Source organism: Takifugu rubripes, chromosome 22 (assembly GCF_901000725.2).
Source record: "Takifugu rubripes chromosome 22, fTakRub1.2, whole genome shotgun sequence".
Classification (NCBI taxonomy): Eukaryota; Metazoa; Chordata; class Actinopteri; order Tetraodontiformes; family Tetraodontidae; genus Takifugu; species Takifugu rubripes.
In genome coordinates, this window is record NC_042306.1 from 9221293 (window position 1) to 9343188 (window position 121896).

Below are 121896 nucleotides of genomic sequence, written 5' to 3' on the forward strand. Positions count from 1 at the left end.
TTTGACTTTCTGGGGTCCTGATGTTCTGTAAGAACGGCTCCATTATAATGCAGAGGAATCTCCCAAAAATATATTCCTTGCGTTGATGTGATATTTTAAGCTGTAAGTGCTTAATTACAACGTTAAACTGTTATGGTGTCCTCTGGGGATATAAAGTAGCGTGCGATGGTGTCACGAATCACAGATCAATGGACAGAAGATGGGGCAAGGATCAAAGACAAAAGGACAACCCAAAGATCAAACCAAAAAATTAATCTATTTCATTTATCGCAACCATTTCGCTTAAACAACACATACAAAACTGTGTCTGTGCGAGTATTTTGGCTACAACAGTGAGAATTTAACTCAGAAATAAACCAAAATGTGGCCACAGAAGAGAAACGTCAGAAAGGTAAGATGATCCGGTTGATTTTCTTAAGTGATATGAGATAAATTCTGTTTTTACTTCCTCATAGTGATTTATTTAAATATTTTAAATAAAATGTATTTGGGAACTGAACATTTGGAGAGGAGTCTTGGTTTGGGTTGCTTTAATATTCTTATTCTTTATTTGGAAATGTTTTTATAAAGTGCATTTACAAAAAAGGAATATTAACTGATGCATTCTTTAAAGTTTAATCCTATTGTTTCTTGTTTATTCAGACTGTTAATGCAGAGACAGAGTTAATGGGGAGACGGAGAGAGCATCCCAGAGACTTTGAGAGTCCAGAAAATGGCCTGGTCCTTAAAGAGAGGGCGTACTGGAAGAAACAACTCCATGAGCTGCAACAGAAATATGATAAGCAGGGAAGACAACTGTTCTATGCTGAACAGCACAACAGAGATTTAAACGACAAACTCCAGCAGGCCAAAGAGCTGAACAAGAAAAAGGATGAAGAGAAAGCGTCTCTACAACAGCAACTGGATTTGAGAAAAGGCTTCAACCAGAAAGGTGAAATCCAGGACGAACGGAATGGGGTAGATGAACAGCCCAAGAAAGTCGACGTCGGCCTTCAGACAGGTGAAATCCAGGAGGAACTGAATGGGGTAGATGAACAGCCCAAGAAAGTCGACGTCGGCCTTCAGACTGTTGAAATGCAGGACGAACTGAATGGGGTAGATGAACAGCCCAAGAAAGTCGACGTCGGCCTTCAGACTGTTGAAATGCAGGACGAACTGAATGGGGTAGATGAACAGCCCAAGAAAGTCGACGTCGGCCTTCAGACTGTTGAAATGCAGGACGAACTGAATGGGGTAGATGAACAGCCCAAGAAAGTCGACGTCGGCCTTCAGACTGTTGAAATGCAGGACGAACTGAATGGGGTAGATGAACAGCCCAAGAAAGTCGACGTCAGCCTTCAGACAGGTGAAATCCAGGAGGAACTGAATGGTGTAGATGAACAGCCCAAGAAAGTCGACGTCAGCCTTCAGACTGTTGAAATGCAGGACGAACTGAATGGGGTTGATGATAAGCCCAAGAAAGTCGACGTCAGCCTTCAGACTGTTGAAATGCAGGACGAACTGAATGGGGTAGATGAACAGCCCAAGAAAGTCGACGTCGGCCTTCAGACTGTTGAAATGCAGGACGAACTGAATGGGGTAGATGAACAGCCCAAGAAAGTCGACGTCGGCCTTCAGACTGTTGAAATCCAGGAGGAACTGAATGGTGTAGATGAACAGCCCAAGAAAGTCGACGTCGGCCTTCAGACTGTTGAAATCCAGGAGGAACTGAATGGGGTTGATGATAAGCCCAAGAAAGTCGACATCGGCCTTCAGATCAACATTCCTCTGAATGACATTAATGACGCCCAAGAGCTGCAAAACTCTGAAGGGAGCCTTGAAGAGGAGGTGGGACAACCCAGAGAGGTCCTGCCAGAAAGAGAGGAGCAGTTCAGGGAAAAGAGCTTGAGGAATGAAGCTCATGTGGACACCTTGGCCTTGCTGACCCAGACTGAGGCTGCTCTGAGAGAGAGTGAGGAAAAGAGCTCCAGGCTGGAGAAAGAGCTCCAGGAAATAGTGTCTGAACAGGGCGAGAAGCAACTCTCCAGAAAAGAAGAGAGTGTCAGCATGGAGCCCTGTGGACCAGATAACCAGGCCATAAACCAGCTGTATGACCTCTGTGACCACTGGGAGAACATTATAAACCAGATGATGGAAACAGAGAGAAAAGTACAGGAGGAAAAAAAGTTACAGAAGCTGGAGGAGACCAGACTCCAGCAGGAGATTCAACATCTCCATGTGAAGAAGGTCCAGCTTCAGGTCAGTTCCCTCAAATCGACTTCAAGTGATGAAGATCTTTTTCAAAATATCAGCTGTTTGAGGTGAAATCTAAAATAGTTGTTTGCTCTTCTGTTCACAAAGCAGAAAAAGAAGAAAAGCAAATTCTGGAGCTGGATACCAAAGTGTTTATCACGCTAAGGGTCTCCTGGTCCCCCCCACCATCACGCTGCCCCATTCTTCGACCCAGATGACAACAGAAACTGGGATGGAAAGTGAACATAGTGTTTCCTCAGATGCAGAACAGACGAGTTTCTCAACTAAATTTATAGCTTCTTTTTTAATATCTGTATTTTTCCCCATTATTGGCTTTTATTTGTGCTTTGTTCCTGAATGTGTGTCAACCTTTTGACGTTGCAATGATCATTGTTTAAATAAAACATTTAAAAATGAATTTAATGAGATCAGTTCTTGATTGATAAAATGATCAATGATGATCATCTGAGCTTCATCTGAACCTCCCTTATTTCTTGAAACACCAAGGAAACCTCTTCTCAGCGATGCTGCTGTCAGCCTCCTCTGAAGTCCTTTTTCAGTGTTGCTCCCTCAGGTGGTGAAATATGCACATTGCCTGGACCATTTTGCCCTCTAGGTGGGAGACTCACCCCGGGACCCGACACTGTTCATCTGAGACTCGATTACTGGTCCCTCAAGCAGGATTTTGGGGACAACTTCCAATATATTGAGCTTAAAAATTCCTAACTTCCTGTACTTCATGACTTCTGTCCTAAACCCTCCACAATGACAGCAGAGCAGATTAGAATACAGCATTATCCGCTTCTTTGTGAGCCTTCTCCTGGTTTTACGGCTCCTTGATAATGATAAGAGCATCGATGATAACTCTAAATAACAGCGATTAAGTGCGTGGCATGCTTGCTAAACATGTACAGTGTAGAAGGCCCACGCTTGCATACAGAAGGTGATCTGTGTTGTAACAGTCTTGGTTGTGTGTAGGTCGAAGAAAGATCCAAGAAAAATCACACCCGCAATTGCACTGGGGTCTTCTTAACCCTTTGATGCACAACATATGAACACCCCCTCTAATGCACAACATGGGTCAAAAATGACCCGCATTCATTTTCTATGTGTTTTCAGGCTGGGTGAGTGTTTATTTGCTGTATTTTTTAAAAATCAATTCATTTTATTATTAAATGTCCCAATTATAATTTTAATATCTTGTTTTTGATTAGTACAAGGTCAATGCTTCCATTTTCTGTTTATTATTTTAGGAATAAAATAGATTTTGGATTACTACACCACATGGGTAAAAAATGACCCATTTATCCAAGTGTGATTTTGAATTAAATTACCTCAAACTATAACAATAGTTTGCTTCAAATAATCACGTTAGCAATGCTTTAGGCCAAATAATCATACATTTTATCTTTGAAATGTGTTTATTTGTCACACAAACATGATCGTCAAATGTCAACAGCTAGCTAGCTACGGTAGATCGCTAGCTAGCTACGGTAGCCGATTGAAAATTTTTCCCTTTCTGACAAGAAATGGAGCTACTAATTCTTCAAATTCAAATTAATTACATAATCAATAATTATGCAGAGTTATCACATCAAATTTCTTATTAGGTAATATGATAATTATTGTAAAATAAGACTTAGATGGTTCAGGTCTTCAAGTACAATCTTCTCCACAGTGGTAAATACTGTAAATACTGTATGTTACAAAATGTGGGTCTGACCCATGTGGACGTGGGAAAACTTCATGAAGACTGACAAAAAAATAAAATTATACAAGAAGGATGAATTATGATCAAAAACAAGTTAATTGAGGAACACCTGGAATGCTGAGTAATAAAATTAATTAATTGCAAAGATAAAGCAAATAAAAACTCAGTCGGGTCACTTTAGACCCATGTTGTGCATTAAAGGGTTAAGTCCCGTTTAATGAGAATAAACCAAACACGTAATGGGGAACACGATCCCTCATTCACAAAGAAGCACACAACACGAAATCTGTCACCAATCAACTCGAATAGAAAGGGGGAAACACGCGTAATGGACATTTGCATATCTCTGTTGCAGGACATGTGCACCGCTCAAAAAACTAGAGAGAGCGCGCAACTCGTTGCCAAGTCATTTTGTCAGACTTTGACTTTCTGGGGTCCTGATGTTCTGTAAGAACGGCTCCATTATAATGCAGAGGAATCTCCCAAAAATATATTCCTTGCGTTGATGTGATATTTTAAGCTGTAAGTGCTTAATTACAACGTTAAACGTTATGGTGTCCTCTGGGGATATAAAGTAGCGTGCGATGGTGTCACGAATCACAGATCAATGGACAGAAGATGGGGCAAGGATCAAAGACAAAAGGACAACCCAAAGATCAAACCAAAAAATTAATCTATTTCATTTATCGCAACCATTTCGCTTAAACAACACATACAAAACTGTGTCTGTGCGAGTATTTTGGCTACAACAGTGAGAATTTAACTCAGAAATAAACCAAAATGTGGCCACAGAAGAGAAACGTCAGAAAGGTAAGATGATCCGGTTGATTTTCTTAAGTGATATGAGATAAATTCTGTTTTTACTTCATAGTGATTTATTTAAATATTTTAAATAAAATGTATTTGGGAACTGAACATTTGGAGAGGAGTCTTGGTTTGGGTTGCTTTAATATTCTTATTCTTTATTTGGAAATGTTTTTATAAAGTGCATTTACAAAAAAGGAATATTAACTGATGCATTCTTTAAAGTTTAATCCTATTGTTTCTTGTTTATTCAGACTGTTAATGCAGAGACAGAGTTAATGGGGAGACGGAGAGAGCATCCCAGAGACTTTGAGAGTCCAGAAAATGGCCTGGTCCTTAAAGAGAGGGCGTACTGGAAGAAACAACTCCATGAGCTGCAACAGAAATATGATAAGCAGGGAAGACAACTGTTCTATGCTGAACAGCACAACAGAGATTTAAACGACAAACTCCAGCAGGCCAAAGAGCTGAACAAGAAAAAGGATGAAGAGAAAGCGTCTCTACAACAGCAACTGGATTTGAGAAAAGGCTTCAGCCAGAAAGGTGAAATCCAGGACGAACGGAATGGGGTAGATGAACAGCCCAAGAAAGTTGACGTCAGCCTTCAGACTGTTGAAATCCAGGAGGAACTGAATGAGGTAGATGAACAGCCCAAGAAAGTTGACGTCAGCCTTCAGACTGTTGAAATGCAGGACGAACTGAATGGGGTAGATGAACAGCCCAAGAAAGTCGACGTCAGCCTTCAGACAGGTGAAATCCAGGAGGAACTGAATGGTGTAGATGAACAGCCCAAGAAAGTCGACGTCGGCCTTCAGACTGTTGAAATGCAGGACGAACTGAATGGGGTAGATGAACAGCCCAAGAAAGTCGACGTCAGCCTTCAGACAGGTGAAATCCAGGAGGAACTGAATGGTGTAGATGAACAGCCCAAGAAAGTCGACGTCGGCCTTCAGACTGTTGAAATGCAGGACGAACTGAATGGGGTAGATGAACAGCCCAAGAAAGTCGACGTCTGCCTTCAGACTGTTGAAATGCAGGACGAACTGAATGGGGTAGATGAACAGCCCAAGAAAGTCGACGTCGGCCTTCAGACAGTTGAAATCCAGGAGGAACTGAATGGTGTAGATGAACAGCCCAAGAAAGTCGACGTCGGCCTTCAGACAGGTGAAATCCAGGAGGAACTGAATGGTGTAGATGAACAGCCCAAGAAAGTCGACGTCGGCCTTCAGACAGGTGAAATCCAGGAGGAACTGAATGGTGTAGATGAACAGCCCAAGAAAGTCGACGTCGGCCTTCAGACTGTTGAAATCCAGGAGGAACTTAATGGGGTTGATGATAAGCCCAAGAAAGTCGACATCGGCCTTCAGATCAACATTCCTCTGAATGACATTAATGACTCCCAAGAGCTGCAAAACTCTGAAGGGAGCCTTGAAGAGGAGGTGGGACAACCCAGAGAGGTCCTGCCAGAAAGAGAGGAGCAGTTCAGGGAAAAGAGCTTGAGGAATGAAGCTCATGTGGACACCTTGGCCTTGCTGACCCAGACTGAGGCTGCTCTGAGAGAGAGTGAGGAAAAGAGCTCCAGGCTGGAGAAAGAGCTCCAGGAAATAGTGTCTGAACAGGGCGAGAAGCAACTCTCCAGAAAAGAAGAGAGTGTCAGCATGGAGCCCTGTGGACCAGATAACCAGGCCATAAACCAGCTGTATGACCTCTGTGACCACTGGGAGAACATTATAAACCAGATGATGGAAACAGAGAGAAAAGTACAGGAGGAAAAAAAGTTACAGAAGCTGGAGGAGACCAGACTCCAGCAGGAGATTCAACATCTCCATGTGAAGAAGGTCCAGCTTCAGGTCAGTTCCCTCAAATCGACTTCAAGTGATGAAGATCTTTTTCAAAATATCAGCTGTTTGAGGTGAAATCTAAAATAGTTGTTTGCTCTTCTGTTCACAAAGCAGAAAAAGAAGAAAAGCAAATTCTGGAGCTGGATACCAAAGTGTTTATCACGCTAAGGGTCTCCTGGTCCCCCCCACCATCACGCTGTCCCATTCTTCGACCCAGATGACAACAGAAACTGGGATGGAAAGTGAACATAGTGTTTCCTCAGATGCAGAACAGACGAGTTTCTCAACTAAATTTATAGCTTCTTTTTTAATATCTGTATTTTTCCCCATTATTGGCTTTTATTTGTGCTTTGTTCCTGAATGTGTGTCAACCTTTTGACGTTGCAATGATCATTGTTTAAATAAAACATTTAAAAATGAATTTAATGAGATCAGTTCTTGATTGATAAAATGATCAATGATGATCATCTGAGCTTCATCTGAACCTCCCTTATTTCTTGAAACACCAAGGAAACCTCTTCTCAGCGATGCTGCTGTCAGCCTCCTGTGAAGTCCTTTTTCAGTGTTGCTCCCTCAGGTGGTGAAATATGCACATTGCCTGGACCATTTTGCCCTCTAGGTGGGAGACTCACCCCAGGACCCGACACTGTTCATCTGAGACTCGATTACTGGTCCCTCAAGCAGGATTTTGGGGACAACTTCCAATATATTGAGCTTAAAAATTCCTAACTTCCTGTACTTCATGACTTCTGTCCTAAGCCCTCCACAATGACAGCAGAGCAGATTAGAATACAGCATTATCCGCTTCTTTGTGAGCCTTCTCCTGGTTTTACGGCTCCTTGATAATGATAAGAGCATCGATGATAACTCTAAATAACAGCGATTAAGTGCGTGGCATGCTTGCTAAACATGTACAGTGTAGAAGGCCCACGCTTGCATACAGAAGGTGATCTGTGTTGTAATAGGTCGAAGAAAGATCCCAAAAAAAATCACACCCGCAATTGCACTGGGGTCTTCTTAAGTCCCGTTTAATGAGAATAAACCAAACACGTAATGGGGAACACGATCCCTCATTCACAAAGAAGCACACAACACGAAATCTGTCACCAATCAACTCGAATAGAAAGGGGGAAACACGCGTAATGGACATTTGCATATCTCTGTTGCAGGACATGTGCACCGCTCAAAAAACTAGAGAGAGCGCGCAACTCGTTGCCAAGTCATTTTGTCAGACTTTGACTTTCTGGGGTCCTGATGTTCTGTAAGAACGGCTCCATTATAATGCAGAGGAATCTCCCAAAAATATATTCCTTGCGTTGATGTGATATTTTAAGCTGTAAGTGCTTAATTACAACGTTAAACGTTATGGTGTCCTCTGGGGATATAAAGTAGCGTGCGATGGTGTCACGAATCACAGATCAATGGACAGAAGATGGGGCAAGGATCAAAGACAAAAGGACAACCCAAAGATCAAACCAAAAAATTAATCTATTTCATTTATCGCAACCATTTCGCTTAAACAACACATACAAAACTGTGTCTGTGCGAGTATTTTGGCTACAACAGTGAGAATTTAACTCAGAAATAAACCAAAATGTGGCAACAGAAGAGAAACGTCAGAAAGGTAAGATGATCCGGTTGATTTTCTTAAGTGATATGAGATAAATTCTGTTTTTACTTCCTCATAGTGATTTATTTAAATAGTTTAAATAAAATGTATTTGGGAACTGAACATTTGGAGAGGAGTCTTGGTTTGGGTTGCTTTAATATTCTTATTCTTTATTTGGAAATGTTTTTATAAAGTGCATTTACAAAAAAGGAATATTAACTGATGCATTCTTTAAAGTTTAATCCTATTGTTTCTTGTTTATTCAGACTGTTAATGCAGAGACAGAGTTAATGGGGAAGACGGAGAGAGCATCCCAGAGACTTTGAGAGTCCAGAAAATGGCCTGGTCCTTAAAGAGAGGGCGTACTGGAAGAAACAACTCCATGAGCTGCAACAGAAATATGATAAGCAGGGAAGACAACTGTTCTATGCTGAACAGCACAACAGAGATTTAAACGACAAACTCCAGCAGGCCAAAGAGCTGAACAAGAAAAAGGATGAAGAGAAAGCGTCTCTACAACAGCAACTGGATTTGAGAAAAGGCTTCAACCAGAAAGGTGAAATCCAGGACGAACGGAATGGGGTAGATGAACAGCCCAAGAAAGTCGACGTCGGCCTTCAGACAGGTGAAATCCAGGAGGAACTGAATGGGGTAGATGAACAGCCCAAGAAAGTCGACGTCGGCCTTCAGACTGTTGAAATGCAGGACGAACTGAATGGGGTAGATGAACAGCCCAAGAAAGTCGACGTCGGCCTTCAGACTGTTGAAATGCAGGACGAACTGAATGGGGTAGATGAACAGCCCAAGAAAGTCGACGTCAGCCTTCAGACAGGTGAAATCCAGGAGGAACTGAATGGTGTAGATGAACAGCCCAAGAAAGTCGACGTCAGCCTTCAGACTGTTGAAATGCAGGACGAACTGAATGGGGTAGATGAACAGCCCAAGAAAGTCGACGTCGGCCTTCAGACTGTTGAAATGCAGGACGAACTGAATGGGGTAGATGAACAGCCCAAGAAAGTCGACGTCGGCCTTCAGACTGTTGAAATCCAGGAGGAACTGAATGGGGTTGATGATAAGCCCAAGAAAGTCGACATCGGCCTTCAGATCAACATTCCTCTGAATGACATTAATGACGCCCAAGAGCTGCAAAACTCTGAAGGGAGCCTTGAAGAGGAGGTGGGACAACCCAGAGAGGTCCTGCCAGAAAGAGAGGAGCAGTTCAGGGAAAAGAGCTTGAGGAATGAAGCTCATGTGGACACCTTGGCCTTGCTGACCCAGACTGAGGCTGCTCTGAGAGAGAGTGAGGAAAAGAGCTCCAGGCTGGAGAAAGAGCTCCAGGAAATAGTGTCTGAACAGGGCGAGAAGCAACTCTCCAGAAAAGAAGAGAGTGTCAGCATGGAGCCCTGTGGACCAGATAACCAGGCCATAAACCAGCTGTATGACCTCTGTGACCACTGGGAGAACATTATAAACCAGATGATGGAAACAGAGAGAAAAGTACAGGAGGAAAAAAAGTTACAGAAGCTGGAGGAGACCAGACTCCAGCAGGAGATTCAACATCTCCATGTGAAGAAGGTCCAGCTTCAGGTCAGTTCCCTCAAATCGACTTCAAGTGATGAAGATCTTTTTCAAAATATCAGCTGTTTGAGGTGAAATCTAAAATAGTTGTTTGCTCTTCTGTTCAAAAAGCAGAAAAAGAAGAAAAGCAAATTCTGGAGCTGGATACCAAAGTGTTTATCACGCTAAGGGTCTCCTGGTCCCCCCCACCATCACGCTGCCCCATTCTTCGACCCAGATGACAACAGAAACTGGGATGGAAAGTGAACATAGTGTTTCCTCAGATGCAGAACAGACGAGTTTCTCAACTAAATTTATAGCTTCTTTTTTAATATCTGTATTTTTCCCCATTATTGGCTTTTATTTGTGCTTTGTTCCTGAATGTGTGTCAACCTTTTGACGTTGCAATGATCATTGTTTAAATAAAACATTTAAAAATGAATTTAATGAGATCAGTTCTTGATTGATAAAATGATCAATGATGATCATCTGAGCTTCATCTGAACCTCCCTTATTTCTTGAAACACCAAGGAAACCTCTTCTCAGCGATGCTGCTGTCAGCCTCCTGTGAAGTCCTTTTTCAGTGTTGCTCCCTCAGGTGGTGAAATATGCACATTGCCTGGACCATTTTGCCCTCTAGGTGGGAGACTCACCCCAGGACCCGACACTGTTCATCTGAGACTCGATTACTGGTCCCTCAAGCAGGATTTTGGGGACAACTTCCAATATATTGAGCTTAAAAATTCCTAACTTCCTGTACTTCATGACTTCTGTCCTAAACCCTCCACAATGACAGCAGAGCAGATTAGAATACAGCATTATCCGCTTCTTTGTGAGCCTTCTCCTGGTTTTACGGCTCCTTGATAATGATAAGAGCATCGATGATAACTCTAAATAACAGCGATTAAGTGCGTGGCATGCTTGCTAAACATGTACAGTGTAGAAGGCCCACGCTTGCATACAGAAGGTGATCTGTGTTGTAATAGGTCGAAGAAAGATCCCAAAAAAAATCACACCCGCAATTGCACTGGGGTCTTCTTAAGTCCCGTTTAATGAGAATAAACCAAACACGTAATGGGGAACACGATCCCTCATTCACAAAGAAGCACACAACACGAAATCTGTCACCAATCAACTCGAATAGAAAGGGGGAAACACGCGTAATGGACATTTGCATATCTCTGTTGCAGGACATGTGCACCGCTCAAAAAACTAGAGAGAGCGCGCAACTCGTTGCCAAGTCATTTTGTCAGACTTTGACTTTCTGGGGTCCTGATGTTCTGTAAGAACGGCTCCATTATAATGCAGAGGAATCTCCCAAAAATATATTCCTTGCGTTGATGTGATATTTTAAGCTGTAAGTGCTTAATTACAACGTTAAACTGTTATGGTGTCCTCTGGGGATATAAAGTAGCGTGCGATGGTGTCACGAATCACAGATCAATGGACAGAAGATGGGGCAAGGATCAAAGACAAAAGGACAACCCAAAGATCAAACCAAAAAATTAATCTATTTCATTTATCGCAACCATTTCGCTTAAACAACACATACAAAACTGTGTCTGTGCGAGTATTTTGGCTACAACAGTGAGAATTTAACTCAGAAATAAACCAAAATGTGGCAACAGAAGAGAAACGTCAGAAAGGTAAGATGATCCGGTTGATTTTCTTAAGTGATATGAGATAAATTCTGTTTTTACTTCCTCATAGTGATTTATTTAAATAGTTTAAATAAAATGTATTTGGGAACTGAACATTTGGAGAGGAGTCTTGGTTTGGGTTGCTTTAATATTCTTATTCTTTATTTGGAAATGTTTTTATAAGTGCATTTACAAAAAAGGAATATTAACTGATGCATTCTTTAAAGTTTAATCCTATTGTTTCTTGTTTATTCAGACTGTTAATGCAGAGACAGAGTTAATGGGGAGACGGAGAGAGCATCCCAGAGACTTTGAGAGTCCAGAAAATGGCCTGGTCCTTAAAGAGAGGGCGTACTGGAAGAAACAACTCCATGAGCTGCAACAGAAATATGATAAGCAGGGAAGACAACTGTTCTATGCTGAACAGCACAACAGAGATTTAAACGACAAACTCCAGCAGGCCAAAGAGCTGAACAAGAAAAAGGATGAAGAGAAAGCGTCTCTACAACAGCAACTGGATTTGAGAAAAGGCTTCAGCCAGAAAGGTGAAATCCAGGACGAACGGAATGGGGTAGATGAACAGCCCAAGAAAGTCGACGTCGGCCTTCAGACTGTTGAAATCCAGGAGGAACTGAATGGTGTAGATGAACAGCCCAAGAAAGTCAACGTCGGCCTTCAGACTGTTGAAATGCAGGACGAACTGAATGGTGTAGATGAACAGCCCAAGAAAGTCGACGTCGGCCTTCAGACTGTTGAAATGCAGGACGAACTGAATGGGGTAGATGAACAGCCCAAGAAAGTCGACGTCGGCCTTCAGACTGTTGAAATGCAGGACGAACTGAATGGGGTAGATGAACAGCCCAAGAAAGTCGACGTCGGCCCTTCAGACAGTTGAAATCCAGGAGGAACTGAATGGTGTAGATGAACAGCCCAGAAAGTCGACGTCGGCCCTTCAGACAGGTGAAATCCAGGAGGAACTGAATGGTGTAGATGAACAGCCCAAGAAAGTCGACGTCGGCCTTCAGACATGTGAAATCCAGGAGGAACTGAATGGTGTAGATGAACAGCCCAAGAAAGTCGACGTCGGCCTTCAGACTGTTGAAATCCAGGAGGAACTTAATGGGGTTGATGATAAGCCCAAGAAAGTCGACATCGGCCTTCAGATCAACATTCCTCTGAATGACATTAATGACTCCCAAGAGCTGCAAAACTCTGAAGGGAGCCTTGAAGAGGAGGTGGGACAACCCAGAGAGGTCCTGCCAGAAAGAGAGGAGCAGTTCAGGGAAAAGAGCTTGAGGAATGAAGCTCATGTGGACACCTTGGCCTTGCTGACCCAGACTGAGGCTGCTCTGAGAGAGAGTGAGGAAAAGAGCTCCAGGCTGGAGAAAGAGCTCCAGGAAATAGTGTCTGAACAGGGCGAGAAGCAACTCTCCAGAAAAGAAGAGAGTGTCAGCATGGAGCCCTGTGGACCAGATAACCAGGCCATAAACCAGCTGTATGACCTCTGTGACCACTGGGAGAACATTATAAACCAGATGATGGAAACAGAGAGAAAAGTACAGGAGGAAAAAAAGTTACAGAAGCTGGAGGAGACCAGACTCCAGCAGGAGATTCAACATCTCCATGTGAAGAAGGTCCAGCTTCAGGTCAGTTCCCTCAAATCGACTTCAAGTGATGAAGATCTTTTTCAAAATATCAGCTGTTTGAGGTGAAATCTAAAATAGTTGTTTGCTCTTCTGTTCACAAAGCAGAAAAAGAAGAAAAGCAAATTCTGGAGCTGGATACCAAAGTGTTTATCACGCTAAGGGTCTCCTGGTCCCCCCCACCATCACGCTGCCCCATTCTTCGACCCAGATGACAACAGAAACTGGGATGGAAAGTGAACATAGTGTTTCCTCAGATGCAGAACAGACGAGTTTCTCAACTAAATTTATAGCTTCTTTTTTAATATCTGTATTTTTCCCCATTATTGGCTTTTATTTGTGCTTTGTTCCTGAATGTGTGTCAACCTTTTGACGTTGCAATGATCATTGTTTAAATAAAACATTTAAAAATGAATTTAATGAGATCAGTTCTTGATTGATAAAATGATCAATGATGATCATCTGAGCTTCATCTGAACCTCCCTTATTTCTTGAAACACCAAGGAAACCTCTTCTCAGCGATGCTGCTGTCAGCCTCCTGTGAAGTCCTTTTTCAGTGTTGCTCCCTCAGGTGGTGAAATATGCACATTGCCTGGACCATTTTGCCCTCTAGGTGGGAGACTCACCCCAGGACCCGACACTGTTCATCTGAGACTCGATTACTGGTCCCTCAAGCAGGATTTTGGGGACAACTTCCAATATATTGAGCTTAAAAATTCCTAACTTCCTGTACTTCATGACTTCTGTCCTAAGCCCTCCACAATGACAGCAGAGCAGATTAGAATACAGCATTATCCGCTTCTTTGTGAGCCTTCTCCTGGTTTTACGGCTCCTTGATAATGATAAGAGCATCGATGATAACTCTAAATAACAGCGATTAAGTGCGTGGCATGCTTGCTAAACATGTACAGTGTAGAAGGCCCACGCTTGCATACAGAAGGTGATCTGTGTTCTAATAGGTCGAAGAAAGATCCCAAAAAAAATCACACCCGCAATTGCACTGGGGTCTTCTTAAGTCCCGTTTAATGAGAATAAACCAAACACGTAATGGGGAACACGATCCCTCATTCACAAAGAAGCACACAACACGAAATCTGTCACCAATCAACTCGAATAGAAAGGGGGAAACACGCGTAATGGACATTTGCATATCTCTGTTGCAGGACATGTGCACCGCTCAAAAAACTAGAGAGAGCGCGCAACTCGTTGCCAAGTCATTTTGTCAGACTTTGACTTTCTGGGGTCCTGATGTTCTGTAAGAACGGCTCCAATAATTTCAGATTTAATCTCCCAAAAATGTATTTCTTGCGTTGATGTGATATTTTAAGCTGTAAGTGCTTAATTACAACGTTAAACGTTATGGTGTCCTCTGGGGATATAAAGTAGCGTGCGATGACGTCACGAATCAAAGATCAATGGACATTTAACTGACATAAATATTATTTATGTTGTCATTTTATGCGTATAGAATATTTTGTTTCACATTGTTTATTTTTTATGAATATTTTTATTACTTTATTTAACACATCATAACTGAGGAACTAATTTTCTGTTCTTTGTTGAGTGACGGACCTTTAATTTGGTACTCCACTTAACAGACTTTATTTTTAGATAACACTGCAAGAAAAAGAAGTTGCAAAAGACATGTTTTTCTTTGCTCATGGGGAACTCATTCCCTCAGGGGTGCAGCCAGCGAGGTAATCTGTGGTCCGTGCTTTTCTGACGGGATGAGCCGCTGTTTAACAAGAAGACACATGTTCAACGGGTTTTCTTGAACGTCCACAAGTCAGACACACAAGTTAAAATGCTCTGAAAAGGGACACAAGTCTGGAAAATTACAAGGGACTGTGAAGCTTAGCAACAGTGGTCATAAATTTAATGAGCAATTAAAGTCGTTTACGTTTGATGTTTTATTTGCGCACGTCATTCGTTAAAGGGGTAATCTGTCCATTTTGAAAGGTTTGAAATAATTCATGAGCATTTAAGTAAGGTGAAAAAATAAGCTGATAATTTTGAGTGATATATTTTGTTTGAAGTTCAGTATTTCCTACGCAAGTCTACTTAAGTTTTACTGTGAAGACATTTAGTTTCTGTAATCAATGGTGATATTTCGAGCCTTTTAATGCTTGCTTTAAGGGTTAGTTAGAAGCAAAGTTATCTTTAAGTTTATTGACCTGAGTGCCTCAAGAACATGTTTAGGGCTAAATTGCTTATGTCAGACAAGCTACTGACATACAGTTCATTTCTAAGTAATTCATTTGTCAGAAGTAAAAACTGTCACTCTGAAGTAGCTTTCAAATGGTTGAGCCAGAGCAGATACTAGATGAGCCTGATGATGCACAAGTAGTCCAGTCTGAAGAGCCTCGTAGAAGTGGAAGAGACCGCACATTAACAGAAAAAGGAAAACAATTTCACAAGGAAAAGACTAAAGGGCTACTTCTACACTTTGACAGCATTTATGACCGCTGGAAAGCTCTCAGCAAGGTCGCTAAAAGGTCAGTAATAAGACAGGACCCCAGCAACATTCTAGAACACATCAGCACTGTTCAAAGGGAGTTGTCGGAGCTGAATATTGTTTATGATGAATATCGGAGGACTGACAGCCCAAAACATGAAATGCGCCACAAGATGGATGAGTGTATACCGGTATATAAAAAAGAGGCTGATATTAAAAAGAGATAGTGATATTGAACAAAAAAAACATTACACACATCCAGATAAATAACAACTTTCTGGTTTGGATTTAGACCAAAAGTGCAGATTCCAATTAATTTTTATTATTTCATTTCCTTAATTTATCAAACATCATGATTATACAGAGGAGATCCCGTTGTTAACAGACAAGAACCTTAAGCCTAACATTTATTCTTTGTGAACACAAAAAAATATGGATGAGGCAGTGTACAGGGGCATCGGCACCAAGTTTGGACTGGGTTTCCTGAAATCAAATTAGAACACACTTTCAAAGATGGCGGAGAGTGAATGAGCTAAACCCCTGTAAGACCTCTAGATACAGACGGACAAACCAGCAGAAAAATTTTGAAGGCAGACAAAGAGGGCTAAGCTCAGCTCAAATCAAGTCCACAAAATGAAAAGTGACATTTTATTGTCGTAGTTTAATGTTACAAGAGAGAAGATGCACATAGATCATCAGTACGAGGAGTAAATAGGGACCACTTCATTAAATGCAGAGGTTGGCCTTTACTCATGAGTCCACTTTCATGTCAAGAGCTCTGAAATCAATGTCTCCAAGCTTGATGTGCAGACAGGGAAACCCAACACTGAATAAACAGACATGTTCCTTTTATTGGTCATAGCTGGACGTATGCCTGGTCAGATATACCCGTTTGCTCTGCAGTTACGTGCCCTGACACCGAATACACTTACACATATGCACAACTTTAAAACCATGCAAAATTAGAGTAATCCTCATTAAAACATTGATATTCAATAGCTAAAACCAATATGAGTCTTTATTTCTGAATAAAACCTTTGCACATATGTGTGAAAAAAGAAAAAGGCACAACAGTAATTTATCTAATTGATTGATGAGTGATATTGGTCGTCGACTTCACCATCTTCTCTTTGGCCTTCTTGACTGGATCCATTTCAAAACTCTTCCAGAGGCAGATGATTTCATCTCCAGAAATCGTTGCAATAGTGGAGGCATCTGGACTCAGAGTTACATTGAAAACTCTGTCGTCATGACCTAAAACAGAGATGGTAATTAAGTCTTGCATGGCAGAAACTGCAAATTTACGCAATTCCCAATTAGATACAAGCAAATCAGCATCATTTACCGTGCAGCTCCACAACTTTTGTGAGAGAGGGGTACTTCCAGATGACAACATTGTTGTGAGCATATCCATGGGCAGAAACCAGCTCCTTGTAGTTGGGTGCAAACACCAGGGATGAGACCTAAAAATCAAGGCATTGCTTAAATGCAAGTGGAATAAAGTGATTTTACCAACAGTGTATAATTATGTGTAAATGATGTGTAGTCAGGAAACTCTTGTCTAATAAACAAACTGGGGATGAAAATCACTGCTACTGCAGGTCTCAGTCAGGGTAACATATGAACAAATATATAGATACCTGTGACTGAGTGTCGAGTGAGCTGATGCAGGAACCACTGTTGACGTTCCAGACGCGGATGTGACGGTCGCTGGTACCACCTCCAGATGCGAGGATGTTCGGCTGCCATGGACACCAGGCTAAGGCCTGAAATCACATTAAAGTTTGAAAATTTTCACATGATTTGACCAAATATCTGTAAATCATACTCAAACCGTTTGCAGTTTGGGTCTAGAACATCTCACCTTCACAGCTCCCTGATGGTCGCTCCATTTGTGAATAGCCTGACTCCTGTTGCCCAAACCGCCATCTTGCACACGTGGCCACACACACACCAGGTTGTCATTTCCTCCGCTGGCCAGGTATCGGCCATCGGGGGACCACTGCAGCCCACACACCTCCTGGGAGTGACCGGTGAGCGTGCAGATGTGATGTTCTGCCACCCTCACATCATGGTGGTGAATGTGTCCTGATCTGGAGCCACTGAAATGACAGAGTTACATGCTGGGAACATCAGAAACATGAGTAATGCAACTTCCATGTTGTATCAGGGGGAGGATCTGTACCTGGAAAGAATATGGTCGTTCCAGCTCAGGCTACCAACTCTGGCAGTGTGGCTCGCCATGCTGCGGACACGCTTCTGATGTTCAACATCCCACAACTATGGATGAAACAGACATAAATATTTAGAATGCGAGTGGTTAACATGTGCATAACATCTTACCAGCTGACAAAGGTAGGTGCACGGTCGTACTCAATACCACTGACTATGACACCAAAATACTCAGTCTCCTGACAGATACCGCTACATATGAGAAACTCAAGCAAGACCCCACCAGCTCATACAAGAAGGTGGTAGACTTACTACAGAAACTGGAAAAGGATAAAGCCATTGACAGGCCACAATACTACCGTCTATATCCAGGAGAAACCATCCCTTGCATTTATGGATTGCCCAAGATCCACAAACCAGGGACCCCTCTCAGACCCATAGTAAGTAGCATCAATTCTGTAACTTACAACATTTCCAAATACTTGGCCTCCATCTTGTCGCCCATGGTTGGCAACACCCCACACCACATCAAAAACTCCCAAGACTTTGCTCAAAAAGTCAGTGGACTCACACTACTTCCAGAAGAGACTATGGTATCTTATGATGTCACGTCACTCTTCACGTGCATCCCCACCGCCAGCGCCATAGACACCATCCACAAGCACCTTCTATTGGACAAGAATCTTACAGAAAGAACAACCTTAACACCAGCCCAAATCTGCACCATGCTGGACCTGTGTTTGAACACCACCTATTTCCAGTACAGAGAAGGCTTCTACAGGCAGAAACATGGCTGTGCCATGGGCTCACCAGTATCCCCCATAGTTGCCAACCTATACATGGAGAAGGTGGAATCCCAGGCCCTGACATCCTTCACAGGAACTGCGCCAAGCCACTGGTTCAGGTATGTGGATGACACCTGGGTCAAAATTCAAACACAAGAATTGGAAGCGTTCTCTGATCACCTCAACCAAACAGACGAGCATGTAAAATTCACCCGGGAAGATGTAAAAGGAAACAGTCTGGCCTTTCTGGACTGCGCGGTCAAGATCACTGAGGACAGAAGTCTCAACATCGAAGTCTACAGAAAACCTACACATACCGACCAGTACCTCCAGTTTGACTCTCACTACCCACTGGAGCACAAGCTGGGAGTGATCAGAACTCTTCAACACCGGGCCAGAGAAATACCCACCACATCCCAAGGCAGAAAGAAGGAACAGGACCACATTAAGACAGCTCTCAAAACATGTGGCTACCCAGACTGGGCCTTCACCAAAACCTCAAGAAAGCGAGACCTCAGCAAAGGAGAGGAGGAGAGAAACAAACGCCGCAGCGTTTCCATCCCCTACCTGTCTGGAGTCTCGGAGAAGTTTAGGAGGATCCTCCAGAAACACGACATACCGGTTCATTTCAAACCCAGCAACACTCTAAGACAGAGGTTAGTACACCCGAAGGACAAGACACCAAGACACAAACAAAGTAATGTTGTTAATGCTGTACAGTGCCAGGAGGAATGCAAGGAACTGTACATTGGGGAAACCAAACAACCTCTCCACAGAAGAATGGCACAACACAGACGTGCCACCTCTTCAGGTCAGGATTCAGCAGTCCACTTACACCTAAAGGAGAGTGGGCACTCCTTCGAGGACAGCCAAGTAAGAATACTGGCCAGAGAAGACCGCTGGTTTGAAAGGGGGGGGTCAAGGAAGCTATCCATGTTAAATTGGAAAAACCATCCTTAAACAGAGGTGGTGGCCTGAGGCACTTCCTGTCACCCACATACAATGCAGTCCTCCACTCCTTCCAACAACAAAACAAACATTCACACCATTCCAGGAGACCTGGTGACTCACCACCATGTGACCCAGCAGACAAAGGGGAGACACCTCAACAGAAACTAGGTGAACGACCCGACGAACGACCCTGCTAACGACTCTCAGGTGACCACTCAGATCATTAGCATGCTAATGGTCCACAGGGGCTATATATTTTCAAGCTCTCTCCCCAGCGATTTCAGAACTGAAGAAGCCTTCTGGATAGAAGGCGAAACGTCTTCAAGAGAAGAAACCCAGTCCAGTTGACAGAGAAAACTACCTTGGATGTGCATAAGATGCTGCTTTAATCAAACACCAACCTGAACTTTGCAATCACTGGTGCCAACAGCAAGGTAGCTTCCTTCTTTGGTCCAAGACAGAGAGCAGACATAGTCCTCTTCACGCTCCAATTTCATAAGGAAAATAATGTCACCCCGAGTGGCATCCCACAAATAAACATTGTTATGAAGCGCCACTGCAAGAAAATTGCGACTGCTCCAGTCAAGCAGATTCAAATCTAGCAGGGAGAAAAAAAAAACAAACAAAAAAAACAGTCATTCAGTTCTGGCTGTGTTATGCAATTAGAAAACACACAAGTGAACTGCAACAATGAGAATAAATGTACATCTACTCCATCACACAGTATCAAGATGTAATGGCAATTTTCAGACTTACAAAAATCATTTCGAAGTTCAGGAGCATCCAAGATTCTGTCAGGAGTTGAAGAAATGTATCTTGTTTTTTTGACAGAAGCAGGTGTCGTAGCTTGACTGTAGAGGACTTTCAGGTTGTTTTGATAACCTGCAAATAAATGTCATTGTGCATAAAATTATAGCTATGATACCATAGTCATACCAAGCGATGCTTTAGCATCTGCCTTACCTTCTGGAGCATTCAGTGGTCTCCCTCCTAGGTGCAAAATCTTTGCATCCTCTATGTTGTATCCATTAAGGGATATGGACCAAGCCTTCTGAGTTTCCTTTATTAAAAAAAATGAAATATGTTTTCAGTCTTTGGAATTCATCCAACCCACTATACACACGGTTTGGGATGTATAGCCACGACTTACTGATGACAAAGCTGTGTTGTTTTTTGCTTCCACGGGCTCATTTTCTTTTGTAAGCAAGAAGCTGGCCACATCCATCTGTTTATTGTTTCTGACAGGGATGAAGCGGTCACCTCCCATTTTACAGGGGGTCTGCTTCTTACTTTTGCCTATAACACAAAGTACCAGCGTTGTTTACAGTGACAACTATTCACCTGCAGGTCAATATTGAATGTTAATTCTGCACGAGCATTAGGAAGCTTACCTGGAGTTTTGCTTGGCGTTTTTGAGGAACCCAGGGACACGTTGGCAGATTTGCTTGGTGACAGGCCGCTCAATGCGGACGAGCTCGACGAACTGGCCTTTCTTTGCCATCTCGCCATGGGTCCGTTAGTGATCGGCATATCGAGCTTTAAGATGCTGTGGATGTCGTTCTCAAACCCGAACTGGGCCATAATTGCCAAAGCCTTTAAACTACAGAAACAACAAAAAGTGGTTCAATCATATCCTGTCAGTGTGGTGAACACATTTTCCTGTCTATGCTAGTTGATTAGCTGGTTGCTAGATAGCTAATCAAATACTAACCTAATACTAGCATACGTTCAATTACATAACGAATTCGTTCTTCGGGTTCTTGAATAACTTCAATGCTTTATTTGTGTTTCCGTTGTACTTAGTTTTAAGTAAGCTATAAAATATTGAAAATGAACACGCTCAAATTCACTCACCTTTTTCGGAAAAAAATGAGGCTGTACTCAGTGAGCTACACAAATGACCGTCTCTGCGTTTTGTCTTTTTGAATTTTGGGCTCGTGACGACACACGGTTTAAATGCCAGTAAGCGCTCATGTGATTGGTCCATTCAAGGTTCTCCCCATTTCAAGAGATGCATTGCCATAACAACATTCACGAATGCCCGTACGTGATTGGTCGGTGACGCTTCCGGTAGCAAAAAAAAAACGTTCGTCAAAAATCTATCCCCGTTTCCAAAGCTTTCGCCATCTAGTGGCCACATACTAGAGTTGTTCAGTGGAGAGTAATCTTGTCTCTTTTGGATTGTGTAGTCAAGTTAATGACGCATATTTATGGAAGAAATATTTGTTGCAAAAAAAAAAGATTGAGTCATCTCATGAGGAAAAACAGGTCACAGTGCACCTATGCAATACAAGTTTAAAATGTTGTTTCAGTACTTTCCAAAAGAATGGCATAACCTGGAATTATTGTATTGTTGATTTCCATCTTTGGTCCAGTAATTCAATATATAAATGGATATACAATATGAGAGACACTAAAAGGCTGAGTGACAGGATCAATATGTGGATTAAACACAACAAAAATACTCTTACTGGTTAAATGTGCCACATACAGTTGAAATATAGTTTTAACAGCATACATGTGTGAATGGGCAATCACAATGATTTAAATTGACAGAGTACACTCTTACCAATTCAACCGTTGGTAATAACATTTTAATCTGGCACATTTATCTTTGGAACAACAAAGAAACCTTTCTCCACAGTTTGATTAAAACATGTCAACAAATTGTATCGTATAAAATATGTCTAGTTCTTAATGTATTGGTATCTTGAAGGATAACATGTGCTGGAAACACAGGGAGATAAGTTTCAGCCGTGGATGCAGATGAATAAGTGCTTGATTAGAAGACGTTTTGTCTTGCTTTCAGAAACAGTTTAGCCCACAATAGATTAAAATAATCTTATCCACAATGTATTTTTGATTGGTCATGAAACTAACAAATGTATATGTGCTGGTATAAGGTATATTTTATTAAAATAAGATTTCAAATCCATGATGTAACAATACAAAGCTAAATACACTAAAATGTTTTGCAGGTACAGTATTTACCACATACAGTATTTATGTTCAGCAGTGCAGAAAAATGCTACACATTATGCAACAGCAATATTTAGATATTTTGTGTCCATATGATTTAAAACCTTGTGCATTGGCAATAAAGTGCATAAAATGGTGTGGATTCACAAGTGACTAAATATATAGCATTTAGACAGCAGGCAACACTCAGCACATACAGTATACGCACAAAGAGGGCTGCACTATCAAAGAAAAGCTGGATAAGATGGCTCTTTGGATCACAAGGTCCTGTAAATACGGCCTTCTACAGTTGTGACCATTTCATTGAGGCCCCGAGGATAATGTATAACCGATCCAATGACACCTAGAAGAACAACACAAACTGAACCTCAGTCAAAGGAACAACTGGACATGGTAACACATTCAAACAAATTCACATCCTGTGTCAACACCTGTCTTACACATCCCAATCATGTGACAGACCTATCAGTCATAAAAGTCACATGATGTGTATCAAAAACAGCCAGACATTACTCCACCACCTTTATTTGATGATCATAAAACAAAATAAATATCACTAAAGTGCACAGAATTGCAGCATGGGTGAAGGCTTGACCAGTGCGTTAGAATCTGATCTTTGCTGCCATCTAATATTTAACCATTTGACAATCATCTCCCATGGCTGCTAAGTAAGGAGGGCGTGCACTGGAGTGAAATATGAGAGTACATAAGGATTGTTGTTGGGATCTTACCTCCAGGCTGCTTCAAACCTAGATGAGAAAGACAAAACACATGACCATGTTTTACATCTCCTTGTGAGTTTGAGATGCCATACCCAAATCATGTGACAGGGTGCATTCGAAAACAAACCACGACTATTCTGCAGTTCATCGCGGCAAGTGGAAATAAGCCCACTTGTAAAAAAAAGATTAAACAGTTCCCGCTTTTTGTTTCAAATAGTCACAACAGCAGCAGAGATCTGCAACATAATCTCATAATTCCAACAATAGTCAATAAAAATAAATAATAAATCAACCCAAAACCGATTATTTACTCACCCAATCTTTTGGCAAGGAGAAGGCTGATTGCAATAAACCCAGCAAATGCCAGGATGCACAAAACTGGGATCATATACTGAGGTAACAGTGTCTCTGGGAATATTAAAAAAAAAAAAAAGTGTGAGAGAGGGAAATAAAAATCAAAGAATAGGTCATGCATTCTATGCAGAAGTAGACTGATGCAGTCAGAAGGAAATTTAATGTTTAATTTAAGTCCGGCAGCAAGTTAAAAATAAACATACAATATTTTTAAGCCAAAATACTACAGAATTGAGTCAGGATTATTTAATGTACCTGAGGTTTCAACAGAAAGTCCGAGTTCTCTCATTAACCTGAAGCATCCCTCCTGAAGTCGGATCCTCTCCTCCCTTGTACGCCCTATTTCCTGGTCCCACAACACCTTTAGGGCCATTGCTTGTGGGACATGGGGCATCCAAGTGTCATTAGGGCTTAGAGTCAGATAGACTTTGCCATCACAAAAGATTCGGTCGGTCCAGTGCAGCTCAGACCCCTCGAGTATGCATTCACGTGAACGCAGAACAGTACAGGTTACTAGTAGGAAAGATGAGGGTAATTATAAATTTGTACATTTAAAAAATTAACTCTACATTTACTACCAGAAAACAATGATTCATACTTAGCACTGAAGTCAGGTTGACGCCGACGACGTTCGGTAGGTGTTCGTCAACCGACATGCTCTTGATGATGCCATCTACTTCCTGGTTTGTTGGAGGAAGAGAGACACCATTGAGGAGGATGTGGCCCTTGAGTTCCTCTGCCCCGATCACTCCCCAGGTCTGCATCTGGACTATGGCAGTGTCTGGAAGATATCAGATAAGACTTTTTACGCATGCGAGTCAACAGTGATGTTTCATGTGTTACAATGAAGGAAGTTTTCATGATGCAACGGAAGAAACAACTCATGAAGTTGCAATTCTGCATTGGAACATTATGCACAGCAATGTATGTAAATTATTTATAAAGAAAAGTTACAGCATAGAATTGTGATGATTAGTTTTAGATTTTTTTTTTTTTTTAAAATAACGCATTAATTACTCAAAAATACATGCTGTGGTTCATTAATTTCTGCCAAATCAAATTTATTGTGAGTCCAAAAGCATCTGTGGTTCCTACACTGTTTACTTTTAAAAGAAATCTATAGCAGAGATTTCCACAGTCACTCAAAATACCAATACGTCTCTGACAATGAGCACTAAATCTATCAAGCAAAATTTAGTGAGTATGTATTTGTGTACTTGAAAACTAACGTAAAGGGTTTAAAGGGAAAAGTCAGAGCAACGTCAACCACAGGAAATTACCACTCCGTCGATAGCTTAGTTTGGTGAGCGTCAGTATTCTTTTCTAATCTGCTGGAGAACAATGCAAAGCTGGATCATGAGATTCTTACCTACTGGAACGCGAAAACACCATGAAAGATGGAAGAACATCAACGTGAGAACTCCGACAAAAGGCATTTTGAGCTTTGCTCGTTCGGTTTAAACGTCCTTGGTTGTCTCGTGTACAGGCGTTGCAGCTGTCGGCAAGGACCTCTTTAATCCACTAAAACGTTATCGCTTGCAATACTCAGCGTGAAAGCGAAATTAAAACTGAAATCCAATCTGAACGATTGTCAGATGATCAACACGGGTCCCTGCACCTGAGAAAATAATGACGCCGGCCTCGTCTTTGAGCCCTCGCTCTCTTGTTTCTGATTGGCTAACAATGTTAGCACCAGCGATTTTATTTACAATCAAACGTTCTCGGGGATGTACATGTAGCCACGCCCACACGTGTGGCGTTCAAGTTGCACTGGTCCCAGGAGCTTTTTGCCTTTGGGACAATGATACACTTCTCACTCAAATGTTTATAATTTTGCAAGTATAATCATGCCTTTATCAGCCAAAAGAAAGAAAAGAAAAGATGAGTCACCATAATCATACGAGATGTGCTTCTTTCTTTCAAGTGTTTCAAGTAAATCAATTGTTTTCCTTTTTTTTTTCAATTTAAGAAGGCTTACAATCGTGTAGAATACAAATATGTGTTTACAACAATGATATTGAAAACATCTTTCAAGACTTTTGAGAGAAATCAAGACGTTTACGAAGGTTTAAAGTCACCACAGTCCAATAGCGATCCTTCCATGTGAAAAAAGTTTTAAAATAGTTTAATATGAATGTCAATTCAATATTGAGTTTCGCTTGGTGTTTTTGAGGAACCCAGGGACAAGTTGGCAGATTTGTCTGGTGACAGGCCGCTCAATGCGGACGAGCTCGACGAACTGGCCTTTCTTTGCCATCTCGATTGCTCAGTGACGCTTGCGGTTGCAAAAAAAAAAAAAAGTCTGGCAAAATCAATCCCCGTTTTACGAAGCTGTTGCCACCTAGTGGCCACATTACGGTACTAGAGTTGTTCAGTGGAGAGTAATCTTGTCTCTTTTGGATTGTGTAAAGTCAAGTAAATGACACATATTTATGGAAGAAATATTTGTTGCAAAAACCATGAGGAAAAAAAAGATTGAGTCATCTTGTGAGGAAAAACAGGATTGCACCTATGCAATATAAGTTTAAAATGTTGTTTCAGTACTTTCCAAAAGAATGGCATAACCTGGAATTATTGTATTGTTGATTTCCATCTTTGGTCCACTAATTCAATATATAAATGGATATACAATAAGATACACTGTAAGGCTGAGTGACAGGATCAATATGTGGATTAAACACAAGAAAAATACTCATACTGGTTAAATGTGCCACATACAGTTGAAATATAGTTTTAACTGCATACATGTGTGAATGGGCAATCACTTAATGATTTAAATTGACAGAGTGCACTTTTACCAATTCAACCGTTGGTAATAATATTTTAATCTGGTACATTTATCTTAGTAGCAATATAAAGAAACCTTTCTCCACAGTTTGATTAAAACATGTCAACAAATTGTATATATATATATATGTGTGTGTGTGTGTGTGTATGTGTATATATGTGCCGGTATAAGGTATATTTTATTAAAATAGGATTTCAAATCAATGATGTAACAATACAAAGCTAAATACAGTAAAATGTTTTGCAAGTATTTACCACATACAGTATTTGTGTTCAGCAGTGCAGAAAAATGCTACACATTATGCAACAGCAATATTTACATATAAGATAAGATAAGATATTTTGTGTCCATATGATTTAAAACCTCGTTCATTGGCAATAAAGTGCATAAAATGGTGTGGATTTACAAGTGACCAAATATATAGCATTTAGATAGCGAGTAACACTCAGCACATACACACATACAGTATACGCACAAAGAAGGCTGCACTATCAAAGAAATGCTGGATCAGATGGCTCTTTGGATCACGAGGTCCTGTAAATACGGCCTTCTACAGTTGTGACCATTTCATTGAGGCCCCGAGGATAATGTATAATCGATCCAATAACACCTAGAAGAACAACACAAACTGAACCTCAGTCAAAGGAACAACTGGACATGGTAACACATTCAAACAAATTCACATCCTGTGTCAACACCTGTCTTACACATCCCAATCATGTGACAGACCTATCAGTCATCAAAGTCACATGATGTGTATTAAAAACAGCCAGACATTACTCCACCGCCTTTATTTGATGATCATAAAACAAAATAAATATCACTAAAGTGCACAGAATTGCAGCATAAGTGAAGGCTTGACCAGTGCGTTAGAATCTGATCTTTGCTGCCATCTAATATTTAACCATTTGACAATCATCTCCCATGGCTGCTAAGTGAGGAGGGCGTGCACTGGAGTGAAATATGAGAGTACATAAGGATTGTTGTTGGGATCTTACCTCCAGGCTGCTTCAAACCTAGATGAGAAAGACAAAACACATGACCATGTTTTACATCTCCTTGTGAGTTTGAGATGCCATACCCAAATCATGTGACAGGGTGCATTCGAAAACAAACCACGACTATTCTGCAGTTCATCGCGGCAAGTGGAAATAAGCCCACTTGTAAAAAAAAGATTAAACAGTTCCCGCTTTTTGTTTCAAATAGTCACAACAGCAGCAGAGATCTGCAACATAATCTCATAATTCCAACAATAGTCAATAAAAAAAAAAAAAAAACCAAAACCGATGATTTACTCACCGAGTCTGTTGGCAAGGAGAAGGCTGATTGTAGCAAACCCAGCAAATGCCAGGATGCACAAAACTGGGATCATATACTGAGGTAACCGTGTCTCTGGGACTATTAAAAAAAAGAGTGAGAGAGGAAATAAAAATCAAAGAATAGGTCATGTATTCTATGCAGAAGTAGACTGATGCAGTCAGAAGGAAATTTAAAAAAAGTCAGGCAGCAAGTTAAAAATAAACATACAATATTTTTAAGCCAAAATACTACAGAATTGAGTCAGGATTATTTAATGTACCTGAGGTTTCAACAGAAAGTCCGAGTTCTCTCATTAACCTGAAGCATCCCTCCTTAAGTCGGATCCTCTCCTCCCTTGTACGCCCTATTTCCTGGTCCCACAACACCTTTAGGGCCATTGCTTGTGGGACATGGGGCCTCCAAGTGTCATTAGGGCCTAGACTCAGATAGACTTTGCGATCACAAAAGATGCGGTCGGTCCAGTGCAGCTCAGACCCCTTGAGTATGCAGTCACGTGAACGCAGAACAGTACAGCTTCCTAATAAAAGAGATGAGGGTAATTATAAATTTGTACATTTAAAAAAATAAACTTTACATTTACAACCAGAAAACAATGATTCATACTCAGCACTAAAGCCAGGTTGATGCCAATGACATTCAGTAGGTGTTCATCAACCGACATGCTCTTGATGATGCCAGCTACTTCCTGGTTTGTTGGAGGAAGAGAGACACCATTGAGGAGGACGTGACCCTTGAGTTGCTGTGCCCCGATCACTCCCCAGGTCTGCATCTGGACTATGGCGGTGTCTGGAAGATATCAGATAAGACTTTTTACGCGTGCGAGTCAACAGTGATGTTTCATGTGTTGCAATGAAGGAAGTTTTCATAATGCAACGGAAGAAACAACTCATGAAGTTGCAATTCTGCATTGGAACATTATGCACAGCAATGGATGTAAATTATTTATAAAGAAAAGTTACATAATGGAAATGTGATAATTAGTTAAAAGCAGTCCATGCCAATCAAAATTTTAGATTAAAAAAAACTAATTAATTACTCAAAAATACATGCTGTGGTTCATTAATTTCTGCCAAATCAAATTTATTGAGAGCCCAAAAGCATCTGTGGTTCCTACACTGTTTACTTTTAAAAGAAATCTATAGCAGAGATTTCCACAGTCACTCAAAATACCAATACGTCTCTGACAATGAGCACTAAATCTATCAAGCAAAATTTAGTGAGTATGTATTTGTGTACTTGAAAACTAACGTAAAGGGTTTAAAGGGAAAAGTCAGAGCAACGTCAACCACAGGAAATTACCACTCCGTCGATAGCTTAGCTTGGTGAGCGTCAGTATTCTTTTCTAATCTGCTGGAGAACAATGCAAAGCTGGATCATGAGATTCTTACCTACTGGAACGCGAAAACACCATGAAAGATGGAAGAACATCAACGTGAGAACTCCGACAAAAGGCATTTTGAGCTTTGCTGGTTCAATTTAAAAGTCCTTGGTTGTCTCGTGCACACAGCGGTCGGGTTGGAATACTTTTCGTTTCGTTTTTTTTGTTGTTTTCCTTTTCCGGGCCCGTGTTGCGGGCGCAGCGGCAGCTTCAGGAGGGACGCCCAGACAGCCCTCTCCCCGGCCACTTTCATCAATTCCTCCATCAATTCCAGCCGCTCCCAAGTGTTGGATCGCAATACCGCTTCGTGTGTCACTGCCGATCCGCGTGTTCTCTGAATGAAGACTTGAAGAACAAAAATACATTTCAACATGTATTTAGCAAATAGAACCAATTCAAGATACAAATATTACAGAGCTCCGGGCCAGTTCATAACCTTACAATAACAAAGTCAATTGTCAGGGCATGAAGTCTGACAACCTAACTATCCATTGACCCAATCTTTTATAGAAACACATATATAAATTATTGATGCGAATCCAGTCAATCCAGTCCTTCTGCTTGGATGACCTTGTCTTCTTCTTCCAGTTCCAGTGGATGCGGGCACAGTCCTTGTTCTCTGTTGTTTCCCAAATGGCCAGGTCAAAGTTCATATTCTTCCCGCAGATGAACATATCAACACCACTATGCTGTCCAGTTTTACGATGTCTCTTTAACACTTTCAGCCTGACTTCCTCCTGCGATTATAACTGTCTAAACAAAAATCATGTCAATTAAGGGTCAACTGACTGCTTATCTTTATTATACTTGCTGATGATTCTACCATCCCTAACTTCTAAACTACTTCTAACAGAAAACAGAAACATATGGTACAACACATGGAAACCACAATTCTCTTCACAAGCCAGGTGAGAGATGTAATCCCTCCACCTCGTCCTGGGCCGGCCACGAGGCCGCCTCCCGGTGGGACATGTCCAGAACACCTCTAAAGGGAGGCGTCCTGAAGACATCCTGGCCAGATGCCCGAGCCACCTCAGCTGACTTCTCTCAATGTGGAGAAGCAGCGGTTCTACTCCGAGCTCCTCCCCGAGCTTCTCACCCTATCTCTAAGGTTGAGCCCGACCACCCTGCGGAGAAAACTCATTTCAGCCGCTTATACCCGCGATCTCATTCTTTCGGTCATCACCCAATGTTGATGGCCATAGGTGAGGACTGGAATGTAGATCGACCGGTAGATCGAGAGTTTCGCCTTTCGGCTCAGCTCCTTCTTCACCATGACGCATCACTGCTGACGCATCACTGCTGACGCCGCTCCATTCCACCTGTCAATCCCCCGTTCCATCCTACCCTCACTCGTGATACTTGAACTCCTCCACCTGGGGCAGGACTCCTCCCCGACCCGGAGAAGGCACTCTACCTTTTTCCGAGTGAGGACCATGGACTCTGACTTGGAGGTGCTGATCCACATCCCTGCCGCTTCACACTCGGTCATGAACTGCCCCAAAATGTGTTGGAGGTCCCTGCTAGATGGTGCCAGAAGAACTACGTCATCCGCAAAAAGCAGCGACTAGATCTTCCGCCCACAGAACTCGACACCCTTCACTCCCCGGCTGCGCCTAGAAATTCTGTCCATAAAAGTTATGAACAGAACCGGTGACAAAGGGCAGCCCTGGTGGAGTCCAACCCTCACTGGGAACGAGTCCGTCTTAAGTCCTGCAGGGACAAGTTGGCAGATTTGTCTGCTGACAGGCCGCTCAATGCGGACGAGCTCGACCAACTGGCCTTTCTTTGCCATCTCGATTGCTCAGTGACGCTTGCGGTTGCAAAAAAAAAAAAAAAGTCTGGCAAAATCAATCCCCGTTTTACGAAGCTGTTGCCACCTAGTGGCCACATTACGGTACTAGAGTTGTTCAGTGGAGAGTAATCTTGTCTCTTTTGGATTGTGTAAAGTCAAGTAAATGACACATATTTATGGAAGAAATATTTGTTGCAAAAACCATGAGGAAAAAAAAGATTGAGTCATCTTGTGAGGAAAAACAGGATTGCACCTATGCAATATAAGTTTAAAATGTTGTTTCAGTACTTTCCAAAAGAATGGCATAACCTGGAATTATTGTATTGTTGATTTCCATCTTTGGTCCACTAATTCAATATATAAATGGATATACAATAAAATACACTGTAAGGCTGAGTGACAGGATCAATATGTGGATTAAACACAAGAAAAATACTCTTACTGGTTAAATGTGCCACATACAGTTGAAATATAGTTTTAACAGCATACATGTGTGAATGGGCAATCACAATGATTTAAATTGACAGAGTACACTCTTACCAATTCAACCGTTGGTAATAACATTTTAATTTGGCACATTTATCTTAGTAGCAATATAAAGAAACCTTTCTCCACAGTTTGATTAAAACATGTCAACAAATTGTATCGTATAAACTATGTCTAGTTCTTAATGTATTGGTATCTTGAAGGATAACATGTGCTGGAAACACAGGGAGATAAGTTTCAGCCGTGGATGCAGATGAATAAGTGCTTGATTAGAAGACGTTTTGTCTTGCTTTCAGAAACAGTTTAGCCCACAATAGATTAAAATAATCTTATCCACAATGTATTTTTGATTGGTCATGAAACTAACAAATGTATATGTGCTGGTATAAGGTATATTTTATTAAAATAAGATTTCAAATCAATGATGTAACAATACAAAGCTAAATACAGTAAAATGTTTTGCAGGTACAGTATTTACCACATACAGTATTTGTGTAATACTCAGCACATATACACATACAGTATACGCACAAAGAGGGCTGCACTATCAAAGAAAAGCTGGATAAGATGGCTCTTTGGATCACGAGGTCCTGTAAATACGGCCTTCTACAGTTGTGACCATTTCATTGAGGCCCCGAGGATAATGTATAACCGATCCAATGACACCTAGAAGAACAACACAAACTGAACCTCAGTCAAAGGAACAACTGGACATGGTAACACATTCAAACAAATTCACATCCTGTGTCCACATCCATATATATATGTGTGTGTGTGTGTGTGTATGTGTATATATGTGCCGGTATAAGGTATATTTTATTAAAATAGGATTTCAAATCAATGATGTAACAATACAAAGCTAAATACAGTAAAATGTTTTGCAAGTATTTACCACATACAGTATTTCTGTTCAGCAGTGCAGAAAAATGCTACACATTATGCAACAGCAATATTTACATATAAGATAAGATAAGATATTTTGTGTCCATATGATTTAAAACCTCGTTCATTGGCAATAAAGTGCATAAAATGGTGTGGATTTACAAGTGACCAAATATATAGCATTTAGATAGCGAGTAACACTCAGCATACAGTATACGCACAAAGAAGGCTGCACTATCAAAGAAATGCTGGATCAGATGGCTCTTTGGATCACGAGGTCCTGTAAATACGGCCTTCTACAGTTGTGACCATTTCATTGAGGCCCCGAGGATAATGTATAATCGATCCAATAACACCTAGAAGAACAACACAAACTGAACCTCAGTCAAAGGAACAACAGGACATGGTAACACATTCAAACAAATTCACATCCTGTGTCAACACCTGTCTTACACATCCCAATCATGTGACAGACCTATCAGTCATCAAAGTCACATGATGTGTATTAAAAACAGCCAGACATTACTCCACCGCCTTTATTTGATGATCATAAAACAAAATAAATATCACTAAAGTGCACAGAATTGCAGCATAAGTGAAGGCTTGACCAGTGCGTTAGAATCTGATCTTTGCTGCCATCTAATATTTAACCATTTGACAATCATCTCCCATGGCTGCTAAGTGAGGAGGGCGTGCACTGGAGTGAAATATGAGAGTACATAAGGATTGTTGTTGGGATCTTACCTCCAGGCTGCTTCAAACCTAGATGAGAAAGACAAAACACATGACCATGTTTTAGATCTGTTTGTGAGTTTGAGATGCCATACCCAAATCATGTGACAGGGTGCATTCGAAAACAAACCACGACTATTCTGCAGTTCATCGCGGCAAGTGGAAATAAGCCCACTTGTAAAAAAAAGATTAAACAGTTCCCGCTTTTTGTTTCAAATAGTCACAACAGCAGCAGAGATCTGCAACATAATCTCATAATTCCAACAATAGTCAATAAAAAAAAAAAAAAAAACCAAAACCGATGATTTACTCACCGAGTCTGTTGGCAAGGAGAAGGCTGATTGTAGCAAACCCAGCAAATGCCAGGATGCACAAAACTGGGATCATATACTGAGGTAACCGTGTCTCTGGGACTATTAAAAAAAAGAGTGAGAGAGGAAATAAAAATCAAAGAATAGGTCATGTATTCTATGCAGAAGTAGACTGATGCAGTCAGAAGGAAATTTTAAAAAAGTCAGGCAGCAAGTTAAAAATAAACATACAATATTTTTAAGCCAAAATACTACAGAATTGAGTCAGGATTATTTAATGTACCTGAGGTTTCAACAGAAAGTCCGAGTTCTCTCATTAACCTGAAGCATCCCTCCTTAAGTCGGATCCTCTCCTCCCTTGTACGCCCTATTTCCTGGTCCCACAACACCTTTAGGGCCATTGCTTGTGGGACATGGGGCCTCCAAGTGTCATTAGGGCCTAGACTCAGATAGACTTTGCGATCACAAAAGATGCGGTCGGTCCAGTGCAGCTCAGACCCCTTGAGTATGCAGTCACGTGAACGCAGAACAGTACAGCTTCCTAATAAAAGAGATGAGGGTAATTATAAATTTGTACATTTAAAAAAATAAACTTTACATTTACAACCAGAAAACAATGATTCATACTCAGCACTAAAGCCAGGTTGATGCCAATGACATTCAGTAGGTGTTCATCAACCGACATGCTCTTGATGATGCCAGCTACTTCCTGGTTTGTTGGAGGAAGAGAGACACCATTGAGGAGGACGTGACCCTTGAGTTGCTGTGCCCCGATCACTCCCCAGGTCTGCATCTGGACTATGGCGGTGTCTGGAAGATATCAGATAAGACTTTTTACGCGTGCGAGTCAACAGTGATGTTTCATGTGTTGCAATGAAGGAAGTTTTCATGATGCAACGGAAGAAACAACTCATGAAGTTGCAATTCTGCATTGGAACATTATGCACAGCAATGGATGTAAATTATTTATAAAGAAAAGTTACATAATGGAAATGTGATAATTAGTTAAAAGCAGTCCATGCCAATCAAAATTTTAGATTAAAAAAAACTAATTAATTACTCAAAAATACATGCTGTGGTTCATTAATTTCTGCCAAATCAAATTTATTGAGAGCCCAAAAGCATCTGTGGTTCCTACACTGTTTACTTTTAAAAGAAATCTATAGCAGAGATTTCCACAGTCACTCAAAATACCAATACGTCTCTGACAATGAGCACTAAATCTATCAAGCAAAATTTAGTGAGTATGTATTTGTGTACTTGAAAACTAACGTAAAGGGTTTAAAGGGAAAAGTCAGAGCAACGTCAACCACAGGAAATTACCACTCCGTCGATAGCTTAGTTTGGTGAGCGTCAGTATTCTTTTCTAATCTGCTGGAGAACAATGCAAAGCTGGATCATGAGATTCTTACCTACTGGAACGCGAAAACACCATGAAAGATGGAAGAACATCAACGTGAGAACTCCGACAAAAGGCATTTTGAGCTTTGCTGGTTCAATTTAAAAGTCCTTGGTTGTCTCGTGCACACAGCGGTCGGGTTGGAATACTTTTCGTTTCGTTTTTTTTGTTGTTTTCCTTTTCCGGGCCCGTGTTGCGGGCGCAGCGGCAGCTTCAGGAGGGACGCCCAGACAGCCCTCTCCCCGGCCACTTTCATCAATTCCTCCATCAATTCCAGCCGCTCCCAAGTGTTGGATCGCAATACCGCTTCGTGTGTCACTGCCGATCCGCGTGTTCTCTGAATGAAGACTTGAAGAACAAAAATACATTTCAACATGTATTTAGCAAATAGAACCAATTCAAGATACAAATATTACAGAGCTCCGGGCCAGTTCATAACCTTACAATAACAAAGTCAATTGTCAGGGCATGAAGTCTGACAACCTAACTATCCATTGACCCAATCTTTTATAGAAACACATATATAAATTATTGATGCGAATCCAGTCAATCCAGTCCTTCTGCTTGGATGACCTTGTCTTCTTCTTCCAGTTCCAGTGGATGCGGGCACAGTCCTTGTTCTCTGTTGTTTCCCAAATGGCCAGGTCAAAGTTCATATTCTTCCCGCAGATGAACATATCAACACCACTATGCTGTCCAGTTTTACGATGTCTCTTTAACACTTTCAGCCTGACTTCCTCCTGCGATTATAACTGTCTAAACAAAAATCATGTCAATTAAGGGTCAACTGACTGCTTATCTTTATTATACTTGCTGATGATTCTACCATCCCTAACTTCTAAACTACTTCTAACAGAAAACAGAAACATATGGTACAACACATGGAAACCACAATTCTCTTCACAAGCCAGGTGAGAGATGTAATCCCTCCACCTCGTCCTGGGCCGGCCACGAGGCCGCCTCCCGGTGGGACATGTCCAGAACACCTCTAAAGGGAGGCGTCCTGAAGACATCCTGGCCAGATGCCCGAGCCACCTCAGCTGACTTCTCTCAATGTGGAGAAGCAGCGGTTCTACTCCGAGCTCCTCCCCGAGCTTCTCACCCTATCTCTAAGGTTGAGCCCGACCACCCTGCGGAGAAAACTCATTTCAGCCGCTTATACCCGCGATCTCATTCTTTCGGTCATCACCCAATGTTGATGGCCATAGGTGAGGACTGGAATGTAGATCGACCGGTAGATCGAGAGTTTCGCCTTTCGGCTCAGCTCCTTCTTCACCATGACGCATCACTGCTGACGCATCACTGCTGACGCCGCTCCATTCCACCTGTCAATCCCCCGTTCCATCCTACCCTCACTCGTGATACTTGAACTCCTCCACCTGGGGCAGGACTCCTCCCCGACCCGGAGAAGGCACTCTACCTTTTTCCGAGTGAGGACCATGGACTCTGACTTGGAGGTGCTGATCCACATCCCTGCCGCTTCACACTCGGTCATGAACTGCCCCAAAATGTGTTGGAGGTCCCTGCTAGATGGTGCCAGAAGAACTACGTCATCCGCAAAAAGCAGCGACGAGATCTTCCGCCCACAGAACTCGACACCCTTCACTCCCCGGCTGCGCCTAGAAATTCTGTCCATAAAAGTTATGAACAGAACCGGTGACAAAGGGCAGCCCTGGTGGAGTCCAACCCTCACTGGGAACGAGTCCGTCTTAAGTCCTGCAGGGACAAGTTGGCAGATTTGTCTGCTGACAGGCCGCTCAATGCGGACGAGCTCGACCAACTGGCCTTTCTTTGCCATCTCGATTGCTCAGTGACGCTTGCGGTAGCAAAATAAAAAAAAGTCTGGCAAAATCAATCCCCGTTTTACGAAGCTGTTGCCACCTAGTGGCCACATTACGGTACTAGAGTTGTTCAGTGGAGAGTAACCTTGTCTCTTTTGGATTGTGTTAAGTCAAGTAAATGACACATATTTATGGAAGAAATATTTGTTACAAAAACCATGAGGAAAAAAAAGATTGAGTCATCTTGTGAGGAAAAACAGGATTGCACCTATGCAATATAAGTTTAAAATGTTGTTTCAGTACTTTCCAAAAGAATGGCATAACCTGGAATTATTGTATTGTTGATTTCCATCTTTGGTCCACTAATTCAATATATAAATGGATATACATTAAGATACACTGTAAGGCTGAGTGACAGGATCAATATGTGGATTAAACACAAGAAAAATACTCTTACTGGTTAAATGTGCCACATACAGTTGAAATATAGTTTTAACAGCATACATGTGTGAATGGGCAATCACAATGATTTAAAATGACAGAGTACACTCTTACCAATTCAACCGTTGGTAATAACATTTTAATCTGGCACATTTATCTTTGGAACAATAAAGAAACCTTTCTCCAGAGTTTGATTAAAACATGTCAACAAATTGTATCGTATAAAATATGTCTAGTTCTTAATGTATTGGTATCTTGAAGGATAACATGTGCTGGAAACACAGGGAGATAAGTTTCAGCCGTGGATGCAGATGAATAAGTGCTTGTTTAAAAGATGTTTTGTCTTGCTTTCAGAAACAGTTTAGCCCACAATAGATTAAAATAATCTTATCCACAATGTATTTTTGATTGGTCATGAAACTAACAAATGTATATGTGCTGGTATAAGGTATATTTTATTAAAATAAGATTTCAAATCAATGATGTAACAATACAAAGCTAAATATAGTAAAATGTTTTGCAAGTATTTACCACATACAGTATTTGTGTTCAGTAGTGCAGAAAAATGCTACACATTATGCAACAGCAATATTTACATATAAGACAGGATATTTTGTGTCCATATGACTTAAAAGCTTGTTCATTGGCAATAAAGTGCATAAAATGGTGTGGATTTACAAGTGACCAAATATATAGCATTTAGATAGCGAGTAACACTCAGCATACAGTATACGCACAAAGAAGGCTGCACTATCAAAGAAATGCTGGATCAGATGGCTCTTTGGATCACAATACGGCCTTCTACAGTTGTGACCATTTAATTGAGGCCCCGAGGATAATGTATAATCGATCCAATGACACCTAGAAGAACAACACAAACTGAACCTCAGTCAAAGGAACAACTGGACATGGTGACACATTCAAACAAATTCACATCCTGTGTCAACACCTGTCTTACACATCCCAATCATGTGACAGTCCTATCAGTCAAAAAAGTCACATGATGTGTATCAAAAACAGCCAGACATTACTCCACCACCTTTATTTGATGATCAGAAAACAAAATAAATATCATTAAAGTGCACAGAATTGCAGCATGGGTGAAGGCTTAACCAGTGCCTTAGAATCTGATCTTTGCTGCCATCTAATATTTAACCATTTGACAATCATCTCCCATGGCTGCTAAGTGAGGAGGGCGTGCACTGGAGTGAAATATGAGAGTACATAAGGATTGTTGTTGGGATCTTACCTCCAGGCTGCTTCAAACCTAGATGAGAAAGACAAAACACATGACCATGTTTTACATCTCCTTGTGAGTTTGAGATGCCATACCCAAATCATGTGACGGGGTGCATTCGAAAACAAACCACGACTATTCTGCAGTTCATCGCGGCAAGTGGAAATAAGCCCACTTGTAAAAAAAGATTAAACAGTTCCCGCTTTTTGTTTCAAATAGTCACAACAGCAGCAGAGATCTGCAACATAATCTCATAATTCCAACAATAGTCAATAAAAATAAATAATAAATCAACCCAAAACCGATGATTTACTCACCCAGTCTGTTGGCAAGGAGAAGGCTGATTGCAGTAAACCCAGTAAATGCCAGGGTGCACAAAACTGGGATCACATACTGAAGTAACAGTGTCTCTGAGAGGGACGTAAAAATCAAAGAATAGGTCATGCATTCTATGCAGAAGTAGACTGATGCAGTCAGAAGGAAATTCAAAAAAATTCAGGCAGCAAGTTAAAATAAACATACAATATGGTTAAGCCAAAATACTACAGAATTGAGTCAGGATTATTTAATGTACCTGAGGTTTCAACAGAAAGTCCGAGTTTTCTCATTAACCTGAAGCATCCCTCCTGAAGTCGGATCCTCTCCTCCCTTGTACGCCCTATTTCCTGGTCCCACAACGCCTTTAGGGCCATCGCTTGTGGGACATGGGGTATCCAAGTGTCATTAGGGCCTAGAGTCAGATAGACTTTGCCATCACAAAAGATGCGGTCGGTCCAGTGCAGCTCAGACCCCTCGAGTATGCATTCACGTGAACGCAGAACAGTACAGCTTCCTAATAAAAGAGATGAGGGTAATTATAAATTTGTACATTTAAAAAAAGAAACTTTACATTTACAACCAGAACACAATGATTCATACTCAGCACTAAAGCCAGGTTGACGCCGACGATGTTCGGTAGGTGGTCATCAACCGACATGCTCTTGATGATGCCATCTACTTCTTGGTTTGTTGGAGGAAGAGAGACACCATTGAGGAGGACGTGGCCCTTGAGTTGCTGTGCCCCGACCACTCCCCAGGTCTGCAGCTGCACTATGACTATGGTGTCTGGAAGATATCAGATAAGACTTTTTACGCATGCGAGTCAACAGTGATGTTTCATGTGTTGCAATGAAGGAAGTTTTCATAATGCAACGGAAGAAACAACTCATGAAGTTGCAATTCTGCATCGGAACATTATGCACAGCAATGTATGTAAATTATTTATAAAGAAAAGTTATATCATGGAATTGTGATAATTAGTTAAAAGCAGTCCATGCCAATCAAAATTGGACACGGTGACACATTCAAACAAATTCACATCCTGTGTCAACACCTGTCTTACACATCCCAATCATGTGACAGTCCTATCAGTCAAAAAGGTCACATGATGTGTATCAAAAACAGCCAGACATTACTCCACCACCTTTATTTGATGATCAGAAAACAAAATAAATATCATTAAAGTGCACAGAATTGCAGCATGGGTGAAGGCTTAACCAGTGCCTTAGAATCTGATCTTTGCTGCCATCTTATATTTAACCATTTGACAATCATCTCCCATGGCTGCTAAGTGAGGAGGGCGTGCACTGGAGTGAAATATGAGAGTACATAAGGATTGTTGTTGGGATCTTACCTCCAGGCTGCTTCAAACCTAGATGAGAAAGACAAAACACATGACCATGTTTTACATCTCCTTGTAATGCAACGAAAGAAACAACTCATGAAGTTGCAATGCCAATCAAAATTTTAGATTAAAAAAATCTAATTAATTACTCAAAAATACATGCTGTGGTTCATTAATCTCTGCCAAATCAAATTTATTGAGAGCCCAAAAGCATCTGTGGTTCCTACACTGTTTACCTTTAACCCCTATAAAGCCTGACACATCAAAAAATAGCCAGAAAATTCTAATTTTTTCGGCAGGCCGAAAAACTGTTTCTTTCCTTGTTCAGGCAAAGATGCACCTTACACTTCTCACAGTAGACATGTGAGAAGTGATTGCCAGTGCAGTGCTTGCATCTCTGTCGGGTTTCCCATGTTGGAAAATGATCAATGCCATCCCTTCTCACATCAAGAGGCACACTGCAGCTTGGCCTTTTACGGGGTGGTGTTGCAGTTGCTTCTGGAGAGGACAGTGGTCTGCCACACTTGATTTTGCTCTTTCCTGCACTTGTGAGAGAAGTGCCAACCAAAGCCTGAAACCTTCGCAGACCCATGGGTTTCATCTGGGGCTCTAGCTTCTTCTGGTCTCTGCTGTAGAGGTGCCATGCATTGACGACTGCCACTGTCACAGTGTGCCACCAGATGTACATATACCATCTTCGGGATCCAAAGCTGAACTTGTAAAGTGCAGACAGCATATCAAGGAGATCAACACCTCCCATGAATTTGTTATATGTTTCAACAATGGCTGGTCTGGGAACCATTATGTGAGTTTTGGATTTGCGATCCCAGCGTTTCACATGTTTTGTACCATCTTACAATGATGTTGTTGTCCTGGTTCACTCTGAAGTCCATTGACCCCCCTTTACATCAGTTCCCCTGGTGCAAAGTAGTCGTCTGCAAAGACTTTGTGATTTTTTCTTGCTGGAAGTGTTGATGTCATTTTCAGCACAACTTCTCCTGTAACACCAACTTCTGACTTTTCTCTGTCTGGATTTTGTGCACCTTGACAAACATCAAAGTCCTAAAGAAAGCCACTTTGTCCAGCACGTCCCCACATCTTGAAACCCCATTTGTGAGGTTTTGCAGGCATGTAGACACGTAGATGAGATTTTCCCTTGAATGGCACCATAATTTCATCAAGTGCATGACATTCTTCAGGAGGTATGCAGAGAAACTGGTCTCGCAGTTTTTGAAACCATGGCCTGAGCTTCCACAGTTTATCTTTCTTTGCATCATCAGACACACTGAGGTTGTCCTGAAAGTGAATCATTGCCAGCAATTTCAGAAACCGATCTCGAGACATCACATCATAAACTGCAGGGAGTTTTGTCTCCATCTCCCAGTAGGCTCTCACACAAGGCATCTGCACTAACCCCATATGCATGTACATGCCTAGAACCTGCTCTATCTCTTTGGCAGTTGTGTTTACTGACTTGCACTCATTTTGTACACTGTACAGGTTGGTTTGTTCTGCAGTTTCCTGTAGCATTTCATCAGTGACAAACTGTTTGAAATACATGTATTGTGTCCAGTCACACCTGTCCTCTGTGCCTTCCTCAACACTCTCTCTCACTCATTTTCTACCGCTTGTTCCTCCACTGAGGGTCGCGGGGGGGCTGGAGCCTATCCCAGCACAATGGGCAGAGGCAGGGTACACCCTGGACTGGACGCCAGTCAATCGCAGGGCTAACACATATAGACAGACAACCATTCACTCTCACACTCACACCTACGGGCAATTTAGAGTTTCCAATTAGCCTACTCCCCAATTATGCATGTCTTTGGACTGTGGGAGGAAGCCGGAGTACCCGGAGAGAACCCACGTAGGCACAGGGAGAACATGCAAACTCCACACAGAAAGTCCCCAGCCTCAGTCCCAACCGGGGATCGAACCCAGGGCCTTCTTGCTGTGAGGCAACAGTGCTAACCACCACACCACCGTGCCTGAACCTTCCTCAACACATGCAATGAAATCGACAGATGGAGCTTGATATTGTATTTTTCTCCATCTGTATTCTTTCCTTTTTGCTTTGCCCATCACTGACTCATCAGACATCACTTTCTGATTCATCATTCATCATCCTCATCATCTTCTCCTAACTGCTCCATATCACTTGAATTGCCATCTATTATCATGTTGATGACATTTTCAATGTGCTTTCTTTATCTCTCTTCTTCCTCTATTCTTTTTGACATCTAAAAATACACATAACAAAGACACATAACAAATTGTCAATATAGCATAGCGATTATGGTTTCAGAGGAATTGTTATTGTGAAAATACCCAAAATGTATTTTAAGATGGCATTTCAATCATTAATTAGATTAAATAAATCATCAAAATAGTGTATGTTTGTATTGTAGTAGGCATGATGTAGATTACATCACAAAAATGTGACATGACCGTTTAGCGATAAAGCACCTTATTTACCTGGAGTATCAAATTTGATACACACATTTTTAACACGAATTAACTGTAATATAAAGAACGATTTATTTAGTAATTATGCATTGTTTCAATACAGAAAATGTAACGTAACGTAAAGGGTTTAAAAGGAAAAGTCAGATCAACGAAATTACCACTCCGTCGATATCTTAGTTTAATCTGCTGGAGAACAATGCAAAATGGGATCATTCTTACCTTCTGGAAGGCGAAAACACCATGAAAGACGGAAGAATATCAACGTGAGAAAGGCAAAATACATTTTGAGCTTTTCTGGCTCCTTGCTTACTCCGTGTACTTTTCGTTTCGTTTGGTTGTTTTCCTTATCAGTGCACGTGTCTCGGGGGCAGCAGCTTCAGAAGTGACGTCAAGACAGCCCTCTCCTCGGCCACGTTCATCAATTCCTCCGTGGTACAGGGACTGGGCGGTATCAAGGGACCGTCCCACCCCATACTCCCGGAGCACCCCCCACAGGATGCTCCTGGGGACCTGGTCATAGGCCTTTTCCAAGTCCACAAATCACATGTGGACGTGTTGGGCAAACTCCCAACTCCCCTCAAGCACCCCAGCAAGGGTAAAGAGGTGATCCGTGGTTCCACGACCGGGGCAAAACCTGCATTGTTCCTCCTCGATCAGAGGTTCGACTATCGATCTGATCCTCTTTTTCAGCACCCTGGCAAAGACTTTCCCAGGGAAGCTGAGGAGTGTGATCCCCCTGTAGTTGGAACACACCCTCTGGTCCTCACTCTTAAAAAGTCCAGGGGCACTGGGCCCGATGTCCATGCAATGTTGCAGAGGCGTGTCAACCAGGACAGCCCTACAACAACCAGAGCCTTAAGATACCCCGGGCGCCGCCTTGCAGCTGTTTCACTACCTCGGCAACTTCTGCTCCGGAAATTGGATGGTCCACCTCCTAGTCTCCCGACTCTGTTCCTCCGTGTGGATATGTGTTGGTAGGATTGAGGAGCTCCTGGAAGCATTCCTTCCACTGCTGCACAATTGCCCCGGGATACGTAAGCAGCTCCCCGCGCACGCCTAGCACGGTGAGAGCGAGTTGCCGTCTGCCGCCCCTAAGAATCTTCTTGAGGAAGTACATGCAGCCACACCTACACTGGTCCCAGGAGAAGATGCACTCCTCACTCAGTTGTTTATTGTTTAATGATATTGCTCATTCTGCAAGTACAATTATGACTTTATCAGCCAAAATAAACAAAAGATGAGTCACCATAATCATACCAGATGTGCTTCTTTAAAGTGTTTCAAGTAAATACATTTTTTTCCCATTTTTTTCCAATTTAAGAAGGCTTACAATCGTATGGAGTACAAATATGTGTTTACAACAATGATATTGAAAAAAGACTTTTGAGAGAAATCAAGACGTTTACGCAGGTTTAAAGTCACCACAGTCCTATTAGCTAATAGCGCTCTCTGTGAAATAAAGTTTTAAAATAGTTTTAAAAAATCACAGAACAAAACAAACAAAAAATAACTTTACAGCGTTCTTCAACTTGTCCCGATCTTTTACCACTCGGTAATCATGCTGGGACACCTTCCAAGGTGGATAAGTTCAAGAGAACATTTTAAACCAATTTTTCAGCAATACGAATTCTATTTGTTGTTCTTTCAAATAGTTCTGCTGAGAGAATGATGGAGGCTAATACTGCTTTCATACCACCGAAGTCAGGTCTGTGCGAACTGAAACTGCTGGGCCTATTAAAAATTCAAATAGGCTAAATCAATAAAATACAGCAAACAGTTGCACTCTCTTCCACGTCGATGAGACAGTCCATCTTAAAGTGCGCGCCGCGCCCGGTTTAGGAACTTGTGGCATCTTCGTCCACTCGTTCCAAGACCCTCCAAGAGGTTCGTCCGCGTTACGCATCGCGGGGTGATTGGAATTAATTCCACAGAATGGATGGTGTCTTCATCGGCGTCAAGACCGAGTCCATTTTTGCTCCTGCTTCACCCACACGCCACCGGTTGGACTGTCCACCACGTACACCAGCCCCCCGGCATCACAGCGGCTCTGGGGCCAAGGATAGCCTGCTGACTTCTCTCGTGTCCGGGGAGAATGGTGAAGGTTGTTCATCTTCTTTTGCATGTGGAAAACGGAGGCTTGAGAGCAACAAGCGTCCTTTCTCTGGCACTCGGCCACTGCACCGTCGTGGTGCAAAATGCTTCGCTCTTCAGCGGTGGATTTGGAGTTTTGTTGTCCCATATTTGATCTTGGATTGCAGACGTGCTTCTCTTTTGAAGAAACAGAAAACAAACTGTCTTCCTTCGTGCGATCCAATGAACCGTTTCCTGTCCCGCAAACTTTGTCTCACTTATAAAGCGCCAGACTAAATTTAAAATCATCCAACGTTCCCGAAAGTAAATGACGCGGCATAGTCTATGCGTGCGCGCAATGCCTGGCAGCCTTTCATGTTGCGACACGGCATTTGGCTTCTGGCATCAGAGCTATTCTGAGTCCCTCCACCTGGCACAGACAGTCACTAAACTTGGCGTCACTTGGAGTTTCCGAGCTGTGACGGTGCGGGTGGCTTGAGGCGCTGAGCTGCTGTGCGCGTAGTTTGAGACATCCCAGAAATGAAGAGGACGTCACGTGTCCCACCAACAATTTCAACAACTCATTTGATCACGGACAGTTTTACAGTGAAGCCCAATGGGCGCCCAGGGGACTTTTCCAATCAGAGGAAAAGAACTTTCGTTAGTATGCACATTGTGCGTATTAATGCATCCCAGAGCAAAGGTTCATGTGCAAAATGGCACTTAACACGAGAAGACATAACTTTGGTATAATTACAAGGCAACTGAGTCGAAGTGGAAGTGGAATTTAAAAAGCAAAGTGCAAACTCAAGTCCTTTAAAACTGAGAAAACGGGTTGGCTGCGTCATACAGGACCAGTTTAATAACCCTTTCTTCTGCTTCTGTCTCTCTCAGCTGGTTTCACTGACAATGCTTTACCAAATGTGTTTGCATGCCCCCCCTTATCTGTCTGGCCATTGGTAGTAGGGTGGTTCTTGGTGGTCAGACTCATGGGGTTTCTCGTCTGGGGAAAACCTTGATTGTCATAGATGCTGTGTAAATAAAGTGCAATTCAAATAAAGCACAGAGAGGACCATTTTAAGGAGAGTACGAGTTTAATACTGATATTTTTACTGTACATACAGATTTTTATCATACAATGTTCATCTGTGCATGGACGGTTTTCTGAAATCAAGTTCTGAGGAACAAGAAAAAGGAATTTAAATGCTGGCAAAAATGTGCCAGACACCAACAATAAATAAGGCATCGAGGAAAACAGATGAATTAAAACAAAGGCATCGATAAATGGCGATAAGGTCATGAAACAACAGTAACAAATGTTGAACATATGAGTCTCAAGTATGTTTCACTGTGACCGCCCTTCACAGTTGTCAGTGACGCCAGTGTTGCTTCACAATCATGGCGCCTAGAGCTACTAGTTTACAGGATGTACAACTCATGTGTCATCTGGTAGTGCACGTCAGGGTTGCACCCCAAGTTTCATGTGCGTGCTGCATGGGTGCGAGGAAAGAAAACCGCAGTGCAAAAGGTCAAAGGTCGAGCAAATTAGGCTGCATAATAACTGTTTTATATAGGCTCAAAGGTCCGATGAAATGTTTATAAAAAACGATGACGAATCTTTTAAAATGTGCATTGCACTGCATGTCCTAGACCGTGTGTCAGTCTGAAACTCTCAGTTTGGACAGCAGATTTGATAGAAATGTTTTGAACGGTGGGATAATCACATCCACTTTGGGCAAACACAATAAAAACAGCTGTTATGTTGCCAAAACTCATGCATGCCTTTCATATTCTTGTTTTCTGCCGAATTTACAGTTTTCTGGTGACTCTCAAGGTTTGTTTTAAGACCCACAGGCTGCCTAAATATTTAAAATTGCCCTCTTTTGACATTTACTCATTAGCTTTCCCAAATGGACTTTTGTTTTTGCCATATTTGTTTTCCTTCCAACTTCTATCAATCAAATCTATTAAGTCGGTGACCCAGAACTTCGCTTTTGGATGAACCAAAGGTTTGCTTTTACCATATCTGTAAAGGTTTCTCCATTGAATCAGTCGGTTAATACAACATGCTCGACTTATCAGTTACATTTTCATCGGATTCATGTGGCTGTACAGTAACTGTTTAGTAGGCACTGACTGCAGCCTCCAGCCGAGCTGTGCCGCTCACCTGCACGTGCAGCAAACAGTCGATCAGTCACAGTATATTGTGCGCTGGTTAAGAGAAACCTCTAGTTTAGCATGTTTGCATCTCTGCTGTCTGTATTCACTAAGATGGCAGATGTTTATGACATTTATGCTGTGTTTAAATGCCCTTAACTTAATTAGAAACCCTCAAAAGGAAACTTATTCTTGTTTTTCTGCAGTAAAAGTGTGACTAAAATCGAAGTCTCATGCTGGCCTACTCCCCGGCCTTGCTCCCCCCTCCTGAGCCACTTTTAAACTTCACTATCATGACTGTGATGTTGTCGGGACAGCCACGGTAGAAAGACTGCAGAACGATGCTTTTGGCGCCGAAGTGAGGCTCGTCCAGACGCTCGCGGACGAAGCGGACGGCCTCCTCGTTGCTAAACGCATCCCACAGCCCGTCGGATGCCAGGATCATGAACTCTGGCTGCAGTTTGTCCAGGTCAAAGGTCATGATGTCCGGGTCAGGGATCACGACATTGAGGTTCTTCAGTGGGTAATCACCCAGAGAACGGGACATAGCCAGGATTCCCTGGACCCTCCAGGATCCGTTAAAACTGATGAAGCCCCCTGGATTCAAAGATATAAATGATAAAACCTGATGAACTATTACATTTTAATCATTTTAACAGCACTTTATTGAACAAACTGCTCCTCCAGAATACACCAACAGATGCTATCCAAGCACAAGTGCAGTCAAAATCCTCGCCTACCTGCCCTCTTGATCCGCTTTCGCTCTTTGAGCTGATAGGGCTTGTGGTCATGTGACAGTGCGACCGCATTCCCATCCTTGTCACACAGCACCCCGCGAGAATCTCCCACATTCGCCACCGTCAGTTCCCTGTCTGACAGCAGCGCCACCAGACACGTTGTTCCTGCCAAGGGAGAGGGAAAGCTACGAATGAGGAGGATAACAGAGGCGCATAAGAACACCTTCAACGTAACCCAGTGAGAAAATAAATGACATCTTTTGGACTGTGTGCAGGTATTGTGCAGAAAAAGTAAGCATAGTTTGCCATAGTTTATGCTGATTGACACACTACATAAATCAAAGAGAACAGGCCAAAACATATAGAACAGGCAAGAAAACTGCCGAGTCTGGTCTCCATTCATTAATTATAGATTAGATCAGCCTCAGTGAGGCAGCCATGTGCAGCAGCCTAATGTTCCAGCAGAGCAACCTCACATGGGTGTTAGGGAGAAAAGGATTAGTTTTCGCCCCGTGTTGTTGCCTTCAGGGGAATGAGACGGAGACTCTTGTTTTACTTGCTGCAAGGGTAACCACAGGTCTGCAGTGTGATCTACAGAGGTGCTGTCCTTCAACAGGGTTTATTCATACTAACAGGCAAACATGTTGATATCAGATTCGGGTGGAGTGTTCGCAGACAAAAGCAGAACTATATGTCTAGAACAGGGGTGGGCAAACATTTTGATTCGTGGGCCACAATGGGTTCTAACATTTGACAAAGGGGCCGGACCAGGAGCAGATGGATGGATGGAGTGCTTTGGTAACCTCACCTCATTGGAGAAAAAATACACATCTTGGGATATGGAGAAAACATGTGCTTTAATTTCAAATGAAAATGAAGAGAAGCATTACAACAAAATATCTGACTTTGGAATGAGTCTTAAAACACTTAAAATCAAATGAATAAAATGTGCCTTTTAAAAAAAAATTAATAACCATTTCTATTTTAAAGCACTGAAAGTTCTGTTATCCTTCAGGATATCACCATCACTCTCCTCCTGACTGTCTTTTTTCTAGTGGGAAAACACCAGAATTGCAGTGAAAATATAACATTAACAAGGTTTATTCATTTAATTTTTCAAGTTTGGCGGGCCGGATTAAAACGTTTAACGGGCCGCGTGTGGCCCCCGGGCCTTAGTTTGCCCATGCCTGGTCTAGAAATTGGAACGGAACATTCCAACAGCGGGCACATCTGTCTTAATATCAATCACAACGATAGCTCTCTTACGCAGGCAGTTAAAGTAGGTCTAAGTTTCAGACAGGCAGTTTCTGCATGCGAGTATATGTAGAAAGAACATTTTGAACCCAACATTGGGAGTGTGATGAGACGATTTCATACAGCTCCACAGCTCGGGTAGGTGCCCTTGAACGCAACATTTAACAATATCAAGTAGGCTTTAAGTGTCCTTTTTAAGCCCTTTTTCAACATCAGAAGCAAAATAAACCATACAAGCTAAAAAGAAGTTTCTACTGAACTTCTACCCGCAATAAAGTTGAAGAGCTAACCTGCTTCGTCATGGTTGGCGGAGAGCTTTTCCAGCATTTCCCGATCCACACTGAGAATGCGCTGCTCCAGAATGCTGGCGTGAGACGCGCCGCCCTCTCGTTTTTCCAAGGCCTGCAGCTGCTGCTTCAGGGTCTCCGGCAGGTGGGCCTTCACGTAATCTGCTGCAGCCTAGAGGATTCCCAGAGAGCCAGAAATGTTTAGGCAGTCAAAGGTAGCGCGCCTGGAGATAATCTAGTTTCAAATTCATACAAAACATTCAAAACCTCAACTGACTGCAGCACTTCCAATAATTTACTAAATTAAAAACCTTAATTTCGCTGCCAAAATGCCCATTATGTTAATGCTGTCAAATACAATCTGTGTTTGCACCCTTGTAACCATAGAAATTTATTCAATTATGTTTCATATCATCAAGAGAGTTTGTAGCACTTGGAGTAATAAATCCAGTTAGATGCAGCAAGACTGCAGTACAAATGTGTAGTACAAAGGAGATCTATTCCAAAAGCTTTCTGTTCTTCATTTCATGCATGTGATTAGTAACTGCTAGCTTAGCTAAAAACCCCAGTAAAGCTAGCTGTATTGTTTTCTGCATCCACTGGTGCAGCCACTCCCTTCCTTCTTCCTACTTCCTTTGCTGCTTGACAAGTGTACTCATTCATTTATGTAAGTGGAAAGAGGGGGGGGGGGGGTTAGAGAGGGAAATAGAGCAAGGGAGAGAGGTAGAGAGAGCAAGAGAGAGACAGATGATCGGGAGAAATGTAATTCCAATTCTAATCAGCTGAAAATGCCAGTGCATCTAAATGACTCCAATATTTCACTGCTTGAGGTTTTTATGGATGAATAAAAAATGCTGAACCTGCCATAAATTCAAATTTATACAGTAGAGGAGCATGGAGGCCAGTGAAAACCCACAGTAAATCAAGAAATGGTGCATGGTGACTTTATGGAGGAAAGGGGGAGATGGAGTTTGAGAAATTCCCTGCATATTTTCAGGACCAGAAACACTGCACTGCCAGAGACTGCCTTCCCTATCTGCACATATTTGGTTTGGCTGAAGTCCTTTAATTTGACTCTGTGTGTTTGTGTGTGTGTGTGTGGGGGGGATCCTGCCTAGATAACCCAGGAAACTGCACTCAGATGCACCATCAGGGTATAAATGCATGCATTAGTTTCTATACTGACTGATTTCTTTATGTAACAACTTCCTTAATCTGTTTTCAACATAGTATTGACTACTGACTTTTGGTGGTTGATAGCTAAAGTGGCTACATTTTTTGACTGGTTTAGGGGCAAAAAAAAAAGAGAAAGGAATGACTGAATCAAACAGAAAATGAACACACATTTCTAAAGGCACCACAACAGCAAGGGGAGGAGTGAGCAAAAAGAATTGCCATGACAACAGGAACAGCTAAATATTTGTTGAGGAGGAGAAAAAGGTTTTCTTGTTTGTCAGCGATTGCCCAGTAACCTAAATTAGAGGCAGCTCACAAACACATTTTACCTGTGCAAATGTTATACAAAGATAGAGAAAGATGTGATGTTACTTCATCATAGACCACAAGAGCTTAAAAGTTGCAGGTTTTCCTCAGCTAACTGGAAAGGCTCTCAACATGCCTTCTGCTAATATCTGTTTTCAAAAAAGTCAGTAATCAATGCACACTGGGCAGGGGCTCTCTCACACACACTCTCACACACACACACACACTGGAGGAGGGTGGTGACAGATGGGGGAGCCAGATGGGAGCCCAGAACATGTGGTCTGGTTGCAGCCATGGCAAAACCAACACAATGGATTGGAATGATGTGGACCAAGTCACACACACCCTTTGCTTAAGACCTCCCAACACCCCCAAGTCAAGTGTCTGAGTGACAACAGTAGAGGTGTTGACCCAAAAGGATAAAATGATGAGGGTGGGGGGGGGGGGGGGGGGGCATGGGTGCTGCCTAACAAGTTTTATTACGATGTAACCCTTGGTGCAAAAAGCGACCTCCTCACATGAGCATAAACGGATGCTGAGGAGGTTCTCAGTAGTGTCCCCCCACCCACCATCTCTGCCTACCTCTCCACCGTGACCGTCAAATATCCCGAATATAGACGGATGGCTCTTGTTGATGATGTCTGTGAGCACCTCGAAGCGGTCCTCCATGTGATCTCGCCTCCCCTGTATGGAGTACACGGCGACGTTGTTGTTCTTGAACTCCCACGTCTTCGAGAACTCTGCATCCAAGACGTTCAGGCCTCCCAGACGGTCATTTTGCATCATCTCCGCCACCTTCCCCTTCACCATCTTCACGGCATCCCGGCTGGATTTGACGATGGTCTTCACCTCGTCGGTGTGGAAGAAATAGCTCCACAGCGCCAGGCTGATGCACAGCAGGAACAGCGTCTCAGGCCTGAGGAGAAAATAACGCATGATCCGACCCAGAAGAGACAGAAGCGTCATTGTGTCTCCTATCATCACACGCAAACAAACTGCAGTCGGTCTCTCCCCTCTTCTGCACAATTCACTCCATCCGCAACACGGAACTCTACAGAAATCGATTCCCTGCCGCGACGGAGGAACCAGGCAGCATTTCCAGGTGTATTTCGCAGGCCCGCCTTCGAGTCAAGCTGGATTTACGCACGATGGGCGGCTGGCTGCCGGACACCGGACCGAGAGGCGCAGAACAAAAGCGGGCAGGCCACCTTCATCGACACGGCTGGATGTTTTTGTCCTATCTTCGGCTCTCGGAACAGCTGCAAGCGGACTGTCTGAGTTGAAGCGACCTCCTACATCCCATTGCTGGGTGACGAACTTTCTGGGATAGACCAGCACCGGAGAGAGACATTGGAAGAAAGCGACGACGTAACTACGAGACGTCTCCTTTATTCCCGCGTTTCTCCACTCAGGGACGAGTCTTTCTGTCTCCGCATCATCGCTGCATTTCTCGCCCAGATTGTCTCGTGTTTTAGCGTAATCAAGTACCGTAAGAGGATCACCGGAAGTGGTCCACGAGTTTCGCAATAAAGCGAAACCGGCCAGGTGCCGCCGATGTCTCGAAGCGGTATTTTACTAATGAGAATCTTATTTTGAAAGTACCTAGCGGAACTAAGGTGCTGTAATCTGGGCACTTTACATGCTCGAGCAGTGCGCAGTTGCAAAGGGTTGGTCTCTGACGGTTACTGCTAATTCTAATGATGACGTCATGGAGCGACATAGTATACCGTATTATTAAAGTCAGCCAAATATGCTCTCGCTTTCTCTTTCTATCTCTCCGCATCATATCAGAGTGAGAGTGAAATCATCGCAAAGGATTGCAAAATATCGTTGAAGCAGAAATATATCTCGCGCACGCTCACACGCACGCGCGCCCATTATTATATCGTCGAATCACTTTCTGCCATCTAGTGGCTTAATGGAGTATCACGTTCTTGCGGGTTAATTTGTGCTCAGTTCATAAAGATCCTAATATATGCACAACTCTGAAGAGTTTAATTCCTTTCACCGTTTTTCACACGCCCCCCCCCCCCCCCCCCCCCCCCCATTTGTCTTCTACGTTTATGACGCACCGTTTTAAAGTTGTTCAGCTTATATGTGGTATTTAATTATTCTAAATGAATTTTAATTCCCCCCTTTGCATATTTTGACATGCATATGCAACACTATGTTCCATGGAGCCACGGTGTCTTTTGCCTAGTTAGGTCAAGGAAAGTTTGGATCAAAGTTGCCACCCTATCTGTTTCTGGACATCCATCCCTGTCCCGTCGGTTTTCACGGCGATCCATTTCCAGCTTTGTGGCCGTGCCAGACAGAGTGGTTATCCAAAGGTTTTGTACCTGGCAGCTCCCAACTAAGTTGTCATTCACCGTCGACAAACCGTAAGCTTTTGTTTATAATGTATGCATGCACATGCTCGGCAGACATCTTTATGCATACAAAGTGCGTGTGGGAACAAAGCTGCAGCCATGTGCATACTCCTGGGTCCTGGATTCATATCCTATGTCACAAAGCATAAAGTGTTTCCTTGTTTATTACCTGCTTTATTTCATATCCCTCAGGAGTCATGTAATCTGTTCTCCCCAGCCCACCTGCCTCTTAATAACCCTGGTGTTTTCTGTCTTTTGTTGTTTCATGGCGACATCAGGCAGCCAAGAGAATAAAAAGAAGAAGGGCGCCTCGATCACTGGCTGAAGGGGATGGAATAACGAGCGAACGCCGTCTATACCAGCAGGTAATACGCAGGTGTAGCTCAGTTTTATCTACTGTGTTGCCATCATATCTGTCACTTCTTCTGTCTTTCCTTCTGAATTGTGTGGAAGCCTCCAGTATGTCCTCCGTGCATCTAGTCCTCCTGACCCTTGTCGCGTCGATGGCCGTTCTGACCGCCACCGGCAGAGCTACGCGCTGGCCCAAACCTCAGAGCGCCAAAAAGCCCCCACGGGGTGGTGGCAGCGGCGGGGCGGGCGGCGGAGGATTCGTACAGGCCACCGCCACGACGTCCTTTTCCAGCATGCACACGGATGAGACGACAGAGGTCATGTTAGACGCGCACTCCCTCGCCCCCACAGACAGTACAACTTACGCCGTCGACACTTATCCCACCGATTTCCACGTGGACGCCATCGCACCCCCAGGAAACAACCTTGAGAATTACACCGTTGACTACAACGAATGTTTCTTTAACGTCTGTGAATGTTGCCCACTGGTAAAGGGAATCATGGGACCAATGGGGGAAAGAGGGCCCCCAGGGTCACCTGGAGAAAGGGGCCCTCTGGGTAAGATGGATTAATGTTCTCAGGAAAAATTACATTTTTGTGTCAAAACTCTCCAAAGTATTGTTTTCTTTTAACAGGGTTGCCAGGACAGAAGGGAGAAACTGGGCCCAGAGGACCCCCTGGACCAGCAGGGCTACCTGGAGCCAATGGGCTCAACGGTGACAAAGGTACAACAGCGCTTAAGAGCAGAGGTTGGGGTGTCTCTCTGTTCCCCTTGCTTTGACCTTCTCTCCTTTATTCCAAGACACTGTTTTTTTGTACTTGGATGTCATTTCCTACGCAACTTTTGTCAAAACTGCCATAGGTGAAAGAGGTGGACGAGGACTGGGGGGTGATCCTGGTGCCCCGGGGATCCCAGGAAAACAAGGAGAAACAGGCATGAGCTATAGAATATATAGAATATCTAAGATTGTCTGATTTCACACATTGATTTGATTAAATTAAGTACGTATTTAACATAAATTATTAATTAATGTGAAAACAATCTGCATATATATTATAGGTGACCAAGGGCCCAAGGGAGAGAAAGGTGAACGTGGCTTCAGTGGTCCAAAGGGGGACCCAGGAGAAAGAGGACGGCCAGGTTTAAATGGGACTGGCGGCTTCCCTGGGCAAGATGGCTCCCCGGGGTTATCAGGACCAAAGGGTCAAAAAGGAGAACAAGGACTTTCTTGCGAATGTGTATCAGGTGAGAAGGATAAGCCTGGTTTTAAGGGCGAGATGGGTCCCCCAGGTCTGAGGGGAATTGATGGTGAAAAGGGAGCCAGAGGGGAGCCTGGGCCTCCGGGAGCAAAGGGGGACAGTGGTGCTAGAGGGCCACCGGGACCTCCAGGAGCCAGGGGCATGGCAGGAATGAGAGGGGAGCGGGGACCTAAAGGTGTACGTGGGCCTCGTGGGCTTAAAGGCTCCCCAGGTGAGAGCCTGGAGCCGGTTCGCTCAGCCTTCAGTGTGGGCTTATTTCCAAGCAGATCCTTCCCTCCCCCCAATCTGCCTGTGAAGTTTGATAAGGTGTTTTACAATGGGGAAGGCCACTGGGACCCGGCACTAAACAAGTTCAATGTCACCTACCCAGGAGTGTACTTATTCAGTTACCACATCACCGTGCGCAGCCGGCCTGTGCGTGCCGCCTTAGTGGTTAATGGCGTAAGGAAGCTACGGACCAGGGATTCTTTGTACGGCCAGGACATTGATCAGGCATCCAATCTCGCGCTGCTGCATCTGAATGAAGGCGACCGGGTGTGGCTGGAGACGCTGAGAGACTGGAATGGGGTTTACTCCAGCAGCGAGGATGACAGCACTTTCTCTGGATTCCTACTTTATCCAGACATTGTAAATCTGTGACCTTGCATGAAAAGACCACAGCTGCAGCTTGTCCCACTTTTGAAGTTAAATGAATTAATAGTGCTCTTTTGCTTCTGCTGTCACGCTAATCAGACAGAATGCTTTGCCAGCTTTACTGTATTTTAAGACATTTGGGGCTCTCTTCTCTTCAGTTATCGTGCTGCGTTCAACAATTTGTAAAATGCATTAAAAGAAACCCTGCTTGAATTAGATGACTCATTAATTTATTTCCTTAGGACCAAGACCAATTTTCAACCCATTAATGAGTACTATCAGAAAATATCAAATATTCAATTACACCAATTTCCCACTAGAGGGGGTAAGATAGCTGCGGCTTAGAGACTTAGAGACTTAGATTAGAAAATACAGTATAAAAGATAGGCCCTTTATCAAAAAAATAATTGTATATCATTATTTGTGTCATAGTTAATGATAGCATTTTTATTAGATTATTATGTCGTTTTATGTTATAGCAGTGTGGATCCAAATCTTCTCCCCATTCGTCAACACCACATATGTGATTTCTACTATATCTATATTCTTGAGTAAATATGCTTTATTTTACCTCCATTAAGGGGGAACTTAAAGGTTTTACACTATTAATTACAGAAATTCCCCATGCATGTACTAAACAATTGTTATTGGCATGCAGGTGTCTTTCAAATTTACATTTTAAGGGTTGACATTTCTTTAGATTCTGAATTTAAGCCTGTTGCATATATTAATAACAAAACATCTACAAATAGTTAGAAATGTACAGAATTTGTGAATGTTGCATTTTTTTAAAAATGCAGAGGGGGAAGACTTCTTGCATGGGAATTGGAATATTATTTTTTCAGGAAAGGTCATCTAAAAAAAGACCCGGAACAAACACCCGGTGTGATAAGAAATTCAACTTTAGCAGGGTACATGTACATTTTATGCAGGACATTAAAGAAAACTCACACAAATCCAGTTCAAAGGGATAGCCTATGACAGCTTCATCTAATGAAGGGCAAATATCCACTATAAATTCTCCTTTAATGTGTGCTACTGTGGACGCTGGTGTGTAAGTGTGAGGCTGTGTGTGTTAGATGTAATTCTGCCTGTTTGTTTATAGGCCCACTGATGCGTGTGTGTGCATTTTTGTATTTCCCACTACTCTGTATGAAAATATAAATAACTACCTTGGCGGTGTGTGCAGTGTAATCTGCTCCCGCCAGGCTGGATTCCCACTGTGAGAAAGACAGTATATTGTTCCTGCAGCACCGCAGATAACAACTCATTAGCATAGTGAATCATTTGGCTGCAAGAGCCACTCTGCCACCCATCTGCACTGAGCTGATAAACATGCACGCACACGCTCCCACATGCACGCACACACACAAAAACTGCTCTTATTGACTTCCTTTCAATTGCTCATAAACACTCCCTGTATCCCTCTATTTTTTTTTTTTGAGGATGTGTGTTTTTGGAGAAGGTAAACGTTGGGCAGAGATCCCCTGGAGTCAGTGCCTGCACAGCGACAGCAGAGCTCACAAGAGGTCTCCAAACACCTGGATGTCTCTGAGGCTCTCTGGAAGTAATTATAATCTTTTTTTTAACCTCTCTTTTTCCTTAAAAAAAACAACCTATAAGAGCTCCCGATAGATGTACCGGTTTGCCAGTTATGGAAACGCTTCCAGAAAAGTATGCTGCAAACTTAACAAACCTTTACAGGGTGACAAACTTCTGATTGCATGGGAGTAATTCAGACTTTCAACCAATATGGCTGTGCATTATATGCGCAGACTAACGCAGCAAATTCTGTCAGAAGCACTTTCACAATGGCAGGATATCCTGGAGGTCACTGAGGCATGTAAAACTCCACAGGAAGTTGTCACTTGTAGAGAGGAAGTGAGGATTCCAGTGTTCTTGGGGGAACATTTACAGGTTGTGGTTTAAAGCCTATCATGAGGTGGGAAAGAGTGGGATTGTTGTGCAGTTTGTGCGTAAGTGGTAAAAGTGAAGCAGGGCATGATTGTCATATTTCTTGTGCAGAATAATTAACTGGGGGGAACTTGAGCTGGACTAAAGTTCTACATTGATTGATAGAGAAAGACTTCAAGACAAGTTTTATTTGGGGTTTTTTTGTATAAAATTCATCAATTTAACATTGGATATATTTATAGGTACAACTATCATACAACAATATTACCAAACGTACAATGTCCCTTTACCGCAGTTCATAAAATACCATAGTTACCAAAGGTACCAATATAGGACATGTTCTGCTAAAAAAGCAGAATAACCAACAACAGTGAGCAACAGCAACACTTCATGTCTTGGAAAACTGCTGGTGTTTTTTCTTCTTCTTGTTTTTATGTTATTAACACTGAGTGTGCGTGCATGTGTATGTATATGTGTGTGTGTGTGTGTGTGTGTGTGTGCGTCCGTGTCTGCTAAATGCGGTAATAAAAGGGTCTGTTTATGTACCTCACTAAACTACAACTGCGTTACAGTTAAAAAAAAACCAAAAACAAACACTCAAACATTCATATGAAAAAGACCATAAGAGTCACTCTTATTATTATATGACTCGTGTTTTGTACACTTTAAAAAAGAAAAAAAAAAGCATTTCTTGTACCTCCGCAGCTTTTCAAATATATATATATATATATATATATACTCTTCCCCAGCAGTGTCCTTCCTCACATCCGGTATCATTTTCTCATTATCAATGTGTAACATAAGTAAAAATGGCACCGCGTTCATTTCATCTCCCCCACCGCGCTGTTACTTGTCTCGAAGAAGACTTATTTTGCTCGTAAACCCACTGACAAACACGCTACAGTATGTCTTAAACTACGCGACTTGAACTGGAAATCTCTGTTGTTATGCTGCTCGGTGAAAGTATACTGCTATTTACAATACCTGTGCATCTGTGTAGACTGGTCCAGTTGGTTCATTTACAGCCTCCAGTAAAGGCTGTTATTGTGTTATTGTTTTAACACTTCTGGGCATAAATATGGAAGCTTTATTCAATGCTATTTTGTAACTATTTTAGGAGTGTTGGATCTATTCTGCCGGCTGAGTAATGAAGTAATGGTTAAACCATCCATGATCTTTGTCTCTTGTGTGATCTTTTGTTTTTAATTTGACCTCACCCACGTTCTGTTCGTGATTTCTTTTTGTGTGTCTCGTTTTTTTGAATTTCTTTGGGCTTCAGGATCTGCAGGCAAGTCGGAGACATCAGACATGCAGAATTTACAAGTCTTTTGTTGGATTCAACTCAACCGATCAACAATCTAGTGAAGCCCCGGGTGTGGTGCGGAGACAGGAACGTACGCGTGATCCATTTCAGGATACCGCTGACTCAAACTCTACAGAGCTTGAAACGCTTCCCGACACTGACTGCTTCTCTTCGTCCTCCACGGATTTCTCTTTCAGTCTCAAGGTTTTTGCACCTGTGATCATTTGGCATCAGCATTATCGGCGACTGGAACCATCTAAAGGCCGTCCGTTGCGTCTCAGATCCCTGGTAGTCAGATGAAGCGGGGGCCCGCGTGAAGCTGTTAGAGTCCTCGGAGCTGGAGGCGAGTCCTGGTCCTCCATAAAGCTCTCAGGGCTGCCATCTGCGTCACCGTCAGGCAGGCTCCCACAGCTGGAGCCAGGCGACATGGTCTCCATGATATCGTCCCTGGCCAAACCCACCACTCTGTCCTGATGTGGACCGCCCTGAGGGCCCACCTCATGCGCCCCAACCATCAGCCCGGTCTCCCCATCAGTGGTGCTGCTAACGTTCCTCCCTCCATCTTGGTCCTCCAGCAGGTTGGACAGGAAGCTGATGTATTTCATAGCGAGCCGCAGAATTTCGTTCTTGCTCAACTTCTTGTCTGGAGGGTGAGTCGGGATGAGCTTACGGAGCTCCGCGAAGGCCCCGTTCACGTTCTGCTGCCGCCAACGTTCCCGACTGTTGGTGAAGATGCGACGTACAATCTTTGGCTGGCCGGCTACAGAAACACAAACAGGTGATGTGGAGTGAGTGAGGAGAGAAGGTAGCGGCACACATAAGATGCAGAGCTGAAGTAGTTTTAATAATGTAAAGCATAAAATGCACAAGAAAAAAATGAAAGTAGTAGCAGGAAAAAAGAGGTGTTTAACCCTAGACTCCTTTAGTAGGCACTGAAGGGATGGAAAAAAATCTCTGCAACATGCTGCATTCCAATTCTTATGCAAATGTGAGTCAAGAAACACAATTTTGGCAAACCCCTTGACAGGACAAGGGTACTTTGCATTTTACATACTTTTAAAAATTATTTAGGTATGATAAAATGCCCCAATGCAGGTAGTCACATCCTCCACCCTAACAATGGTGTCTTCCAAGCTATTGTCGCCCTTGGAACACACCCAGTCTATCTTAATCCTTCAGCCCACTCTGCAGTAAAAACCTTGGCATGAAGGCAGCAGCAGCCCCATCCTCCACCCATGTATATGGCAGTGAGTGGGCAGCAGCGGAAGGGATGCTGCAAATGAAATCGAGCCTGAATCCACCAGGAATGAGCTTCATTGGATGGCAAGAAGGTATATGACGATCAGATCGCAGCATTTATTTATGCCGTTAATTAGGCTGGGTTAAACACTTAAGATTTTTTTGGTCATAGCATGTTCTGCAACTCTTAGGTTAGCTACAGAGAAGGTCCGTGTCAGTGGATGAATGACAATGGAGATGAGGAGTGGATGCTCAGAGGACTATATTGGCAGAAGGACAACACAGCAGAAGTGCATCTTACCATACTTATAAAGATCTAAAATGCGCCTACCCTCGTCGAGTTCAACCTCATAAGGCGCCGGGCGGCGTTTTACCCTGTTGCTGGGGTACATGCTGTACTGCTCCGACTCCCCTCCGAGACTTTTGACAGAGAAAACAGACAATGCGCACGGAGTGGATGAAACTATAACCCATAATTCTCCCATTATGGACACACACACACACACAGACAAAATATAATGCTGTAATTTTTTTTATGATAATCTGGCCTATAGAGCAGATTAACGGTCATCATATTTTCAACTGTACACTAAGCATTATATAGATCATATAAAAAGTGCTTTAATCACGTAAGAACCCCCCTAGCCCTTTTACCTGTTGATAGCGGCGAGAGGCTGCGCCAAGTTGTAGAGCATCGCCCGGGCCGGGACAGGGAACGCGTTTGGACTCAGCTGGACCATTCGAGCGTCGTCTCGTTGTTGCGGTGGGAGCGGCAGCTGTGGGGGTCTGCGAAGTTCCGTAATCGGCACCAAATGGCTCTCAGTCCTCTGCTCCACTGCTTTTATAGCGTCTCTCCTGGAGAGCTCGATCACCGGCACTTCCCTTTTCAGGTCAAGGGCGTTGTGAGAGGCAGTTTCCTTGGTAACGCCGTTGATGATGATGCTGATGCTGGTCCCATTGCTCGAGTTCTGCAGAGGAACGTCATCCGTCTCTTCATCCCCCTTGAAGCGCCCTCCCCCCTCCTTGTCTCCCTCCTCCCTCTTTGACTCCTCATCCTCCTTGCATCCGTTCTGTCTGGAGATGATGGCAGCGTCCTCTCGCTTTCCAGGACCGGACTCTGCGTCAGGGCTTCCAGGACAAAGCTCCGGCTGCCGTTTTTCCATCATTTTTATACTGTCACTCTCTGGAGTCCAACGCGTCCTAAATAATAATTCCCACGATTAATTAGCCTAATCCATCATAGCAACGTGTCGATGCATCTTCATAAATGCAGTAGCTCATAATATTGCACTACGCGTATTAATTAATCAGTATTAAAATAATTAGAGCGAGCGGACCGCGTAGCCTGTTTTCTCGCGCACAAGCAAACATAAATAAATAAATAAAAAGATTATATGTAAAGAAATGCAAACACGAATTTGGTATTTTTAAAAATAGGGTAAAAAAAATCAATATTGCGTTTTGAATTCTTGCCAATTTTCAAATGCAGAAGGTTAGTGCGTATTTAGAGCGTTCGTTATTCGTTTATTTGAAATCTCCTTGAACACTTAATACGATTTATATATGGGGACATATTTTCAGCACTGGCCGTCAGGTGTATCTTGTTTCTGCATGCGTCTTTATCATCCCTTATCTGCACCCGCTCGGCCTTCAGCGCAGTTCGGACCGTTAACATCGTTGAGAAACGCCTGTAAAACAATATCGGCGCATTGCAAATTCCAATTTCCAGTATAAGAATGATCCATAGTGAAATTCCGCGACGCATATAGGCAGCCTATAACGACACCAACACAGCCATTTGTCGTCGAAAGATCTTCCTTTTTATGCTTTTTGGGTCCCGGAAACCTTCATCGTTGTCGGTTATTTTAGCGCTAGTATCGCGGATTTTTAGATTTCAATTTATTTTGTCTTTAGTTGAATCACATATACCACGGAAATGTTTTATCCCCAAAGGTCTGACACATTACGCGTTTTTTTGGGGCACCGACGGAATATTTATAAAATACAATGCCAGAAAAATATTATTACGATCAACAGACCGACAATATATATCTAAAAAACACACTTTAATTCCTGGGAATTCTAAAATAGGCCCCGCATCCGTTGTCACAGCTCGCTCAGCCTTCACCGATCGCGCAATATCAGAAACAGGCTAAATGCATCGCGCGTTGCTCCGTTAAATTTTAGACGCCGGATTCGAATTAGCGCGTTTAGAAACGGTGAAAAGGTCGTTTTGATAGAAGAGATGCATTTTTTTCTGCGCTTACCGTCCCAGCCGTGTTGTTGATGTTACTCTGTAAGTGGAGCCATTTTGTGAGTGGGTCATCCATGTCTGAGGATTTTTTTTCTTTTTTTTTTTCTGTCAGTTGTGGAGCAGTGTGTGTGTGTGTGTGTGTGTGTGTGTGTGTGTGTGTGTGTGTGTGTGTGTGTGTGTGTTATTCCACGCTGCATCCAGCGCGCTCCCTCAGTATGGGGAGCGGAACACAGGCCGCAATGTGGCCGAGTGAGATAAGAGCACGGCAGCGGCCTCTTCATTCCCGATAAGCCCCTAAACCCATTATTTATGAAATGATTCATTATTATTTGGCTGTCGTGGGCTATATAGGCTTGTGGAGGGCAAAGCATTTAAAAAAAGCAAACAGTGGAGACTCAACGGCCTGTAACGACGCAAGGTACTACTGTAGCCTGAGCTATATTTGAGGTCTTCTTTTTTGATGGACGAAACAAAAGCTCGGGTTAAGCTTTTGACCTATTTATATTAAGAAAAGGGGTTTTATTTCCGAGCCATAATAGCGCACGACGCTATCCTTTTCTGTAAAGGGCTGTGTTATTTGTTTTTATCTTGCAGGGATCCATTTCTGCGCCTTCGGGCGTGAATGCGCACCGAAACCGCGCCTTCATTAACTGACACGTAAGCGCTTATTGATTGAGGGACGGCGGATGGAAACAAACGGATGATGCGCCGCTTGTCTCCCGCGGGTAGAGGTGGTGGTGGTGGTGGGGGGGGGGGGGGGGGGGGGGTATCGGGCGGCCCTTCCCTTGGGGTCCCTGCGTGGAGTCATGCTCGTTGAAGATAAGCGGGGTATCGGCTGCTGGTCGCATCAGATAAAATGAACGAGCCTCTATCAGAACACGACTGCCAAAATGGTGGCAAGTACCTAAGATATGATTTACACATTTTTTTTTTTACTGAAATATTCCGGTTTAACTCCAATCATGACCGCAATTTACTGATAGATAGATAGATAGATAGATAGATAGATAGATAGATAGATAGATAGATAGATAGATAGATAGATAGATAGATAGATAGATAGATAGATAGATAGATAGATAGATCGTGGTGTGTGTGCTCAACATAGTCACGACCTGTTGAAGTCATGATCCTCATCCTACATCCTGTCTTGAGCTCAGCATATCCTGCTTAATCCCTTTAAAGTCTTTTTTTTTTAATTGGTGGGAACGAACGCGTCGTTTTAAGAAATGTACGGAGATATTGTACAATGTGTTTTTAAAAGTATCATTTCAAACGCTGTAACTAATTAATAAATACACATTAGCGTTGTGGCAAAATAGATTTTTTTAATTTAGAATTCTATTTATAAAGAACCTGTATACCTGGATTACAGCATTACAATGTGTAAAATGGCGCAAGGAGCAACAACTACCTGAGTGAAAAGAAAAACATGAAATATACTAAAGCTGAACACTTAATGACAAATATTCTTTCATTATGATTCCTGTATCACATGGGATTTTATCAGGTACCAGGAAAATGTGGCCACATCCATTTAAATCAATCACCTGGCAGAAAACTATATAAGAAACCACATCTAGTCAGAACAATATAAAAATACGCTCAATCACAAAATATCTATGTAATCACACATGGCTTGATTAAAGAATTAAGCTTTTTTTCTATTATTGCATCTTTCACAAAATAAATAGTTAAATCAGCCTCTTTATAAATTAAATAGAGCCAAAGGTTGCCGTAAAAAAGCATGCATGATACCATGATGAATGCATGTAATTGCATTCGTTGCAGGGTCCTATTGCATTTACACTATTAAAAAAATTATTCAGTAATCCTGTATGAGAAAATTCCCTGAATCTGAAATCTCTTCTACAGTCCATCGGTGTATGCAATGGTGAATTCAAATCCGACAACTGCAGTGTGCCGCGCTGCCTTCCCTTTCAGCGCTGCGAGCGTCGGGCTGGCATGACGCGGAGAGAAGCGGTGCTCTCCCGGGTCATGAGCCGTGTCACTTGGTCCAGACTGAGGCCGGCCACTGGCTCCCCATTCACCTGCAGAATTTCATCGCCGATGCCAAGCAGGCCCGTGTACGGGCCCTCGCCACTGCTGTCAGCCACCTTCTCTATGTACACACCTGAAACAGAAAAAAAGATAGAATACATAGAATTTCTACATTGTGTCTATGCGTAGGATAAGAAAATTGTAATAATAGTCAGGAGAAGGCTTTCTAAAAGTCACCTGTGTCCGGTCGACCTTTGCCTCTAGAGATGACAAAACCAAAGGGACCATTTGGGGGCCTAATCAGCTCCAATAGGAGGCTTCCATCCGCAAAAACCTGGGTGACTCGACCCACTGGACGCACCAATCTGGAGGCGAGTACATCTTCTGCACTCAAGGCCTGTTGAAGTTCCAGCTGGGGACTATCAGGGCTGCAAAAGCAGAAATTTACTCACCAGAAAGAGATGATTGGAAATATCTTTTCAACTTTACCTGTCTTTGATCTATACCTGGGAGCCAAGCCATAAGGTATTTGCACCTCCCCCAGTATGGTGGTGCGCTCTGTTCTTCTCTCTAAGCTCTGCACAGAGGAGGCCTTGCGCAGTTGGGCCAGTGGCAGCACCTAGTGGTAAATTAAAGACACGGTGAAAATCCCATTTTCCAATATTGACTAAACTGAGCAGGAACATCTTCTAAAAGTAATTGAATAATAATAAAAAAAGGAATAAAAACACAAAAAATGGGATGTGCAGACAGAAAATGGAGGGAGAAATAGACCCAGCATTATAGCAGGGCATACATGATGGAATATTAATGGAAAAAAAGGAGTAGCTATAATCACATCTTCGGGTAAAATGTGCATCTGGAGGTGAAATGAGAGAGGAGGAGAAGTATTTCATGTGATTTGCTTCGAAGCGCTTTGTTCACCGTGTGCAGGGTCTGCAGCGAGGGGGTCCTCTGTATTCTGCTCGCGGGCTGCGGCCTTCGGGTCGGGCTTGGGGAGGCAGAGCTGGCCCGGGTTGCAGCGGGTATGCTGAGCTGCTCCATGCTGCTGGAGCGGCCCCCTTTCACCAGTCTACCGACGCTGTTAAGGCCAATGGAGGAAAAGAAGCGCCGCAGGAAGAGCTTTGGTCGTCCATCAAGCTTTCTGTAAATAGAACATCAGAAGGTTATTTTTCATGGACAGGAATAAAACAAAATTTAAAAATAAACCAAAACACCTTGTCAATGAAGCTGAGATGCAGATTTGTTGGTGTGGTTATTATTCACTGTGTTAGTGGTTTATTGAGTAATGCTTTCTATGACCAGAAGAGGGCAGTGTTGTCTTGGCGTTCACATTAACATCCACCCTCAAGTACCACTCTAGCACTCTCAGAAACGTTAGTGTGGGATAAACCTATTGAGCTGAATTGAGAATGTTCGTTTTGGCTTGCCTGGATCCATCAGAGTTCTCCTCCCACAAAGCCTCGGCTTTCAGATGTTCTGCCCTCAGCAGCTCGGCTCTGAGGTCCTCAGCCCGAGACAGAGCCAAGCCACGCAGTGCAGGACGGCAGTCAGGACCGGCGCCGAGTTCTCCGGTCAGTCCTGCTGACCAACAAAGAGACACAACACCAGATCGATCACTGTTAAGTTCATTGCTTGCTGTCTATTTGAAATCTTTGTAAGCATTTTAAGTAGACAACAAAATGCAGATGAATCTATAGAATGCTTTGCCTCATTCTGCATGTGGGGGTCTCCAATGCAGTTGGAGTTTCAGTTCTTCCCTAGGATGTGTCTTCACGCTTGGCGGGATTAGTTCCTACACTAATATTTGGGACTATTCCACGATTCTTTAATGCAGGAAGCAGAGTGCGATTGGTGGATTGAAAAAATAAGGGACAAACCATGAGCCAGGCGGCATAGTTGAGTCATTTTACGGACACGCGGTGGTCAAAAATATCCTTCTCACCGAAGAGTAAATGGATTTATGCATTATCCATGGTAACCTCTCACCTGTTCCATCTGGAGTTGCATCCCAGGGTTCAGCGGTTGGCGCATCTGCAGTGAGACGGGCTGGGGAGTACCTCAAGGTGGAGGGTCTGATACAGGGGACTGGGTTGCTGGTTGGAGTGGCCCCTGGGGTTAATCCAGCTGGAGACTCTCTTCTGGCCTCTGGAGAGTCAATAAGGATGGAATGCTGGGATACCCCTTCTCCCTGACTTGAAGCGACCTGGAACTGAACTGTGGACTGGCTGGCAGCAGAGCGGTTCCTTGAACTTGACTTCAAGGCTGACTTTATAGGCAGCGGCGGGGCGGTCGAGTCCCTCGCTCCTCCAGATGCCTCCAGCAGCGGAGGCTCCAGAGTTATGGGGCTTCCTGGAGCAAAGGAAACGGCTCTGCTCAAGTTGGCCCTGTTCCTGGGATTGGAGTTACGCCGCTGAGCCCATGACGGGCCATAAGGCCCGTGTCCGGACTCTAAGCGATTTTCCCCTTTCCTGCTTCTTCTCCGAAGTTTCCCAAAACCTGACGACTTCCACCCTGTGCCGCCCTCTTTATTTTCCCCGAGCACATACGCGCCGGCAAAGGTGACGGTGAGAGGGGCTTTGGGACGGGTGCTCGTCTCTGGTTTGTTTGGCGGCACCCAGTGAGGTACTGCCTTTCCCCGCGGGTCCTCTGCGTTTCCGACGTTCTGCTGCTCCGTGTTCTGTAGATCTGATGGCGACGGAAGCGGCTGAAGCTCGCGGACTACAGAGCCACACGCCTCACATTTCTTTACCAGGACTATTATCTCTTTCACCACGGTTGTGACCTCGCTGACGCCAACATCCTCTGGCTTCTGGGGGGGTGGCATTGAAACACTTCTGTGGCTTCTACCCCTCTCTGAACCGCTGGTACTAGAATCCATGTTGCTCTCTTTGCTCTTGGACTTGGCGTTCTCCGGCCTGCCGCGTTGTCTCACGCGGTCCAAATACCGGGACTCGGCTTCTTTTTCCGATTCATCTTCAAACCGTACGCGTGTGGGCGAGCAACCGTAGCGTCTGCCTTGTTCTACGGGCGATGTGTCTGTCTGGTTGGGGACAAGGAGAGGGCCTGCTGCATTTGGTGCCGGTGGATCTTCGGTTTGAATCGCTTTCTGGACCGGTGCTGCGTGAAGAGACTCCACCTGTTGTTTTCTGCTGCAAGGATTAAAACAGGAGCACATCTTAATGACATTTGCAAGGATGTTTGAGAGAGGAGGCAATATCCTGCCTGCTTAAAATGCAACACCTAGCACATCACCATCAATCAACAACAAAATATTTTGTCAATCTGCAGCTACGTGAGAGCTTACCCACTCATCCCCCATAACTCTGAGGCAAAATCTGATCTGTTGAAGCTCTAATATATAACTCGTTAAGATGCCAAAGGCGCCACAGTCAACAGTAGCTTACACGGTGGGCCTCTGATCTGAGTGGGCTCGTCTGCCGGGCCGTTCGCCCTTGATGTGATTCGAGCGGGCCTTGAGACGCGCCCGCTCCAGGAGAAGCTTGGCTTGCTCGTGCCTCGGGCTCAGCGGGAGATCGTCGCTAATTACCAGGAGTGACCTGATGCAGAACAGAAAAAAACCCCACAAAACAACAAAAACATGGAGATCAGTGGCGAACACAGCGTGGATCATGGGCAAGGTAATGAAACAAGGCCACATCTATCCAGGGAAATGCACCAATCAATGTTCAGAGCTCTGAACTGTCCTGTGACGCCTCCAGCAGCACCACACTACAAAAAGTGACCGAACATGTTAAATCAAACCGCATCTTCCTGAGCCACCTTATGTAATATCAGCTAGGCAGACTGGGGTGTGGCACAGGCCGTGAGCAGCAGGGAGAGCCATCATCCATTCATCTATCGTCACGCCCCAGCAGCTAAGCTGCTCTGTATAGTGCTTCATCGACGGTACTTGTCTTTATCCTCTGGCCCAGTGATAAAGATAGCATGATACACCAGCCATGTGGATTATCCTTGTAATGGACAGAGTGTGATTCATTCTCTCCTGGGTGTCGAAACACACACTTTGTTTCAATAGATTGGTGTTGGATCCAGACACACACACAGAAAGAGATCGAAACCTCATCAGCAGCAGTTTCACACCACAATTAAAAATGATTATTCAAATAAAAATGATAACCATAAAGTACTTTTAGTCAGCATTTAAATGTGTCTGGTCAATACCTTACAAAGGTTCAGATTTTGGAAGAGACTAGAGTTCACGTTTGTTGGATTGTAAACAGCCTTGTTGTTCTGGTAATTCAGTTTAGCCTGTTAATTATGGAGGAGAACTCACAAAGCATCAGAACATCGGAAGATTGTAAATTGCCCAACGGTATATAGGACATACAGTACATTTTAAATCCAAAATTAAGTCTATTATTTGATAGATAGTACATTTTAGAGCAGCATATCTTTCTGGTAAAGTGTCTAGTTACTCCTGAAGACTTCAGTTCTCTCATACCTTCTGCAACTCAAAGACTTTCCTCAATGCTACATCATAAAGAGGCAATTTGTCTCTGACCTCAAGTAGGGTTCAAGGTCCTGAGCAAGAATGGTCGAGTCTGCGCTGCTCGAGAGCTCCTGGACACCTGCAATTTGGCAGAAAATTTGCAAATTTCAGTCAATCTGATATTCAGATAGCGGCACAGTAAAATACGAAGAGGTCTTCTCCTAAATCTTCCTTCAGCAGGCACGCACATCTCGTCCTTTCTAGGATTTTGTTGTTCTCTTTTCACCATCTGGACATTTTGGCTGCACGTTTCCAGGTTCTGACCACACAGAGACATTATTTTCCCACATTGGACAATACAAGATCATCTTTACGTGACTTGAATGAGATACGCCGGCTCACTGATGCTCCAGTTCAGACTGCATTGATATTTACATAACACATCTGCCATGTGTGCATAAATATGACTAATCACAATGCCAGTTAGCACCTTCCTGTTTGATGTTGCTATAAGAAAAACACTACAGACATCAAACCACTTTGCCACCACGCAAAACAACCATTAAAATGAGGTCATTAATTACAATTAATTACAGGCGATTTCATAAGCCTCCATATGTTGGACGCAGTGATCGAGCTCAAGTGATCCCCCAAAATCAGTCCCAAAAACAAAGGTTACGCAACACCTGCTGGGCGACAGCTGCAGATTCCCAGATCACCTGAACATTGCAGGTTCACCTGTGCTGACATATGCACGCGGCCACGTACAAACTCGTGATTACATAGATAATCTGACGCCGTACATACGTGCAAAAACGCGCTTTAGCGCGCGATACAAACGCAGGGACACTTCCCCCCACCGCTCCCGACTTCTAATAATAGCAGCGTTTGTGTGCACATCTGCACATCTGACATCTGTTCTGCGCTGGGCGTCCGCCAGGTTGCGTACAGGCGATCTATAAGGCAGCACGCAAAGATGTTATGGCGTCATTTTGAGCGGTTGCAAATGCCAGAAGTCGTGAAATGTTTACATGATAAGAGCGTGTCTGAGAGCCCTTTCTGAGCAGATGACCTGATTCCCCCCCCACCGCACCAGGACTCTCTCCTAATGGCACAAAGCTGTGTGGACGGACCTGTGTGTCAGGTGGATCAGAGAGGTTCATACTGGTTTCCTGAGTGATGCAGCTCGATGTCACCTATGTTGCACAAAGGATTTCTGTGACATCATCAATTATTCAAAGTGCTAAAAATAAACCTCAAACGCGAGGAGAGAGGGGGGGCTCAGATTTTTTAGGAACGCCGCCCCCCCTCCCCGGGTAGCTGTCATTGTATGAACGATGACTGAGTGTGAGTGTGTGACAGGGTGGATGCAGGAAGTGATGTAAAGCTGTGACGGGTCAAAACCGAAACGCGCTTTTTGCCGTTTACCTCTGCCCTCCTGCGCCACGTCCTCGGAGTTGGAGCGCTCTCTCCCCCCCTGCTCTCTCCCCTCCCTGCATTTCTGTTGCCTCTCTCTTAACTTCGCGTACGCCCTCTGTTTGACCTTCAGCCGCTCATCAGCAGACGGCGCGGCGCTCTGGGAAGCCTCGCCCTCCCCGCTGTCTGGACTGCACGCCCCCCTGTTGTCCGCCTCCTCCTGCTCGCAGCCCTCCGCAGCTTCCGGTTCTTTGACTTCAGAGGGGGCGTCAGCCCCATCCGCCGTGGGCGCCGCAGCACCGCGGCTGGATGGCTCAGGTGGGACGTCGCTCTGAGTGTAGTCCCTCAGAGGAAGGTTGGAGGTGAAGCTGCTTGGGCCGACCCCATTGAGGAGCAGCGTTTCTGGCCGCGCCACTTTCCAGAAGCCCTTCGGCGGTGCCCAGTGTCTGGCTGATGCGGAGGAAGACGTTGAGGATGCGGCGGGGGTGGTGACAGGTGGGGTGGAGAGAACAGGAAGAGGAGGTGGGACCTTATTCCTGAAGGCGCTGGGGGACGGAGGATTTCCTTGACAGGTGTCATCTGGCAGCCCGTCAGTGGGGCCTTCCTTTGGTCTCGCGTCCGCCTCCTCTCCCAGCCGCAACACTTGCTCGCCTTTCACGCCAGCCGGAGGGCTGTGGATCTCCAACTTGACCTCCACCTCCACCTCCTCCTCCTCATCGCTGGTGCTCGAGGTCTTCGCGGCGCCCGATCTCCAGGACGACGCCCCCGCGGATGCCCGACACTTCCCTCCGGCCCACTGTCTGACCTTCTGACCTTCGGGTGCGCTCTGACCGCCCAGTAACGCCTCAGGCTCCGGCCTCTCCCTGTCCCTGTCTCTGTCCCTCCCTCTCGTCCTTCTCTGCGCGGTGGACCTCACTTTGGTCTGCAGCGTGTGCGCCGCAGACGTTTGAGGAAGCCGAGCAACGAACGAGGTCCCGGAGACGACGGGCTGGACGGGACCAGTGATGAGGCCCCAGTTGATGGGAAGACCAGCAGGTGAAGGGGGGCTCGGTTGCGTTAGCTTATCAGACGCCTTCTCTTCCTCCATGGGCTACTTGTGCGGACCTAAACAAATAAACAAATAAAGAAATATGCCTCAGATATCTATGCTACATCTAGACTTTTCTAAGTGATCTGCCCGCTGAGGAGATATGTGATGTGGATTCAGTCACGTTGCCTTATCCACTGATTACTTTGCAGCCCAGGATAATCCTTCAAAATGAGAATAAGCAACTGCTGTCTACTGAGCCCCTGCGCGAATAAACAATATCAGAGACACCGATAAATATTATATTCAATGAAACTAAACGTTCGCACATTTGGAATTCGAAGTGGCTAAAATGAAATTTTAATTACAACACGAGGAAAGTGGTGAATACCTGGAGATACCTGGAGATGTGGTGAAGAGGCTCTTTAGAAAGAAACCATCGTGGGGAAAGTTGCCACGTCAGGTGCGAGTGCGCAACCGAGAGCTACCGTTCGTTTGCAAACTCGGCTCCAAACGTGCGTGTGATCGCAGCGTGCATCACCCGCACACTCACGTGGGAAGACAGCAGAACTCCCCCCTCCCCTCCTCCCGCCTTGCGGATTTAGATAAAGAAAACAAAAGCGGACAAACCAAAGACCATTCCTCCCGACGTGGCTCCCTCCGTGCGCCGCGCGTCCGTTCGCCGCCTTCGCAACTGCCTCCGCGGGCAGCGTCCAGCGAGCCAGCGCCCCCCCTCAATCATGAATGGTCCGGTAATCCCTTCAGAAACCAGTGGGATTAAGCAAAAATGGAATACAAAAAAAAAAGCCTGCCTCAGTTTCGCCCTCGCCCGGAGAACCCGATGCAGGAGACGCTCCCTGTTGCGTAAGGAGAGCGCGCAGGCACGATTCCGCGCACAGTTCTAAGCGCTTCAAAGAGAAGGGAACACAAAACAAGAACTAAAACCATCAACCCGGGCTGTGACTCATTTAGAAAACCTGAATTTATTGACATTGTTTCTCTTTAGATGCTGTAAAAGTCGCATTATCCGCAGTAAAAGAAACCCCAAAACATTCCTGTTTATCAATAAACAAATCGATGCTGCCTTGGAATCATTTTCCCATGTGTGTATGTATGTGGCGCACAGTTAAACCTGAGTGTGACTGTTCCGTTTTCCAGATGTTAACTCACTGTCTTCCAGATGTGAGGCTGGAAAATGCCGCTCAGGCTAAACTGGTGTGTTCGCCAGGAGGGGGCGCCATTGCCACACGTTCGGGGACACACATACACCATCTTTTCCCAGCTAGCTCGAACCGGCTAGTAAGGCTGTTGTCGAGTTGATACCCTCCCTAAACCTCGGCAGCAGCTAGGCTGCACAGTCGACATGGCAGGGAAATATCGCAACTATTTCCTCAAGAAAGATGAACATCTTCCAAGTCTTTTGGAATGAGTGAGTAGGCTCAACGGTTACTTGTTTTTGTTCGAAATGGCGGCGTAATCCAAAAATTGCTATTTTAAGTCAAATTACACAGCTGTGACTGTTTGTGGCTAACGCGGAAGGTGGCTAGCATGCTAATAAGCTAACTGCTAATCGAAGGAGGAGTACGGCTTGTCCGCCTTGAGCCTTATCTTCTCGACGTAAGCTCCGGCTCTAAAATCGAATTGGCCGAAACACATCGCAATAAGAATCCGTATTTTATTATATTATGGCTACTGATACTTAAGAAAAAATGAAGAGTTCAATAGCAGCTGTTTTCTGGGGTGGTTTCGGATGCTAGCGTTACATAATCTCCGTGAAGTCAAATGGCTTCGCTTTCCACTATCACGGTGTTTCCTTGACCGATATAGGATATGGTAACTAAAGTAATGCGCCCTGTTACAAAATCGTAGGCGGAATTAAATATATAAAAACTCATTCCTCACCAACCGGCCATTGTATCTTTTAATCGGGTTTTGTTTTCTTTGAACAGACGACGTATACTAACCTAGCAAACTAGCCACCCTTAGCTTAGCACACTGAAAGTAACATTACGCACTCTTAGCAAGTCCAATTATGGTGGCTATATTTCCCCAGTAGGGACGTTCCTTTATACCACTGGACGTATGGAGCCCCTGAAATGTAATTGCTGTAAACACAGTACTCTTTTTGGCTGAATGTTACACGAGTGTATTAGCAAGCGTTAGCTTTATGTCAAGTTGGATAGCGCAGATGGACTTGGCTGGTAGCCTCCTCAGGACCCTTTGTCCGTAGTCGGAGTGTTAACCGGCATTTTAAAGTGGGCCACACATCAGTTCTTTTCAATCTCCCCTCTCGGCACTTTTCTCTCTTAACTCTCAATCCGTGCACTTATACCTCTGGTATATTCCCGTGGATGTGTGCTGGATAAATTTGTGGAGGATTTGTGGGGTAAAACCCCCGGAACGTTGAGTATTGTCGCCATTGATGGACATTTTTCCGTGTTAAGGTCGCATTTTTGGTGGAAATCTCATCAATCCTGATGTAATTCCCTTCTCCCTCTCTTGTTTTTCAGCATTCATCACGTAATGTGATTCCCAAATCCACAATGTGTGAGAACATATAAGAACGATTGAGTTCGGAAGAAAGAAATCTTGATTCCAGTGGAATCTTCCATATATAAATATATATTATTTGTTTTGTCTGTGTCAAAGCGTCCCTTCTCACACACACACACACACACACACGTGTCCCATCACCATATAAACCATGCCAGTGCAAGCGCCACAATGGACGGAGTTCCTGCTGTGCCCGATCTGCACGCAGACGTTCGAGGAGACCGTCCGGCGGCCCATCAGCCTGGGCTGCGGACACACCGTCTGCAAAATGTGCCTGAACAAGCTGCACCGGAAGGCCTGTCCGTTTGACCAGACGGCCATCAGCACGGACATCGAGCAGCTCCCTGTCAACACGGCCCTGCTCCAGCTCGTGGGTGGCCAGGTAAGGCCCGATCCATCCCCCCCCAAAGGTCGCCTGACCTCTGAGATGCTTATCATCTGGAGTTTTACCAAGCAGGAAATCTTGAATCGGCCTGGAACAGAAATTTGCGATCAGACTTCTCATCATTGAATCAGCGCCACGATCGCTGTATAATTCGATCTCTTTAATCGAATTATTTAAACGTCTTTGCTCTCAAAGCACTTAGTTGCACCATCATATCACAACTGCGCCTTTATATTCCTCAAGTCTTATGATTCGTTGGTCTCAGGTGTGAACGTTTCAGCTCTTTTTTGTTGAGTTAATGAGTGTGTTGGCATCATAACGTGCAGGTCATTGTGATGATTCGTTTTCTTTTCCGACCAGCCTGACTAAAATAGATTCTTTATGGTAAAAGCAGAGCACGACGTCCTCCTGACAGCAGTTAATTGGTTTGTGCAAACACGTCTGCATTTTTTATGGTTCCTCGTACTTCCTGCACTCGTCACGTTCCACTCTGTCGCACCGTTTGCGTACGTGTGTGTGTGTGTGTTTACCTTTTGTCGGTTCTCCAGCTCTTCCTCATCTGTCTGATATTACACTGGCCTGCTCCACTTTTCCGCCGCTTTAAGCTTTGTTCTAGAATGTGCTCGTGGAAATCCTGGCTTAAATTGACAGTAGCTGCTCAGCTCCGGGTGATCATTGATGATTGGAACGTTCCTGCCTGCGGCCCATTGGAGGTTTTTTGGAAGTTCAGTTGTCGTTTGGACAGTACACACTTGTGTCATGGGGGTTTTCTGTCTTACGAAGGGGCCAGTTTATTGTCCAGTCTGACTCTTTATGGAATTAATGTGACTTTAGACATGATAGTGATCCCACCAGGGCTCGGAAATCTCCCCGCATTCAGGGCTAAGCTCTTTTTTACAGTGCAAAATATTCCCAATTAAAATATCTTAAAGTTTGAAGTGAAAAATCAGCTGAGGAGCGATTATTTCCGGTCAGTTCGGAAGGTGGAAATTAGAGCTCGCAGTCATGGAAACAGCTCAAAGGTGACGAAGTGTGTCTGTAACAGGAAAACCTCGGCAGTTAATTAACAGCTGCAACTGAAAAAATCTGTCAGAACCAACCAGCGTTTTTCGAATTGGACTTTTTTTAATGATCAGAATCATGAGGTCGGAGGTGGGGGTTTATCGTATCATCCTTCCTGGGACGTTCTGACTGCACCATATTGGACGGACGAGCGCGGCGAGAAGCTTTGGTACAAATGTCCTCAGTGTGTTCATCTGCAGGTCCCGAAGGCTCAGCCCGTTGCCTTGATTACCAGTCCAGAAGACTCCCAGCATTATGAGGAGGCCAGACAGTGTGTGGAGGAGCTGGCGCTCTACCTCAAACCCCTCAGCAACACCAGAGGTACCAACACACTTCACACACTTTGGACACTCTTCCAGGTGGAAGGTTTTAAAGCAAACCACCGAAATCCACAGCGAATCACGTAACGGACGTTTAGCAAACGAGCCTTTTCTCCCCTGATTTCAGCCCTTCTGTCTAACCTCCCGCCAGGTGTGGGCCTGAGCAGCACCGCCCAGAGCTTGCTGAGTCGACCCATGCAGAGGAAACTGGTAACTCTCGTCCACTGTCAGCTGGTGGAGGAGGAAGGCCGCGTCCGAGCCATGAGAGCCGCCCGCTCCCTGGGCGAGCGCACCGTCACCGAGCTCATCCTGCAGCACCAGAACCCCCAGCAGCTCTCGTCCAACCTTTGGGCTGCCGTCCGCGCGCGGGGATGCCAGTTCCTTGGTCCCGGTAGGCAGCTTTAGTCAAGAAAGGCGTCGCGGTTCCTTTCTGAGCCGAGTTGGCCTGAACAAGGGTGCTTCCTTTCACAGCCATGCAGGAGGAAGCTCTGAAGTTGGTCCTCCTCGCTCTAGAGGACGGCTCAGCACTGTCCAGGAAGGTCTTGGTTCTGTTTGTTGTCCAGAGACTTGAGCCCCGCTTCCCACAAGCCTCTAAGACGAGCATAGGCCACGTGGTGCAGCTCCTCTACAGGGCTTCATGCTTTAAGGTAAAATACTCAGCAAAGTTCAGCCTCAACATTCATGTCTCCGTTGGCCGTTCAAGAGTGTTTGATGAGCGCTCTCCGTCCTCTGCGCATCAGGTGACCAAACGGGACGAAGACTCGTCTCTGATGCAGCTGAAAGAAGAGTTCCGCACCTACGAAGCGCTGCGGCGCGAGCACGACTCCCAGATCGTGCAGATTGCCATGGAGGGCGGGCTCCGCATCGCCCCTGACCAGTGGTCTTCCCTGCTGTATGGAGACCAGTCCCACAAGTCCCACATGCAGTCTATCATAGATAAGGTGCGCCGAGTGGGCCTTTCTGCTTCAGTTCAACACTTTCCAGCTTCCAGGACACTTTGTCTAAACAGGAAGTTTCACTTTTCTTTTTGCAGCTGCAGACTCCGGCATCTTTTGCCCAGAGTGTTCAGGAACTCACCATTGCTCTCCAGAGGACTGGAGACCCAGCGAACCTCAACAGGCTGAGGCCCCACCTGGATCTGCTCGCAAACATTGATCCCAGTCCTGGTAAGAAAGGAAGGGGCAGCGTCAGAACCCCTTTGGTGGTTCCGCGTGACGAGGGGGCGCCATTGATATCCGTGTCTCTCATTCCAGATGCTCCCCCTCCCACTTGGGAACAGCTGGAGAAAGGGTTGGTAGCAGTGAAGACGGTGGTGCACGGCCTGGTGGACTTCATTCAGAACCACAGCAAGAAAGGAGCCGACCCGCAGCAGGTGAGCGAGAACATCTCGGGAGAAGGTGACCTTTGACCTCGCACGTTCACACGGTGTCTCTCTGCAGCCCCCTCAGCACAGCAAGTACAAAACGTACATGTGTCGCGACATGAAGCAGAAGGGGGGGTGTCCTCGCGGCGCCAGCTGCACCTTCGCTCATTCTCAGGAAGAACTGGAGAAGTGAGCGACGATGTCCCGTTTAAACCATTTGATTCCACCTCCCCCGCGCCGAAAAACCCTCCCTTCGCTTCTTTCAGGTATCGTAAGATGAACAAGCGTCTTGCAGCACGCCTCCCTGGTTCGGGCGGGCTCATGTCCGACGACGGCCTTCCACTCGATGTAGCAGTGACCCGAAAGCCTTCGCCGCTAACCAACGGCAGCGGCGCACCCTCCCTGCCGCTGCTTATTGCCCGCGGCACGGACGCAGTCCCTTATGAGCTGTTGCGCAAACCCATGAAGATGGATGGAGGGAGTCCCACTGGTCCGGGATCCCCACCTGACACGTGAGTGCAGCGGGAGTCGGAGAACCACGGGTCACGTAATGAGCGCGCGCCGAATCTGCCTAATATTGTCTTCCAAATGATCTTTTAGTCTGGACCCTCTTCCCAAATCTGGCATGGCCCACCCACGGATGTCAGCGGACCATCTTTCTGCTGTAAAACATATGCCCGTGGTACCCAGAGGGTCGCCCATTTACCCCCAGTCCCAGATCCCAGACATGTGCTACGATACTCGTCTACCACCTTCAGGTCCCCAGTATGAGCACCCGCAATTTTCAGCAGGTATGAATGTTTATTTTTAGAATTTATGTTGGGAAATAGTTCAGGAAAAGCAGAAATCTAATATTAACATTGTGGATTTCTCAGGATATCCGTACCAACAGCCACCTCAGTATGTTCCTCGAGATTACATGCGTAATCCTCCTCCACCGAGCGAGTCAGGACCCCCTTACCAGGATCCTTATTCTGGCTACGGCGCTCCTGACCGCCCCTATCAGGCCCCTCACTCCAACCCGCCCTTCTCCTACCCTCACCACCACGACCGAGGTCGCCACGGAGCCTACTCCGGCCCTCCGCCTCCGCCCCAGCCTTACCCATCTCAGAGAGACGGTCTGGTCAGAATGAGTCCTGCAGCATTGGATGTCCCGTCATCATCAGGACAGGCCAACTCGTTCTACCACCCAGAACCCAGCGCTCGGGACAGATACCCCCCAGATGGCTATTATAATCCTGGCTCTCAGCCTCCACCCATGAGGGCTTATGTCAGGGTGAGTCATGTCTTTATATGGATATCTCACTTGGAATTCCCTAACATGAATTCTAAATCCATTTCATCAGTTAATCAACACTATTTGGGTTTCTTAGGGACCGCCATATAGTGGCTCCCAGCCAAGCCTGGACTACCTGCACAGACGCCGACAGGAGCTGCTGTCTCAGCTGGAGGAAAGGAAAGTCATCTCCCCCCCACCGTTTGCTGCCTCCCCCACTCTGTCACATCCCTTCCCCAGTGACTACGCCCCAGAGGTTCGTACCGTGCATCGTTCAGACATAGAACTGAGCTTCCACATTTGATTATGACAGATCACAGTGATTATTATTTGATTTGTTGGTGACTGTTTCTGTCTGCAGTATGGCGACGAGAGCTCTAAAAACATTATGAAATGTAGAGAGCCTGACTATGCTGGACAGTACTCGCCGTGGTCGTGTGAAACAATTGGCTCCTATATCGGTTCAAAGGATGCCAAACCCAAAGACGTTATGGTTTCCGGCACGATGGAAATGATGGTATTGAACTGATGGATGTTTCAACACAGAAGTGCCAGCGGAGAAAACAGCTTTTTCTAAATTTGTCTTTTGTTTTGCTTGCTTTATCAGAATGTGGAGGCTAAAGAGCTAAGGGAAACATCACTAGAAGCTCCGCGAAGGGGAGCTGAAGTCAAAGACGATGACCCCATTATTCCGTTTGGCCCCCAGCCTACTGTATCACGCTTTGGTGCCATCTCTCGCACCTCAAAAACCGGCTACCAAACAACTGGCCCTGTGCAGGCCATGGCCTCATCTTCCCAGAGCCAAAATTCAAAGCATATTCCCATGACAGGTAAAGGCTCACACACACACACCTTTAAAAGTGCTTTTGTGACTGATAAGAGGCAATTGCGGTTGAATTAGCTTGAATTAATTTGGCTAAACATATTATTTTTAGTTAACATGTTGCCCTGTACATGTTGCCATCCTTAGCTGATTATAGCTCAAGGACTTGCACACACCCATCAGCCCACCCAACCTTGTCAGTAAAGTACCGTATTGGCCCGAATATAAGACGACCCTGATTATAAGACGACCCCCTCTTTTTCAAGACTCAAGTTTGAAAAAAGACTTTTTGAACACCAAATTTAATTTTTATACAGAAAATAATTACAGTACATCTGAAACAAATGATTATATCTTCGACCCACTTTTCTCCAGATTGTCGCTACATTTCTCTATTTTCTGTTATCTCTTCTCTTATTTTCTTCTCTTTTCTTTCTTACCGATATTTTTTTATTTTTCTTCTTCGTGCTACCGCTATTTTCTTCTTCGTGACAGGGGTTCGCTTTTCCCTAGGACGTTAAGTTCAGCATTCGCTTCAAATATATCTGGCGCCATCTAGCGTTGTGAATGGGTATAATGTCTAGACCGCGAATGTAAGACGACCCCCACTTTTTCAGTCTTGTTTCAACGCAAAAAACACCGTCTTATATTCGGGCCAATACGGCAGGTGTCCTTTACTGGATGCCTGCTTTAGTTGACCTTTGTCGTTAGCTAAACTTTTGGAACCTATCATGGAGACAGTAAATAGGGTTAATGGCTTTAAGCAATTAGGTAAATACTGTCTCATTTCTCTAACTGAAATGCGGGAGAACTGGAGCCTGGGTTGGTGTGCAGAATAACAGGTGTGTTTGTTGTATCAGTATCGGCAAAACAGTTTCCTAAATTTAAAATTGTGCCTCTCTGTTACAAATGATGAATCTGTTATTTTTGTATGCTTTGTACTCATTTTTTAAATAATCCTTTTGGTTTTTTTTCCCCACAATACCGTATTTTCTGGACTATATGTTGCTCCGGAGTTTAAGTCGCACTAGCCAAAAAAAGCATAATAAAGAAGAAAAGTAGATATATAAGTCGCACTGGACTATAAGTCGCATTTTGGGGGAAAATTTATTTGATAAAATCCGAGACCAAGAACATACATTTCATCTTGAAAGGCAATTAGCATGGATTAGCAATAGGGTCACGGCATGCTAGCGTAACAAATTCAGCTACATGACCCACAACGAACTGAGTACGTGTCTGCTTTATTAACGTAACATATTAACAGTTATTCAGATAACTATAGCATAAAGAATATCCGAGCAAGTTTACCAAACAATCAAGTCTAACTCCATAGACGACGCACCGCTTCTTCTTCTGCATCGCTAAAGAATCTCGTTCCTCAGGTGCACACGCCTAGAGCGCCCTCTTGTGGTTGTCAGTGTGAAAATAACGAACATGTGAAATTCTGTAATAATGTATTTATTTAAGTCGCTCCAGTGTACAAGTCGCACCCCCTGACAAACTATGACAAAAAGTGCGACTTATAGTCCGGAATATACGGTAGTCATTTAATTTAGTTCTCGTACCTCCGCACATGTAATTAAAAGTTATTCTACTGCATTCACAGAGTACACATGTGGAAGCCATGTTGGATGGGGTGGGGCTTCATACTCCACACACCAGGTTGCCTCCTCTCAGGGACATTTCAATGAACGGTGAGACATGGAGTTAAACTTCCTGGTATTCTGTAAGCTTTCAACTGTCGAAGAAATGTTTGAATACATCATTTCTTTTCACTGTTTTACCGTCTCAGCTTACCAATGGCAGCGTCAGACAGAGAGCAGTTAAAAATTGAACTGCAGCAGGTCAACCAGCAGATCAATCAACAGACGCAAATGCGAAGTATGGAGGTAGGTTGACAACGTGCAAAAATTCGAGAATCATTTTTAACTGCGCTTATACTTTGATTTTTCGATTAATGCCAGAAATTTCCAGTTTAAACTGAGTCTTTTTGCGTCTTCTCTGATGTGACAGGCTGCCAGTAACTCTTTGATGATGCAGAGGGAGGCCAGTGCATTGGCAGGACAGCCTGTGCAGTCCTGCCAGAACCAGGCAGTAGCTGCCCAGCAGCAGCAGCCCAAGTGGCCAGCAGGGGGAGTAAGTTCCACCGTTGTCTCCAGTGAACAGCTAAGTCTGGAGCTCCACCAAGTGGAGAGAGAGATCGGCAAGAGGACCCGGGAGATGGCTTTGGTGAGCTGATCGTGTCCGCAAGCAATTTTGAGACCGGATCCAATTTTTTATTGAAAATAATGTATTAAACCAGGAAAACCAAGCGGCCCATGATGTTCAGCAGTACAAACTGAAATCGACAGAGAACGGACAACCAGAGCACAAGACTCAGTTGGAGGAAATCTCCCTGGCTCTCGGGTGGGTTTATTGACTTCTGTATCGCGTTGTTTCTGTCATGTTCAATTGTCACTGAATTATTATTTTGTTCTGTTCTAAACTGCAGCGAGGTGTCAAACGGCTCCAGCAGCATGCAGGAAAGTGCAGTAGGCGGGTCCATGCTGTCACTCACCAATAAGACGTCTGCACTGAGCCTAAGCTCTGATCCCGGTGCCAGCGGTTCAGAGATGCAGAAGAATGGCGTCGTCCATTCCTGCTCTTAGGCAGTACACACACACACACGCAAACACACATGCACACAGACATGTACACATACATACATATTTAAAGTCATGCACACATTCAAGATGCTCAATTGAAAAGCATGCACAGGCACACACAGCCATTTAGAAGATGAGCAGTATCTGCCGTGATATGAATTTTCTTTCTTTTTGTTCTGTGAATGAGCTTTTTAAAATGACTTTCCTTGCCTGGAAACCAGGGAATATAACATTTCTCATGTGTGTTAATTTTGTTTTGTACTTGGATTATAGATTAACAAGGCTCACAATATAAAGGAAAGAGAATAGTAGTGATGATGACAGTGGAATTAACATTTTATCCAGGAATGGACGGACCTCTTCCACGCTTAAATATGAATATAGAATTCTTCCCATCCCACGTAATTTTTCATAGGTCTTAATAATATAAATAAGCAAATGAATGAGCACTGTCCAGTCTCGTGCACTCTCAAAATCCTCACATAATTTATCAGTGTATGAAGGTATAACGTAGAATATTGGAAATGACTCGCGTGTAGCTTGGTACTCATCCCCAGAATCGTAAAAATAAAATAAGTAAATAAAAAGGTTGCCCAGATCCAGATCTCTGAGAAGAGAAAACGTCACAGTACTACACCAGTATTCAGAGAAAACAGATGCTAAAATCGTATTGTACAAGCCACATGTGCACCAATACATGTTATCTGCTGCCATGCAATGTATGATTTTATTAGAGCATTTTATAAACTCATGTCTGTTTTCATACCTGGGGGGAAAGAAAATCAGTATATAATGTAGATTAAAGCATTCTGTTTTAAAGATTGCAACAACAAGTCTTTTGATAACAAGCTTTCCACGTATTTTCTATAAGGGATTCTGTATGTGCCTCTCCTGATCCTGGCATGATCAGGTGTGCTGTGGTGGCGGCGCTCCTCGCCTGCGCTCTGCGGGGCTGCAGTCAGCCTTAGCCGATTGTGTCGCGAACGGGAACGAGAGGGCCCTCCCCGGTTTCCTCGGCACTCAGATTTTCTCTCCTCAGAGCTTCTCATCTGGCCACACAAACGGCCTCCCCATTGGGATTATCTCGTCATTTGTTCTCCTAACTTCTATGAAGTTGATTTCCCTCGTATTTTAATTTTGTTTCATTTCGTGCTTTACGTTGTCGCGATCTGGGGCGGCCTACCGAGCTCGGGCTTTTTTTTGTACGGTTAAAAGAAAAACCGCTGCGGCGTTTCCAGCAGCACGGTCCATCGGAATTCATGTTTACAGCTGAGGATTTTAGCGTTGGATACAGAGAGGTGAAACGTTCCCACCCGCAGTCTCCCCACGGATCAATGTTGGCTTGTATGAACCCTGGTCCACTCTGAACTTGTCATCAGTGTTCACGTGTCCCCATCGCTACTATTTTCGCCGCCACTGCTTTCTCCATCCTGTTAATTGTTTACCGCTGAAGCTCAACACGAAGTTTGTTGCCTTTTGGTAAAGCAAGTGATGGGCCAGGAAGGAGTGAGTCCTTGTCTTCAAAGCACGGAGGAGATGCTCTTGACCCAGCCTTTTATTTTTAGTTTTCTGCTGAGTCTTCATATTTGTCAGACGAGGGTCGAGAAACAGGCGCGACAAATTCCTGGTATTTGTTGAGCCAAATAAGCAAAGACGCAAATGTTTTTGCATCTTTACTTTTTTCGGGGTGTTAAGTGGACATCTCTTCCAAATTGGGCGCATCTATATTATCATTTTTACATTTTCTAACCACACTTCAAGCCTGTGGCTGTTCCTTGCTACATTTATTGTTTAGGTACACAGTTCACTTATACATATGAGTATGTATACATACATTGATATACTAAAGCACTATTAATGTGCCACCTCTTATTTTACCCGCTCAGCATTTATATTAAATGATCTCTACTTACAATCAGCTTTTTTTGTTTGTTTCATTTGATATCTGTCCACTGGTTGCCAACACAGACTTTATCCTTTCCCAGACGAAGGACTTCTGTGCGCATTGATGTGTGTTCACTTAAATCTTTTGTGTTCAAACAAAGATGTTCTTTATAAAATATGCTTCTGAAGAAGAGGAAACTTCTGTATCTTTTGAAAATCTATGGAGATGTTTTGTGTGTGCTAGATTGTATTGTAGGAAATGTACCCCCCCACCCCACCCTCTTTTTTTTTTCTCAAAGTGTGCTGTATTGGGTGATAGTGATGCGCTATTAGAAAAGCCCGGGGGGATCTTCTGAAACGAGGATATTCAGGAACGCCGTGGAAGGTAGCCTTAAATCCTCTTCCAATGGTCCTTTATCTCATCTGTTTTAGGAACATGAGGTGATCTGAAAAGTCAAATTGAATTGGCATGACCTTGCATCATACACTAGTGACCCCAACTTCCAATGTCATACTAACACTGCCTTCCTGCAGTTTTAATGAATCATTGATCTAATTGGATTTAAAAAAAACAAAACAAATTTTCTCCCTTTTTTCTGCAGTAGTTGAGTGAACTTGAAAGTCTTAATGACCATCTGAGCTTAGGTGTCGTTAATAACAGAGATTATTTGACTGCCGTCGAGACATTTTTCTTTTTGACCCAAATTGGTAATTTTGATTGTGCAGTTACTAATTGACGATTTGTGTCGCATTCTCACGAGCTCTCGGAATTCCACACCTCTGGTTGTGTCCCTCGTATGAATGATCCCAAAAAGCCCTGATCGGAAATGAAAAATGATATACGGGGTGCTTTATTGTGTAGTATATAGCAACGATGTTCATTTCAATCTCCTGTGTGATTTTTTTTTTTTTTTTTTTTTTTTTTTGCTTGAGTGGAAATGCTGCCTCTACCCCTCAATTTTCAAGTCGACACCTCCACTCCCACCTCTGACCACTGAACTCTGTTACTGCTGTTTGAGGCTCACATTTTATTCCCTGACTTTCCGGGGAAATTCGACAAATGGCTATTTTATATGATTACTCCCTTGTAAAAAGTCTCTTAAATTAAGGTACAGGTTTGATTTCAGCAAGAAAAAAAGTTTTTATATGTATATTATACTCCATTAAGGAATGTCTAGAATTATCTTCCTCCAATGTGGATGTAGCCATTATTACGCCATTTTATGACTTTGTAAGAGAATTCACTGTGTGAAAATTGGTTTGCATTTTTGTATAATACAATCTGCTTTTTTTTTCGTTTGATACGAGAGGAAGGTCAAACTGGAAGTTTGAAGAGAAAAAATAACCTGTGAAATTGAGGAAAAAGTGTAACTTATGTACAACAGTGAATTTAAACTGAGGGGAAAGATTAAAATGATATTGCTAACACATTGTGTGTCTGTTTCTGTTTGGATTCTTGTTGTCATGAGTTTAGTTTTTCAGTTTCCATTCGTCAAATGTCTTTACACACTCACAAAGTGAGAGCTGTTAATAAATTAGCACACGGATGCTGATTCACAGGTCGTGAGGGTTTGTTCTATATCCGGACATGAACTACATGACAAGTGTTTGACAAAGTCTGATTTGTCATCACGAGGTGTAAAAGTTGCACTATCCTGGTATTTCATATAAAAAAAGAACGGTGCGTTATGTAAATGTTCTGAGATGACTACTGTGGCTATTCTAAGCACTTCTTCAATCCCACACTTGAATTTTATAACTTATTGATTAGCCTAGAAACAATTTTAGAATAAATTCTTGTCTTATTTAAGACAAATAAAGTTTAGTAATCTATTTCTAGAGCAAATAGGCCTTCTGCTACTTAATATTTAATGATTCCAGCCCACCTTTTGTGTCATTAGAAAATGAACTCCTTGGATGCAGCTCTGAGAGGTAGATTCATGCTGTGTGCCAGCATGATAATGGTGGGGTCAGACGACAGTGCCTCTGAAGAAACACAAAACTCCATCAGCTTAGTTGGCTGTTTATGAAATCTTTCTGCACATACAGTAGTTTTCCTTGTTATCTAAGGTAATACCTTCAGTGCTTTAATTTGAATCCACTTTAAAATCTTTTCAGCAGATCTTTAGAAGTGCTTAAAAAAATTGCTTCTTTTTACATTCATCATACAGGGCATCCATTTAATCAATTCACTAAATTCAAAAGTCACATCAGGTTTGTGGGAGATTTGTGTGAATTTTGAAACTACCACCGGAAGTGACCTCAGGTTTGTGCCCGCGCCTTTCCGGTTTTCTGCTCGCTATTTAGTGCCAACATGGCGCCCATGTAGGACCAGCGGGATGTTTACATTTGAACTAACATGAGGTGAGTTTAAATTTAGAATTTTAACATTGCTGCGTGACCTTTTGGAAACAACTGAGTTGAAAAAAGTTGAAAAAAATGCCCAATAATTTATTAAAAAAAGAAAAGCGTCAAGCTGAAAGGTTACACCACCAGCTCCGTTGAAAGAAAAGTTTGTAATGTTTAAAATTAAAGGAATGACCTATATATACTCAATGGGATATATTAACAACAATTTAAAGAGCACAGTTCCTTCGTGTTTTAGAATTTATTTTTTTAGGACATACATTTGAACTTCTAGACCTTTGTTTATGCCATCGGGGTTAAACATTACGCCGCAGGACTTCAGTGGAACATTAACCCACTAACACTGACAGTTTTACAGCAATGTTCATGAATGTCAAATGTCCTCTAACCACTTCCCACCCATCCCATCCCATTCCATTCGCGAACTACAGCATTCTATATACAGACTGTTCATTAAAAGTGGAAAATCTGTTAAATGCAGGGTCCCTGGACTCAGCCTTGGCCTCAGGCAAACCAAGCTGGTTTGGCCCATTTTGCTGCTCCTTCTGGTTGGTGCCGTCCTGACAGCTCTCTTGCCCAGTGCTGAAGACCGCGGACCTCTTGGTGTGGTGGCAGCCGTACGCAGAGCATCGCCACCGCAGGAGAACCGTGCACGTGTTGATGGCACAGAGGAGGAGCAGAGGTTCACCATCATCATCCAGACGTACAACCGGACAGACGTTCTACTCAAACTCCTCAACCATTACCAAGCATTGCCTCATCTCCACCAGATCATCATTGTGTGGAACAATGTTGGGGAGCAAACGCCCCTGAAGTTATGGAACTCTCTGGGGCCCCATCCAGTCCCCGTGGTCTTCAAGGAACAGGCCAGCAATCTAATGCGGAACAGGCTGCAACCATTCCCTGAGATTGTTACTGACGGTCAGTTTACTGTTAACCTGGAGTATTTTAACGTTCTCTCTGATTTTAATATCACATTTTCTTCAATCTTCAGCGGTGCTGATGCTTGATGACGACACCCTGCTGAGCGTGCCCGACGTCAGCTTTGCTTTCTCTGTTTGGAAGGTAACAAATCTAAGCAGTCTTATGTATGTGCACATCGCATGTGTAGAGCAGAGTTTTTAAATGTGCGTTCTTTTCGGCCCTGCAGCAATTTTCAGAGCAGATTGTTGGGTTCGTCCCACGGAAACACGTCTTAACATCAGGGGGAGTGTACAGTTATGGCAGCTTTGAGCTACAGGATCCAGAATCAGCAGGGGGCGACCGGTAAGTTTCACCTGCTCCGCACCTCATATTACATCCATTAATATGTTCCCACTCTCTGTTCTTCCCACCAGATACTCAATGGTGTTAATCGGCGCCGCCTTTTTCCACCGACGCTACTTGAAGCTTTACCAGGATCTACCTCAGTCTGTGCACGTGTTGGTGGATGAGACGCAGAACTGTGACGACATTGCCATGAATTTTGCTGTAGCTGTGCATTTGAAGAAAACCGGTAGCGTTAATAAACCCTCGGGGGTCTTTGTCAAACCAGTAGACCTCCGTAACTTGGAAAAAGAGGCTAGTAGCGGGTACCAGGGCATGTGGCATCGTCCTGAACACCTTCTGCAGAGATCGTATTGCCTGAACAGGCTGACCAAAATCTGTGGCTTCATGCCGCTGCACTTCTCCAATCTGATGGTGTCCCAGTTTGGCTTTCCCACGTATGCTAACCACATGAGCAGAGGGTGAGGCTTAAACAGCAGACTGCCTAGCCAGCCTTAAATACACAACACACTGCATGGATCTGTTAATGTTACCTCCTATTTACTACTGTTTACACGGTCTGGAGCAGTTTCACCCCAGGGTTCATGGACGTCGATTGTCCAAGGGGACTGTATAAGGATTTTTTTTTTTTTTTTACACAGGGTCCTGCTTGGATTACATCTAGAGTTGATGGAATCCTGTATATTGTTGCCAAAACTGCCTCACCTCAGCTGTATTCAGTTCTCTCAGCAATCTTGGACAGTAAAACACAGCAATATCGTCTTATTTGCTTTCTTTTATACTCGAGTTATATTTTTTCTTTTACGAATTTATCACATCTGTATTATATAAAGATTCCAGGTAATAAAGCTCAGTTTCTCTGAACACGATGTCTGAATACTTTTATTATTTTTAAGTCAATAAGAGGAAACAAAGTGCAGGAATGGCTGGTGATGCCATTCCTCATACCCCAAATATTATTCTGAAAACCTATAAAAGTAATGTCACACTCTCGAGTGCATTTAAATGTCCTTGCAGGGTCGCAGGTAAGTGAACTTGAATCCAAGAGGCCTCACTCTCACGCTCCACTGCTGCCAGGCCCGCCTTTTGGCCCGGATTCACCAGCACGCATGTCGTGCCACATCTTCACAAGAGGTTCTCTTCTCCTCCAGATCAGCTTGTGTCCATAAGCGATGTACCATCTGGAAAACAAGCCCATCAATGTCCCTTTAAAAGGTGTCCAATTTGTAAAAAGAAGTTTCGCATTTGTTCTTGGAGGGCGAGACTGGATCCTGGCAAAGAACACTCACATTCCAAAGAGGGCTCCGCCAAGATGAGCTGCGTGGTCCAACAGACGCCATCCAAGAATAAGCCCTGCGGCATCTATGGCGATGAGGGCTTTCAGAGCCTACAGAGAGAGTTGACAAGAATCCTCAAGCATGACGTACTGCACAAAACTATCTTTAATGTATGCATGCATACTTACACACTCACACACAAGAGACAGTTTTCGTGCACAGATTTACATCTCTAGCCTGCAGCAAACACGTGTAAAAACACCACATTACACCAAACAATATCAACCTGTGCCACAGCTGCACATGCACAGCCGCTCACTCGCGCACAGCTACTATTCCACTTACACTTCCTGCAGAAAAGGTAAGCATGGGGAGGAAAATGATGCCGAGTTTCGCCTCTGGCACCTTTGTGCAGACTGCAGCGAGCACTGCCATCACAGCCCCTGACTGGTGACACACGCACGGAGAAAACGTTAGTGGTGAAAAATGTTTTGGCTTTAGGGGTATTTAGCAAAATCGTACCGCTCCTAAAGATGGGTAGAGGCGACCGGTGGTTGTTTTGCATATGTAGCTCACCATGGTGGAAATCACACCTAGGAAAAAAAACAACTTTGTTTCGCAACAGGGAATAGGAATGTTGGTAACAACAACGGTTATTTATATTAAATGCAGATTCAAGTCTGGGCTTGACTGTTGTCCAACTGCAGTCTGTGCTTTACGTTGACTCACCTGCCGACAGGTAGACTGCAAGGAACTGCTCTTTCCCCAAAAGAGACACAATTCCTGAAGAAAATGTCCACAGGACATACATGTTGGCCATCATATGGATGATGGAGTAATGGCTGAAGGACGACAGGATCATGGGAAGACACTTTGTTTCTGGTGGGAGGAAAAAGTTGTTAAATATGAACTGTGATTGAAATCGCTGCACTTATGTAGGATTTTCCTCAGATTTTCAAGTCAAACAGGCTCAGGTGTCATTATTGCAGTTTTTCAAATGATTAAAAGGAAATTTATTGATATAACTGTGATTTTTTTAGGTGACTGTAATGATATATTTGCATTAAAGATTTCTATTAGCGTATGAATAAAACCAAACTGGGCTCATCACCCCAAAATACTGTATATCTGCTCAATGTTGCCCCACTTCCTGCACACTCACTGGAGGCTGGGTTGGAGGTGAAGTACTTAATCATGCTTCTCTGCATGATCGGGATCCGCCAGCAACACAGGACAACAGCATTTACTGCAATGATACCTGAGAACATTGTTCACAAATTATAAACTTAATTACATGATATTTGAGGGAACAAATGTGCCAATTCTTCTTTCGTTGTCAGTCACCTGTGACGGTCCTCTGTCCCTCTGTGAGACTGCTCCAGAAGTCGTCCACCGTCGACATCAGCAGTATGAGCTGCCGTTGGAAGCCGGACAGCTTGTTCCACCAGTCATGCCAATGTGCCATGTCCTGGGAGCCCTGCAAACAAGTTATCTGTCATTACTATTTATTACCGTGGTTGAGGGCATGACTTGCTTTGTTGAATTGCACCTGTAAGAGTTTCTCGGCTTCTTCTTCGTCTCTGGCCGCCTGAACTCTCAATTTCAGGTTCTCGTATTGCAGAATCGCTGCAGCACCAAATGAGCAACCTGTAAACTGACAGAAAATCCAGTGCTGTCATACTGTTCCCAAGTTGTGCAGCTGTGTGTTCTCTAATCAGTGTGTGACAGGTGGAACATACCCCCACTGTGAACATCAGTGGTTTCAAAAGCGTGGGTCGTGGGGCTTTGGGAAAAGGTGTGGGACCGGGTTTGCCAGTCTCAGAAGGGGATTGGTTTGCTTCTTCCAAGACATTTCCTTTCTTTGTATCTGGTCTTTTGGCTTCTCGACGGAAGCCACACCGTTGCTGTTTGTAGTAACTCAATCTTGAGGGGAGGAAAATTACTTCAGGTGGTTAACTACAGAGGAAATGTGACAACCTGTATCTAAAAACAGTGTTTTCATTTCATTAATTGCTTCAATACTGCTACAGATTGTAGGCTATTTCTGGTTCTTTTTAACCTCAATTATTAGATGTTTGATTTACGAAATGTCAAATGAATCGATAACTGTTTATACGCCTAAAGACCAGCAGGGGGAGCTAAGCGCCAGTGACAACAGTGAGTTTAGCAGAATATCGAAGGAAATAATATCGAAGGACTTACAGTGTTATTACAACAGACATATTAAAAATACGTGTGTGACTTGTATTGTCATCATATGCATCCGGATTGGCTGGAATAAATGTAGTCAGGCCCTCGACTATGACTGTGGTCAGTTTTTACTGTATAAAAAACAAAACCGTATTTACCGTGGTACAGTTCGAAACAATCGCATATTTGAAGGTTAAACACAACCCAAACGTCCAGTCGATTGGTGTTATTACTGAATCACCCTCGGACATAGCATATGTGTACTCACCTGGAGCTCCGTGTCGTGACTTTGAAGGATCTAATGTATCCAGTGTTGGTCCATTTAATTACGGATCCTCTCCATGCCATGTTTACAGGCAACTAGCTAGCGCTGCCACTGCGAGGCTGGATTCGCTGATGCGTTTATGGACTCAATTTAAAGCTCAGACTTTAGAAACTCGCCTTAGAAATGTTAGATGACGATTTGTTGAATAAAAATGTGTATTTGGTCCCATTAGTCTTTCCCTCCGTGGCATTGGTTTTTGGTTTTTATTCGTCTACGAACTCACGCTCCCTAATGGCTTACTGAGGGAAAGGAGTAGAAAATAACGACCCTTCCTGATAAACGTTTCTGCCATCTAGTGGCGTACTAAGGTACTAATTTATAAGAAACGGAGACAGAAAGGAGAGAATGGTGCCCTTTTAAAAGATTATCGGTTAGAAATGTTGTTATAGAATAAAACAAAACGGAAAAGTGGCAAATGTTGTCTATTTCTCCACCCTTGTACTAAATAATATAGTCCTTTCTAACTGAAAGCATGTTTTTACCCACAAAAAAACTAATATATACTCTTACCTGGTAGATCTATTTAATATTCACACAGTTGTTCGCTCATATTTACATGCACTAAATTAGAAATGGGAAAAGAGCCCAAGAAACACGTGTAAAAATGAAGGCAACAAGATGAGAGTAACTACATATGATTTGGCATGCATATAGTACAGTGTCACTAATGAAAGTGTAAGAAAAATAGCTTTCTACAGAACCCAAACAGTTTCGATTGGTGTTTCTTGAGCATTTCACGACACATCCCATGCGCTACTTTTTCTCACAGTCATACCGGTGACATCAGAAATAGGTAGAATTTGTGCAAGGACTGCAGTGCAGTGTCTGTAGGGCAAACAAATGTATGTATTTTGATTTCCTGAGCCACTGCACAGAGAAATGCTAAAACAGAGAGGAAAATAACGTCGGGGGCTCACAAGTGGTGAGATAATTAATCCTGCACTGGCAGTGCACCTTGTGTTGACATAAAAATACAAGTTGAAGCAAATGACACCGTTCTGCAGCTAAGACCAGGGCGCAGCATTGAAACAAAGAGGAGAAATGTGCTTTTGTCACTGTGTGGACCCAAGGACACGCTGCCAGGTTAGATGACACCCGATGGGTGCAGGTTTGGGGGAGAGGAGGAGGGTGAGGGAGAGAGAGAGAGGAGTGAGCAGACAGCTTGAGGCGAAGAGGCCACTGAAAGGGACAGAGTGATGGATGAGTTTGGGGAGAAAAAACATTGAGAAGTGGGTAAAGAAATCAACTTAGGCTTAAGCTTTGATTATTGCCAAAAGATTCATACACATGTGTTGCCCTTTGATGCAAAAGAAGATGCTCAGTGTTCCTTCTGTGGAATCTTTTCTGATCAGTGCAGCAGAGGTGTCCTCTTTCAGGTCCTCCCATTGATTCTCTGCGCACTGACGCCAGCCAGGGTTCAGCCTGCGTCTGTAAAGAGGGCAAGTAGGGTGTGGATCATGTGACAGGAAGTGCGGTGTCTGAAAACGGAGAAACTCGTCACTCGTTCATCTTCTGCACATCTGGATGGGAAGGGAGGGGGAAACTCTGATATGTGGTTGCTGGAATAAAAGTGCTGATTTGTTTCCTCTGACACGATGCTGAGTGCCATTTGGCCTTGAGGATTCCATTTCAGCCCAAAGGTTTGAAACATCATATACCAGCAGCGCATCTATCTTTTTATACCAACAGAAGAAACTCTAGATGTTATCATGGCGTCCCATCAGAGCGCTGACAGTGAGCTTTCTATAGGGATCAATGAGACGGTTACATAACACCCCGCTGTGACTTGTTCTTGTATCCTACTGCATAGGAGACGCGGTGATCGATATGCGATTGTGGTGGTTTATAAAAGCAGCCATGACCATGTTAACTGAGCTCTGAAGGCTAAACAACCCCCCGGACGGCCACAGACGTCGACACGGTGTGACTCTCCTGGTAGGTTTGTTTGTTTTATTGTGAAAACGAGAGGTGCACTTCACTGAATATGCTGAGGAGTTTGCAAAGTGGCACCAGCATATTTCTAAACTGTTTCCGCAGCATCATCAAATACCACACACACACACACACACACACACACACACACACACACACACAAACACACACACTCTGTAATTACCATCTAGAAGCTGTTGAAATCTTGACCACGAGGTGAAGTAAAATATCACTTGTCCTTGTACTTCTATCTTTGTGAGGACTTTCCAACTAGACATTCTAGACATTCCAACTAACCCTCTGTCCCCAACCCAAACCTAAACCTACCCAAACCTTACCAAGTCCTAACCCTCGGAATGTCCTTTGAAGTTCACCCAAAATGTCCTCACATCCTCAAAATGTCCTCACTTTGCTAGTAGAACAACGATTTGAGTACTCAGCATGTACCAAGTACAAACACACACACACACACACACACACACACACACACACACACACACACACACACACGCACACACACACACACGTGTGGACGGAACCCTCCCCTTCTTTTTCCCCCAGACTCCGCGCTGCACTTTCCTCAGAAACTCCTGTTTCCAGCTCGGCACACCGGGGTCGCCCACTGTCAGACGCGGAGCAGCCAGAACTCTCCCTGCTCTTCCTCTCCCAGCCACCCACCCACCTCCGCTCGCTTTGAGGAAGGAGCAACTCCGGGCACAGTTCCTCCTGCAGCCTCTGTGGACAGCACCTCCAGGGGACATGGGTGACAAAAACGCCGGTAAGTTAACTTTCCTCTGCCCGCATGTGAACTTGCCATGCGCTGTTGAAGCCTTCCACCAAACATGTTGTGCACACGCACGTCCGACCTAGAGGGCTCAAGCGACCGCGTACATGCGCGTAAACCGCCACAGCTGCTGCTCTCCTTCTCCTGTGGTGCCAAGTCTTTTTAGCGCCTGAAATATCAACATTAAAGGTGGATGTACGTGTACACTCAGTATAAAACGGAAGACGTGGCAACATAAACACTGTTTTGTAAACCCAGTTCAGTGGATTTATTCTCCTCTCCGGGCTCTCATCGGTATTGTCAGCTGATTTACACAAAAGTGCTGCCTCTCCACTTCTGGGAGATGTGAGTGCGTTGCTCTCTGGTGCAGGGCGACAGGAGAGGGGGCAGCGCGCATGTCTTTGACAAAGCTGTTCAATTATAGATATTAATGGATAGAAGGTGCTGAGGGATAAACTGGATGATTATGTTCACCCCCCCCCCCCCCCCCCCCCCCCCACACACACACATGCACAAGCTGCGTATTTGGACAAAGGGCAGGCTGTCCTTTGTGAACCCTCTGGCTTATGATGATCCTGATTTGTGAATCACTTTTTTGTCATTTAAAGAAAATGTATATCAAATATATGGGTATTTAGGAGCTGCAGTCAAAGGTTCAAGGAGCCACAACAGTCCCCTCATTTACTCTTTCGATCATGTTATGGCCTCTCAATCACATCACATGTCATCTTTTTGCACTCTTAAAGTGGAAGAAGTACGGAGGAATGTCCTCAGCAGCCTTGTCTGTGAGTGCTGATTCATTTCTCTGATCCCTCTCGAAACTCTCTCTCATTCTCCCCGGCAAATCCGCTCCTCTTCGCTGTTTTGCAGCAGACAGCATCTTCTCGCTCCACTCCCATGTGCAGTTTCGACTCCTCTTAATCGTTTTCAGCCGCGCATGTAACAAAGCGATCTGCACTGATAGACACCTTTTGGTTAATTAATAAGCCAAACCTGCCCAAATCACAAACCACAAGAAAAGTTCTGACAAACTTTGTGCATGGTTCAACTTTAAATGAACATTTCCACAGTTTATCTCTATTTAATCATTTACAGAATGCAAACAAATCCAAGAGAATGGCATCCCATTTTTTTCTGCAGGGGCATGAGGCTGCAAGTCTTTTCATTTTGTTAAACTGAGAAAATTAGATTAGATTTCCACACAATCATAGAGCCAATAAAACCATAGAGTCGCCATGCTTTGATAAACACATCTGTTGTGCTGTGAATGTGGCATTTAATTGTGTTGAGGTCTCACGGTTGCATGGAGGGAGTTCACATCATGGCGGTGATGAGGTTTTCCTCACAATTCAGGGAATTGTCCCTTTAAACTTCAAAGCTTTTTAATGTCTTCCTATCAGTGCATGACAAGCTGTCCATTTCCTGTGTATTGTTTCATATCCTTTCATGCTTGACCGCATTTCTACAGCTGAGATCAAGTTGATCCTCACATTACTGTACAAGGTGAATGTTTGCAGGACGGTATAGGAGCTTTCAGTGTCACCGCAGAGTTCCCTCCAACACGCATCAATCCAAAACGTTAATAATGCCACACACGGAAATGCTCAATTGTCTTGGTAAAAAAAAAAATCAAAGTCTTAATAATCTGATCCCAGTGTCAGCTCAACAAAATTCATTTTCTATCTGAGCCTTTCACTTGACTCGCAGTCACATGACCACATGTCAGTGAAATGCTGACTCAGTCTTCTATCTTCTGATTTGCAATTCATATGGACGCCGTGCCTCCCAGTCCCTAAGCTAGATACCAGGAAATGTGATGTCAGGTGCGGTGAAGATATTACAGTAGTTACAGGGGTCAAAAAAGTCTTAAATCTATAAGGAAAATCTCACAATCTCCACAAACCCTTATAGAATTATGACATAATTACAGACATGATGGCCTTTCACATCCCTCCCAGTAATCTGTAGCCTTTTTACTTGTTTCTTTTATCTCCGTGAGCACTGACAGAATCACATTTCAGAGAAACGAAGAAACGGATGCCACCATATTTGATTTTTTTTTTTTACACATATCATTCGGTGACTATCAAAACAAACAAAAATCACCCTTTTATTGATACATTGCCCGCTTGCTGCAGTTTCCAACGTGTTGGTTTCCCTGGCGTTCACCCACATCAACCCTCTGCAGTCCAACAGCAGCTGACTGTAGCATCAACACCCCCCTCCCCCCCTCCAACACACACACGCACACACACACCCTCACCCTCCCTCCAGCTCTTTCTGTCTTTACCCCTCTGACCCTTCCTTATTTGCATGGGCCCGGTTCTACTGGCCTGAAATGTTCCCTGATGCACATCATACATGCGTCACACAGCCAGGGAAGGTCCACAGGGTCTCCCTCTGTTTTATTCTGACAGGAAAACAACAAAGATTCACAATGAAAATCAGTGAAATGCCGTAAAAAGGCAGAAGCTGCAGCCAGACAGGAAGTCCACTCGTTCTTATTGCAGCACACATGATATTTTGTTGTGGTTGTTGTGTGTCACGATCAGTACCTTTAATTCATCGTGTTTTATTCTCTCTGCGGTTTGGTATCGAGTTTGAATTCTTTGTTATGGCTCCATCTAAAGTGGAATGAACACACCAATTCAATTCAACACCCCCCAGAACAGACATTCAAGGATGCCTTGATTTAAAAAAAAATAGGTTTTTAGCTTTATTGCTGTCTACTTAGTTTAAAAATCCCTTTCCAGTGTAACTTCCTTTACGGTTGCGGCAAGATTTAAATTTGAAATCAAAGGGTTTAATTTAAAATCCAGTTTATAGTCTTTAATAACTGCGGAAACGTAATGAAGCAGAATGCTTTTTTTTTTTAGAGCTTTAATTAAAATGTATGTACATGGAACATGTACTCTATATGGTACCAGAATGATTTTGTAGAGGTTGTGAGGGGAAGGATTTAAATTTAATACAGATAAAATAATTCTATAATTTCCCAAAGTAGACTTAGTGGGATATTTGATGAAACATTATTCCAATACTGAGGCCACAGTATAATACATATGGTATTAATAACTCTTCCAAAGAGTTGTTACGAACTGCACCATGTAAGATAAAAACATTGTTTATTGCTCTGCCATTACGTCAGAATATAGTTCAAACAAAGTGTGAAACTTCGTGAAAACAAATCTATATACTGTATCTGAATATATGACCCATATGCGGCCTACATGCTCCATCCACATGCAGAGCAGATTCTTTTTCTCTGATCACGTGACCAGAACCAATCCAATAATTGCATGTCTAATTATCGAAAGAGTGAACTTTTACACACACACACACACACACACACACACACACACACACACACACACACACACACACACACACACCTGCTGACCAGTGACAGAGCGACTTTCTGACTGTTACGCACGTGTAAAGTCCCCCCCCCCCCCATTTAAAGCGATTGGCTGCAGCTGACGTAGCTCACGTGTTTTCAGTTTATTCCCAGATAAATTACCCTGAGTGGGGCGAAAAAAAGAAGAGCAAAAGCTTTAAATTCAAACAAAAATGAATGGCTTCTTTGATATCGGCGAACTCCGCATTACCTCACTGGGGGCCCCGTCACTTACCCCTGCAGTTTAACTTCTCTCCCCCCCCCCTTCTCTGCTGCTGGTAGAATGGGGGAGGCGGGTGGTTGTGCGGGGGGAGGTGTACAATTAAGAGCACATTGTAACGTCCTTGCGTTGCTCGCCGTGGCGGAAGAGAAGCGCGCTGCGAACGCGAATGACCGTCGGCTGCTGAGAAGAAAATAGAGAGAGAGAGAGAGAGAGAGAGAGAGAGGCTGAGGAAAGACAAGGAGAGAGTGTGGGAGAGAGATAGAGAAAGGGGGAATCACTCAAGATGCCTCGTTTTAGCGTAATTTGCCCTGCAGACTGTGCCCTTCCGGCGTTTTGAGAGCTTGTGCGAGCCCGGAGAAGAGGCTGGCTGGCCGGCTACGCTATGGTGCCTGACCCTGCCGTGCTGCGATAGCGTTGTCCGATTGTTTGGATTGAGTGAGGCTCCCATCAACCCAAATCAATGAGGATTCTGAGGCCATTCCTTCAGAAAGGAGCGCATATGCTGCAGTGTTTCTGTGGACAACGATCGAAGTCGACCACTATCACCAACGGTGAGAGACAAACAGCGACGTAGCGCTATGGCTACCTTCACACGGCTTTCATCTTGAAAAGAAACATAACGCGTGGGGGGGTATTAGAGGGGTTAAAGTGGGGGAGAGGAAGGGGTTAGCGGGTGTGTGTGTTTTTTTTTTCCTGGCCACTCTTGTGTGTGAGTCAAAAAATCTTCCGAGTCTGCAGTGAGCAGAGCCTCTCCTTGCTGTGCCGCTGCCAGGCAGCATCGAGCCGCACTCCTCCGGAACTGGCTCCGGTTACTTTACCCGCTGTATGTTGCGGATGCTCTAGTGCTGCATCCGAGCAGGTCGGGGAGGAGAAAAAAAAAAAAACCACGGACAATGCGGGGATAAAGTCGTTAAACTTCAGGGGCCTCTGAGGCAGCGCCGCTTCAGGGCCCCAAAACAAAGCGGCGCGTTTCAGCACCGCGGACAGCGTCACTGCAGGAGCGCTGTTAAGTTTGAAAAGGTCGGAATCGAATCTTTGATAAAAGTTGAATAAAGCGTCAACATGGGATTAGAGCCCTCAGAACAGGGTTGAGAAATGGGTGTTTATTGTTATCAAAAGTCATGGGAAAAGTCTCTTGAAGGTAAGACTTGCTGAGGGTGGTGAGGGGGGGTTTGGGGGGGCTGAAGTCCCCAAACTCCACTTTTATTTGAACGGCTTCGATGCTCACGCACCGGAGCGGTGCTCAACAGTTTTTGGCAGTGAGCCGAAGATGCCTGCCATGTCCTCTACTCATGTCTCAGCAGTTCGCTGCATTGCTGCTGCTGCTGTTGTTCACTTTCAACCCCGTCGCCGGAGCCATTTTCCAAACGTTCCGGAGAACGTGCTGCTCCTTCTGTTGCAGAGAGGGATCTCCGGGAGCTTCGGCTCGTTTCTCCTATTCAGGGCAGACAATTAGAAACTCCATTAAGCACAGTTGATTCCTCAGAGGGAGTTGGACCAAAAGCAGCGCGCACGCTGGGATCTGTGGAACGCGGCAATAGAGCGCCAACGCTCCTTATCTGGCATCTCTGTGAGATGAACCCCCGTGACCTCAATCAGACCCTCATGAGCCAGCTCACAGGATTGGCACAGATGGATGGCAACGATGAAACAGATAAAACCGCGACGGGTGAATTTCCCATTTGATCTTTTATATTTTGATCTTTTGCAGCTCGGCTCTGTGACTCCGAAAAAGAAAAGGAAAAAAGGAAACAACTTTTGCATATTTTCTGCTCCCCCAACCATCTGAGCATAAATCATAAATGGGATATTAAAGCACCTCGCTAGTCAACACGAGCTCACATCCAAAGTCTTTGAATGTCTGTATTGACTCGAGCTCTTATCAGACAAAAAAGGGGACAGAAAAGTTATTTTTTTAGGGGAAGAGCGGGGCAGCGCCAGGCTGTGTAATCAGAGTCCGTCACTGATCTGAGGGATATTGGTCCCGTGGGATCACGCCACAAAGACTGGTTCAAACTGAGCCGCTCTCCACAGAGGGACTTTGGATGAAGCAGGCTTGTTGCACCTGTTTTCCTGGTTTTCAGGAGTGCACTTGGCCTGTGTTGAACAGTTTTAATTACAACTGGGGGTTATTGTTTGTAGGAATCATTTGGCCAAACCAGTTTTATTTCTCATACCTTATTCTATTCGTTCCTTGTCTGGGGCTGTTGATGTGGCAAGAGAGTTCTACAGATGATAATCAAACCCTGAAGGCTGTTTGTCCTTGAACAAGCGCCTGAAACCTGAAGCGCTGCTTATGCTGCGCTAACACGGCGTTAAGTGAAAGGTCGGCGCTCCTGATGAGCGGATATTCTCTGAAACAGTGGCTGCTTGTCAGGCAAAACTTTCTTGTGCTCTCTGCTTATTCTATAGTTTGTTGTGTCAGTGTGGGATTAAGAGGATGTCCGTCTTAATGCAGTGGTAAAGATATTTGATCAGTTTTGAGTTGTAGAAAATAAGGCAAATATTCAACAGACACGATGGCATTTAAGGAATTTATCACACTTTATCAAGAATAATTTCCTGAATAATAGCTTATACTGCTTTTGATATTGTCCATTGTTGGTTGAGCATGTGTGTATATAATGCAGGTATCTTAAGAAATATCAGTGGAGGGATCGGTCTTTATAGTAAATTTAAAACGTTAGTGCCCATTTTCTTCTTTGATGCAAAAAAGTTTGCTGTTTGTCTGCAAAGTTACGAACTCTAATTAGCAGTGAAACATGACTGTAGGTTTCCATTATTGAGCTCTGATCATTGATTGTAGCATTTTCTGCTAAAACGTAGCTTGTTTTCAACCCAAAGTGATCGAAGGCCATTTCAACTGGTGCTTGTTTCCAAGAGCATGCATTTGTCTAATTATTCCATAACTGCGAGCACTGGTTAAACCAGTTACTTCGTTCATCCATACAATCCATGTCTATATGCAGTAAAACATCTATTTGATCTGTCGCTGCTGAAGATGAGCGAGAAGGTTGAAGTGGGAACTTCAGTTTATTATTGCAATCAAAAGCAGTTCCCTTTTTAGCCACAAGAGGGCAGCAGCGATGAAGAAACGACCGGAGGGCGCTTCTGCGGCTGTGGCGCAAAGGCTGCAATGGTGTGTTCAAATCCCAGAGAAAGTTTTTGCAACCCCTTATGTTGAATGTGTTTGAATGCTAAAACAGTCTCCCCGCGCGGGTGCAGCTGTAGCCGCGATTATAAATCAACGTGGCGAACTGCATAAGCAGTCAAATAAATTCACTTCTGCTGACTGCAACACGCTGCCTGCATGAATAAAAAGCAGCAGCGTTGTGGACACATCTCGGTTGAATTCAAGAGACGTTCACTCGTGTCTGTGGAGGGCGGAATCCCGGCATCGTTTCATCAGGGAATGCTTTATCTTTCATTGACAACGATTTATGTGCCATCCTCTTATTGCCCTGCACCAAAAAATCCACCCCTTTTCGCCCTACAACGGCTTTTTTCTTAAGGAATACATGTCTCCCTGGATGATTAATACCTTATTTAAGCCGTTATCGGCATTTCTGCCATGACTGATGCGGTTTGGGAAGGCAAAACAAGATTATGGTCGATTAATACCGCGACCTCCCGTTTATGGCTTTTATTTCACTGCTGGAAAAGAGTTTACTTTGCTTCTCTCGCAGGACTCGCTTGCACACGCACGCAAACACACACATGTGGATGCAGTGCCTCACATTCGGCACTTATGTAAGATAGGGGATGGGGGCGGCAGACAGTGCAAGTCAGAAGAAAACCATCTCTGTCCTGCTCTCAACCTTTCCCGATGTTGGATTTAGAGTCCTAGGGGAAAAAAAGAAGCCTCTTTTATGTGACATAATCGGGAGAGAAGGAGACAGTTTTTTAGTGAACACACACATCGCGCTACACACTAGGGTGTTTATTTATTTAATCACCTTTATTCCAAAGGCATTCCTCTTGGGAGACCACCGCGGGCCGTCCCATGTTCCTGAACGCCACATGGGTTTGGAAACCGATATTACAATGACGAAAAATCCCTGCAGAATTTCCATTTTGACGTGTTTTGTCGACTTTTGGACCCAATTACGCTCCAATTTAAGTACATCCTAAGAACCAAATCGTATTTATTCCTGTTTCCTGTGGGGACGTTTTGGGCACTGGCTACAACCTGTTGCAGGTAATCCTTTTAGCCAGAATCCATGTTATTCACATGGCCGCGGAGGTTTAAATGAGTAAAATGTGGACTTAGGTATAAAAAATGACTCCACATTACAAAGCAAAGCTGATTAAGATTTATCTTTTATGCGCGCGCTGCACAGTGAGCAGCCGCCTGCGTCCTCGTTTCAAAACGAGTTTGCCGCTCCGGATTAACAGTCATTCCAAGGGAAGATTGTAATTCTTCACCTTCTTCTGTACAGATGGGCACATCATCCCGATGTTGTACACGCGCACTCCATCCTGCATAATCACGCACGCCTTGCCCCTTCCAGCCTCTCTTTTTTTTATTGCATCTGTTTTGTATTCACGCATTCCCTTCGTGCAGATCATCTGTCTTGCACCCCAACCCAGAATCCGTGATGCAAACCTCAATCACGTATGATTGCGTTTGAAGATGTGCGTGAGAGAGCGGAGGAGAGAGAGAGAGGGAATGAGAGGGAGGGTGGAGGGAGCTGGAGGGACAGAGAGATGCTGTGGACCGTGACCGTCCAGTCTCGCCGTGGCGTTACGGACGTCGTATATTTGATACGCGCTGGATTCTTATTGGTTGTTTCATTATTTGTGCGCGACAACAACAAACTAAACAACGATAAAACCGCGCCGAGGCACCTGAACTAATTGTTGCTCGACTCCCTCCCTGCGAGCTGAAATCACATCTCTGCAGCATTTTTCTTGCAGAGTAGCCTCTTCCGTTTTTACCCCCCCACCCCCACCCCCACCACCGCCGACTGAAGCAGCCGAGAGCGGACTCACGCATCTCTATCGCGCCGGAGCGACGGCGGACGCGTCTCATTCATGCATGGAGTGTAGAAATAAAGTTAGGATCCGTCCTCCGGTCGGGCATGTGCTAATGCGAGTCATCGGGAGGCGGGAGGAAACCAGAGGATAGGGCTGCTGTGCGGATGACGATTTGGAAGTCGTGCTCACCAGACGCGGCACGGTTCACCTGGCACACCTGAACGCCTCCGGAACGGAGCTGCATCAACTTGTCCAGACTGTTGCATGACTTCACGGCTGACATGTCGGCCCCCGTGGCCTAGACCAGACGTATGTTTTGTGTTTTTTTTTTTTTCCTTCTAAGATCGGTCGTTGTTGATCTGACTCCCGGGTGCTGTAAACAGGCAGCTGCACGCTCACATTAAAAGGATGCTGCCTGCACCGCAATGATGCCCGGAATTAAGAGGAGTATCTGACCACAATGACATTTCTTTAAAACACGCGTGGACCTAAGAAAAAAAAAAACACAATTAACACTTTCCGCCCCCCCCCAAAAAAAAATTGCGCCAAGAAGCTGCACCGACGTCCGACTTCGACCCCAGATCCTCGTTTTTTTTTAGACTCGTCTCAGGGAGATGGCCGCTATCGCCAGCTCCCTGATCCGGCAGAAACGCCAGGCGAGGGAGTCAAACAGCGACCGGGTCTCGACTTCGAAACGTCGCCCCAGCCCCAGCAAGGACCCCCGCTCTCTCTGCGAGAGGCATTTTTTGGGGGTTTTCAGCAAAGTCCGCTTCTGCAGCGGGAAGAAAAGACCGGTTCGGCGGCGACCAGGTCAGTGCTGTAGATTAAAAAAAAATGAATAATAAGAATAATGATGTGCGTTAAGTGTGTGCATGGAAACGGTTTCCCCAACCCCCCTACTCCGCCACCCCGCCCCTCTGGAGCAGCAGAGACATTATACTGCAGTCCACGGCTCCAGTCGGAGTCGGAAAAGGTAGAATTTTCCCCTCCGCGGTGCGAAAAAGATCCACCTGTTCCGTTAGATCTCGCTCTTCCCTAGTCCAGCGCAGCGTTTCCCCCTTTCCACAACGAAATAAAGAAATCAGCCTGAAAGCATGGACGCGATCTATATGGTTCTGCCCTGATCAGAATAATCAATGAGAGATTGGCGCTACTGTATTCCAGTCGAACCCTCAGCCAGTTTTGCCCCGACAGCTAATTTTGCACATTTCATTTCCCCCCCTTCAATTTCCCAATTCAGAATCGCTGCAGATTGAGGTACAGCGGGGGAAATAAGTTGCACTGCAGTGCACCAAAGCTCTTTTAAGAATAAAGGTGTTAATGATAGTCTAAATGTTTATGGCAGAGGGAGCTATGCTGCAGTGGAGGAGGTATGGTGATTAAGAGCCACTTTGGCTCCGTGGAGAGGCTCCGTGCTCAATACACTTCGCCCTGGAATGTCTGTCCCCTCTTCCCTTTGCCTGGGTCTGCCTCTGGAGCACAGATAACAAGTCCTGCCGCTCTGAATCCAGACAGATTTGTCACGCGGTGGACGGCAGTCAGGTTCTCAGAGCTCCGCAGAGAGGCGAGTGAGGGACGAAGCAGAGCTTTTTGAGCAGGGGGGGTGAAAAAAGGAGGGAACTGGGCAGAGACAGGCCGGCAGGCTCAAGTAAATTCCTGCTCATTCAGACCAATCTCTTGAGGAAGAGAATTTCCATTAAAGAGATGTGGATTGTAGGAGATAAAAAGTCACTCCAGACACGGTGGGACAGGTAGGTGACTGAGACAGATGCTGTATTTCCTCTAACTGGTCATCCTGTTATTTCATCTTGCACATAAACAGCCGACGCGCTGGAGAACTTCTGAATTCTGCCTGTTTAAAAGCCTGTTGTCTTTCCTTCTATCCCCCCCCACCCCCACCCCTTCGTAAGATGCACCCTCGAAACCTCCACAGGTGTCCCATAAGGGCTGCAGGCTAGGTCAGTAGCTCAGCCTCCATCCGTGTGTGCTGTGTTTTCTTCTCGTCTCCACCCCATCCTGCGCCCATGTCGACTCCCCCCCTCGGCCAAGGAGGGGGCGGGAGGGGAGGGGGTGGGGTTTCAGAAGAGAGGGGAGGGCGGGATGGGCGGGGGGCTTCAACACCTGTCTGACAGCCGAGAGCCTTTTTCCCATGTTGATTTCTTCTTCCTCTTTTTTTCTTTTTTATAATTTCCATCCCTCCTTCAGTGCTTTCCTGGATTTGAACGCTTCCCTCCGTACCCGTTTTCATCTTTTGGTAGCTTGAGCTCCTCCTCTACTTTGTTGCTCGTCCATCTCTCTTCCTCCCTTCTCGATGGCCTCCTCTTCCTCATTCTTCCGTCTGTGTTTCTTTACCCCCCGCTTCCTTGTTCTGTGTTGACATGTCGAGCGCTTCCATGTAGTGGAGGTCTGTGCTGTCGTGTGTTTCGGGTGTACCTATAGTGTCTCCCTCCCTGTCAGACACCGGTGATCATTCACCATTTCATGGCCATGACACCATTTGTCGTAGATCTGTCTGTCCTTCTGTATTTTTATGATGTAAATTTATGATATTTTGATGCGCCGTGGGTCCGCTGGGCGGCCTGCAGCGTGGCATCGCATGCAATCTGTAGCTCGTACCGGCACACACGAGCGAACACGCTTGGTACACACTCCCTGCTAAATGGTTGGGGATGATGGGCCTTCAGTGGATGCCGGAGGCCCAGGTTGAGGTCTTAACTTACGGAAGTCTAGTTCTCATGTGTGATTTACCGGCGTTGCACACTCCCACGTGCTTTCACGCACACATAAGCACATACATGCAGGCGCACATGTCCTCCTCTCCCAGCCTGTAATAAATGATGAAGGGCCTGTCCCGAGATTAGATGAGCCGGGGACTGACGGGCAGGATGATTTACAGCCGGGCAGAGCGCTATTGCTCAAAGGTTTGGTCCGTGTGATCGTTATTCTCTCCACACTTTTGTCTCATGTATAATATAAATAACACTTTTTGCATTTTCAGTTATTCTACTGATCAACTTTGGAGTTGGAATAAACGGTCGTCTCCGTTGGCAACGAGTCAGGGTTCCCATCTCGAATTTCCGATTTGCTGCCAAACAGCTTTGACCCCAGAGTCTGGTCACGACCTTGAATTCCCAACATCACTCGCACTCCTTTACTCCAATCACGCACCTCGGGTTGCACGCCCTGCGAAGCCAGCGATTTCGGTTACTCGATACGTATTCGCCCGCATGTAATGAGCTCGTTCACTGCGAAAAAAAGGGCAAACTTTCCCTCCCTGTCTGAAACCCAAGACAGCAAAAAGCCGAGGATCAGTAATATCCGCCCGCTGTCAGATTTTGTCTCAGAAATCTGCGGCAAGGCAAATCTATGGGGGTAGATCTAGTGGGGCTCCATTGTTTGCACACCAAAAAAAAAAAAAACTATTCTCTGTCTCTTCTTTTAAAATTCACTCAGAAAAAAAACACCAAAGCTTCTCCTCTGAGCATGTTGTCATGTTCAAAATGGCCCATCAAGTTCATTTTGAAGGCCGCCATTTTGAGCAAATAAATGGTTGAAGGACTCAACGTAGCAGATCTATCTATCTATCTATCTATCTATCTATCTATCTATCTATCTATCTATCTATCTATCTATCTATCTATCTATCTATCTATCTTATCTATATCGATCGATAAAGCAGATTATCGATCGATAAAGCTGATTTTCTTCTTCAGAATAGCTGACAGGTCATGCAACACTATAAAAAGCTCTGCTGGTACTGTCCATCTTCCACAGCCAAAATATAAAACACCTACACGATACACTTGTCAAACATGTGTTTGTAAAAGCTTCATGACCACAGAGGCTCGCACACACACACACACACACAAACACACACACACACATACACACGGGAACGTCATGAGAACCTGCTATGTTTCCTCAGTAAATAGAACCTTGCACTGACATGTTCTTGGTGGGGATGGTGCTGTGGTCTGGCCGATGGTCTGCTTGCGTGTGTGTGTGCGCGCGTGCGTGCGTGTGTTACAGAGCCACAGCTGAAAGGCATCGTGACGCGACTGTTCAGCCAGCAGGGCTTCTACCTGCGGATGCAGCCGGATGGAACCATCGACGGCAGTAAGGACGAAAACAGCGACAACAGTGAGTGGAGCATCATCGAAGCTGCAGTTCACAACATAAAGCAGTTAAATAAACATAAATAGCAATGACTCCAGTACAAATACTGTATACGCGCACGTATACATACTAATCCCTGCGCGGAAGTAGATTATCACTACAAAGCTTACAAATTTGAAGGGAATTTATCCACAACAGAGTGCCCTCTTTTCTGCTTGTGGTTATGCAACCGTACACATGAGATACTAATGTAACTGTAAATGTGTCACACACTCCTCAGCCGGTGTATGAATTTGCCTGGTGTTAACACAGGGAGCTCTAAATTATGTGTCCGCTTCAGTTCTGGCTGGAAATTAACACGTATAAATGCACCAAAGATTGCCACATTCTATTATCGATCGAGTGCTTCCTCAAGGAAAATCTGCAGAGTTTCTTTTCTCATTAAGGAGGAAGGCCAACACTTTCCTTTAGATGATTAAGAGTCGTGTTGGCGCAGCGTATGTCAGTGGAAACCGGTGGTCAAAGTGATGATGATGACGTTCGCCTCCCCAGCCTTATGAGAAAGCAATCGTCATTATTACAGCCAACGACTGCCCGGTTTCCACTCAAAGCGCATGTTCGATTAAAAAAAAAAGTTTGTAGCACAGGAGGGAAAAAGGCTGATTTCTCCCCCCCACCGCTTGCCCCCACAATCTGCATATTTCTAAGGGTACAGGATTGATGAGGGTTTTGTTTTTTGTGAGGGTTTCCCCGCTTGTCAGTAATCCTCCTGTAAAAGCAAGCCCACTGGTCCAAAGGATGCAGGAAAGCAGTGAATAATTCAGCCAGAGGAAACTAAAAATACCTTCCCGTTTGTACCCAATGAATAATTCTTTCTGCGAGAAGCTAAAAGACAGGGTGAAGGCGGATGCAGGGAGAGGGAGAGAGAGAGAGAGAGCGGAGGGAGCTGGAGGTGCATCCAGAAGAATTTGTAGTTTAGAGTGAAAAGATGGAAGGTGGAGGAGAAGACAAAAACAGGAGGGTGAGGGAAGATAAAACATTGACCTTTTGGCTACGGTATTCAGGTCTTGCACTGAACTATTGATCGTGCTGCTGGATTATTAGAATAATAGATTACCCTCACCCTTAAACCTCCCACTTTCTGACCTGCAGCATCCTCAGCAGAGCGAAAAGAGTCATATATTTGAAGGGGGAGGTTGAGGAGCGTGATGAGGTCTGCAGCGCCGGTGTCACCTAACATGGAGCGCTTTACACGCCAGCAGAAAACAAGCTCTGATATAGAGACAGCAAAAGACTTTTAGTGAAATAAAGGCATGAAAAATGAATGTAATTCGGCTGTTAATAAAACATGGTTTTGAATAGTTAATGTAGCCAACGCTAAGCACGGCCGAACGGAAGCTTAAGTAAAAGCGGCTGCCTCAAGACAGCGTTCAGTTAAGCAACGCCACTGGGCGAATTTAAACAGCTATGGATTTGGCCGTCATCAGCGAGTCAATCACAGTAATGATGAAAACATCGCCAGGCCCTGACGCTCCGTGTTGACAAAGGGGACGGGGGCGAGCATTTGTTTTATTAGCCCCAGAATGGCTCCGTTGTATATATGCGACGTGTGCGCAGAATGTAAACGGTGATGCTCCGCTCCTTTTGGGTATTGTGGGGGTTGTGCTGTGATCAACGAAGACAATTGGACATTTGGAAGGTGTGTCACGTCTGATCGGGCAGTTAGACTGCTGCAGTGTCGTAACGGCTGATGAGAGCGGAGTAGCCCTTGGCCTCCCGGCCTCTTTATACCCTTACGTGGGTAACAATAATGAAAGGAAGCTGCAATAAATGTGTGGTTGTTTCAAACCTGTTTCGATAGCATGTTGACTCATAACGTCTGTATCAGGGGTCGGCAACCCGCGGCTCGAGAGCCGCATGCGGCTCTTTAGCGCCGCCCTAGTGGCTCTCTGGAGCTTTAGCAAATATAGGGAAAAGATGTGTGAATATATTTTTTGTTTTAATATAATTTCTGTAGGAGGAAAAACATGACAAACATTCTTAAAGTTTTCCAATGCTGTAAAAATTTGTATAATAAATATTTAATTTCCACATCTCATTATAATGGAAGTTAAACTTAAAGCACCACCATACAGCAGAGTGGTCACGTGGTGCGTCATTCTCTCCAGGATGCTCGTTATGTATTTGTAGCCTAATTATCATTTTGATAGTAGGCTAATAAAGCTAATATAGACACTTACAGCATGTGTTGCCTTCATTATAAGGCATTTCAGTTTTTGCGGCTCCAGACGGATTTGTTATTGTTTTCTTGGTCCAATATGGCTCTTTCAACAGTTTGCGTTGCCGACCCCTGGTCTGTATCAACATGGTTGTGGAATAAAGGAAGGAAACTGCAAATCTCTTTAATGATCAGGGCAGAATTTGCTATCATAATAAGTACTTAAAGACTTTTTTAAAGATGCAAATTGGCATTGGTTTCTCAGGATCTAATGCTAATTAGCATTCTGTGTTCTTCACACAGAGTGTCAAACAGCCCAGATGTTCGCTTTGCTGTTTAAGTGGTTGGATTTATTGTTATTACTGCTGCATGGAGAGGCTGAAAGTCAGGGCTATAATCATTCAAATGAAGGATCACACGCCCGCTTATTTATTTATTTCGCTCGGCTGGAGAATTTCAATGTTAATTAGCTCGCTTCCATACCTGATCCGGGAGGTACAGGCGATCAACGTGGGCAGATTGACGCTAGTCTGTCTATGCTGTTTGCTGCCCCTTCCAACCCCCCCCCCCCCCCCCCCCCCCCCTTTTTTTTTTAAATAAATAAAATAAAAAGGTGTATAATTTAGAAGTTTAAAGTGCTTCTGCCATCTGGGAAAATCCAGTTATCCCAAATCATCAGTTCGCCACTGCTCTGTTGTCAGAGATAAGCTGCTCAGATTGTAAATATTTTATACACTTGAGTAACAACAGACGCTTGAATTCAGACTAAAAGTTTGGGTTGAATTGAGATTGAAAGGAGATTCATCAAACTAACATTTAGGGGGCAAAAAGGGACTGCAGCAAATTCCAAAAATGCACCCAGACCCGTGTTGTTCTGCATGAAAACGGTGCCCCAAGCGAGATACATCGGCAAGACATTAATAAATTACGTATACATACGAGCGCACACTCTAACCCGTAGCAGCTCCTCTTTCGTCGCATTTGTGTGTCTCTCCGGATTTGAAAAGGCGCCCCTGGCACTTGAAGCTTAGCTCCGTGCTTCTCTAAACCATTCCTTCAGGGTTTATTTCCTGTATCCCTCACATGAAATGCACTTCCTGTGGCTTACCGGCAGGGTTTTCATGTAGCAGATTACTAGAAGACCTGGGGTTTTTGAGGATTTCGCTTTATTGAGGCGTTCGATTGCATTTCGCCTGACCATTTGATGATAGGCATCCTCCCACAATCTGACTGGCTCAGCAAATTCCCTATTGTCAGTGAGACATAGGACTGAGGATATTAAGAGCGGAATTGGCCATCGGGTACACACCAGCAGACCGACCTGCTGTAATTATGGAGCCCATCAACTGATGGAGCGGTTAATGGAAAACATGGATATGCAGGCTGCAGGTGACTGGCAGCTCATGTCAGCCGAGCGATATTTTTGGCAGGCGGAAGAGCGGCGACGACAGAATGTAATTAGATCGAAATCAGCACTTTTTTTTTTTAGGTCTCCTGTCTTCCAGCTCTTCAGTCAGAACTAGCATAAATAAACGTTGTGGAGGGCGACGCTTAGAAGATGGCCGAGTATAATTTGATAGGTGGTGGCTTGGTGCTTTGGCGATACGGGAGTGGGGAGCACCGACGGGCACCGCCAGTCGCCGCTGCGACAAATGCAGCGGCCATGAAAGGCAAACAGGAAGAGGAGAGAGGTAGCAGACAAGGAGAAAAGGAGAGAGAAGTCCAAGGAGGCAAATTTCAGGGCGCTAATGGACTCGCCATCTGCTGTTTTGCGCCTAAATATCAGAGCCTCAGGGGTGCATATATCAAACCATCGCGTACCGGCCGTGCCAGCGGCCCGAGGGCAAATTTGGTAGGTGAAAGCGACATGTCGATATTTATTGAGCGAAATTTAATCTCCTCAGAGGACAGAACTGTGTTGGCATGTCTGCGCTCGCCCCAGCCAGCTTTATCTGATAGTCCCCATCACCACTCGCAGAGCAATACTGCAAACAATACAGAGCGCTGTCAGTCACTCTTACGGCCACCACTCAAAGCCACAGGCCTCTTCCTACATTTAGCAGGCCTTATAGAACGCAGAACCTCTAGCTTCATTTGACTCTTTCAGTTCAGTAGATTTTAAGTTGAAAAAGTGAACTACAGTGAAATGAATCAGCAGTCAACAGTAATTCAATAAAAAAATGGAACTGTTGGCTTGTTTATTTATGATGATAATCAATACGTAGCTAGACTCTGCACGCCATCTAACTCCTAATTAAGTGAATGCATTTTCAAAGCTAAATGTTTACTCCGGAACACTTAATGGTTCGGAGAAAAAGTCTTGAAATGATTCCCGGAATCAGAAACTTTTAGACATGCGGAACAGAGTTGGAGGACGTCTCTGTAGTACATTTTTATCCCCATTTCAAAGGCAGTTTTAACAACTTATCCATGTTTCCTTTCTGTTTCTTTGTGATAAAGAGAAAAAAAATCAGAAAGGGAAGGTGAGACTCACATTTAAGCGACTTAGTGACTCTCTAAATGCTGCACAGTTTAACCAGCACACACATGCTGTATTTCTCCATTTCCTCACAGAGGAGTTGTGTAGCTGGTATTGTTCACTCCATAATTCCTAAATTTATTTACAACCTTCAATAAATCATACTGTTTCTAGTTTCTCCAACTTCAGAAAGAAGTGGCAGCATGAATTTGCAATTATTCTGTCATCAGGGTCCCAATATTTGCACTCAGTGCGCTTGTTCTTTAAGGTAGAGAAAGCAGGCTGAGTGCTCAGTTGTGCCGCGGTCTCCAAAGGGGGATTCGGGATCTCCTTGAATATGAAACGAGCCTCCATGCCCCGCGCTTTCAACTTTAACCACTGCTGAGTATAACACAATGTCATCACTTTTGCTGTTTACTTGCCCCTGTGATCTTCACTGCGGAAGTAAAATTTTTATCCTGGGTAAAAGTTTTTTTCGCTGAACAGCGGCACTTGGCCAGCACTTTCTCGATTCTCCTTTCACGTTTCACCGTCTCTTCCTCTCTCTCTCTCCCTCCCTGCAGCTCTTTTCAATCTTATTCCTGTGGGTCTGAGAGTGGTGGCCATCCAGGGGGTGAAAAGCGGCTTCTACATTGCCATGAATGGCGAGGGCATGCTCTACAGCTCGGTAAGCCATAACCTGCGCTACGTGGACGTCCACGCCTCATTAGTGTATTTACTTTCGCGTACATCGTGTATTGTTTTGTTCTGTTTGTTGTCCCTCAATATCCCACTGCAGCAAAGACTCCCCACCCTTTCATCTGCGCTGTATTGGAGAGCTCTTCAGATGTGCCTTTGAGTTGCTGTGCAGCGCTTTCACCCCCACTTTGTTGTTGGAAAAACCCTGAGCATGTTTTCCATTTAATTTAAGTGCAGGGCTAAGCCATTTTTTACGATAGCTCTTTTGGTCGTTAATTGAGCTCTCTTTTGTCAACAATTCCTGCTTTCCCACATTTGTATATGGCCACATCTGCATTTTTTGAATTTTTCTGAAGACGCAAGTGTGATTCCACCCGTTAAAACATCTATGGTTGCACGTGACACTTACCCAACTTTATCGGCGTGGAATGGCCAGCAGGGGGCGTATGGTCATTTTCAGTCGTGATGTGAGATTCTCCTGCATGGCTGTTGGTTGCAATGTGCATGCTGAAGACAAGTCAATGGAGCCTGCGTGCACGTGAGCTGAATAAATTGGATAGAGACAGGAATTTATCCCCGAGTTGGCATGGTTACATAACCTCCAGTCTCACAGTTCCCAATCCATTTCAGTACAGTGGTGCAGAGGGAAGAGGAGCAGGAAGGGGCAGCGCCAGCGGCTATCCTCAGCTGAACAACTGAGGTGCAAACTGGCCATTACATCCTGATAAAATCTTTGGCTTTTATTGACACCGGAGGAGCTTTACAGCAGGAGGCACATGATGAATTGCTTAAATGCGACATTGTGGAAACTGTGAATTCTGGTTTGGAGTGGCACTGCCAGTGTGACCTGGGTGCTGGGTGCTTCAGCAGATGTAGCCGTCACTGCACGGACTGTTACGACTGCATGTTCCATTTAAATGTTCATAAACAAGTGGCCAATTCAAAGCTCTACCAAGAGTCTTATAATTAGCCTCCACCCACCTATCTGTCTCTAATTAATATAATCATGCCCAAACAGTCTTTTACCTACCAGACACACGCAGACTCACACATTTTCTTTGAAGGGGCACTTCTTGTGATATTGCACTATACTTGGCAGTGTAATTTTTTTCTTTTTGAAAATTCTAGCGAAGCTATACTGTCGATGGCAATTTACGCAAGACGCCTGGGTCCTTTGAGAGCTGCATGAAATTACCATGCATTACATTAGAAGGAGGCTGACCAGCACAAATTAAAATGCAAAAGCATCCCCAGCAAATCAGCTGAAGATTTTTTTCTTTTTTTTAACTGTAAGGGAAATTACTCTTATTCTTTATGCACACTTTATGAGAGCTCCCACGGTGCAACTTCAGCCAAAAGATTGCCTATTGCAATCTGGCATTTAAGGTCTGTCTTATTTCAATGTCTCATTCTCTTGCTTCTGACTGCATGATTATAATCAGAGCACTGTAACGTGATTTTAACATTCTTGTTTTCATTCAGCTTCAGTGAATTCTCATACAAAACTGGAGCTGCTCAGACATTATGTTAGATGAGTGTGCACAGAGGGGTCATAGAGATGTAACTTTGGACATGCAATGGAGTGGACAAGGCTTCAGATTTCCATCCATCCAGCCAGCCAGCCAGCCAGCTAGCCAGCCAGCCAGCCAGCCAGCCAGCCAGCCAGCCAGCCACCTCTAAGATATTGAACCTCATGTTTTTCCCTTGCACATGGGTGATGAGCGTATATGCTCTTCTAGTCTCAAGTTTCACACCGCTTGTTTTTTGTTGTCTTCTTTAATCCACACAACTTCTGAGACCAGAAATGTGCCGCTCCCCCCCCCACCGCTGTTCCCTAGGGACATAATTACTGAGGGGTATCATCCAGCCTCTCTAATACTGTCATGTACATATTTCTTTCCTTCCCTTGCTGCGGGATGGAAGGCAGCACAATTTTCTCTTCCGAGATGGTGGGGACGAGAGCGCCGTCTCTCGCCAGGTGAAGGGCCGTCGCGATGGCCGCTGCTGTTGATCTTATCGGTGTGGCTGGTGTTGCCGCTTCCGAGCAGGATGATGTGTTTAGTGATGAAGTGCGTGGGGGGCTGAGCATCCACAATGAAGAGCTCCCTTCCATTATTTATAACATTTTTTTCCAGTGTGACCTAGTTTAGTGCACAGAAGCAACTGCTGTTTGTTCTGTCTGTCTGTCTGCCTGTCTGTCTGTCTGTTTGAGCACGTGTCAGTGTCTAATAAGAGAGCTGCCAGCATGTGAAAACAGCCAAATAAATAAGATTTAAGGTCTATGAGTACACAGGGAAACTGTTTGACTTTTTTTTTTTTTTACAGCTGGAATTGTGAAAAATTAGTGTTAAGGATTTGATCCGAGCCATTACCCATCAATCCTCTCCACTGAGAGAGAGAAGCATAAACTGTGCAAAAGAGGAGCGAAACTAGTCAGAGTTCTTTCACTATAAGTGATGTCTAGACAACCGCTGACCTCATTCTCCACCAGAATAATAATTAGCTCCCAGGGACTTCCAGAGATGGCTTTTCTCTTACATATACACTCTGAAATGAGTCAACATGTGGAAAAGCTTTCTGATGTAGGAGAAAATTCCGCTTTCTACCTGAACCAGTTCTCTCTGATGTGTGTCAGCGGTTTTGAACAGAGCACTTTGTCATTTTCAAATGAGACCCATTGGTTAATAGAGGGGGTCTGCTCCTCGCAAGTAGATCGCCCTCTCCATCACTTTACTGAGGGTCAATATGGCCCGAGCAACCAGCAGCAGGTAGCTCCTCCATTAACTTAATGGTTTCAACTCCGGCGCTGCAGTTCTTCAATGTTAACGTCGCCACAAGAAACCGAAACTTGCACCAAGAAAAAGCTGTGCGCCCTCAGCATGGATGGAATCAGCTTTTCATCTCATTTCAGCCTCATTTTACCTATTTTATGCTATTTCTTCTTTATTTTGACATCTCGCCCCTACTCTTCATGGAGCAGACCACTGTGGTGGGACCGAGGGGATGGCAGACAGCTTTAATGTGTGGCATTTTAGACTCGCATAATCAGTAAATAAAATAAAATAAATCCCTTGTGGTACAAGTGGTCCCAACCCTTGCTAAGTGGTAAAATCCACCTCTGGCAGCTGCAGCTGCAAATTGCTGACTTCCATATTAGAGGAGTAAAGTATTGATCAGCTTTTGCTGCAGTGTTTCTGGGAGAAATGTCTGTTTGGGGCGTTGAATTCTGAATTTAAATAACTTAAATAGCTCACATTTATTTCATTACAGCAACTGCTCATTGGGTATAAGCTGCTCCCAAGGGCCACATCTTTGCATCTGTAGCATTGATTGTGCGCTCTATGGGGCACATTGGAACACGTGTATGTACATGTGTGGCTGGAATCTTGTATGTCACTAATCTATGGTGCTGCTGCAAGATCAATCCCCCCCATTTTTTAAACGATTTGATAAATCGTTGTATTCTGTCACCCGCATCAGATGGGCTGTGGTTCTTCATGTCTCCCTATTAATACCCCGGGAGTGGTGGCGGCAGAGGGAGGGGGGCAGGCTGACATGTCTAGTTTGACTAAGAAGCCCTCACGTTTCTCCTTCAGATCACCACAGAATGTAAATCGGGGTGATTGTAATCAGTTTACCCTCGCTGCAGCCTGAAATATTGGCACGTCTCTTTTCAATTTTCTTTTGTTTCGTGGCACCAACTTTAGCTGATTATGCAGTTCTGCCAGAGGAAGCGACGGGGCCAAACCTGTTGACACACATTTTAATGGATGCCTGCATGCGTGTCGCATCTAGATTGTGGGTTCGCCGCTGCGCGTTTCTGTTTCCTCTTCCCTCGTCTTGTTCCATGAGTCCATTACAGATGATGTCATTAATCACCAGGCTGACCCCTATCTCTTTGCCACATATTTCTCCTCAGTCATTCGCAAACACGCCACTCTGTCAAAGCCTTCAAAGTCACTTACATCCAACCCCTATCGTTCCCAAGCCGCCGCTGCAGGGGGGGTTGCATTTTGATCTGATTCTTCCCTCAGACAGCAACACCGTACCTGTCCTTGTGGACACATTTGAAGGTGATTCCACTGCTTATCAGCGAAACTACGAGGAGGACTGTGAAGGCTGGCGCTCGTGTTTGCGCTCAGCATGATTTGGATGGAAGAAGGGACTTGCCCCCCCACCCACCCAATCAAACACATATGTTCCCACACAGGGGCGTTATTGCCAGACAGGCATGGCGTGATCCCCAGAAGCCCCGCAGAGTCAGAGAGATGTTCGGTATTTGACAGCGCGTCTGTGGGCCACCTCCTTCCTGCTGGCCAGCGAGACACTTTCACACTACTGACCATGTGACCTCACCTTGTCCAAGTCCTTCACACAAGCTGCCGCACACTGCTGAGCCTTAAAAGTGAGCGGTCATAAACACCGGGGCTCTTTTCCGCTGAACGGCGGCGAACTGCGACAGCACAGACACAAACACCTGTGATGATTTATCCCAGGTCAGGAAATTTATAAATGCACATTAACACCCCCATATATTTATTTTGCATCTTTGAATGCAGTGCTTAGTTTTATCAGCCACAGCGGTTTCGATTAATGGCCTTTCTTGCAGCCAGGCGTAGCAGACAAATGGTTTTTGTTTTTTTGGTTTTTTTTAGAGAGAAATGTCTGCATATTAACTCCAAGTGTAAATCTACCTGGCGGGTAAACCGACAACAAACAAGCACTGAGCAGATCAGAAACTGGTCACATCAGAGCACGATTTGTGATGATTATGTTTCTGGGCAGAAACATGATTGTCTGGAATAAGCAACTCTATATTGAAGGAGATGACTTGGCTTTTCTAGGTTTTATGAGTCTCTATTTAATCTGTACAAACTGAGGTAAATCCCAACTCCCCCCTTGTGTGATGAAGTTTCCCCCAAAACTGTGTCGCAACCTTTTGAGTTATGTTGGTAATCATGGCACAAAACGCGAAAACCAGCGCATCCTCCAACCGGAGCGACCAAATAAATCGTACAAAAAGTTGTTTCCCTCCACCGTCTGATGTGACCCAGAGGAGCGTTTCTCACATTAGGTCGCCGGTAGACAGTTTGGGTGAGGGAACATGAAGAAAATAGAAGAAGGCCTTTGATTTTTGGGGATTTTTTTTTAATATAACCAACTTCTGGAACCGAAGGCTCTCTTATTTTCAAACCAATGTGTCTATAATGAAATCATTTTTAAGAATGACCTCCAATGTGAACTTCAGCTGCTACCTGCACGTAATTGTCATCCGTTATCATTCCACTTGTGTCCGTTCAAGGTGCTAAAAAGCTATTTCAAAACATGTTTTCCATAAAATATCTGGAGGTTTAAATTGGGATTTGCTTAGTCCACGGGGTCGTATGAAAACATATTTTGAGGGTCACTTGAATCACACATTATCATTTACAGTTTGTTCCATCTAACCTTGTAGATGAAGGTTTATTTGCATACAGATGAATAGCCTTCACTTGAGACATCTGCCCACAGCCCAGTAGGCTTATTTCTGTATTTACTATATTTTTATATATCTGCTTTATTAATCCCTCTCACTCTCTCCCTCTCTCTCTCTCTCTCTCTCTCTCTCTCACACACACACACACACACACACAAATATAAATATAAACAGTCACCTCCAGCGGGAAGCTGAATTGGGCTGTCAGTCAGTTGGACAACCTTAAAAGGGCACAGAACCCTGCAGGTGATATTAATGAATGAAATACAGCACTGTGACACACACTCACGTACACACACACGCGCACGCGCGCACCCCCCACACGCACACACGCCCCACAAAGCCTGCATGAGCTGAGACAGTGCACTATCAGGCCAGCTGTCTGAAACAGCGTCTGGGTTTCACACACACACACACACACACACACAAGCACGTATCTCCTGACCTTGAACCAAATAGTGTTGGTTTTTAATTTAGCCTTGTATGTGAAAGCATTTAAATAAGTAAAGAGGAATAGAGGTTGGTAAAGGAAAAGGGGATCTAGTTTGTCAGCCTGTCAGCACAAGCTAATCAGCTCGCCTGCTGAATTTAGATTTGGATTTATCGAGCCAAAAGAACTCATTTGCCCATCCTTAAAGGTCAGGGCCACTATTATCTTCAGCCAAATCTCACAGGTCCTGTTCTGGAAGTCGAGAGCGGTGGTTTGTCTCCAGATTGGTCATTTAAAAAAAGTTGGAGCGGGGTGAACTACTTCCTGCAGTCCTCCTTGACTTTCTCCTTGACTCATCACTTTAATGATGAAGTAAAGAGATAATAATCTTCCATTTACTGATAATTTGGATTTTGTGGGGGTGTGTGTTCTTGTAGATGGTACATATTGATTACCAAAATACGCATTCTACTAGCAAAGTGAGGACATTTTTTGGGAAGTGAGGACACTTTGTTAAGGTTAGTGGAAGGGTGAGGGCTTTAGTTGGGATGGTGAGCGCCAAGAGCTGGAGAATGTATTACGTCTTCGATAGTAATACATCACAAAGAGGTAAGTGTGCGTGTGTGTGTGCGCGCGCGCGTGCGTAAACACAGCGTGCTGTTTGACCTTGGCAGTGCACACATGCTGGTAACGAGAGCCAGGTGTTGGCAGAGTGAAGCAAAAACAACGTTTTTATTCCTTTATTTCTCCTCAAACGAGCCTTCGTTTAATCTACCTCCATACATGAACACGGCGTTAAAAGTACAACTCGTGGAACACAGCCATTTCAGGCCTTCGTCTCCTTGTCTTGTATTGCAGGAGATGTTCACACCAGAGTGCAAGTTCAAGGAGTCGGTTTTTGAGAACTACTACGTCATCTACTCATCCACTGTGTACCGGCAGCAGGAGTCGGGTCGAGCCTGGTTCCTCGGCCTCACAAAGGAGGGACAGGTCATGAAGGGCAACCGGGTCAAGAAGACAAAGCCCTCGTCCCACTTTGTGCCAAGGCCCATTGAAGGTAGGATTTTTAGTTGGTCCTTGTTGTCCTACACTTCTCATTTACAAAATGGCTTCCTGCCCTGCTAATTAAGTGGGTCTAATATCTGCTCACATCCCAAGGAATCTATATATTGTAACCTCTTTCAGTAATCAATACCCCCATGGCGTTTGTGGATGCTCCCGTGAGTTATGGAAAATGTAGCATATTAAATAAATATTTGGGTACACATGTAATACTTATTACTATTACTAATACTATTAATCCCAGTTTTGTTAAAATAATATGACAGAACCAAAAAGTTCTCTGTTGCTGTCAGATTTTTAAGGTGCGATGTTCTCCTTCCTAAAATATTGAACAATTTTCTTGCCGCAACTAATCTAATCAGAGATCGGCCTGGGATAGAGCAGTCCTGCCAGACATTTTGGACTGCTCTAACAGTCGTTCCTTTTATTTCCTGTCAATTTTCCAAAGTGAGCCCGCACAATGGGCAATCTGCTTGGTCTGGTTGTTCCGTTGTTATGTCCCAGCCAAACGATTGTGACAAAAATCAAACTTAATATCGCAGAAAACATTACTGTTTAGGGATTGTCTGAATGCGGGGCCACATGTCCTGAAATAGTTCCGAAAACAATATTAGAAATAAAGTGCTGACATACTCTCAATCCCCGTTTTATCCTCCCCAGCTTGGTCTAATTGTCCTTCCAGCCTCCTACCTGACCTTGTCTCTGTCTCCACATCCATCTTTTCAATCTGCTCTCCATTGTCCACCTCTTTTTGTCCTCTCCTCTCCTCCCTTTCCATCTCCTTCCCCGCCTTTGCACCTCTGCCTCAGTCTGTATGTACAGGGAGCCGTCACTGCACGAGATAGAGGAAAAACACCGCTCCAGGAAGAGCTCAGGGACTCCCACCATGAATGGAGGGAAAGCTGTCAATCGGGACTCCACATAGCAGCAGTGGGTAGTGGCTTCGGTTGGGGGCGTGGCCTCATCCTGACTCAGGGGGAGGGGCCAGAGGAAAACCCACCGCCCCTCAAAAACAAACGCATCAACATCCTCTCTGATATTATCGAGGGCTCTGCGATGACCAGGAACCATAACTGTACACCCAAGACAACACAAACTGAAGTCCTGCCTCTGAAAACCTTTTAGATAAATTATGAAAACAGAGGATATATATGAAAACAGATTTTCAATCAGGACGTGGCCAATTGTTTATGCAAAAAAAAAAAAACAGAAAAGAGAAAAAGCTGTGACACCTAAACAAGACGAACGGTGGTCTCTCCTCACACAAATACAGATATTTATCTTTTCCAATTTATGCTGTGAAAATCAAGCTTTAAAATCATGCAGAGTTTCAAGACATGACTTTATTTTCAAATTCTCGTATGCTTTATTGTGCCATTGTGTCGGTAACTAATGATGTAAAACGTCATTGCTAATGTGTTGATTTTCATTCCAAGTACTCTGAAGGATTTTCTGACTTTTAATGTTGTTTTTTGGGTCAAAACTTTTTTTCCACACCTCAACTTGTTCTTGCTCTGGTTTGAGCTTGATTGCACTGTCACCCTGCTCCGCTGTGAGGGTAAACCCGAATGTATTTGATGATTAATGGAAACTGTACTTAGGATGAGATGCGATTTACTCAGGTGAGTTCTGTAAGTGTGACTAATGTGATTTGTGAGGACAAATGGGGCTGATTCACATAAGTGAATTACTCCAGAACTTAAAAAGCAATACAGCATTGAACAGTCTAGTATGTCTTCAAGAAAGAAATAATGAAAATGACCCATCTCCGTGTTCGGTAAGTTTGATATGGAAGCCTGAAGATGAAAGTAGTCTGAGCGGGTTTAAGTGTGAATCAACAGGAAACTGTTATGATGTAGCGAAATACACTCTTAAGATTTTAGGGGGACATCTTGATTTGAGAAATTTCCACTCATTTTGCCATGAAAAATCCTATTTTTTCCAGAACCAGTGAAGATAACATTGACCAGCATCAGCACCTTGAGCCATGGCCAAAATGGTCGCATCGCATTTGCACCTTCAAAACTCTTTTTTTCCCCCCCTGCTCGGCTGCTTGGCGCAGCTGTACTAACAACTCTCGCAATATCAGTATTGCAACTATATAGTCAGTTCATGATTTATAATTTTTTTTGGAAGACCTGGAAGGTCCTTTATTGCCAAAGGATGAGAGACAGGTTGACAGGGTGTGCAACAGTTTAACAGTCTGCAGGTCCTTGCTTGTTGATATTTTTCATGCAATCACACAATCATGGCTAAACCACCACAACGCAGTGTCTTAAACGGATGAATCTCGTTCAGCTGAACTCAGCCTGGTTAAGGGAAGATGTATTACCATTGTCTCTCACCACTTGGTTTGCATGGTAATCCACGCCGTCTCTGTCTTCCTCTGGTTTTGTGACCCATGAAATGAGCCATTCGCTGCACCGCGGAGGAAAGCTTCTCTTTCATAAATCAACATTGTGACAGGGCTGTATAAACAAGGTGAACTGACTGGTACGCTACATAGGCTGGGTACGCCACATAGCTCATTCCTAACCGCCAGTTAGTTTGTCTAACTCAGGAAGTCCCTACACGTAATCTGAATATTGGGCCGGGTGTATGAGTTGGCTGCTTGTTGTCCAGCAACTGACGCACAAGTCTGATGAGGAGACAGGAACAGGGTGGGTTGTGTTTTTATTATCAAAGGCGGTATTATAAAAGGCCTAATCCAATTAGGAAGGGAAACAGAACCACAACAGCCAAGACAAAACGCGACTACCACACGATTTAATGCTTGACTCGATGTTGCATTGGCTTGTTCCATACCTTTGTGGGAGTTCATACATCTCTCCCGTGTCTGAATGGAAATTATATGCTAATCCGGTGGCCCGCACAGCAAATAGCACACACTGATTTGCACAGAGCAAACCACAGCGCTACGTCATCTGTACATCCTCTCGAAGGGTCTTCCACCTGGGGACTGGGGCCTTAGCCACCTCGCGCTGTCCGCTAAGAGCTAACGGAAGATTAGTTCGACTTCCACTGCACCTGCAGCAGAACGCTCCTACAGAACTTTAGATGTGATTCTGAAAATCAGAAGGCAAGACCAGCATATATATAAATATAAATATATATATGTATGTATCTTTTTATAGTGATTTATACTGGTGCAAAAGAGATACATGTGGATTTAAAGCGATGCATGAAATTGGATGTACTCGATGTCAACGGTTGGCAGGAGACCTGGAGGATTTAAGAAGGGAGGACGTATAAATAGAGGAGGATACAGTAAAGGAAAGCACTTTTTTGGGGGGGTATTGATGTATGCAAGGGTGAGCAAAGGGTTTGGTTGTATATGATATTAAGTATTTATTATATTATTGTTTGCAGGTAATTTCACTGCATTGGAACACACTCATATATGCATTATGAATTGTGAGATGAAATAAAAAAAATATATGCATTGATCAAATTCAGAATGAAGTTAGTGATTGTTTAAGAATAAAGACTATGTTATCAAAAATGTTTCCCGATGCGGTCATTGATTTCATGTGGTATTGATCGCAGATGACAGCCATGTTTAATTGGCAATCCTTGAATTTTTGTGGCGGGATAAGCTTGCAAACTGAAACCACTGTAGGATTTTTCCCCCTCCACATTCTGGGAATCCAATCCATTTTCCTCTATCAATTCACCCGGGGTGATTTATCTTCTCACGAGCCCCTAAATCCGATGTGTCATTTTGGATAGGCCCTCCTTCGCCCTTAATTCTCTCGTTGTCATGGAAACAGACCTTCCTGTGCCTTCTGCAAGGAGAACGAGGAGGAAGATGGAGGAGGAGAATGATGAAGGCTTCCCTGACTTTCAGGTCATGCCTGCTCTCCTGCTGCTCATGGCTGTAGCAGAGTATGGCGCGTGCACTCTCTCTCACTCTCTCTGTCTCTCTGTGTCTCTCTATCGCTCTTGCTGAGAAGTTTACTGGCCTGAAGCGAAATCCATGACCCATCAGATGAGAGATGATGAGGGGGTGAAAAAACTAAAAGAGCGACAGTAGTACAATTACAAATT

General features: G+C 44.2%; 11 protein-coding genes across 29 annotated transcripts; 4 read left to right on the forward strand and 7 right to left on the reverse strand.

Moving 5' to 3' along the window:
- Positions 1–15792: 15792 nt before the first annotated feature.
- LOC101063487 (cell division cycle protein 20 homolog) lies at positions 15793–21410 on the reverse strand. Its single transcript, XM_029830500.1, has 11 exons — positions 21255–21410; positions 20792–21000; positions 20551–20696; positions 20364–20460; positions 20157–20282; positions 19802–19998; positions 17678–17772; positions 17357–17594; positions 17133–17258; positions 16838–16955; positions 15793–16746 (listed from the first exon to the last, which is right to left on the reverse strand). The coding sequence occupies exons 2-11, from the start codon at positions 20979–20981 to the stop codon at positions 16571–16573; spliced, it is 1509 nt and encodes a 502-aa protein (XP_029686360.1). The 5' UTR covers positions 20982–21000; positions 21255–21410; the 3' UTR covers positions 15793–16570.
- A 565-nt stretch (positions 21411–21975) lies between these two features.
- On the reverse strand, positions 21976–29265 carry LOC105419523 (uncharacterized). 2 transcript variants are annotated; one of them, XM_029830510.1, is made up of 7 exons: positions 28952–29265; positions 28167–28349; positions 27823–28080; positions 27543–27641; positions 27242–27259; positions 26719–26853; positions 21976–22722 (listed from the first exon to the last, which is right to left on the reverse strand). In XM_029830510.1, the coding sequence occupies exons 1-6, from the start codon at positions 29016–29018 to the stop codon at positions 26768–26770; spliced, it is 711 nt and encodes a 236-aa protein (XP_029686370.1). In that variant the 5' UTR covers positions 29019–29265; the 3' UTR covers positions 21976–22722; positions 26719–26767. The 2 variants fall into 2 exon arrangements, with proteins under 2 accessions (XP_029686370.1, XP_011619439.2); XM_011621137.2 differs by lacking the exons at positions 26719–26853; positions 27242–27259; positions 27543–27641; ... (1 more) ...; positions 28167–28349; positions 28952–29265 and adding exons at positions 23111–23128; positions 23417–23509; positions 23711–23968; positions 24054–24236; positions 24825–25162.
- Positions 29266–31283: 2018 nt separating this feature from the next.
- LOC115247856 (uncharacterized) lies at positions 31284–45173 on the reverse strand. 6 transcript variants are annotated; one of them, XR_003886912.1, is made up of 9 exons: positions 42351–45173; positions 39678–39695; positions 38924–39109; positions 38580–38837; positions 38323–38415; positions 38018–38035; positions 37506–37629; positions 32326–32460; positions 31284–31888 (listed from the first exon to the last, which is right to left on the reverse strand). XR_003886912.1 is itself a non-coding variant. In XM_029830508.1 (7 exons), exons 1-6 carry the CDS (start codon positions 34624–34626, stop codon positions 32375–32377), a joined length of 711 nt encoding a protein of 236 aa, XP_029686368.1. In that variant the 5' UTR covers positions 34627–34873; the 3' UTR covers positions 31284–31888; positions 32326–32374. The 6 variants fall into 6 exon arrangements, 4 of the variants coding, with proteins under 4 accessions (XP_029686368.1, XP_029686367.1, XP_029686369.1 ...); XR_003886913.1 differs by lacking the exon at positions 32326–32460; XM_029830508.1 differs by lacking the exons at positions 37506–37629; positions 38018–38035; positions 38323–38415; ... (2 more) ...; positions 39678–39695; positions 42351–45173 and adding exons at positions 32849–32866; positions 33151–33249; positions 33431–33688; positions 33775–33957; positions 34560–34873.
- A 103-nt stretch (positions 45174–45276) lies between these two features.
- Positions 45277–51567, reverse strand: ppm1la (protein phosphatase, Mg2+/Mn2+ dependent, 1La). Its single transcript, XM_003975587.3, has 4 exons — positions 50701–51567; positions 48640–48808; positions 47099–47260; positions 45277–46955 (listed from the first exon to the last, which is right to left on the reverse strand). Exons 1-4 carry the CDS (start codon positions 51097–51099, stop codon positions 46600–46602), a joined length of 1086 nt encoding a protein of 361 aa, XP_003975636.1. The 5' UTR covers positions 51100–51567; the 3' UTR covers positions 45277–46599.
- A 19-nt stretch (positions 51568–51586) lies between these two features.
- Positions 51587–54933, forward strand: otol1a (otolin 1a). Of its 2 annotated transcripts, none has more exons than XM_029830501.1 (6): positions 51587–51685; positions 52766–52852; positions 52941–53396; positions 53474–53563; positions 53701–53772; positions 53899–54933. In XM_029830501.1, the coding sequence occupies exons 3-6, from the start codon at positions 52949–52951 to the stop codon at positions 54735–54737; spliced, it is 1449 nt and encodes a 482-aa protein (XP_029686361.1). In that variant the 5' UTR covers positions 51587–51685; positions 52766–52852; positions 52941–52948; the 3' UTR covers positions 54738–54933. The 2 variants fall into 2 exon arrangements, with proteins under 2 accessions (XP_029686361.1, XP_003975637.1); XM_003975588.3 differs by lacking the exon at positions 51587–51685 and adding an exon at positions 52196–52499.
- A 1880-nt stretch (positions 54934–56813) lies between these two features.
- tal1 (T-cell acute lymphocytic leukemia 1) lies at positions 56814–61614 on the reverse strand. Of its 4 annotated transcripts, none has more exons than XM_011616398.2 (4): positions 61455–61614; positions 59842–60387; positions 59489–59607; positions 56814–58708 (listed from the first exon to the last, which is right to left on the reverse strand). In XM_011616398.2, exons 1-4 carry the CDS (start codon positions 61511–61513, stop codon positions 58185–58187), a joined length of 1248 nt encoding a protein of 415 aa, XP_011614700.1. In that variant the 5' UTR covers positions 61514–61614; the 3' UTR covers positions 56814–58184. The 4 variants fall into 4 exon arrangements, with proteins under 4 accessions (XP_011614700.1, XP_003975638.2, XP_011614701.1 ...); XM_003975589.3 differs by having other exon boundaries at positions 59519–59607; positions 61455–61611; XM_011616399.2 differs by having other exon boundaries at positions 59842–60875; positions 61455–61586.
- Positions 61615–62466: 852 nt separating this feature from the next.
- On the reverse strand, positions 62467–71617 carry LOC115247855 (uncharacterized). 5 transcript variants are annotated; one of them, XM_029830492.1, is made up of 11 exons: positions 71509–71617; positions 70730–71097; positions 69324–70415; positions 67968–68034; positions 66850–67002; positions 65432–66594; positions 64873–65026; positions 64367–64586; positions 63949–64061; positions 63680–63870; positions 62467–63575 (listed from the first exon to the last, which is right to left on the reverse strand). In XM_029830492.1, exons 3-11 carry the CDS (start codon positions 70396–70398, stop codon positions 63382–63384), a joined length of 3330 nt encoding a protein of 1109 aa, XP_029686352.1. In that variant the 5' UTR covers positions 70399–70415; positions 70730–71097; positions 71509–71617; the 3' UTR covers positions 62467–63381. The 5 variants fall into 5 exon arrangements, with proteins under 5 accessions (XP_029686352.1, XP_029686354.1, XP_029686353.1 ...); XM_029830494.1 differs by lacking the exon at positions 71509–71617 and having other exon boundaries at positions 70969–71191; XM_029830493.1 differs by lacking the exon at positions 71509–71617 and having other exon boundaries at positions 70740–71191.
- An 11-nt stretch (positions 71618–71628) lies between these two features.
- On the forward strand, positions 71629–84082 carry rc3h1b (ring finger and CCCH-type domains 1b). Of its 2 annotated transcripts, none has more exons than XM_011616400.2 (20): positions 71629–71767; positions 72849–73273; positions 74539–74659; positions 74786–75049; positions 75130–75305; positions 75399–75599; positions 75692–75824; positions 75912–76030; positions 76098–76210; positions 76288–76533; positions 76622–76812; positions 76897–77297; positions 77395–77553; positions 77659–77814; positions 77905–78127; positions 79730–79817; positions 79916–80012; positions 80137–80352; positions 80426–80529; positions 80615–84082. In XM_011616400.2, the coding sequence occupies exons 2-20, from the start codon at positions 73043–73045 to the stop codon at positions 80769–80771; spliced, it is 3396 nt and encodes a 1131-aa protein (XP_011614702.2). In that variant the 5' UTR covers positions 71629–71767; positions 72849–73042; the 3' UTR covers positions 80772–84082. The 2 variants fall into 2 exon arrangements, with proteins under 2 accessions (XP_011614702.2, XP_011614703.2); XM_011616401.2 differs by having other exon boundaries at positions 71630–71767; positions 74810–75049.
- Positions 84083–84902: 820 nt separating this feature from the next.
- On the forward strand, positions 84903–87146 carry extl2 (exostosin-like glycosyltransferase 2). Its single transcript, XM_003975590.3, has 5 exons — positions 84903–85016; positions 85501–85940; positions 86014–86084; positions 86170–86285; positions 86357–87146. The coding sequence occupies exons 1-5, from the start codon at positions 85012–85014 to the stop codon at positions 86748–86750; spliced, it is 1026 nt and encodes a 341-aa protein (XP_003975639.2). The 5' UTR covers positions 84903–85011; the 3' UTR covers positions 86751–87146.
- A 5-nt stretch (positions 87147–87151) lies between these two features.
- parla (presenilin associated, rhomboid-like a) lies at positions 87152–90347 on the reverse strand. The gene is made up of 10 exons (XM_003975591.3): positions 90021–90347; positions 89302–89485; positions 89112–89216; positions 88907–89039; positions 88725–88820; positions 88292–88441; positions 88085–88155; positions 87908–88009; positions 87575–87672; positions 87152–87466 (listed from the first exon to the last, which is right to left on the reverse strand). Exons 1-10 carry the CDS (start codon positions 90098–90100, stop codon positions 87343–87345), a joined length of 1143 nt encoding a protein of 380 aa, XP_003975640.2. The 5' UTR covers positions 90101–90347; the 3' UTR covers positions 87152–87342.
- Positions 90348–92603: 2256 nt separating this feature from the next.
- On the forward strand, positions 92604–121353 carry fgf12a (fibroblast growth factor 12a). 4 transcript variants are annotated; one of them, XM_029830504.1, is made up of 6 exons: positions 100882–102200; positions 103301–103348; positions 105420–105530; positions 110767–110870; positions 117646–117844; positions 118659–121353. In XM_029830504.1, the coding sequence occupies exons 1-6, from the start codon at positions 102005–102007 to the stop codon at positions 118772–118774; spliced, it is 774 nt and encodes a 257-aa protein (XP_029686364.1). In that variant the 5' UTR covers positions 100882–102004; the 3' UTR covers positions 118775–121353. The 4 variants fall into 4 exon arrangements, with proteins under 4 accessions (XP_029686363.1, XP_029686365.1, XP_029686364.1 ...); XM_029830503.1 differs by lacking the exons at positions 100882–102200; positions 103301–103348 and adding an exon at positions 92604–92787; XM_029830505.1 differs by lacking the exons at positions 100882–102200; positions 103301–103348 and adding an exon at positions 96498–96964.
- The last annotated feature ends 543 nt before the right edge of the window (positions 121354–121896 follow it).

Bases quoted from the DNA above. Each gene is read 5' to 3' on its own strand.
- parla (XM_003975591.3), bottom strand. From the start codon at position 90,100: ATGGCATGGAGAGGATCCGTAATTAAATGGACCAACACTGGATACATT. The intron at 88,821-88,906 runs GTGACTGACAAC...CAATGTTCTCAG, and splicing joins GGGACAGAGGACCGTCACAG to GTATCATTGCAGTAAATGCT. The intron at 88,010-88,084 runs GTACGATTTTGC...GTGTGTCACCAG, and splicing joins TCTACCCATCTTTAGGAGCG to TCAGGGGCTGTGATGGCAGT.
- LOC115247856 (XM_029830506.1), bottom strand. From the start codon at position 42,414: ATGTATTTTGCCTTTCTCACGTTGATATTCTTCCGTCTTTCATGGTGT. The intron at 38,838-38,923 runs GTATGAATCATT...CTCTTTTATTAG, and splicing joins CAACCTGGCTTTAGTGCTGA to GAAGCTGTACTGTTCTGCGT. The intron at 38,416-38,579 runs GTACATTAAATA...CGTCCCTCTCAG, and splicing joins ACTTTCTGTTGAAACCTCAG to AGACACTGTTACTTCAGTAT.
- extl2 (XM_003975590.3), top strand. The intron at 85,941-86,013 runs GTCAGTTTACTG...TTCAATCTTCAG, and splicing joins CCCTGAGATTGTTACTGACG to CGGTGCTGATGCTTGATGAC. The intron at 86,286-86,356 runs GTAAGTTTCACC...TCTTCCCACCAG, and splicing joins GAATCAGCAGGGGGCGACCG to ATACTCAATGGTGTTAATCG.
- otol1a (XM_029830501.1), top strand. From the start codon at position 52,949: ATGTCCTCCGTGCATCTAGTCCTCCTGACCCTTGTCGCGTCGATGGCC. The intron at 53,397-53,473 runs GTAAGATGGATT...TTCTTTTAACAG, and splicing joins TGGAGAAAGGGGCCCTCTGG to GGTTGCCAGGACAGAAGGGA. The intron at 53,773-53,898 runs GCATGAGCTATA...TATATATTATAG, and splicing joins AGGAAAACAAGGAGAAACAG to GTGACCAAGGGCCCAAGGGA.
- rc3h1b (XM_011616400.2), top strand. From the start codon at position 73,043: ATGCCAGTGCAAGCGCCACAATGGACGGAGTTCCTGCTGTGCCCGATC. The intron at 74,660-74,785 runs GTACCAACACAC...CCCTGATTTCAG, and splicing joins ACCCCTCAGCAACACCAGAG to CCCTTCTGTCTAACCTCCCG. The intron at 77,554-77,658 runs GTTCGTACCGTG...TTCTGTCTGCAG, and splicing joins CCAGTGACTACGCCCCAGAG to TATGGCGACGAGAGCTCTAA.
- tal1 (XM_011616398.2), bottom strand. From the start codon at position 61,513: ATGACCCACTCACAAAATGGCTCCACTTACAGAGTAACATCAACAACA. The intron at 60,388-61,454 runs GTAAGCGCAGAA...ATTATTATTTAG, and splicing joins TCAACAACACGGCTGGGACG to GACGCGTTGGACTCCAGAGA. The intron at 59,608-59,841 runs GTAAAAGGGCTA...CTCTGTCAAAAG, and splicing joins CCTCTCGCCGCTATCAACAG to TCTCGGAGGGGAGTCGGAGC.
- fgf12a (XM_029830504.1), top strand. From the start codon at position 102,005: ATGGCCGCTATCGCCAGCTCCCTGATCCGGCAGAAACGCCAGGCGAGG. The intron at 102,201-103,300 runs GTCAGTGCTGTA...CCCCTTCGTAAG, and splicing joins ACCGGTTCGGCGGCGACCAG to ATGCACCCTCGAAACCTCCA. The intron at 117,845-118,658 runs GTAGGATTTTTA...CCTCTGCCTCAG, and splicing joins TGTGCCAAGGCCCATTGAAG to TCTGTATGTACAGGGAGCCG.
- LOC101063487 (XM_029830500.1), bottom strand. From the start codon at position 20,981: ATGGCCCAGTTCGGGTTTGAGAACGACATCCACAGCATCTTAAAGCTC. The intron at 20,697-20,791 runs GTAAGCTTCCTA...TTTGTGTTATAG, and splicing joins AACGCCAAGCAAAACTCCAG to GCAAAAGTAAGAAGCAGACC. The intron at 20,461-20,550 runs GTAAGTCGTGGC...TTTTTAATAAAG, and splicing joins ACAACACAGCTTTGTCATCA to GAAACTCAGAAGGCTTGGTC.
- LOC115247855 (XM_029830492.1), bottom strand. From the start codon at position 70,398: ATGGAGGAAGAGAAGGCGTCTGATAAGCTAACGCAACCGAGCCCCCCT. The intron at 64,587-64,872 runs GCAAGCCAAAAC...TTCTATTTACAG, and splicing joins GAGAACTCTGATGGATCCAG to AAAGCTTGATGGACGACCAA. The intron at 63,871-63,948 runs GTATAGATCAAA...CTGCTTTTGCAG, and splicing joins CCTTATGGCTTGGCTCCCAG to CCCTGATAGTCCCCAGCTGG.
- LOC105419523 (XM_029830510.1), bottom strand. From the start codon at position 29,018: ATGCCTTTTGTCGGAGTTCTCACGTTGATGTTCTTCCATCTTTCATGG. The intron at 28,350-28,951 runs GTAAGAATCTCA...GATATCTTCCAG, and splicing joins GTGTTTTCGCGTTCCAGTAG to ACACCGCCATAGTCCAGATG. The intron at 27,642-27,822 runs GTACATTAAATA...TTTTTTTAATAG, and splicing joins ACTTTCTGTTGAAACCTCAG to TCCCAGAGACACGGTTACCT.
- ppm1la (XM_003975587.3), bottom strand. From the start codon at position 51,099: ATGATAGGAGACACAATGACGCTTCTGTCTCTTCTGGGTCGGATCATG. The intron at 48,809-50,700 runs GTAGGCAGAGAT...GGAATCCTCTAG, and splicing joins TTGACGGTCACGGTGGAGAG to GCTGCAGCAGATTACGTGAA. The intron at 47,261-48,639 runs GTTAGCTCTTCA...CTCCCTTGGCAG, and splicing joins CGCCAACCATGACGAAGCAG to GAACAACGTGTCTGGTGGCG.